Raw genomic sequence first — 141,615 nt, forward strand, 5'->3', positions numbered from 1 at the left:
TGTTTTCTCTGCGAATGGGATAGTCGTGCAAGAGATTCCCACTACATCAAGAAAGATTGGCCACTCCGACAGTCATTGGAGCCTGGGAGGAAAAGTGTTCAGCATCCACCACTTGTTGAATCAAGGAAGATTTTGTTACCACTATGACGTTATTGGTATAAACTGGGACCATATAGAACATGGTTTGCAACCAAGGTCCTGTAGTGGCACCAAATCTTAGGTAAAGGGGGTCATCTAAGGTGTCTAAGACCTTAGACACCTTGGGTTGCTGGTTATGATTATGCTGTCTGTATGTCTGTGTATCATTTTGTAGTTGAAGTTATAAGTATTGGCTCTGTACTGTCTGTACTTCAAACTTATGTTGTGCTTCTGGGTGATATCCTAGATAAGTTGGTGTTAGCTCTGCCCAGCTTGCTTGATGGCCCATTAAGGACCATCAGCTACACAATTGACCCATGGAGAGAAGGCAGACACGCCTTGTGACTCAGCAAAGTATGCAGGGACTGGCCCATGTGACTCCAGACTCCATTTTGCTGTAATTTTCCACAGTAAGGACAAAGAGGTTCTTACACCTGGAAAAGCCTATCTAAGGCTGATGCCTCATCTCCATCTGGTCTACAATCCTGCTTCTTACCTCTGGAGGGACTTTGCTACAAACTGAAGCTCTGCACAAAGGACTGATGACCCATCCCAGTTGTGGATGTACTCCAGAGACTTGATTTGAACCTGCAGTTTATGCCAGCACTGCTGCAAGCCTGAACTAAGAACTTTGCCATTACTGTATGTAATTGATTCCATTTAACCAATTCTAGCTCTCAGCTCTACCTTTTTCCCTTTATGAATAAACCTTTAGATTTTAGATTCTAAAGGATTGGCAACAGCGTGATTTGTGGGTAAGATCTGATGTGTATATTGACCTGGGTCTGGGGCTTGGTCCTTTGGGATCGAGAGAACCTTTTTCTTTTATTGGGGTGTTGGTTTTCATAGCCATTTATCCCCAGGACGAGTGGCACTGGTGGTGATACTGGGAGACTGGAGTGTCTAAGGGAATTGCTTGTGTGACTTGTGGTTAGCCAGTGGGGTGAAACCGAAGTCCTTTTTGTATGGCTGGTTTGATTTGCCTTAGAGGTGGAAAAACCCCAGCCTAGGGCTGTGACTGCCCTGTTTGAGTGATTTGTCCTGAATTGGCACTCTCAGTTGGGTCCCACCAGAACCGCATTGTCACAACCACCCTTACACATCAAGCTGGGTCTGATGAAGAACTTTGTCAAGGCCATTGACAAAACACAAACCACTTAACTCCTACTTTCTGTATTTAATAAAATCACCTTTTACTTATTAACCCAGAGTATGTGTTAATACCTGTGTGTGTCGGGGGAGGGCAAACAGTTGTGCATGTCTCTCTAGCAGTGTTATAGAGGGGGAACAATGTATGTGTTTACCCTGGATAAGCTTTATACAGGGTAAAATGGATTTATTTGGGGTTTGGACCCCATTGGGTGTTGGGCATCTGAGTGTTAAAGACAGGAACACTTCTTAAGTTGCTTTCAGTTAAGTCTGCAGCTTTGGGGCAGGTGGTTCAGACTCTGGGTCTGCGCTGGAGCAGACGGGGGCGTCTGGATCAGCAGGACAGGGTGCTGGGGCCCCAGGCTGGCAGGGAAAGCAGGGGCAGAAGTAGTCCTGGCACATCAGGTGGCAGCTCCCAAGGGGGGTTCTGTGATCTAACCCATCACATTCTCCTCTAGCCAGGGGGGTGTTCGACCCTGCCTCTGTGCCAGGCCCTGCCCCCACTCCACCCCTTCCCTCAAACCTCTGACCCCACCCTGCCTCGCCCCGCTCCCGCTCCACCCTTTCTCCCAAGCCCCCACCCCCTGACCTGCCTTTTCCCCACCTCTTCCCCCGAGTGCACCCCATCCCCAGTGCTCCCCTCCCTCCCGAAGTGTCTTGAATGCTCGGAAACAGCTGTTCACGGAGGGTGGGAGGTGCTGGGAGGGGAGGGGGGAGCTGGCTGCCAGTGGGTGCTTAGCACTCGCTAATTTTTCCCTGTGGGTGCTCCAGCCCTGGAGCACTCGTGCAGTCTGTGCCTGTGCTCTGTCCTGATCCCCATCATCATGCTGGGACCTGGTTCCAGACAGAGACAATAAGGATGTGGGCCGGCAGGGAGCCGTGTGGCCCTGGTGGAGCAGACACGTGAGGAAATCTCCCCCGGACAGGAGATGCTGGGACATTCCCTCTCGCTCACTGGACCTGTGGTGCTCACTCAGCTACTGGATTTGGCTTTTCTCTGGGAGTTGGATAATGCAGTGAATGGCCCTGGGAATCTACTGACCCCCCTCCCCCTGCTGCACAGAGACAGCCCCCTACCCTGGATGGGGCCCTATCGGGGCAGATAAAGGGCTCGGTCACTCCGGTCACTGTGTGTAACGGGGGTGAATTCAGTTCAATGGGCCTCGGGCACATGCTGATGGGCTGCAGGGAAGCGGAGGCTGAGATGCCTAGTCAGGGGCAGCGACTTCATTCCCTAACCCTCCTGGTGCCCTGTGTGCGGATCCATCCTCCCAGCGCAGCAGGGCTCTGGCCTGGGGCTGAAGCAGGTCAGTGCCCTCCCCAGAGCCGCGGGACTCCCCCCATGGCTCTCTCCTTTCAGGTAGGAGCATTTCTCTGACTGTCATTCTCACTCATTGCACAAATCATTGTCTCTGAAATGCCTGTGGCGTGCGACCCACCTTCTCACTTTTAAAAGCCCAGGAGCCTGCACCTCCCTCTGACCCTGCATCCCCACTTCCAAGCAGCCTGCACCCCCCTGTGCCCGGTAGCCCTGCTCCCTCCACCCCTTCTCTGCTCTGTCCGCTCCCTGCGGCTCACAGGCCTGGGGCTGGGAACTGAGGGAGGGGGGGGTCAGGCAGGTGATGGCCTGGCGCTGGACTGGGAGGGGCCAGTCTCTGCTGAGGGTGTCACTGTACAGGCCAGAAATTCCCTCTGGCTTGAGCTGGGACTGGGCAGATTATCAGGGGAGCGACGTTTGTACCCCTAGCATTGTAACCAGGATAGAAGCAAGGACGGAGCGTCCCGGAGAAGGTGTCAGTGAAAGTGAAGAGATGGGACCTGTCAGTCACATTGTAAAATGAGACCTCGCCCGCCTCATAGTCCAGGAAAACCCCCACCCGGCTGGGGCTGATGCTCACGGGGAGGCGGGTTGGAGGGGAGGTCAGAGCCTTGTATTCCCTATCCCTCAGACACAATATCCAGTATCCATGTTTAGGTGCTGCTGTGACCTGCCCCCTCCTGCTCACAGATTCCCTACAAACCCCCAGAGCCCATTCAGTCTTGTCTCCCACCTCCACCTCCCAGTAACGCCGCCCGCCCGCGAACCCCCCAGCGCCCAGGACACAGGCAGAAGTTTCAAATCTCTCAGGGTTGTTGGGCAGATCCTGGCGTGTGTCTCCATGTCTCACACGTTTCCGATCCTCGGACAGGACAAGCCAGTGATTTGCCGTGTCTGGAGCCAGAGTCACGTCCACTGGGGAGAGAGTCACAGAGTCAGTGCTGGGGCAGGGGCTGGTCACCGGGATCAAAGGGAAATTAACCCACATCCCTGTTAATCGCTGAGTCGGGGGGGTGTTGCTCTTTAAGGGGAGTCAGGGCCCATCTGACTCTGGTGAGAGAATTAGAGAAGGGTGGTGGAGCAGGGAGAACATGAGGGAGGTGGTCAGTGGGAGGGGGTAGCAGGGGTAGGCACCAGAGGGGCGGGGTGGGGAGAGGAGGGTCACTCTGGGAGAGCAAAGGGGAGGGGAGGAGCCAATGGTAGTGAGGGGAGGGGCTAGCACAAGTGGGGAGAAGTGGGGGCTGAGGGGGTTGAGGGGAGCCGTGACCCTGGGCACAATAAGGGGCAGGCACCAGAGGAGGGAACAGGGAGGGGTGAGCACAGGAGAGGGAGCGGGGAGGACAGGAGGGATGGGCAGGCACGAGGGGGCCGAGGTAAGGGGTAGGCGCCAGGGGGACTCAGAGGGGCCAAGGAAATGGGCAGGCAGAAGGGGCAAGGAGAGGGATGGGCCCCTGAGGGGCAGAGGGAATTGGGGGAGGGGCAGGTGCCAGGGCAGGGGGTGCCAGGAGAGTGTGGGAGGAGGCGCAGGAGGAGAGGGGGAAAGAGGGAAGCGAGGTGGCGGGTGCCAGGGTGGCAGAGGGAGTAAGGGGACGGAGGAGGGACCAGGGAATGGGCAGGTACCGTGGGCTCCGAGGGGGTAGTGAGAGGATGACTGTGCATGATGGGTTCAGCAAAAGGCGATGAGGCAGGTGGGCAGCAGCAGGAGATGATGGAAGAGGGGGTCACTGATGGGGGCAGAGAGGGGATGCCAGGAGGGGTGGGTGCCCGGGGACCAGATGGGGGAAAGGGGAGAGGCAGGTGCTCAGCAAAAGCGGGCTCTGAGGGGAGGGGCGGGGTGGGGCAGTGCTATTTACTCTTTTACATAACACAAACACTAGCGGTCACCTGATTCAGTTAACAGGCAGCAGGTTTCAAACAAAAAACCAAGAGGAAATACTTCTTCACCCAGCGCCCAGTCAGCCTGTCGAGCAGGTTGCATTCAGCGTGTGTATGATTAAAGGATCCAAGACTAACGACCTTCTCGGTCACAGCATGGCAACTGTGATGGGCCTAGTGAGAGGTGGAAGAACTCAATGGAGGGTTGGTGAGACTGGCCTTTTAAAAGTAGATCCAGTACAAATCCACTTAAGAGACAATACTGAACCATACAGTGTATAAACGCCCTTACCTGAGAGACCTTGAAAGAGCTGCAGATTTAACTGAATTCAGAGGGCATCATTACCTGCTTGCTGTGGACTATTTTTCCAGATATTTACAAATAATGCACTTGAAAAACATAATGTTCTTGAGACTCTGAAGTGCACTTTTGCTTATGTTGATATTCCAGAACAACCAGTGACAGAGAATGGATGACTACTCACTGCAGCAGAATTTAAGTTATTCTAAACAAAATATTATTTTGATCAGTCCACAGAACCCACAAGCAATTGGAAAAGCTTACAGAGCTGTACAGATAGCCAAGAAAATCCTACAACAGGAAGATTCATTCCTTGCTTTTATGAGTTACCAATAGCAGTTACTGGATATAGTCCAGCACAAGTCCTGATGGGAAGAAAACTCAGAACTACTGATCCAGTGTAGGGGGTGGGAATCCCTATCTGCAACATGGCCAGACATGAGGAGAATAGCCAAATTAGATAAAAAGGAAAAATGAACTTATGAACCTTTTTCCATCAGACAACACTCAGGGAACTATCAGGTCAAATCCTCGTTGAAGGTGTTTGTGTCAAAATGGATGGAGAGCAAGGATGGGAAACCTCAGCTATAGTAAAGAAAAAGAATTCAGTGCCTGGATTGTATATGATTGAGACAGACAGAACCAATCAACATTTTGTTCCTCAAAAAGAACAATCAACAGAACAAACTCTCCAGATGGTGGCTGAAGAGCTGGAGGAAGGCTGAAGGATTCTAGACCGATCAGCAAGTTGTTGCTAATGGACAGCCAAATGACCAAGTTGTCACACATTCAGGTTGTGTAATAAGAAAACCGGTGCGATTCAGAGACACTTAACAAACTGATCTGTACTGAACTTCAGAGACAGGGTGATATGTCAATATTACACATGTAGGAATGTAGAACTTAAAGGAGGAAATGTAATAGAATGATACTGTTCAGCCAGTAGGTGTCACTGTGTGTAAGATACTTTATTTAAAGGAACCTGGCCACACCCGGCAAAGCACTAAAGGATCCTGCACTGAACACACCTGGTGAGTATCTGGCTCAGAAGGAAGCTCTGTAACAGACCATATCTGCTACAGGAGCATGACACCAGTGGTGAAAGCAAAGGATTTGACTTACAAAGAATACAAGTTGCCCTGAACTATGACATGCTGGAAACTATCAGGGAGTTTGTCCACTGCAGGAGCTACCTAGAAGATTGGGGAACAGAACTTCTGGGCCCTTCATGCTTCCCTGACAAGAATAAAAATATGGCCAAGGCCCTTGTAGATTTCCTTGTGGCAACAGGGCAGGAAGTACGCCCTGGGTGCAGAACACAACCAAGCGTTAGCCATGGTCAAGCCAACGTTTGGGTACAGCTTGGCTTTAGGCCGATGAGGAAGGTATAGCATAGGGCCTGGCCCTTTACGGAGAGTCAGGGACCAGCCTACCTGTGGCAGTTGTCTGAAAAGGAGAACCAGCCAAACCAGCCCCACCTGGAAGTAATTAAACCTCAAGGTGGCTGGCTGGCAGCTAAAGAGCCTGTTATGGGTTACCCGGGCTCCACTGACAGCGAATCATAGAGACTGGAAGCTGCTGAGGGGAGGAGCTCCCAGGAAAACTCAAAAGAGCAAGAAGCCTGGAGCCCGGAAGTTGTGCCCTTAGAGCAGGGTTCTCACAACACAGTGTTTTGGTGGCCTGAAAGTGTGGCCACCAGCTCTTGCTGTTGGCCACACAGACACTTTTTCCTAAAATATTTAATTAGCTTTAGGAGAAACAAATAAATATGCACATGTACATGTCCAATCATAACTTATGTAGGGTTTTCTTGCCGTGCGAGGGCCGGGTCTCGGGGGGGAAAGGGGCAGTGTGAGGCCCGGGCTGTGGGGGGAAGGGGCGGTGCGCGGGCGGGGCCTTGGGGGGAAGGGGCGGTGCGAGGGCTGGGTCTCGAGGGGAAGGGGGAGGTGAGGGCCGAGCCGTGGGGGGAAGGGTCGGGGTGAGGGCTGGGTCTCAGGGGAAGGGTCGGGGTGAGAGCCGAGCCGTGGGAGAGGCGGGGTGAGGCCAGACGGGGAGAAGGGGCGGTGTGAGGGCCGGGTCTCGGGGGAAGGGGTGAGGTGAGGGCCGAGCTGTGGGGGGAAGGGTCGGTGTGAGGGCGGGGTCTCAGGGGAAAGGGGCGAGGTGAGGGCCAGACGGGGAGAAGGGGCGAGGTGAGGGCCGGTTCTCGGGGAAGGGGTGGTGTGAGGGCCGGGGTGAGGGGAGAAGGGGCGGTGTGAGGCCAGACGGGGAGAAGGGGCGGTGTGAGGGCCGGGTCTCGGGGGATGGGGGGCGGTGAGGGCCGAGCTGTGGGGGGAAGGGTCGGTGTGAGGGCTGGGTCTCAGGGGAATGGGGCGAGGTGAGGGCCAGACGGGGAGAAGGGGCGGTGTGAGGGCCGGGTCTCGGGGAAGGGGCGAGGTGAGGGCCAGTTCTCGGGGGGGAAGGGGCGAGGTGAGGGCCAGTTCTCGGGGGGGAAAGGTTGGTGTGAGGGCCGGGGTGAGGGGAGAAGGGGCGGTGTGAGGGCCGGGGTGAGGGGAGAAGGGGCGGTGTGAGGGCCAGACGGGGAGAAGGGGCGGTGTGAGGGCCGGGTCTCGGGGGGGAAGGGGCGGTGTGAGGGCCGGGCTGTGGGGAGAAGGGGTGGGGTGGAGGCCAAAGGAGAAGGGTGACACAGGGTGCAGGGCCAGTGTCTGGACACTGGTGGCTGCCCCATTTTTAGGGGCCTGCCACAACTCCTGCCCAGAACCCAGCCAGGCCCAGAGCCCAGTGGGCAGAGCCCGTGCTGGGATGGGGGACGGTGAGGGGAAAGGCAGCAGGGATGTGCCAGCTCCTGCCAGGCACAGAGGGGAAGCTGCTTCCCCTGCGGCAGGGGGTTTTGGCTCTCTGCAGCCCTGAGATCCTGGGCACCAACTACATCCCTTCAGTCAGGCAGGAGAGACAACCCCCTTCATCTGCTATGAGGAAGTGGTGCTCAGCGGGGAGACCCCCCTCCCTGACGGGAGCAGCTCCCCTCGGGGGAGCCCAGTAAAAGTGAGGGGTTCTTGGGGGAGAGTTGGTGTCCCTGCCGCCTCTTTGGGCAGCAGAGGATCAGGCTCTTGGGGTGAGATTTTCAGACGTGCTCCGTGTTCTCCTGCCTCTATCCTCAGGGCACATACGGGGGATTTCAGGTCTTTCCAGAGGCAGATTTTGTACCAGTGTCACCATGTCAGTTGGGGGATGAAGTCTGACTGATGGAGCTGAAAAGTAGAACCCCAGTGTGAACAGTTACACTGGTATACAGGTGCCTTACACCGGTTCAGCCTCGTCCCCTTATGCACAACTGTACCAGGAGAAAGTGGGGCAACACTAGCATACAGACAAGCCCTAGGGCATGGATATTCATGGGACACAGTCTGGCTAGTGCTGAGACCTCTTGGAAAGCCCAACCTGAATATCTAAAGACGCTGCACTCCGAGCACATAAGCAGCCACCAGGAGTCATCTCCTCATGCAGCCGAACAGCTGAGCAGCAGGAGAGAGTGGCACAGGCAGACCTTCTGTTCCTCCTCCTTCAGCCCAGAGATCTCAGAGGGGCGGTAGAGCCTTTCCAAAACAGGCCCCACCCCACCTCGTTCCACAGAGGCCCCAAGGGGAAGGGGTCTGCCCTGGTGAAAAGTGGACAAGCCACGCCCATCCACTTGCAAAAAGTGGGAGAGCCATGATGACCCCCTGGCCCTCGCTGTTCCGGCACCACTGACTCATCCGCCTTGTCTGTTGCCATGCCAGGCTCCCAGTCCAATGTGGTCCTCACCATTTGTCCCCATCCACAACACAAGTCAATTCTGTTCTCCACCCACATGCAAAGCAAACCCATCCCAGGAGCTTCACTCACCGGTGAATCTCTCCAGAATTCCCCTCATGTCAAGGCAGATTTTATACCCGCTCTTCAGGGCAGGAGAAACGGCTTCTGGTGGCTGGAGTTTCACATGCTCACTCCTGTGAAGAAAAGGTCCCCACATCACTCGGCTGCTCTGCACACACATGGCTCACGGGCTCAGAAGGAGAAAAGGAAATGGGAACAGACCTGATCAATGTGCTTTTCACACCCTGAAAGGAGACAGAGACAGGGAGCTGGGTTAACACCACATGCGAAAACACCGAGTGACTTTCCATTCTCTACCACATTGAATCCACAACATTTAGCACGTCAGGGCAGCGGCTTCTGTGCAGGAGAAGTTCCACAAGTTCCACAAGTTCCACAAGTTGACTGTGCGCTGCGTGTTCTTCTTCACGCAGTGCACAGTCAACTTGTGGAACTCCTTACCTGAGGAGGTTGTGAAGGCTAGGACTATAATAATGTTTAAAGGGGACTGGATAAATTCATGGTGGCTAAGTCCATAAATGGCTATTAGCCAGGATGGGTAAGAATGGTGTCCCTAGCCTCTGTTCGTCAGAGGATGGAGATGGATGGCAGGAGAGAGATCACTTGATCATTGCCTGTTAGGGTCACTCCCTCAGGGGCACCTGGCATTGGCCACTGTCGGTAGACAGATACTGGGCTAGATGGACCTTTGGTCTGACCCAGTACGGCCTTTCTTATGTTCTTATGGACACTCGGCAGCGATCACCGATTTCAGGTGCCCCGTCGTCCTGGCTCTGACTCTCAGAGGAGCTCAGTGTCATGTGACAATGACACAGACTTGGGGGGATGTGATGCTCTGCGAACACTGAACAAGGAGCTTTGTTGGGACCAGGAAAGCAGCAGAATCCCTAATGCACCTCTCTGTCCCTCCCCTTCCCTGCAGAGCTGCCACCCAGCTGTGCCCAGCCTCCCGCTCCTGGTTTCCTGTTGCAGATCTCAGGAGATGGTGCATGGATCCTCACTCTAGAGGGGCTGGAGCCAGGGGTGCTGGGGGTACTGCTGTACTCCCTGCCTTGAAGTGGTCTCCATTTTATACAGGGTTTACAGTTTGGTTAAATGGCTTTCAGTATCCCCACTATGCAAATTGTTCCAGCCCCCCTGCCTCACTCTGAGCAGCTGCAGCTCCCATTGCTTCAGCTGGAGTGTGGGTGCTCAGCCCGTCCCAATATCAACAGAGCCTTGTGTGCATACAAAATCTGTGTGCGCATCGGAGCCACAATCCACAAGCGTGGTTCATGTCGGCTCTGACAGGGCCTGGGCTTCTGTTCATGTCGGGAAACTGTCCAAACAGGCACTGGAAATAGGATTGGTCACTAATTCCTGGGATCCGGTCACTGACCGGAGAGTTTAGTGCTGCAGGATGGATGATGGGGAGCTTGTTAACAGTCTCACCTGCAGCAGCTCAGCGGCCGGTTGCTGACACTTCTCCTCTAGCTCTGTGATGCCATTGATCAGTGCAGCACTCTGCTCTGAGAGCTTTGTGATATTGTCCTGTAGTCTCTGCAGAGTCTCTCTCTCCTCCTCCGCCAGCCTCCGCAGGAGCAGCTGCTCTTCCTCACTCAGAAGCTGGTGCAGCGTCTTAAATTCACGTGTGATCGACCGTCTCCAATTCTCCACTTTGCCCTTTAGTAGAAAATGGAGCGGGAAGAAAGCCCCCCAGCCAGAGCTGCGCTGAGTCTGCCTCACAGATCAGAGCTGGTCATGGGGTGTACAGATCATGAACCCAGAGGAGACTTTAGAGTCATGGATCATGGTAAAGGATCTGAAAAATGTTCGTCTGGCAGAATGTAACGGGGTCACACTTCCCACCTCTGCCTCAGTGTGCCCACCCCAACCCCTCTCCTGCACTGTGCGCAGGGGGTCTGAGTGGCAGGAGGGAGGGCTGTGTCTCTGCTCCCGTAGATCGTGGTGCCCTTGCTGGATTGGGGACAGGCAGTGCCACCCTTGGTGACCCCTTGAACAGTGAAGCAGGGGTGGGAGCATCTGGCCTCTCCCTGACCCAGTGGAAAGGAGGATCTGGGACCCAGGGGCTAGGTGGAGGGAGGGATCGCGGGAGGACAGGGGTCAGCACATGCAGATGGTGGTACATGAGTGGGATACTGGCCAGCACAAAGAAGTGATGGCACATGGGAGGGGGAAGAGAGGCCAGCACATGGGGTAGGGTCCAAGGGTGAGGGGCAGCACATGGTGGCAGTGTGACAGGAGGGAATTGGGCAAGGACCGACAACGCTCTCTTTGCACAGCCAGGAAGCTGGAAATCTCCCTGCTACACAGGCTGAGGGACCAGATTGTCGAGCAAAAATCTACATAGCTCTGATTGGCTGCCCTTCACCGTCAGACAGGGAAAGACAGCTAATCAGAGGGGATTTCTCTGCAAACTTGGCATGTTCCCTGCCTGCCCTTCACAAGGGTCTGAAACCCCCACAGCTCTGGGGGCAGGTCTGGCTGCATGAGAGTGAGTGGGTCTGTGTGTACAGGATGGGGCGGGGGGGATGATCTGGGGTGGGTGCAGTGTGGGATGGATCAAGGTGGGACGTGTATAATATGTGTGGGTGGGTCCAGAGACAGTGGCTGTGAAGTGAGTGGAGACTAGGGGTATGGAGAGCCCTGGGGTGGGTTTGTGCTGCTGCACCCATGGGCCAAGAATTGCCCTCCCAGGGTTGCTGCACTGGGATCCCCACCAGAGACATTTCCTGCCTCTGGTACCATGGCACCATCCTGGGGAAAACAGCCAGAGCAGGATAACACCTCAGCCTGCATCTTTACGGCCCCTTATCCCTGGAAACGCTGCAGGGGAAGGGCTCAGGGAAAGATAAACCCAGACACCCACCTGCCACTCCACGGATTTCTTCTCCTCTTCGGATGTCAGCGCCAGGGCCTCCTCCAGCTCCATCAGCAGCGTGCCCAGGGCTTCCTGGAGTTTCACCTGCAGGAGCATCGTGTGCCACAAACAGCCATTAGTCTGCCTGTCTGATGGGTGGGTACGGGAGGAGGCAGGGCCAGACAGTACGGGAACTGTTGGCCCCTTACTAAAACTGAATGGGGATTTTTGGCTGGGCATCTTCCAGTAGCAAGAGAAATGGAAAGAGCTGGTGAGAAATCAGGACCCTGCGCCTGGCAGTCCCCAGGGGCAATAGAGAGGCCAACGCTCCAGGTCAGTCCTATTGACAGGGCAAGTAGTGACCCCCTGATCCTGGGAGAGGGGTGATGAACCCCACAGGACACCCTGAACCCAGGACGGGGGAGTGAACCCTGCAGCCCCCCTGAACCCAGGACGGGGGAGTGAACCCTGCAGCCCCCCTGAACCCAGGACGGGGGAGTGAACCCTGCAGCCCCCCTGGACTTGGGAGAGGGGAGTGAACCCTGCAGCCCCCCTGAACCCAGGATGGGGGAGTGAACCCTGCAGCCCCCCTGGACTTGGGAGAGGGGAGTGAACCCTGCAGCCCCCCTGAACCCAGGATGGGGGAGTGAACCCTGCAGCCCCCCTGGACTTGGGAGAGGGGAGTGAACCCTGCAGCCCCCCTGAACCCAGGATGGGGGAGTGAACACTGCAGCCCCCGCTGAACCTGGCAGTGGAGAATGAACCCATTAGCAACCTCCTGATCCTTGGCTGTGAGGACTGAATCCCGCAGTTTCCCTGACCCCAGGATGGGGGAGTGAACCCTGCAGCTGCCCAGATCCTGGGAAGGGGCATGAACCCCTCAGCATTTTAAGTCCCTCTTCAGGTAACTGTGCCCCTAGTTTGTTTGTCTGTTGCTGTCTGAGTCCCGTTGGACCGTGGCTGGTTGAGAGCTGTGTGACTAGCCTGCAAAGCAGGGGGATTCAACTCCCATCAGCCCCCTCCCCTCTTCACCCCCCCCCTTCTGGGTAAGGAGGGGCCCTGCACCAGGCGCTGGCTGGGCTCTGTGGGAAGCTGCGGCTGGATGTGAGCCAAAGCTACCGAGAAGCCAGATGCACAGAGGAACCCCCAGGCTCACGGAGCTGCATGTGGAATAGGGTGTGAGATCCGGGCCTAACAGCTGGGTGCACGTCTGTGTGAGGCTCATGGGGCAGCAGCAGGAGCTGGGCAGGAGCCAGGGCAGAAGGGCCCCAATGAGAGACACTAAGTGAGTCTGGCCTTGAATCCCACAAGTTCCTGTTTGCTTGAATAGTGAGTGGGCACCTCAGGCACTAGGGCTGAAGAGCCTAGACGGCCCCAGGGACCCAGACAGGAACTGCTATTGCTCACCTAGAACTGTAGCTCTGCAAGCCTCTGTACCCGGAGTAACTGCAATCTGCCCCCTTCGCCAAGCCTGGCAAACACCCTTCCCCTCGTGTCTGACGGGCTGCGGGACCCCCCAGGGCTAGCAGCTACGGGGCCTGGCTGCCGAAGCACCTGCAGTGCTTGCCCTGGAGTCAGGGTTCAGGTCACACTCCTGCACCCTGGGGGTTTGGTGCACTCCAGCACTGATCCCAGCGGATGGAGAACAGGTCTCCCACTGATCCCGGCGGACGGAGAACAGGACTCCCACTGATCCCGGCGGACGGAGAACAGGACTCCCACTGATCCCGGCGGACGGAGAACAGGACTCCCACTGATCCCGGCGGACGGAGAACAGGACTCCCACTGATCCCGGCGGACGGAGAACAGGACTCCCACTGACCCCGGCGGACGGAGAACAGGTCTCCCACTGACCCCGGCGGACGGAGAACAGGTCTCCTACTGACCCAGCGGACGGAGAACAGGTCTCCCACTGACCCGGCGGACGGAGAACAGGTCTCACACTGACCCCGGCGGACGGAGAACAGGTCTCCCACTGACCCCGGCGGACGGAGAACAGGTCTCCCACTGACCCCGGCGGACGGAGAACAGGTCTCCCACTGACCCCGGCGGACGGAGAACAGGTCTCCCACTGACCCCGGCGGACGGAGAACAGGACTCCCACTGATCCCGGCGGACGGAGAACAGGTCTCCTACTGATCCCAGCAGACATCTCTGGGCAGGAGCACAGCAGGTCCCTAAAGGAGCTGAATGAACCCAGAGCAGTAGTAATTCCCCACCTTGTAATCGTGGGCGGCCTCCTCAATGGGGAGCACAGTGTGAACTCGGTGATCCCGGGACTCCCTGCAAACCACACAAATGGCTTCTCCATCCTCCTCACAGAAGAGTTTGAGTTTTTCCTGGTGTCGCTTACACAGATTCTCCTGTCCTTTCCCTGGCTTTAACCTCAGTTGTTTGATGTTGTCTACAATATTGGCCAGCTTCCTGTTGGACCGGAATTTCCCTCTCTCAAATGGCATTCGGCACTCAGGACAGGGGAACTTAGTGCCGGATTCAGGCTTCCCGTGCTCACAGTACTGGGTGATGCAGGCTCGGCAGAAGTTGTGCCCACAGTCTATGGTCACCGGCTCTGCCAGATACTCCAGGCAGATGGAACAAGTGGCTTCTTCTTCCATTTTCCGTGATGGAGTTGTTGAGGCCATTGCAGTTGGACTCTGGGTTTTATTTCTCTGTCTTTTGCTCAGGTAGCCTGCAAGAGAATATAAATAAATTGAAGGAGCTACCCAGCAGGACAGGGAGTCATGGTAAAGGGATGTAGCAGGACGGGAGAGATTTTGAGGGGTATATTACTGATCTTACTGAGGCTGTGATCCCTAAGCCTCTTAGCACCCATCAACCCTTAACCAGGGGGTGGGGCTACTCAGGGAGACCAGGGCTTTAAAAAGCCCGCTCCTAAGCGACCAGAGGAGGTAGCGAACAGGAGCGGCTACCAGGGGAGTTTACAGGGGAAGTGTGAGTGGGGGCTAGAATTCAATATTCGTTAAACTTAAAAACCCCAAACACCCCCTTGATATAAACAAAACAACAACAGAGGAACCAGCTGCAGGAGTAAAAAGACAAATTAGGCAGGAGTCCAGCAGCAGAGTGGAGACTATCCAGTTTATTGCACCCAAGGCAGCATGTATGATTATCTGCCCTATCGGCGGGTGGTGTGTGTGTGTGTTCATTTGGTGCAAGGAGCTCCTGGCCCTCAGAGACCATGTACGGGCTTTGAAGACCAGGGTGGCTGAGCTGGCGGAGCTGAGGGAGACAGAGAGGTTCACAGATGAGACTTTCAAAGACACAGAACAGTCCCACCCCGGTCTGACAGCCTCTGTGCTGCTGGGGAGGATGAAAGTCTCAGGGAAGGAAAACATCAAACTGGAGCAGAGGGAAACAATCCCATAGTTGGGACCCTCCTTCCAGATGATGTTGTGGTGTTCTCTCGCACTGAGGTTACCCCTCCGGGCAAGGGAACGCCAGTTATTGGGAAGAGACAGGATTAGTAAGGGGCAATTCAATCATTAGAAACGTAGAGAGCTGGGTTTGCGATGACCGGGAGAACTGCATGGTGACATGCCTGTCTGGTGCGAAGGTTGCAGATCTCTCAAGACATCTAGGATGGTGATAGTGACTGTGAAATGCTCAGGGACAATAGAGAGGCTATTAAAATAAAAAAACTCAATAATAATGGGGGATTTCAATTATCCCCATATTGACTGGGTACGTCACCTCAGGATGGGATACAGAGATATAGTTTCTTGACACCTTAAATGACTGCTTCTTGGAGCAGCTGGTGCTGGAATCCACCAAAGGAGAGGCAATTCTTTATTTGGTCTTAAGTGGAGCACAGGATCAGGTCCAAGAGGTGAATATAGCTGGACCACTTGGTAATAGTGACCATAATATAATTAAATGTAACATCCCTGTGGTGGGGAAAACACCACAGCAGCCCAACACTGTAGTACTTCATTTCATAAAGGGGAACTACATGAAAATGAGGAGGTTAGTTCAACAGAAATAAAAGGGTACAACCCCAAAAGTGAAATCCCTGCAAGCTGCATGGAAACTTTTTAAAGACAGCATAATAGATGCTCAACTTGAATGTATACCCCAAATTAAAAAGCATAGTAAGAGAACCAGAAAAGAGCCATCGTGGCTAAACAACAAAGTAAAAGAAGCAGGGAGAGGCAAAAAGACATCCTTTAAAAAGTAAAAGTTAAATCCTAGTGATGAAAATAGAAAGGATCACAAACACTGACAAATGAAATGTAAAAATATAATTAGGAAGGCCAAAAAATAATGTGAAGAACAGTTAGCCAAAGACTCAAAAAGTAATAGCAAATATTTTTTTTAAGTACATCAGAAGCAGGAAGCCTGATAAACATCCAGTGGGGCCACTGGACGATTGATGTGCTAAAGGAGCACTCAAGGATGATAAGTCCATTGCAGAGAAACTAAATGAATTTTTTTCATCGGTCTTCACGGCTGTGGATGTGAGGTAGACTCCCAAACCTGAGCCATTCTTTTTAGGTGATCGATCTGAGGAACTGTCCCAGATTCAGGTGTCATTAAAGGAGGTTTTGGAACAAATTGATAAATTCAACAGCAGTAAGTCACCAGGACCAGATGGGATTCACCGCAGAGTTCTGAAGGAACCCAAATGTGAAATTGCAGAACTACTTACTGTAGTCTGTAACCTATCATTTAGGTGCCCATAGCGGTGCCACTGATCTGGAGATATATATTGTCATCAAGTTTGAAATAGTTTTGTGTGAGGATAAAGGCACAGAGCTCAGCAACCAGTTGTGCTTTGGCATCATCAGAGATACTGTTCCTGACAGCCAAGCACTGAGGTACAACCGCATCTTCTCCAACCCCTCAGACAGAGACCAACACCTACAAAATCTCCACCAAGCATTCTCAAGACTACAGTACCCGCACGAGGAAATAAGGAGACAGATCAACAGAGCCAGATGTGTACCCAGAAACCTCCTACTGCAAGACAAACCCAAGAAAGAAACCAACAGGACTCCACTGGCCATCACATACAGTCCCCAGCTCAAACCCCTCCAACGCATCATCAGGGATCTACAACCCATCCTGGACAATGATCCCACACTTTCACAGGCCTTGGGTGGCAGGCCAGTCCTCGCCCACAGACAACCTGCCAACCTGAAGCATATTCTCACCAGTAACTGCACACCGCACCATAGTAACTCTAGCTCAGGAACCAACCCATGCAACAAACCTCGATGCCAACTCTGCCCACATATCTACACCAGCAACACCATCACAGGATCTAACCAGATCAGCCACACCATCACCGGTTCATTCACCTGCACGTCCACCAATGTAATATATGCCATCATATGCCAGCAATGCCCCTCTGCTATGTACATCGGCCAAACTGGACAGTCCCTATGGAAAAGGATAAATGGACACAAATCAGATATTAGGAATGGCAATATACAAAAACCTGTAGGAGACACTTCAACCTCCCTGGCTACACAATAGCAGATTTAAAGGTAGCCATCCTGCAGCAAAAAAACTTCAGGACCAGACTTCAAAGAGAAACTGCCGAACTCCAGTTCATCTGCAAATTTGACACCATCCGCTCAGGATTAAACAAAGACTGTGAATGGCTTGCCAACTACAAAAGCAGTTTCTCCTCCCTTGGTGTTCACACCTCAACTGCTAGAAGAGGGCCTCATCCTCCCTGATCAAACTACCCTTGTTATCTCCAACCTGATTCTTGCTTCCATATATATACCTGCCCCTGGAAATTTCCACTACATGCATCCGACGAAGTAGGTATTCACCCACGAAAGCTCATGCTCCAGTACATCTGTTAGTCTATAAGGTGCAACAGGACTCTTTGCTGCTTTTACAGGTCCAGACTAACACGGCTACCCCTCTGATACTTTGTCAGGGAGTTTCCTTGGTTTTTTTAACAGAAAGAGAAATGCTGTTGGCAGTAGTTAGAGGTCATTTAGTCAGTTGTAATTTTCATGTTGTCATTTAGGCATGGCAGTGGCGAGGTAATGATGCTTATACCTAGCTATTTTCAGTGCTAGATCTGAGAGAGAAACATCACCCTCCCCATTGTGCAGATAGGCAAAGTGAGCCTTAGAGACATACAATGATTTTGGCCAAAGTCGCCCCCAGAAGGCCAGTGGCAGAGCCAGAAACAGAGCCCAGGAGTTCTCAGTCCCAGGCAACTATTCTCTCCAGTGGGCCATGTTAAATCCTTGGGGCAGCCGGTGTCGGAAGCAATCACTTGAGGCCAGAGAGCAGGCAGCTAACCAAAACCTCCATTTTATTTACAGATATACAGAGAGCTCACTCAGCCGGTTGAAACCGGTTGAGCTGACCCATAATAATCTAACTCAGTTGCCATAGGAACAAAAACCATGACAACCAAATACACAACAGGCCACACCAATGCCATGTGCTGCCTAACTGGGCTGCTTCCCCCATACACTTTGTTGTAGTGGAACGGGATAACGGCCAGGCTCTGAGATATTTGTGGTGTTCAGGTGAGAGAAATCTCAGACTTGGGTAGCCACCTGTCCGGATTTATCCGGACATTCTGGTTTTTTTGCTTCTGTGCCTGGGTGCCGTTTAGCGTTGCCAGATGCCCAGTTTTCAGGGACCTGGCAACTCTTAATGGCACCCCAACCAAAAGTCCGATTACTGCAGGGCAGGGTATGGCACCAGATCATTTACCCACCCAGCCTTTGCTCAGCTGGGGTCACCTCCTACCTGCAGGCAGGCTCCTTGAGACAATTCAATATGTGATGGGGGAGGAGGAGAGAGGAGTGATCAATGGGGGCAGGGCCTTCGGGGGAGAGGTGGAGCAGGGGTGGGGTCATGGGAGAGAGGTGGATAGGGGAGCAGGGCTTGGGGAAGAGGCAGGGGGGTGGGACCTTGGGAGTCCAGTTACCAGCAATTAAAAAGTTAGCAGTGTCAAAGTTAGACTCAGGACTCACAGTTTGTCAGACCACTCTGTTTTATTAGCACAGCGCTTCTGCTAATAACACCCAGATAATGTGAGCCCCATGCAAGACACAAACTATCTTATTTATACAGATAAAAGGATGAGAACTTAACAAGATAACAAAGGGAGCAGAATCAGATAAGTTTACCTGGGCTAGGCATGCATATTTTATTCCCTTACTAACTACTACCCATCTTCTGTTAATGTTTTGCCATTAGCACCATTGTTTATGCCTAATGTTTCTTTTCCTGGCACCTGTATTTCAACATTTCTTATTTCTGCTTAAAGGTACATACAACATTTCTTTAATCCATTCTTATTTTTACGATATAATTTATTCTACTTTCACAATCCCTCCTTTTGGTCAAGCTTACGCCATGACCAAAATTTTACTGGGTTTTACATATTAACCGTTTTTTTATCTCTTTGTTCATTAGCAATATTTAAAATTATTGTATTAGCACTCTGTTCTGGGGCAGTTACCTGAGTAGCATGCCTTACACAATTTTGGGTACAACAGGAGACTAACTGAAAACATACAAAAATTATTAGGATTCCAAACAGGATAGTCAGGGCTTCCTGAAACAACCAGTTTCCTATGCCAGAGAAATTGAACAGGTTACTTAGCCACTTCCATAAAGAACTCGGCTCTTCATGGGGAAGATATGCGATTTGTTCTAAGTGGCTAGCGTGATCTATTACCTCATTGGTATCGTCAGGTATAAACACACAACATTGTTTTCCAATGAGAGCACAGGTCCCTCCTTTGGCCGCCAGCACTATGTACAATGCCTGACGGTTTTTGGAGGGCCACCTGTCGGACCGCCCCTGTTTCTTTGGCCAGGGCTCTTAAAACTTTCTCCAGTTTTATTTGCCATTATTTTAACTACTTCTTTTAACCTCAGGAGCCTTTTTGCCCGGTGTATTACTCCCCCAAGTGGGTTAAAGGAACTGCCAATAGTCTCTTCCCAGGTGTCATTACTGTTCCATATTGTATTAAACGGACGAGGTCCTCCAGTGAGGTCTGGGGAATTGAGTGGGATAGCCAGGACAGGAACATCAGTTTGACAGTGGGCTGGGATGTGGCTGCAGACCCAGCATTTAGAAATATTAAGGGTCTGAGCTATCCACACTTGCTGCTGGATAAAAGAATTGTCATTGTGGACTCCCCACACCGTCAGACACCAGCAGCCGAGGAACAGGCACCACATGTTGGAGGCAGGGCCCTTCTGGTTCTGACAACCTCAACTGAGGGAACTGTAGTCACAGTTTTATGTCCACCAGGCAGCAGGCGCTAGGCTCACTACTGCTTTTTCTTGGGCCTTGCTTTAGGTAGTCGTCTGCTTCTGGCAACCCTTTCGAGAACGTAGATTGTAAGGTATTGCAGGCTGTTCCTCTACGTCATCTTCTGGAGTCAAAATTGACTCTGCGTGGTCCTGAGGTGATGATTGGTTCGCTGGGGGTGGTGCATTCTTACACGGCAAAGCATGTATTCATGCTGCGGATGCCAGACAGTTTAACAGCCGTCTGGGTAGTAAGGAGTGCCTGATGATTCTTTGATACTCTTTAAGTCTTTTTGCTTCTTTCCTTGACTCTGGCTATAACAATGGCCTTCACACCTTATCTTTTCCTGATGCATTCATTCCTCATTCACACAAACAGATTGAGAATACAAACAGTAGTATTTTATATCGAGCAAAAGGCATTGCAAATTAAACCTTGCTAAGTTTTACAATGAATAACCAAGACAATTTACATTGAGACACAGGCCTTCAATGTTTCTCTAATTTACTTAACATAGACACAATAGAGAATCCTGTAAATTTGTAAGTGTAGCCAAGCCCTTAGAGAGGGCCCAATTTGTAATGCATATGGGAAAACAGAATTTTATAGTCCCAGAGGGTCATTTCTTTCTGCTATTCAAAAAGGGTGGCTAGCAGGATGAAATCAAATTATACATTATAAAGTCCAGCTCCTAAATCAAATTATACATTATAAAGTCCAGCTCCTACATATCCCCCTTTTGACACTAAGATTATCAATCGCCAGTGTCACTTCTTATGTAGTAAAATACTGGGAGGTGATTTGGGCCTGTGGCTTTAGCTTTGCATACATTTGTTTTATTTACCAGCATATTTTAAACATTTTAATTAAACACATACAATTTAAAACCAAAAACAATTAGGGGTAGTAACATTAGTATGCCAGTAGTTGTGGGAGACCATCCAGATAATATGAATGGTTCTGTTTCCCACATTGTTTTGTTTGTTTGTTTTTAGGAACTATGTTACCTTTTTAAACAGATAATGGGTAACTGTTTGTCATTCAATGCCAAGACTGATAGAGAACTCAGCTAAATCAGTGCTTACAGTAAGCTGAGACTTTTTGGTTGTGGCAAATAGTAAATGTGATTATTGGTAAACACAGTACTTACATTACATGTACATTTGTCTACTGGTGGGTTGCTAACACTTTTATCCTTTTAAAACACTTCTTTCCAAGAATTAACACACACATTGCCCGTTATACAATACTTTGGTCTAATTATTAATTTTATCCCACATACAGGATCCTAGTGAGGTGTCTTTACTACAGGGCTTTGGAGCAACAGGCATGGATAAGCATACCCACTTTTGAGGAGTCCACTTGGTACAACCTCTAGTGTCCAATAGTTTCCCTTCCTCCCAGCCCACTGGCTTGAGGTCTGAGGTAGCCAGAAGGATCCCAGGTGCAATCTGTGGAGTGGGCTAACTTTCCATATCTTTGCTTCCAGAGCCTGTTGGTGTGCAATTTTAACAACAATTTCTTCACTTAACAAATTTTGTCTTACCGTACTGGAGACATACTGCATCCAGTTATATTGATAGGTATTAAACAATCATCTTTTCCTTTGATTTAACAGATGCATCAAAACCTTAATATTTTCTGATATTACCCAAAACATCTTATGTTCTAAATATCTGCATTTCAGGACATTCCATAGCTATCACAGGATGTTTTTTTTTAACTTTCATTTCTGATTTTCTAAAAGAAAAAAAACATTTTTCTACCCCTTTCAGGGTGGCATTGATTGTCGCTTAAAAGATTCCTTTCTTTTACAAATACCCTGGCTGATTGCAGGCAAAACAGAGGAATTACCCCCATATTTTCCTGTGGTTTTTTTGTTCTATAGGCAGGCCAGGTTTTAATGGGTTCTACTTTTTAAGAGTTATGGGAAAAGTATTCCACTGTTTAGTTATTAAATTCATGAGGTGGTGGACCTCAAGTTTTTCCTCTTATATAGCAGACCAAGTTTGTAATGTTTTTCCTGCTGTGTTAAGTTTTAAGTTTATTCACAGGTAATAGCTGAGAAGCATCATTACCATATTACCTTCAAGGATTTTTCCAAAAATCATACACACTATACGTTGTTACAGGGGTACTTACTAACATTAAATTTATTTCAATGTTTAATATTAACAGTAACATTTAGCATCAAATCTCTTAAAGGGATCTTGTTATACCATGTCTTTTATTTAGGCAATTTCTTTTGTGCTGGCAGTTTTCACCTTCCTTTATCAGTTAGGTAATTTGCATCAACATAGGCTTGGCTTTTGGATTCAAAGCCATCAGCAGAGCTCAGAGACTCTGTCTTAAAAGGGACACAATCAACTTCCACCAGAGTTTTGATTTCTTTCCACTTTCAACTCCTGCTTACAAAACACACAGAGATCTGAAAAAGAAAACAGTCTATTGCGGCTCCTTTTTGGAGCCCTAATAGGATTTTAATTCAGTAGCATATTTAATTTGTATTTCTTTTACCCCTTTTTACAATATACACTGCACATGTCCTAGGGAAAAAGCACATTCCTTCTATACTACAACTTTTTTTTTTTTAAACATTAGCCATATCAATTTTTACATACGATGTAACTGTTTTTTTTTTCTTACAGAGTTTTCATGTACCCTTATCAAAAGTGACAGTCTGATTACACAGAGCCATTTTAAGGCTCAGTGTTTTTAACATTGCTTCTTTTTTTGTTTTGTGCACCTCACCTCTGCTGTTGCTTCAGAGGGGCACTGTTAAAAATTTTTTTTTTTATTCTTTCACTACAGCTCTTATCTGCTATTGTTACAAAAAAACAACAACAACAACCAACCAAACAAAAAGACTCCAGAATCTCTCCCTATTCTCCTGATTTTGACTGCCCTATTGCAGCCATGACTTGGTTTTTATTTAAAAAAACATTTTAAATTTTATAAAGAATCAAGTTACCCCTTAAGGGTTAAATGCTAAATCCCAAAGCCAAACAACACTAATTACCTGTGTCTTGCAAAAAGGTCTGTCAGTTTTGCAACTTTGAATTAAGAGTCAAATGAATTTTTAGTGGCATTAAAAACAAAAACAAAACCAATTTATCTTACACCTACAAAACAGGAGTTTTACAAACCAGATGTGCTGGTTTAGCTTCTTAGAACTTTACATATTTTGACAGACAAATAGATACATACACATTTTCTATTCCTTTACACTGCTTTGTTTTTACATAGCTCTCTATATATTTGGATTATTTACAGGCATTCTTTTGGAAAAGGGCCCATTTTCCCTTCAGAATAGCTGCAAAGAAACCAAGAATTCTCTCTCTTTAACATGGTCCTTTTTAACATTTTCACAAAGTTTAACTGCTTAATTCTCTCCAGCCTCTGTAGAGTTAACTTTTCACTCTTTCCTTAAATCACTCGTTTATCTCCCAAAATAACACCTTTTGTCACCTCAGATTTCACCATTTTAAGTATTGTTCCAGGGGTTCATGCCTGCACTTACTGCTTTTCTTACTGCCAACACTATGCCCTTAGGGCTTCCAACCTGTTTTTCAGGGTTTTTTTTGTTTTTTTTTATCTGTTGCTTGCCTGCTTTTCTGGGCCCGATCCTGCTTTTTGTCCTTTTTACAATGAGATGGGAGTATTAAGGGGGTTGGATCGATCCGGGGTGGGTTTTTGAGAACGGGGTAAAGGGGAGCGCTCGGTCTGGTGGTGGGAGAGGAGGCTTTTAATAAACCTTTCAACTTATTATTTTAATATTTGAGAGAGGCGAGTTTTTTTTTTATTTTGTCCAGCTACGATTTGCCTCTTCCCACCACTGAATGAAACAATTAACCTCTTCTTTAGCCAATTTAGTTTTAGGTTGGCCGAGTTTGTCATTTAAGACGTCCACTCGGTCTTGTTCCAAGATTTTAACAGTGGCCACTGAGTTTTGGGATCCCCCTGAGTTAGCCTAGACCATTTTTCCAGAAATTTACAGGAGTCCGGACCCTTCTTACAGGAGTCTGGACCCATCCTAAATATATAAAATGAGCCGGCGTTCGTTTAGGGAACTGTCCTGACTTAGACGTCTGGTTACCCATACAGGAGGACTTCACACACCAATCGCACAAGAAGGAAATTCGGGTTCGTCAGAGCAACACACAAAAGGAGCCCACAGGCTACTGCCTCAATCGCCCTTGCTTTCACACCAAGGCTTTTACCCAAAGTGTGGTGCGGCTGCGATTGTGCAGATTCCACTCACTCAGACCGCGGGGACAGGAACCCCTTGGTCGGCCGATCCCCGGACGGAGATGGCACCCAGACTCAAACACTCCACAGTAGGACGGATAGACACAGAGACAGGACAGTCCTCAGTCCGGACAAAACACAGAAATAATTACCTGACCAGATTCCTGATGTCAGATCCCGGGATCCCTACCAGAACAGAGTGGGAACCAACAGGTTCAATGGCGTAGACTTCACTGTGGTCGTGCACCTTTCCGTTCTGGTGGAGGACCGCTCGGGCCAAATGCCCAGGTGCCGGCTTCCACAGTCGTCCTACAAAAACAGTCAGGAATCACACAGCCCCAGTGAAGACGGTTGCCATCTCTGTGGAACCTCCAAATTGTCAAAGTTAGACTCAGGACTCACACTTTGTCAGACCACTCTGTTTTATTAGCACAGCGCTTCTGCTAATAACACCCATATAATGTGAGCCCCATGCAAGACACAAACTATCTTATTTATACAGATAAAAGGATGAGAACTTAACAAGATAACAAAGGGAGCAGAATCAGATAAGTTTACCTGGGCTAGGCATGCATATTTTATTTCCTTACTAACTACTACCCATCTTCTGTTAATGTTTTGCCATTAGCACCATTGTTTATGCCTAATGTTTCTTTTCCTGGCACCTGTATTTCAACATTTCTTATTTCTGCTTAAAGGTACATACAACATTTCTTTAATCCATTCTTATTTTTACGATATAATTTATTCTACTTTCACAGCAGCCCTATCTCAGACATGGTCCACGTCCCAATAACCTGACAGCTTTAGTATGAGCTGGTTACAGGGACTTTAGCATGTGAGAGAAGGCCTATGTCTCTCTCTCTCTCCATCCCCCATAATCCGCCGCAACATCAAGCCGGGAAGACAGGATACTAGGCTGAACGGACCAGTGCTCTGACCCATTATGGCCGTTTTTATGTCCTCATTTAATTCTTTGAGTACTGGGTTTTAAAAAGCCTAAGCTGCCCTGGCTGGAATAATTATCTTTATTATTTTTAATGACAAATTGTGATTTATTTAAAACCGTACAATTAAATAATAGTATCCTTCTAGAACGTAAAGTTAGTTTTTTCTCACGTTAGCAATGCCAGTTTTGAAAAAAATTAGCTAAACAAACACATAATATTAGACATTGTGCAGCTGAAGGTTGCTTATTTTCAAATTGTATTTTAGCTATATCTGTAAAACAATAAATTTTGTATGAACATAAATGCAGTTCCAAGTATGATACTTAGAGTAAAGATGGAGTCAAATGTTAATGAATCACAAACATGATTGCAATTGGTAAACATGAATGCAAAATAATTAGAAAAATAAATTCCCTTTCTTAATAAAGGAGATAAATAACCTTAATTGCATATGTTAAAATTAAATAAATATGTTTTGAATGGCGTGAAAAATAATTGACTAAAATAGAGAAGATAATGGCGGTAACACCAAGTTTGTCTGTTAAGTCATCAGATTTTGAGCAGATTTTATTATCTCTACTAAAGATATCATTCAAAATATCAAACCTGTGTTTCTGATATCTGTGTTAAAGCTCCAGAACTGATACCTCAAGGCTTGGGATTGGGAATATCTTGCTGTATTTTCTCCTGATTGTTCTAAATTTATATAAACTCTAAGTTTGGCTTTCATTTGAGTTTGTATCCCTAGAGCTTTCAGGTGCCTAAGTAGCCCCTGGAATCACAGGGAAAGTTGCATCCCACCCTCAAAATCTGAAATGGCCCCTGGTGAGCCAGGATTGGCCGAGGGCTGTGGGAGGGCCACAGGCTCTGGCAAGAGGAAGCCCCCGTGAGACAACCTGCCTTGAGCCACTTGCTGAGCACCAGGCAGCACAAGCCACAGCAGCTCCTGCCTGACCTTCCTGGGCTGGAGACCCCGGTGGCCCTTGGTGCTACCCCAGACCTGAGGCCTTTATTTAGAGCGTTTGCTCCAGGGAGACACTGACCTTTTCCCTGTGGAGCCACGTGTAACATTACAAACATCACAATGTCCAACCAGTAGCAGTTACTGCCATCCAGGCGGGATGTTTCCTGTACATCACAATTTGCTACCCCCAATTTCCCCATCCCCTGGCCCTTGGGTCGAAGTCTTGATAGATGTGGGCACTCTCATCGCAACTTGCTACTCTTGCAAAACTGCTGTTTTACATTTGGGCATAAATAAAACAAGATTCTAATTCGATATCATTTTCTTATCTAGAAAAAAATTGTTTATTTGTGTCCAAATGTAAAACAGAGATTTCACATGAGTAGCAAATTGTGAGGGGAGAGGCCACCCTCCATTTCAGATTGTTACCCCGGGTCCAGGTCGGGGTAGCAAGTTGTGAGATGGAGAATCCTCTTCTGTCACAAGCTGCTACCCCTGGACCACAGGATGGGCAACCCAGGAAATCAGTGAATGCTGAAGTCATATGATCACAAAGAATAAACTTGTGCTATTAAACCCCTCCCCCCCCAAAAAACCCTCAGTATTAAAAATAGTAAATGACAAAGTCACACTAAATAGACAGCAAGTGTTATAAGAGTAAAAAAACTGTTTAAAAGTAACTAATAAGTTTGAGTGAAAGTGCAATTACAGGAGGAATCAGATTCAGGCAACGAGAACAGCAGATAATACAGAGTTATGAACAGCTGCAAGACCATTTGCAGACACATCCCTCAGCTGGAAACTGGCAAGGAATTCTTGCAAATACCAAAACCTCCCATGAAAATTTTGATTTCTTTTAGGATGGGGAGTGTTTGTGTGCATGCATGTGTGTGTGTGTGTGTGTGTTTGCATGCATAGGACTGTGAGTGCTGTGGCAAACCCAGGACAAATAGCTACCAAGGGAGGGGTAGTAATTAGTCCCAGAGGGGTTAAAAGGCCTCTCCCTATCCAGTGGGGAGAGATAGCCAAGGAGAAATTAGGTTCAGCTGGAACAGGGGTTACCAGGGAACTAATTAGGTTCAGCTGGCCCCAATTGTGGGAGACCTTTTTAAACCCTTCCTGGCAGGGGAGGGGGAGGGGGAGGGGGAGGGGAGTGAGAAGCTGCCAGTGAGTAGGTGTAGCAAAACTCTACTTTCTTCCAGCAAGGAAGACTGCACTCTGTCCCCAGAAGGGGAGAAAAAACAGCAGGGGACTGACTGAGAAAAGAATCAGTCAGACCCTGCGTGACCAGTCAGACCCTGTCTCCAAGGCAAAAAGGGACTGAGCCAGCCAAGGAGAAGCAGGTACTTTGCCACAGTGCACACAGATGGGTATGTGAACAGGTGTGTGCATGACTGTATGTGTGTTTGTGCACATGGGTGGGTGTATGCTTGTACATGCATGTGAGTGTGTGTGTAAAATATTTCAGTGACTGAAGTCTCCTTCAGAAGCTGATCACACCATTTTAGGAAGGGACAAGCAGCCTTGTCCAGACATTTGTCTGCCTGGTACCTGCCCAGCTCCAGGTAGGGACTGCTGAGATGTTCTCCTGCCAGGGAAAAAGGCCCTGCTCTGGTAACTTTTATCCCTGCTTTTCCCCCTTCCGTTCCTGAGGTATCTCCTCTTCCCTGTCTTCTGGTGACAAAATAAAACCACCTCCAATGAGGGGCAGTAACGTCACTGCTGACAGAGTGCCTGCTGCTGAGGAAGCAGTGTCCACACCGATGCTTTTCATCATTAAAACTTTTGTTGTTCAGGGAGATGTTTTTTCACAACTCTGAGAGACAAAAGTTTTAAGGACAAAGTGCAGTGTGGACATAGCTGGAGTGTCTACAGCCCAGCGGGGTGGGAGGGAGGTATTCCTGAACGTGAGGAGAAGAGTATAACTAGGGGACAGCGATGTCATCACTTCGCCTGCCTCTCCTCCCCCATCTCTACACAAGGAAGCAAAATTGTGAGGAAGACAAAGAAAGTCCATTGAGACTATGGGAGGAGCAGGTGCTAACTACACCTCATTCCAGTTACAAGAACTGCTAGATTAGGAATTAACTTGTCAGGGCCGGCTCTAGACCCCAGCGCGCCAAGCGTGCGTGTGGGGTGGCATTTTGCTGGCAGGGTGGCAGGCGGCTCGGGTGGACCTCCCGCAGGCATGCCTGCAGAAGCTCCACCGGAGCCGCAGACCAGCTGCAAGAGGTCCCATGGAGTTGCGGGACCGGCGCCCGGCAGCATGCCCCCTGCAGCGTGCTGCCCTGCTTGGGGCGGCCAAATTCTTAGAGCCGCCCCTGTAGCTTGTGATTTTATATTTTATTGCCTTTTCCTTTTGTAACCAACTCTGATCTCCTATGCCAATGCTACCTAATCACTTACAATCTATCTTTCTATAGTTAAGAAATCTGCTTTATATTTAACTTAAACCAGTGTGGCTGTGGCTGAAGTGTTTGGGGAATCTACTCAGGTTACAAAGGCAGCAGCCACCTTCACCACCAGCCCGGAGTCCCCCCGCCCCCGAGCTTTCACTGAAACTCAGACTTGGTCATTAAAAGTAACTCACTCCAAGGGGGGACTTTCTCCAGTGCCTGGAACCAGCCCCGAGGGCAGCCCCGGACTCTGCCCACACCTGCTCCTGAGCGCAGACTCCAGGTGAGGGGAGAGACCTGGGGGAAAGGGCTGGGGACAGGCAGGGAAGTGACTCTGCACCAGCAGCCTCTGCTCCCAGGGGGCTGCGAGTCCCAGAGCTGCTGCCCTCCTGCCCGCCCCGCCCAGACTCTGCTTCCCCCAGCGCCTGCAGGAGCCGAGCCAGCTCCAGGAGAGTGACCGCCCTGGGCCTGGGCCAGGGACCGAGTCTCCCAGCCCTAGGGGCAGGAGGGAGACAGGGGAGAGACTGGGAGGGGCAGCAGAAGCAGTAAGTGGGGAGGGAGGTTCCCAGATCTGCCCAGCTCCATGGGTGATGCAATGAGGGACGGGAGGTTTCCAGTCCCTCTGTGCAGATGCCCCAGGCATGAGAAGGTTTGGGGAGCTCCTTCCCTAGAGGGGACCTCAGCCCTGGTACCTCCTTCTCCACATACCCCTCGCCCTGGGGAGACAAACCCTGGTGGCCCCAAACAAGCCCTGAGCCACGCGCAGCCCCCAGTTACTGATGGGCCCTGCCAAGCTGCTGTCCTACCCTGGCCCTGGGGGCTGGTGAGCCCAGCTGTCCCCCTCCCTGCCCCAGAGCAGAGCTCTCCCCACTCCGGGGTGTGCAGGCAGCAGTGGGATCCCCCAGCAGCCCTGGCCAAGCTGCACGGAGACAAATCGCTCTGTATCCTGGGTAGAGTCAGAGACACACGGGGCCTGAATTGGTCTGCCTGGGGCTGGGGCTCTGTCCCGACTCAGGGCCTGATTGAAGAGCTGGTGGGGGTGGGGCCAGTCAGTCCTTACCCTCCGTCTCTGGGCTCGGTGTCTCCCCAGGCTCTGGCTGTCCCTGGGAGCTGGCAGACCCCTGGGCTTCCCCTGAGCTCGGTGCCTCTCTGCGCTCCCTGGAGTGAGCCCTGTGTTATATCTGCACCCAAAGGCACCACCCACTCTTGGGCCTGGGGAGAGACCCCCCCTTCCCTGGCCCTGTTAGGGTGTGTCCTCCCTCACCTCACTCTAAGTGAGGAGCTGCTGCAGACTTGTCAGGCAGCTGCATCCAGTTCACTTGCTCTGATTCTCCTACTCACACCCACGTGAACCAGGAGTAGCAGGTTTAGTTTCACTTCCTTATTCCCATAAAAGCACTGCCAGCTGCCTCCTGCTGCAGACTGAGCTGAGAATAGGCCCATCTAGGTCAAATTACAAAGGAGGAATATAAACAAATGACTCACGCATGTAGCGACAAAATTTGAAAGGCAAAACGAGATCAAACCTGCTAGAGACATAGAGGGTAACAAGAAAACACTCTACCCTAGGTGCTGAGTGCATGGGGCTGACTGAGGCAGGGGCTCCGCACCTACCAGAGGTCGAGCTCCCCCCTCCCCCCAGCGCGTCTCGCCCACCGGTGGCCCCAATGACCAACTCCTTCCCCTCCCTCTGTCCCAGCACTTTCCACCACTTCAAATCAGCTGATTTGCGGTGCTCAGGATGCTCCAGGCGGGAGGGGGAGGAGCGGGGATGCAGTGCACTCGGGGGCGGCAGCGGGAACAGGTGGGGAGGAACATGGGGAAGGGGTGGAATGGGGGTGGGATGGATGGGGCAGGGTAGGGATGGGAAGAGGCAGGACGGGGGTAGAGCTGGGCCAGAAGAGGCAGGGCGGGGCTTGGGGAAAGGGGTAGAGTGGGGGCAGGGCCTGGGCAGAGGGGGGGGTCGAGCACCCACCAGCCAGAGGGGAAGTCGGCACCTTTGCATTCTACAAATACGTTAGAAGCAAGCGGGAGACCAAGGACAGGGTAGGCCCATTACTCAATTAGGCAGGAAAAACAATAACAGAACATGTGGAAAAGGCAGAGGTGCTTAACGACGTCTTTGTTTCCGTTTTCACCAGGAAGGTTAGTGGCCATTGGACGGCTAAAGCTCTGTCTCCACGTGCAGATGTAACGCGTTGGGAGTTACAGCGCCCCACAGAGGGCGCTGCAGGGAAAGCTCTGTCGTGTGTTCACACTGTCGGCTGCCCACGCATGGCGTGGTCACACTTGCTGTGGCATTTGGAGTGGTGCACTCTGGGCAGCTATCCCCCAGAGCACCTCTTCCCCTTCTGCCGCTGAGGCTTGTGGGAAGGTGGAGTGCGGTTGCGGGGCATCCTGGGTCCTGAAATTCGGCATTGCCGCCTCTCGATGATGCTGCTTGTCAGCGCCAAGCGATGTCATCGAGAGGCATCGCCACCAAAATGCCGCAGAAATTCGGCGGCATATCAGCAGATGCTTGACCGCCAGCCAGGATGCGGGCGCATTTAGATGCCCCCCGCGGGCGCCATGGGCCTCTGCCCTAGATAGTGAACACGGTACCTTGTTGCTGCCGACTCTGACAGGCAGAAGGGTTACACAGCTATGGATGCCGAGTTATCCTCTGGCTCTAGGCCCCCCTCCTCCTCAGTACCCTCGTCCCCGATTTCCTCCTCCTGGCTTGGTGCATTGTGGGCTGGCACAGCCCCCAAAGTGTCCAGCGTGGTCTTTGCAGCGCCATTGGCCACGCTCCTCTCCCCCTGCCTCCTGCTTCAGGAGTATGCGGGGCCTGGGCAGCGCGGGGCTGGCAGCAATACCTCGGGTCTCGCTATGCCCCACCCTGCCTTGCTGGCTCTGGGCATCGTTCGGGAGAAGAGGGGGAGGGGACTTGGGTGAAGGGGTGGAATGGGGGCAGGGTGGGCTCAGAGCAGGGGCAGGAAGAGGCAGGGGGGAAGGGGTGGAGTGGGGTCGGGCCTGGGGCGGAGGGAGGGGGCCCCGCACTCCCCTAGGGATGGCCCTGCCAGTGTGACATTGTGCTCCATGTGCTTTATGAAAATATGGTTATGAATTTGAATATGATGTAACTGGAATATGCTGTATGCAAAAGGTCTCTTGTAACATATCATTGAAAAAGTTATAATGTGCTCAGTTTGATTTTCCTGTTTGTATGCGTGTATCATTCTTGTAGCTGAAGTTAGAAGTATGAGGTATGAATTTGTATTACTGATGTAGTCACACCAGGTGAGGGCCGTCAATGGGGCATTAGGGACTGGATGGCTCCCAGTGACAGGAGAGTTGGCTGTAAATGGCCTTGTTTACCTTAAAGGCTTCCTGTGTGCGGGCGGGCGGGCCACCCTAGGCAGAATGGAGACTGGGGTCTTACACAGACATGTGACCACGTCATCCGATCCTGAAATCCATCTCGGAGCTGGTACTTTTCCAGAGGGGGCGGGGTGGGATTTCAAACAAAGGTTTCCCCACCTGAGGGAAATTCTAGGTAAGGAGTGGGAAGTAAACAATGAGGGTCTTCAGCTGGCTTAAGAGACAGCCCCCCCAACCTCTCCCTAACCCCCCCCCCCAGGAGATACCTGAAAGCATCTGGAAACAAAAGAACTGTAACCACAGGGGTGAGAGAGAACAGGCTGGACCCAGGTCAGAAAAGGCAACTGACCTGGGAAGGATTTTACCTGAAATAACATCTAGGGTGAGAAGTTCTCATTTGTAACCGATTTCCTAGTGTATTAAGCTTTGCCTTGTGTGTTTTGGTTTATTTTACTTTGTGATTTACTTTGTTCTGTCTGTTATTACTTAAAACCACTTAAATCCTACTTTTTATACTTAATAAAATCGCTTGTGTTTATTAATAAACCCAGTGTAAGAAATTGTTACAAAGAAATGAGGGGGGACAGTTTTGCATCTCTCTCTATCAGGGTTATAGAGGGTGAACAATGTATGAGTTTACCCCGTATAAGCTTTATACAGAGTAAAACAGATTTATTTGGGGTTCAGCTCCCAGAGAGGCTGAACACTGGGTGAGTCCCTGTTAAGTGAGAAGCCCCAGGGCTGGGTGAATCTCAGTGTCTGAGGAACTGCAGAGGAACGTGGCCCATTCTCTGAGTCTGGGCTGGAGCTGAACTGGATGGTCTGGCTCAGCAAGACAGAGGTGAGGGGCGCCCGTTCTGGCAGGAGGGTTGTTCTCAGTGGTACCCCAGAGCACCAAGTGACAGTCTCAACGGGGTCTCTGTGACCGAACCCATCACAGGGGATAGGGCTGGGGGAAGGGGTGGAATGGGGGCAGGTGAGGGCAGAGCAGGTGTGGGAAGAGGCAGGGCAGGGGTTTGGGGGAAAGGGTTGAGTGGGGGTTTGTCCCGGTCCCTGCACTCCCCTAGGGATGGCCCTGCCACTGTGCTAGGTGCTGTACCCCCGGTTTCCATATGAGAGCACATGGGGGCAGTGACTTCTCCAAAGTCATGGAGCCTGTCAGAGCCAGGGCTGGGAACCAAGCCCAGATGCCTTATGTCAGTGCTGGGTCCTGTCCACTAATGCACACGGCCTCCCCTTTCCGTCAGGGGAGACGCTCTGAGGAGCTGGGCCAGGCCGTTGGCTCTGATAGTGGTTAGATCTGTGCACATTCTCCGAGGCCGTTGTGCGGGGTGGGGAGGAAGGGGGTTCCAGATCTGGGCACCTGTCACTGAGAAGGCCCTGTCCCCAGTTCAGTGGTCCCAGCTGTGGCAGCAGGTTGGGTGCATGGAGAAAGAAGCGAGTACTGAGAATTGGGGCCCACTTCGTTTGTGGATCTGGTCCCTGCAATGAGGTTCAGTGGGAGCCAGGGCAGGGTGTGGGCATGGCAGGGTGATAGAGTCTCATCCCCGGTGTTAGGTAGAAGATGGGCTGCCACATGCTGCATCCTCTGAAGTTTTCTTATTGTATTTACTGGCTAGGGCCACCAGCATCGGGGCCTCCTTCCCCACCTCTGATCTGCATTCCCTGCACACCGTGGGCATCTGCTGGAGCCCCCCGCGCCCACAGGAGAGCGAGCAGCCGAACTCCTGGGCCAACACTCGGGGGCGCTACGCCTCAGGGCACTGTGCACAGTGAGGATTTTAACCCTCCAGAGAGTTACTGGGTAACAATAAAACCCAGGGCAATACAATGAATAACATCCAGGGCTCAGTTTTTCCCATCACTTTTTTTTTTTTTTTTTTTTTTTTGCTTCTCCACTCGGTGACTTTTCCAAAGGTGAGGCAGTGGTGATGTACCAAGGGCTATGTGGGAAGTCCGGGCCATTACACTAAGAACAGGGGATGGGGGTCCCCTGGTCCTGCATGCAGGCTAGGGGCTCTCTTACTCTAGCAAAGTGTTGGAGTCAGTCAGCAGCCAGTGCGGCAGAGGGGAAGGTGGGGTGAGTTGTGTGCCTCTCTACCTTAGGGAGCAGCCCGAGTTAACAGACCACGTTAGTGCAGAATGCAGCACCCTGCTTGGGTATGCGTGCAGGGTTCCTGCCTGCCGGTCCCAATTCAGGGCCAGGCAGTAAAAGCTCTTTTCTAGCTGTTAGAAAACCCAAAGCAAAGAGGTGACTTCTCTGAGCATTTCAGGTCACTTGGAAGTGTTTACACTACAGGCCATGAATCAGAAAGCTGCAGATCTCTTCAGACATCTGCTTCAAGGATCCTGACTGTAACCAACAAGGCACTGTCGATGTCTGACTCACAGCCCAGAGAAGCTGTCTGAGTGGTTTGTGAAGAATTAGAAAGGGGTGAGGAAAAATTCATGAAAATAAATATTTCCTTTAAGATTTCACAGCTCCAAAATGCTTCACTCATAAGTATTTAGCATTATTACCATACCTGGAGCAGTCAATTAATTAACAACACAGAAATTTTGTTTTTAGAAACTTTTTCTATCCATGGACACCCCACTATAGCCTGCAAGTGCACAGACTAAACAGCCTCAAATACAAACAGAGAAAGTTACACACGGGTGTGTCCTCTTTCTGAGACTCAGGGAAGCCATTGCAAAGGTCAGTCCCCCCACCCGTGGGATCTCTGTGCCCTGCCTTTGGCACCACAGTTCTTTGGTATCCCATCACATAGTTTCATATTCTAAACTCGCAGGTTCTGGAGAACGGCCCCCTGGCAGTGCCACCCGCCTCCAGAATTTGAGCTCTTGGCCTGGCCCCCTGTGGCACTGTCCAGGGGCCGTTAAAATCTGTACCTGGCTGGGGAAGAATTTCCCCCATTCCTCCAAATCGAGCTGGCCCGGGCTGTGCGTGGTGGGACTCTTCCCACTCTGAACAGAGCCCGCGCGGGGTCGGACTCACCCCTGCCTGGGACTTTGCTTTATTCACAACGTAACTCAAAATGATGAAACATGAACTGCAGCCCCAGCTTTTCCTAGGGCTCCCGGTGTGGTGCCAGCAGAGAATGGCGGCAGGGACAGGAGGTCCCGGGGTAGCTGAGAACAGGACATGCTCACAGATAGAGCTCAGAGAGGGGCAGGTCCCTGGTTGCCCCTGCTGCCTGGAAGGAAGGGCCTGGGCCCTCACAGGTCTGAGCACAGGAAGCACAGAGGAGCCAGGTCTAACCGAGGCAGACGTCCCGACCAGTACGGCCCCTGGAATTTCACTAGGGGCCAGAGTGAGAGAGGTATGTCGGTGCCTGCCCAGGCCCACAGACACCTAGTGGGGTTCGCAGATGCACCTGAGCTAAGGGCTATTGAAACCAATGGGAGTTAGGTACCTAACTGTGTAAGGACTTTTGAAACTCCCATGAGGTACCTATTTGCATCTCTAGGGTCCTAAATGCCTCTGAGAATCTGGCCTTCCAGCCCACCCTGCTTATCTAGAGATGGGATTATAGACACCCGAGCGCAAACACCCCCAAAAATCCCACCCAGAAATCCTCCTGTGAGATTCCACTCAGAGACCCGTCACAGGCCGACATTCCCAACACAGGGATTCATGTCACTTCACTTGTGCATTGGAAGTGGGGTCTGGACCAGAGGAGGGAGCTCCTGAGCCTCAGCTCAAGGGCTGGGACTTTCTGATTCTGCCTCTAGAAGGTGTCTGGCAAGAGCTGATGGCTTTGGTAGCTTGGAATGCAGGAGCATCCCAATGAATATGTGATTGGCTCCAGTACGGCCTGGAAAATCCCCGCCACCCCTGGCTGTGCGAGCCCTGGGCACCACTGCTGCGCTGACCGACGTACACCTGCTTCTGGCCCGACAGTGCTGAGTCCCTGAGTCAGCAACAAGATCTGCCCGAGGCGCCAAATGAGCGACGGGGATTAACCCACTCTGTCCAGAGACACTCAGCATCAGCATCAATAAACAGCAAAGGAGGCTGGAGGCTGAACAGCAAGAAAACGCGCTGCCACCCCAGAGAAAGCTGCACACGCTGCGGCCCTCAGCGTGGTCCATCTGGAGGAGAATGGAGGTTCTGGTCCGCGGGTAATTCTAAATATTCGTTAAAACGTTTGTCAGGGTTGCACTGGAAATGAAACTGCTCAGAATTTCTGGTAAATTGAAGACGATTTATCTGAGATCGAACAAAATGTTTTGTTCCGTTTCTGGGCATTTTAACGGCCTGTATTAGAATGTGAAGGAAAAGGGCTCCGTTAAAAACATATGGCCAGAGGCAGAGGAGCCCAACCTCCTCCTTTATATCCCCTGGCCCAGTGGTGAGAGCACTCAGCTGGGACGTGGGAAGCACGGGTTCAAATCCCTCCCCTGTCTGATTTAGATCAGAGCGTGCACCTTGGGCGTCCCCCCCCCCCCCCCGGGGGAGTGCTGTGGTGTTTAACACTCACTCCCAGCTCGTCTACACAGCTGCGGCTGGGAGGGGTCAGTCCCTGCTCAGGTAGATCTAACAGCAGTGTGGCCGTGGCGGCTTGGGCTGACCGTCTGCTGGTGGGACGGGAACTGGACAGCTAACCCCTGAGCTGCTGTCTGTGCACCACAGCCCGTCTGCTGCCTTCAGTCAGCTAGCTCGAGCCAAGGTAGCTCCTGAGTGTCTGCCTGTGTTGGGAACCACACCGCCCAGCTGCTGGGTAGCTGCCCTGGGAACCAGGGAGTCTGGCAGAGCACTGACTGGTCAGCATGGCCTGGCTCGAGCCTCTGCGCCCTGTAACCACCAGCTCCACCTGGCTAATCCAGAGCCTCTCAGGGGTGCATTTCCCCCCTCTTCCTGCCCCAGACAAATGTACCCATGAAAACAGTCAACACTAACAGAACCCCGAATTCCAGCCAGAACCCTGGGACATTCTGGTTATTTTATGTTTTATTTCTCAGGACTTTTCTGTTATTTCATTTTATGCATGCAGGGGAATGGGGGGGCCTGGGATGGTGGCCGAGTGAGCCTGCCCCACGCTCACCCTGCAGGGGCAGCTCCTGTCTCGTGGGGCTGAGCCCTGCCCCCCACTCTGGCCGTTTTGAGAGAGCCCACTGGAGCTCCTGCGCACCGGGCTGCAATGCCACTCACCGACATGGAACCTGGATGCCCAGTGTAATGACCACGTCTCGGTCAGCTGGATGGAAAGAACGGAGGTGAGCCTAGGGGCAGTTCAAAAACATGTGGGGTTTTCAAGGGCCAACCAGGCTTCTGGTCTCTGAGCCCTGGGCGATGGAGTTTACATTGGTGGGCAGAGCAGGGCATTGTGGGTTAGTTGCTGAGGACAGTTAGGCCTCCCGCAGTGAAGCAGCGTCTACACTCACCCTGTGCAGACCGAAGAAGGTCATCACAGCTCTGTGCCATTCGGGGCGGTGGTTTTACGGCATCGCCAGGAGGGGTGCATGCATCGGCCCCAGACAGATTGCGGTTTAGCCGTCCAGGTTAAAGGGTGCACAGGGCTGCAGCGCCACTCTCAAATGTGGCCTGGCCACCCTCCTTCATCAGAGCGGAAGGACAGTTGGGCCCAGCCTGAGTGGCACTCAGACCCCATGTGCCAGGTCACAACCGCCAGAGTGGGGGGCAGGGCTCAGCCCCACGAGACAGGCGCTGCCACTGCAGGGTGAGCGTGGGGCCAGCTCGCTCTGCAGCCCTCAAGGCCTCTGTCCCCAAAAGGCAGGACCTGCAGCAGCACCGGCTAGCAGCCTACATCCAATCCCAGTGAGCCTCCTGGGGGCACACGGGGGTGGTCAGCCCAAGCTGCCGTGGCCACGCTGCTGCTTTTAGGGGCCAGCTCGACCAGAGCTAGTGTCTGTCCATCTACCTGAGCCAGGAATAACACCTGCCAGCTGCTGCTGTGTGATGGGCCGGGAGTGAGTGTTAAACACCACAGCAATGTCCAGGGGCAGGGGACGGCTAAGATCAACTCCCCCATCTAAATCGGGCAAAGGAGGGATTTCAGTCTGGGCCTCCCACATACCAGCTGAATGGAAATTCTCTCTGACTGGAGAGGAATGTTTTTCAATTTGCCAACAATTCGGAACCTTTTCATTTTCAGTCGGACCAATTTTTTTCCAAATATTTTGGAATTGCCAGAAGACCAAACCCTCCAGTCTCCATGTCTAGAGTCAGGGCCGGCTCCAGACCCCAGCGCACCAAGCGTGCGCTTGGGGCGGCATTTTGCTGGCAGGGCAGCAGGTGGCTCCGGTGGACCTCCCGCAGGCATGACTGCGGAGGGTTCGCTGGTCCCGCGGCTTGGGTGGACCTGCCGCAGGCATGCCAGCGGATGCTCCACCGGAGCCACGGGACCAGTGGAACCTCTGCAGGCACGTCTGCAAGAGGTCCCCCGAAGCCGCGGGACCGGCGACCGCCAGAGCGCGCCCAGCGGTGCGCCGCCTTGCTTGGGGCAGCGGGATTCCTAGAGCCGCCCCCGTCTAGAGTGTGCGCTTCAGAGAGCTGAGCTTGTGGTGGGCAGTTTGCTAGCTCCCCTCTCAGCTCACTCAGCAATCAGAGCTCTCGCAGTTGGTGATAATTGGTTAGAACTGAAGTGTCTAGGGTGGGTTTGGACTATTGCATGTTTGAAAGAAGGAGGGAAGATTCCTTCTCTGACTGAGGCTTTGGCTGTTTAGGTGAGGGGTGGCTCCCCCCACTCCTGTCTGCAGCAGGGCAGAGACGCCGAAGATAAAAGGTTGGGCAACCAGTCCCAGCAATCCTGTGAATTCGGTGGACGACGTGCTGAATTTCCCGGCATCCTGAGTCGACCGAGCTGTGAGGAATGGAGACGTTTCCATTTCTTAGCACTATTGTTTCAGGCTGTCTGCAGACTCAGGCAGGTGTCACTGCATCACTTACACTCAACTCATTTTCAGTGTTATCTCTGCAAGTACATGAGCTAGCAAGACAGGATGCATTGCTGAGCCTCTGGGACGTGCAGCACAGAACTAGCAGCACTGGGGTGGGATGGCAAATGTGCTTTACATAATTTGTGACACATGGTCAGAAAGGGTCACACAACTAGCAGGCTCATTGAGCCAGATTCAACCTTTAGAGACATATTAGTAGATAATGACTTTGGGTTTTGGGTGTTAATATCTAGATATTGTTAGAGGTTGACAATGTAACCAAATGGTTCCTGTCTCTCACTGTATTCTATTAATTCAGAGCTCAAAAGGAGACATTAACTTTTAGATGAACTGTTAAGGTAGTAATATCATTGTCTTCATTTCTCTTTGGAATATGTAATAAGCTATCTCTAAATGGCAGGATATGGGTAATTGCCTTATGCTAATCCATGTAACTAATTACTAGTAGTGCTTAGGACATTGGAGATCTGTTGCATCACAGGCGTATATGAACAAAGCTCTTCAGTCAGTTTGATTGGCAGCAAAGTCATTTATTTCTCTCCAGCATACATCTTTATAATCTTGAAGCAGGCAAGCAAGCAGTTGCTAATTGGTTAACAAAATTAACACAGGCGCAGCTGTCACCCCATAGGGTAATTATCATCCTAACACCTGTTTGACTTATCATCCTATTTACAATTAGCTGGCCGCTCAAGGCCAGCCCTTTACACACAGTTCCCAGCGTAATCGGCTCGTCCCAGAAGCCTAAACAATCTCAGCATTTCACATTCCATTCCCAACACCTCCCCCCTCTACCCAAAATCAAAAAGGAGGGAAAGAAAAAAGGGATAAAAACATTAGCAAAACATTTCCAACTTATAACAGCATAACACCACAATTTATCACAAGCCAAAATTAAAACTTTATAAACCCAACCTATATAACCATGCAATTCTTAACATAACCCCAACAACACCAAACAAAAACAAAGCACAACAAATAAATGGTGTAAATTCTACAGGATTCCCCCCTTCTCTATAGCACACCAACTTGTGGCAAACTTCTATTACCAAATCATCCCTCAGATGTCAGGCGATCAAACTGACACTGAGGGAGGGGGGGTCCTAGAAAAAACACAACATAAACCATATAAAATGCAAAAGACAATTCTGGCCAGAAACAAACAAACAAACAAACAAACAAACATAAGACACAGAACATAAATTTAACTCTATAAATAAATGCATGGTACATGAAATGCTATGCAGCTAACACCAATTTTCTTAATATCTAAAAAACAAAACAAAACTACCCCTACTGGGCAAGCAATCATTACATACAATATACAAATACCCTTAGTACCATCAGGCAAAAAAAAATTACATAATCAATTAAATCATTTACAGTAATACAATTGCATCCTAACTTACTTCTAAATTCAAAGCTATTCACAGCTTAAGGGTTCTTACTATTAACTTCTACCTTTAAACTCCCAAAAAAATCACCACTTATATACCCTTAGCCTAATACAATTACAATTACATAGCACAATATACAAGCTTCAACTAATGCAACAAAATTATTTATAACCAAACAATTGCAAACTAATTTCTTTGCCTAAATTTATTTACAAACATTTCAAAAACACCAAAAACTTTTCTCTTTAGCATCTTTACAAAATTCAACTGCTATTCCCTCCAGCAACCACAGAGTTAACTTTGTACTCTGCCTAACATTACTTGCTAGTAGTTAATTACCTTTTCTATCAACTACACCCTCAAGGTTATCAACCAGTTTTCCAAGCTTGTTGTCTGTTGCCCGCCGCCTGGGCCCGATCCTTTTTCCTCTTCAAGTTCTCTATCTATCGCGTGCCTGCCTGGGCCCGATCCATATTTCCTCTTGCTAAACCGTTTCTTTATGGACACCAACTTATCCCACTATCAATTTAGCTAGGAGGGTGTACTTCTTAACTAGCCCCTACTGTGAACAACTATCTGTACTTTCCCACCGTGGGGGCTACATCAAATATCAAACAATCATACAACTGCCAATAATCAGTACATAATACAGAATTTACAAAAATCTAAAAAGGCTAACAAAAGCACTTTACATAAAGGTATTTTGGGTCACATAAATTCAAAGCCATTCTCCCAAATTACCTAGATTTATGCCTACAACTCCCCTCTTTAAGAATACTCAACAAACCTTTAGGCCGAGTTTTCTCAAACTTTAGAAACAAAAAACAAATAGGCTCTAAAAAACAGGGGTTAGTAATGGGGGGGGGGGGTAATATCATTTACAATCCAATTAGGAAGGGCAATACATTCTAAAAAAAAATTCCACAACACAGGGCGCAGCCTGTAAAATAAACCCCAAAATCCAATCAATACCACATTTTTTAGCAGGAGTCCCAAATTTTTTCCTGCCAGTGTGCAATTCTTTGCTTCTTTACCAGGGTCAGTTCTCAATGCCCTTTTAGTGAGGAATTTCTAGACACTGGCAATATTAATGATGTGAGTGTTTTTTCTTCTGTTCCACCACCATCGTGGTTCAAGTTCTACGGGGGAAATTATCAGGACATCATCCTATACATTCAGGCAAAGCAAAAATTATCTCAATCAATTAAATCATTCAGGGAGGATCAAACAAAAAGGATCCTGGCACAGCTAACAAGCAGTTGTCCTCCAGGGGCTCAGGGTGTGTACATCTTATTGCTTTCTCAGTCATTCCATCCACCATTGCAGCAGTCATCTCTAATACTGACACTGTTGCAGTTTCTTCAGTCCTACTGTTTGCAGCCTCAAATCCCGAATGAGCAGTGGTAATATCTTGGACTAGTTCAGGAAATAGTTTTCCAGGCACTGCTTCTAAAGGCTTTAAAGTTTCAGCTGAGGTTTCCATAGATGTTACAGTTTCTGCAATGATTTGTTCTTCAATTGCCGCAGCTGTAACAGGCACAAATGTTTTTTGAGCCCCAGAGCTTTCAATACTAAAAATGGGTGAGCCAGTATCTGCCAGCTGCACAACTAAATTCTCTTGCTCCTCTTCGTCTCCCTTTCCACACACAGGCAGTTCTTGAGGACACATGTCGCTCTGTAGAGGGGCCCCATTTACAACTGCCCCTGGGCATTCTGATACTAGGTTAGATGGCGCATCTCCTACATCATTCTGCATGGGGGCCTCAGCTGCAACCGCTTCAGTGGGCGCTGATTCCAAGGTAAACACAGTATCTTCTACCTCTGTCGTCCCAGGTGCCTCAGTTACCCCACTCTGCATTGCATCCCCAATAAAAGCTTCCTGAGTGATCTGCCGCCCGTCGGATCCCTGAAGCCGAGCAGTTCGGGTGGGCTTGCGCAAAGTGATGTCCATAGCAAAGGCAGGTTGGGGAGGGCCAGTGGATCCAAACCCTCGAGACCCGCGGTCAATCGGGGTCGATCGGGGCACACATCCCTCGAAAGGTATTAACTGAGCAAGACGTGTACCAGCAGTTATAGTCACAGGGGGACAAAGGGCGCGTACCATCATCCCAATATTCCCCGTATGGTCGGCATCAATAAGGCCAGGCAAAACAAAAATACCTTGTTTCGATGTTGACGAACGGCCAATCAAAAGGGCACTCAATCCAAATCCTAATGGGCCATCGGTGTTGGAAGGAAGAACTTGAACCTCGTCAGTCTGTAAAACTACATCTGTCGCTGTGGCCAAATCCACTCCGGCACTGCCACGGGTTGCTCCGGTGAGGTGTTCCAGGCAGCCGGGTTGGCGGGTGGAGGCACTTGTGTCGTCGCGCTCCTCCGAGGGGCGCTCCGTGATCCGTTTCCCGGCAGCGGTGTTCCATCCTTCTTGTAACGCGCCCAACAGTCGGCGGCGCGATGTCCAAACTTATCACATCGTGTGCAAGCGCCAGTTGCAGCTTCAGGTAACACATCAGAGGCCCGCTGTCCATTTTGCACAGGGCAGTCCCGCCGGAAATGTCTGGGTTTTCCACAACCGAAACAGGGGCCGGCTGGCCGGGTCGGTCTTCTAGCCCCCCGCTATCGCCCAAGCAGGGGTTGTAACGCCACGGCCAGTGCAGAGGCCTGTGCCTTAGCATGAATTGCTGCCTTATCCGTCTCCTCAAGCATAGCGGCCCTACCACATGCCTCAATCATTTCCATCAGGGTCGCAGTCTTGGGCAAGGTGGCTAATATACGGCGGCAAGTGGGATTTGCATTCTGGGTTGCAAGATCAAGTCCAACTGCAGTTCTGGCCTCTGGCGTCAGATTAGGAGATCTATCAATAGCCTCTCGAAGGCGATCCAAAAAGGTGGAATACGGTTCTGATGGGCCTTGTGTAATTTTAGCATAGGGAGGGGTCGGCTTCCCCATCTGGGGCACCGCTTTAAAGGCAGCCAAGGCTAGTTCCTGTGATTGCTGCAGGATCCGGGGTTCAAGGCGAGCTTGCAAATGCGGGTCAACAAAGCGACCGGCTCCCAAAAACATATCAGCAGTGGCCACGCGCCGAGGATCATCATCCGGTAAATCCAAATTGCGGACAAGAGCCAAGTCAACTCTCTTAGCCCAATCATCTTTCCACAACAGTTTCTGTGTAGGTGTAAGAAGCATGTCAGCTAGCTTAATCGCATCGTACGGACACATTGCTTGGCCAGCAAATACCTGTTCTATGATAGACTGTACATACGGATTATCTAGTCCATAAGCCATAATCGATTTCTGCGCCTCACGGATCAACTTCCAATCCAAAGGGGCCCACCGTCTATGATTAGGGTGTTGAGGGTCTGGCGTAATCACCGGAAAGGCCTCAGGTGTTAGACCTTCAAGGATGGCTTCTCTTAAAACCCCATGCCAGCGCTGTACCGGATCCGGAGGGTCCCCAGTTGGAGGGTCCCCGGGGCCAGGCGGGGCGGGGGGGCGAGTCGAATGAAAGCACTTGTGAAGATGCGATCGCGATGATCCAGGTGGAAAACCTTCCAATTGGTCCAACTTGTCACATATATGCTGCAGCTGTCGACCCTGGCGCTCCATCTCCTTATAGAAGGCGTCAGACTGAGTAAACGTAGTCAAATCGGGATATGGGTTCGATGGCACATGTTCCACCCGAGCCTCCTCTGTCCCCCCGCAATCGTGGCACCCCCAGGCCCCGTGGACACGGCATGGCTTTGGAGGGGGTGCATACGGCAAGGCTGTCTCCATAGGCTCGGGCGTATCGGGGGGTAACGGGACCGTAGCAGGATCAATCATGTCGGGGCCGATAGCCACATTGGAGGGTAGTGGGGCTGTAGAAGGGGCAACATCATCCATGGGGAAGGGGTCGGAAGCCAAAGGTATCACCGTGTCCTCACCACCGAAAAACTCTCTGGCTCCAACCGGCAACACAGAAGGCATTCCGGGCGTTGGGCGGCAAAGCTCAGAAAGGGCCGCCTGCACTCCTGCCTCGGCCGCGAGAGTTTCTACTATCTCCTTCGCCTTATTCCATACTGGACTCAGGGAGAAGGCCTCCTTATCGCCCTGAGCCACCGACTTCCAAAGCTCGGAGCCTAGCCGCTCCCAAACAGTTTTATCAAAAATTGTACTTGGTTGAACAGAAAGTCCCCTTCTCCGTCCCCACTGCAGTAGACGGGATAACGTATCAGAGGGGAGCTTCTCTCCCTGCCGCTCCGCGATGCGCATCAAATATTCATGCACCGTCCTTTCTTCCGCTGATGCAGCGGTTCCCATGTTAGCTGCTCACCTCTGGGCTGGGGTGTGCCTCCCTTTTCAGACGCCCTGCGGCTTGCCACTCGACACTGAGCTCAGGTGCGCCCCTCTTTTCGGACGCCCTGCGGCTCCTAGCCGCTCGACACTGAACTCAGGTGCGCCCTTCTCTTCGGACGCCCTGCGGCCGCCGCTCGACACTGAACTCAGGTGCGCCCTTCTCTTCGGACGCCCTGCGGCCGCCGCTCGACACTGAGCTCAGGTGCGCCCCTCTTTTCGGACGCCCTGCGGCTCCTAGCTGCTCGACACTGAGCTCAGGTGCGCCTCCTTTTCTTCTTTTCAGTTCAGGCCACCAACACTATCCTCATTCGATACGAATCACGTCGGGGTCACCATTTGTTGCATCACAGGCGTATATGAACAAAGCTCTTCAGTCAGTTTGATTGGCAGCAAAGTCATTTATTTCTCTCCAGCATACATCTTTATACTCTTGAAGCAGGCAAGAAAGCAGTTGCTAATTGGTTAACAAAATTAACACAGCCGCAGCTGTAACCCCATAGGGTAATTATCATCCTAACACCTGTTTGACTTATCATCCTATTTACAATTAGCTGGCCGCTCAAGGCCAGCCCTTTACACACAGTTCCCAGCGTAATCGGCTCGTCCCAGAAGCCTAAACAATCTCAGCATTTCACATTCCATTCCCAACAGAGGTCTACTTCAAAGCCCTTCACCTACTGTTCAGAGGCTGCCAGAGAACGATAAAAGGAATTCTTGAGCCCTGATCCTGTTATCTCAGATCTGCTTAAGCTTCATCAGGGGAAGTTTGAGTCGCAAGACTGAGGTACCCAGCTCCAGTCTGATATTGGACATTGGACTAGAACCTATGGAACTTGTTCTGAAAGAACTTTTTGCAACTCTAAAGCTCATTGTCTCTACAATGAAGCTGACCTAAGAACTCTATTCATATCTCTATGTATAATGATCTTTTAATCTGTACTCTCACTTTTCTTTTTTTCATAAATTGTAGTTTAGTTAATAAGAATTGGCTGTAAGCATGTATTTGGGAAAGATCTGAAATATTCATTGACCCAGTGGGTAATGCGTGTGATCCTTTGGGTTGGTAGAACTTTTTGGGATTGTCTGCCTGATTTTTTGGAGTTTGCACTGATCAAGCAATCTCAGTGTGGCCCCTTTGGGACCCTGGTCACACCACTTGTGTACCCTTGAGATTACAGGCTGTTTTGTGGGAAGAAGGTGAGAAAAACCTCCCCCTCCCCCAGTGTAATTTAAGGTAGCCAGGGGAGCTACCCTAAGTCACAGGAGTACAGTGTGTGGGCCAGGCCATGAGCTCAGATTCTGGATGCCGGTGGCACTGCCAGGGTGAATTTGCTGCCTGTGAAATCATGAGATTCCCCAGGTCTTGGCCTTCCTGCTTCTGTGCAGAACGTCCCTGCGAGTTTGGAATGTGAAACTGCTTGGTGGGTTACAAAACAGTTGTGGTGACTGAGGTACATCCAGTGTGTGGGGTGTGACCTTTGGAATGGCTTCCTTGAGTGTTGGAAAGAGGGCACACCTGAGTGTAACGCTTTCTGTATTTGTGTGTGTTTGCTCCCTGTGAACGTGGCCTGCATATGTGGGGCAGGGCTCCATAAACAGTTTTAAAAAACAAAATTTCTGTGTAGTTAATTGACTGAACGCTCCAGATAAATATGCTAAATACTTATTACTAAATCATTTTGAAGCTGTGGAGTTTTAGGGAAACATTTATCTGTGTGAAAATCTCACTGTGACGGGTTCCCTCGTCCGGGGCCCCTTGGGACTGTCACTTGATGTGCTGAGATACCCCTGAGGGTGAGCTGGAGCCGGTTCGCACCGGTTCGCTCGAACTGGTTGTTAAATTTAGAAGCGGTTTTAGAACCGCTTGTTAAGTGGCTTCCCTGCGAGGGAAGCTTTGATGGGCTCTGGCCGGGAAGGGTGTAATTCCTCCTCCCGGCCGCCGGGGGGCGCCATGCTGCACTGCAGGAGGCATGTGAGCTGCCTCCTGGCCCTGTTGCCGCTGCTCCTCGGACCCCCGGCCCTGGGGCTCCGGCTGCTGCCTGGGGGGTCCCCGGGGGGGGGGGCTGCCACCAGCCGCTCCCCGCATGCGCGTGCCTGCACCCCTCCCCCGCTCCCCCTTCCCCCGCTCCCCCTGCCCCTGCCCCCTGCTAGCCCCTGTCTGTATCACCTGCCCACAGCCAGCCCTGCCCCACGCCCCTGTCTGCAGCCAGCCCCATGGCCACCGGTGCCCTGCAGCTCCCAGGGCACTAACCCTGCACACCTGCTTCAATGGGGGGGGGCAGGGAGCAGCTGGGACCCACCCATGTGCGCACCCGAGGGTGACCAGACAGCAAGTGTGAACAATCGGGACGGGGTGAGGGGTAATAGGAGCCTAGATAAGAAAAATACCCAAACATTGAGACTGTCCCTATAAATTTGGGACATCTGGTCACCCTAGCAGACCCCAAGGGAGTGGCGGGGACCCACACATGTGAAAAGGAGCTCATTTCTAGTTCAGGCCCATCTTTTTAAAAAGGAACTTTAGGTAGGGTTAACATACATCTGTATTTTCCCAGAGATGTCAGGCTTTTCGGTTCTTAAATCGCTGTCTGGGCGGAATTTTTAAAATTTAAAAATTCCTCCCGGGAAAATACGGACGTATGGTAACCCTATTGGTACAAAAAATACATACTGTGGCACATCCCTTAAATCAGAACTTTATAGAGAACCGGTTATTAAGATTTTAGCAGCTCATCACTGCCTGAGCCTAACCCTTCTGCCAGCCTGGGAACCCCTTAACTCTGTCTTGCTGAGCCAGACACTCCAGGCCTCCTCCAGCACAGAGACTAGGCCACACCCCTGTGCAGAATACAGATACTGAGCTTAGCTAAGCTCTGGAAAGGTTCAGTTAAAAGGGACTTTTCTCAGCACCCAGCTGCACAGCCCCAATGGGACCCAAACCCGAGATAAATCTGTCTTACCCTGTATACAGTTTGATACAGTAGCAGTTCATATTGTTCTTCCTCTTTCTCAGAGTAAAGAGAGATAGAAACAGGCAACCCCCTCCCCCCACCCAGAATTACTTACACTGGGTTTATTAATAAACAAAAGTGATGTTATTCAGTATAAAAGCTAGGATTTAAGTGGTCATAAGAGATAACAGGCAGAAAAAAATAAGTTACTCACCAAAATAGAACAAACACGCAAGGCTAAACTTAATACACTAAGAAGCTTGTTGCATATAATATCTCACCCTCAAAGCTGTTCCAATAAGCTTCTTTCACAGACTAGACACATTTCTAGTCTGGGCCCAATCCTGCCCCCTGTTCAGTCTCTGTTAGTTCCAGCAGACATCTTGGGTGGTAAGCAAGAGTATCTGCCCCTTGTTTACTCCCCCCGCCTTATACAGAATTTCCCTAAGGCAGGAACCTTTGTTTGATTCCCCCACCCCCTTGGGTAAAAATGCCACATTTAAGGTGGATTCCAGTAACAAGGTGACATGGTCACATGTCTCTGTAAGACCCCGGTCTCCATACTTCATGGGCTGACCCATAGGGCCTCAGGAAGGCTTACAGGGAAACAAAACCATTCACAGACCATTGTTTCTTGTTTAAGAGTCATCAAGTTCTTGAAGTACCATTAACAGCCCTCACTTAGCATCACTAAATTATTAATTCAGATTTACACCTCATATTTCTAACTTCAGCTATAGGACTGATATCTACCTAGAAATAGGAAACCCATATTCAGTAGATTACAACTTTTCCAATGATACCTTACATGGGGCCTTTCGCATAAAGCATAGTCCAGCTATGTCATATTCATAAGCATATGTCAGACTCCTGGTTCTGTCAATGGAACTTGGAGTGATATGGGAACAGAGAAAACTGTCATCGTGGACTCTAAGGGCAGCAGTGAGATTGTTGTCAGAAAACTCTTTCCTGTGTGGAACTGTGTAGGTGTCAAGGCAGGGAAGATGAGGGCAACCCAAGCAGTCTCCACAGAGCCCGTAATGATGAATAAGATGATGTTGATGATGAATAGAAATGTCACTGGCGCTATTACATTTCAGTGATACCCATACAAATTTATTATTCAGTTTTGTTTTACCCTTTAGTTGTTGGGGCTTTAAAGTCACAAAGAAATCCAATCTTATATCTTGAGCTAATACATAGAGTCATTACACTAACAGAAAAAAGGCAAATATTTCAAAGTGGTCATTTTAAAGTGTTGATGGGTGTCATTGTTTATCTCCATTTGTATGGTAACAGTGACATTTGACAGCTCCTTATCATAACTCATCTTAAAGTAGACCTAATAGACTTTCAAATGATGTATGATGTGCGTGTGTGTACAGAAATTACATTCAGTCGATCAGATCAGTCTTGTCTACCACTCACCTATATATTTCCACTGAGGTTAATGATTTTTGACTGCATGAATTGTAGCATTAGTGCCAAATTTAGACACCTGAGCACTCTGTGCTCGTGCTTAGAAATAAAAACTCAGGAAAGTTTCTCTTTATTGCCACCTAACACAGAGGTTGATGTTAACTCCTCATGAATCTCAACATCTGTTCTGACCTGCAGTGACACAATGTGTGAAGAAAAAATCAGTTAAGGAGAGGTTTTTTTTAACTTATTGCTGCCAAGTCTGACGTTTAGAACAATTCCTGCTTCCAGAGATGGGAGGGACAGAGACTTTCAACACAAACTTGTGGTTCTAGCATTTGAGGAACAATAATTTACAAAGAATTATTTGAAACCATGTTTCTGGAATGGGTTCCCTAGGGAGGTGGTGGGATCCTGTTAAGGTCTGGCTTGACAAAGCCCTGGCTGGGATGATTTAGTTGGGGTTGGTCCTGCCATGAGCAAGGGGTTGGGCTGGATGAACTCCTGAGGTCCCTTCCAACCCTAATCTATCGTTCTATGATTCTATGATTCAAAGCTGGGGTCTGAACTTAATTACCAACATTCTTATTTAGGTACCTAAATAAGTGGTCTGGCTTTCAATGGTACTGAGCACTTGTACCTACCATTTTAGTTAGTTGAATCAGTAGATGCTCAGTATCCTGAAAATCAGGGCACTTATTTAGGTAGGCAGGTCTCACATTTAACATATACGAGGTGGTTCTCAAACTTATTTAATCATGCCCCCCCCTTTTTTTGTGTCTTTAGTTGTTTGTGCCCCTCCCTTCAAACTGCTCCTGCCGCACAAGTACATATGCCACCATCCAATGCTGAAGGCAGGGAAAGGAGTGGCAGCTGCTGGCAGGGCACCTGGATCTGAAAGCAGAGCCACTGCCAGCAGCAGTGCAGCAGAAAGGTTGGTATGGCTCTCCTAAAGTTTCTTGTGCCCCATCTTGAATACATTCTGTGCCCCCCAGAGGGGTGCATCCTCCCAGTGAGAACCTCTGTATTCGCTCAATACCCTAGAAATCATGGCACTTATTTGGGTAGGCAGTTCTCACATTTACTATAAAATATACAACATCTGCTCTCCTGTGAGAGACGGGACTGAATGTGCACCATCCACGCAGAGAAACTGAGCATGGTCCAGCCCAAGCCTGAAGGTGCTGAGTAGGAGGTAACCTAGGATTGCACCTCCTGGATGCCGGATTCCTGTGGTGCCAGGCACTTGAACTGAGGGCAGGATCCCTGTCTCTCCTGGGCTCACAGGGCTCTGGTTGCTGGTGCTGATGAAAACATTTCGATTTTTCCCCCCATTTAATTTTTAAAACCTAGGAAATTACATGCAAAACAACACCATTAAAAGAATGTTCAGGTTGCAAAGTGAGGAAATGCCAATGCTATGGCTGACTGCAAAACCTTCATTCAGCCCTCTTGTGTGTATGTATTACAATAGAGTCTTTCATAACATGGCCACATGCTAGTTTTCCACTGTGCGTCAGATTAAACCTAGCTGTAAGATACAGCTAGACAGCCCCACCTATGAAAAGGGGTGTGTGAGCCAAATCTGTCAGCAGAGGGCTCCAGAAGGTGATGGAGAAGCAAGACAGACAGACAGAGGGTGTGTCTACACAGCTGCCATGGCAGTGCTTTAACGTGGCTGTGCAGTCATGGCTCCAGCACTCGGAGAGAGCTCTCCCAGCGCTGCAAAAAGCAACCCCCACCAGGGGAGTAGCTCCCAGCAATGGGAACACGGCTCCCAATGCTGTAGCACTATCTACACTGCCCCTTTACAGCGCTGAAGCCTGCGTCACTCAGGGGGTGTTTTTTCACACCATTGAGCGAGGAAAGTTGAAGTGCTGTAAGTGGCAGTGTAGACAAGGCCACAGCCTGCCCAAGCAGCTGGCAGCACAGCCATGGAAAAAGCCTGCAGAGAGGTTTTGGGTGCTCGCTGAAGAATGGTTTGGGTCTTGTGTGCAAGAAACCTGTTGTTGGTTCCTTCTGTCTTCAGGGAAACCCAATTTTGTCCATTCCTTGTAAGTAAACAAGATTGCACCAAAAATACCACATTCCACCTTCAATTTCTTCTCCCACCTGGAAAAACCCCAAAGGCCTCAAACTGAGTAGTTGCTCAGATCAGGAGCAGAAAGCTGAGGCAGAAGGTGTGGCATAAATAGAATTTATTGTTGTCATAGTGATCAGTAGCGAGGCAGAAAAGCAGGCTTCAGGGCTGACACACCCCAGGTTGGCTCATGTGGATCACTGAGATTGCTGGCACCGGACCTGCCAGCTCTGTGCTCAGCACAGGTGTATGCCTGTTTAAGAGAACTTTGATCTCTTTGCAACAATGGTCACCCTAGTAACCATCAGTGTGTGCCAGGGAGTCTATAACTGTAATTTTCCAACCACTTCCTTACTTCCATTTTTGCAGCAGGTGGAAGCAACAGGCAGTAGGACGCTCAGTTCAATTTAAAATAGCTTAAATGACTCACTAAAGCATGAAGAATCCAGTCTCAAGCCCCTGAGGTGCAGGACTCCCTGAATAGAATGGATGACACAGCCTCAGCAAGGGAAATGGACACTTGTGATACCAACTCTTCCTCTAATGGCTGTGGATGGGCGCGCCCTGCAGGGGCAGAAACGGCTGGAAAAGGTCTCTCCCGGATTCAGCAGGTAGGGGAGCTCCAGCTAAATGGCTCTGGCTGACATTTCCTTACAGTACTTAATCTAGACGAGCTGTTACTGCCAAAAGGCCATGGGGTAAACGGGCACCTCCTTACTCTGAATGTAAACAAGGCTGTGGAAGTGGCCCTGCAAATTCAGAGATCTCACTGCTCCTTTGAAAACAGATTGAGATGCAGACACAGGGCTGGTCTCCCTTCCACTCAGCTGCTTTCTTTAATGTTAGCTGTGATGGGCAGGTAATGACCCAATGTAATTTTCCTTAGGTGATGTTATGACGGCTTGTGTGTGTGTTTCTCTTCCCCTCCCTTAGTTACTAAGGTCCAGATGCACAAAAGGAATCAGGCAGCTAAGTCTGGGGTTTAGGCACCAGGCAAAGTCCCAGTTTTAAGCTCCCCAGTGGCACACAAAATTCCAGCTGAAAATGTAGGGGTCTAAACTCACTCAGCACCTATGTTTTTTACTATGTGTCTGTCTCTGGGCACATGCCCTGCTGCCATATTGTAGGCGCCTGGTGCCTATCTCCCACCTGAGCCCCAAAGCAAGTCACAAACCAGGGGAAGAAAAGGCCTTCAGCACAGGGGCAGCGGAGCCTTCCCAAAAATGGGGGGCCAGGAGCTGCTGCTCCATCCATGGCCCCACCCCTGCCCCTCCTCTTACCCTTGAGGCCCCACCCCCCAGCCGTGATGGGAGCCTGAGCAGGGCCAGGGAGCCACAGACCCTCCATGTGCCCAGGCTGGGCGGCCCTGAGAACAGCCCTCGGCCCATATTCTCATCCTCCATCCCCCTGCCCAGGGCAGGCAGAGGGGCTGGAGCTCCCCACAGCTCTTCCCACAACCTGGTTCCAGCCAGGGGGCCTCAGAGCCCCCGCAGGGCAAAGGGAAGAGCCCCCCGGGCAGCTGGTGACTCGGGGAGGTGCTCAAATCAGGGGCTATGCTGATGGGAGGGGTCCTGTCTCTCCAGTTAAAGCTCCTCTGGGGAGACAGGACTGGACACTGGTCAGTGCTGTAACCACCAGCAGACTGGGTCCTGCTCCTGTGTATGTTCCCTTTCTCAGGCTCCAGCCAAATCACTCTCTGAAGGAGAGAGAGAGAGAGAGAGAGCACAAGAAAACACACGCAGGAGACTGACTCTACAGGCTGGTGGTTAGCGCACCCACCCACAAGGTGGGGGACCAGGGTCCAGTCCCCCTGCTCCAATTAGCTTTAATTATTTATCCAGAGGGCAACAGCTTCAATAGGGCAGACTGATGGGGCCTCCCACCACAGTATCCACAGCTCAGTGCTCAGAGCACGCTCCTAACAAGAGCTGAGCTTCCCCCCCTCAGGCAGAGAGGGGGCTGTAACCCAGGGCTCTCACATCCCAGGTGAGTGCTCTAACCACCGGGCTAAAAAGGTGCAAGGGGAGTGTCCTGTTCCCTGGCTTCCTGCAAAGCAGCCTTGGCAGCTGTCTCCAGAGAGGGTTCCTGGCTGTGGCTGGCACCTCCAGCAGCCCAGCCCGTCAGCAGTAGGGCTCAGGACACACCCAATATGTCTTAGGCAGCTCCATGCGTAGCTCTTGTGAGCCCCATTCTAAGGTTACGTTTACACTTCACTTTTGTCAGTAAAACTTGTGTGTTGGTCAAGAGTTTGAAAAGAAAAACAAACAAACACCCTCAGCCCAGGGAAGTGTTACTGATGAAAAGCGCCTAAGTCTTTCTGAATCTAGCCCTAAGTGTCTATAGAGAGGAGCAAAGGGGACTAAGGAACTGTAGACTGGTCAGCCTAACGTTTGAATGTATTTTTGTCACCAACTGAATGTCAGATTGTGAGGGGGGGGCTGTTTGTCAAGGGGGGGGGCCACACCTCTTGGTCCAGTGTGGGGTTGGTGCACCTCGTCACACATAGGTGGTGGGTAATGGAGGTCAGGAAAGGCTGAGCCTCCCCAAACAGCCTTGCATGGCCCCGCTGACGCTCCATCCCCAGGCCTCTTCTTGGTGCTGTGCTGTGGGGGGGCTCTTCCCCCCACATGGCCAGGGCCCCAGGCTGGGGCTAGTGGGGGACAACCTGTGCTCTGGTGCTGGCAAGGGGGCATGCTGCCTGCTTTCATAGGTTTATTCCCCACTTGGAACTTTAGGGTTCACAAGATGAGGACCCGCATGGACTCCTCTAAACTAAAATCCTAGTTTAGATCTGGTTCTCGCTGCCACCAGTCAGTTTTTAAGTGTCTGACACACTCCCTGTTCCCCCAAAACTTTCCCTGGGGAACACAGATTCAAACTTGAATCTCAACACAAAGGGAAACAAACCATTTCCCTCCTCCCCTCTCCTAGTGCTTAGGAGAGATACCTGGATTTAAATTCCTAGAATCAAACCAAAGAGGGATTCACTTTCCCCCCTCCCCTTCCCCTGAAAATCCAAACAAGGGAAGAAATCAATCAAGTTCTAAAAGGAAAAGATTTTATTAAAAGAAAGAAAGAAAGTACACTATCTCTGTAATACCAGGATGGAAAAATATCACAGGGTCTGACTTATAAACCTGGAGAGACTTCCCCCTCCCTCCTCCTCAGAATAATCAGTAACAGCAACAGAAATAAAGAATTTTTCCAGCAAACACACAATTGCAAATACAGAAATTAAATTATAAGACTAGTCCGCCTTCCTAATACTCACTAGACTGGATAGTAGGAAATACTTCAGGAAACCTTGGAGAACTTGAAGAATATGTCTGGCCTCTCTTAAATCCAAAGAGAGCACGGCAATCCAAACAAAGGACACAGACAAAGACTTCCCTCCACAGGGATTTGAAATTATCCTGTCCCTTGATTGGTCCTCTGGTCAGGTGTTCCTCAGGTTACTGAGCTTGTTAACCCTTTCCAGGTAAAAGAGACCTTAACCCTTAACTATCTGTTTATGACACCTGCCCTTCCACCCGGATGCTCTGGGGCTAAGGGGAGGTGCCCACCTGGTGCTCCGGGGATGAAGGAGGGGGACCATGTTACCTGCCCAATTGCCTGGTGCTCTGAGGCTGGGATAGGGGGGCCATGCCACCCACCCCAACTGCCTGGTGCTCTGAGGCTGAGGGAGCAGGGCTGCGCCACCCACCTGGCACTCCGCGGCTGGGGGCACTCAGGCAGCCCGGGAGTGGGAGGAGGTGCTGGCGGCCATGCGGGGGGGGGGGCTCTGGTAGGCGGGGAGGAGCCTCAGGCAGAGGGGTGGGCCAGGCCAGGGGCTAGCCTCTCCAAGTGCAGGTTTTGCCCACCACCCATGCTGTCACACACTTGTCTGGACTCCCTGTGGGATCGAATAATTGCAACAGTGAGGTCTCAGGATTCCTGGCTGGGCTGAGCAAATATCAACCCACAGTCCCCAGGCAGGGTAGAACAAGCAGTCTGTAGCTTCTGAGCCTCCTGCATGTGGCTGACAATAACAGTTAGGGTTCCTGACCTTCTGGACAGGGCAGAACAAACAGTAGCCAAACTTAGTGGGGGTGGTAAGGTAACCTGGGCCCATCCTGCTCCACTGGTTCTGACCCAGGGCCCGATGGAGCCAGGGAATTCCACATTAAGGGATTAATGATCAGCTTCTACAGCATTCCCGGGGTCACTTCCTACCACAAGGTGCTTCCCATACATCTCTCGGCTAGCAGCAGCTCAGCATCCCTGTCAATCTCTGCAGTTGCCTGGTTGCTCACAATGTAGTCTGGGTCTATGGTTCCCACTGCTTGGGGAGTATCTGGCATCTCTGCAGGAGCTTGCAACAGTAAAACCTTTGGGGCAGCTTCTTTTTTACTAACAATAACAAACATAAATCCCAATACCCATGTTAATGCACAACCCCTAAAAATGTACACTATTTTCAATAACAGTTATTTCAAACACATATTTAAAAAACAGTTCATACCATCTTCTGGGGTGGGGGGAGAAACGTGGCTATATACTTTAGCTTCTTTAAACTTTAATGGTTAAAAAATTCTTATTTTCTATAATAAATGTGTTTAAACAGTTAATAAAAAGACACTGTAATTGGTAATATACCCATTAATATCTCTGTAACCAGAAGTCTTTAAAAGCTGCAACCTGTATTCTTTAATTTATTTTATAGCTTTTTAAAGCAAGTTTGCTCATTTAAAAATAATCTCTGTTAAATTTATTACTAAACCCCCCAAAAGTCTTATTTTACATTGTTAGAAAAGTTGCTGTGTTTTGTGTTTTACTGTGGGTTTTAAAAAAATTTCTTATTATGTTCTAACCCTTTTTTAAAAAGTCACAGTTGGCATGGGTTGTAACTGAACTGTGGCTTTTAAAGCTTTTTGCACAACTTACAGGCCATGAGGGTTGGGTTTTGTTATCTTTTTATTGTTTTACATTGTTAATAAGTTGAAGAGGGTTTTTTTAGGCATTACTTTAAAAAACACATTTTAAATGGTTTATATTATGCGTTGGTCAGCTTTTGTTACAGGGCGGAAAAAAATAAAGAAGGTCCTCATTGTTTAGACAAGATCAGAGCAGTTTTATTCTGGGGAAAATGTGGGAGGGCCTCTGGCTACTTACTTTAGCTTTTTAAAACTTTTATTGTAAAAAGTTCATTTTATATAGTAAGCTTATTTACATTAAAGTTACTATTCTTTCTAATACAAGTTTTTGGTATCATTTTGTTTTAAAAGCAGGCCTAGGGCTTTCTTGTTATGTTCTGGCCTTCTTATCTCTCATCACAGAGGCTGTTTTTGCTAACAATGGTCTTGCTGAAAAAGCAGGCTGCTTTTACTACAAAATAATCCACATTAGCCTAAAACATAGGGGAAAACATTTTTATCACTATACATTACTTTTATAACCCTGGTTTTTTTCTGCAGACTCACATTTTATTGAAACACCTTTGCCAAGGGGGTTAAATAAAGGAATGTGTCTTCAGATAGCCTTGTTTTGTCAAAGCGGTTTTTTTCTTTTCTAATTCAGTGCCTTCAAAAGGATGTTTTAAGTTGTTCTCACTAAAAACCTCAGGGAAAACTTTTCTTAGTTGGGGTTTAGGCCTGGGGTGCTTTTGCATGCTATTTTTATTACAACACATAGAAAAGGGCTGTGTCTTCAGATAGGTTTGTCTTTTCAAGTGTTTATTCCCTTAAAAGCCTTAATATAACTTCCACCTCTATTTGTTAAAAAGTGGGGGAAGAAGCATTCTTCTTTTTTCTAATCCAATGGTTTACATAAGGGGTTTATAAACTGTCTGTTACTAAAAACCTGGGGTTTTAAACCTAGGGTGCTTCTGCCTGCTCTTTTTTTTTATTGAAACACTCCTGTAAATAAAGGGATGTGTCTTCAGATAGGTTTGTCTTTTCAAGTCATTATACCTTGGCAAAACTTAATGTAACTTTAACATGTGTTTGTTAAAAAGCAGGTAAAGAAGCAAACTCCTTCTCTGTGATCCACTGACTCAGAGAGGTTGCTTTGCTAACAGGAGCTTTGCTGCAAAAGCCTGTTGGTTCATTACTAAAAAATAACCCATGATAGTTTAAAACCTAGGGGAAAACTTTTAAAATTGTGTGTTACTAAAAGCTTATGGTTTTAACTTTTATAAAAACCCCTATGTAAAAGGGCTACATGGCAGGAACAATACTGGGGGTCTTTTTCTTTAGATAAGAATAAGACAGTTAAAGGTCGGGGGAGAAGGGAGGGGAAAGAGGAGGGAGATGGCTCTTGCTTAAAATCTTGGGACTCTACGATTGGTTCAGGAAAATGAATTCTATGATGCTGTTGTAGAACAAACTCTAATTGGTCCAATCCAAAGGCAGTGATAACAAGTCTGAGAGGGTCTGAACCAGGAAAGTTGTCTCATTCTACTGAAAGACTGGAAAGGCAAGAATTCTCTCTCTCTCTTTCTGATTCAGCCATGTGCTCTCTATCTTTGCCCTTTGCAAAGGGGGCATTCTTTTCTTGCCCTGTTCTTTTGCCTCAGTCTACAGAAAGACTTGAAAGGTAAGAATTTTCTCTCTTTTTCTGATTCAACCATGTGCTGTCTATCTTTGCCCTTTGCAAACTTCAGTGCCAATGGAAACAGGGTGGGAAAGCAGGACATAAGCCCCAGATGGGGCATTGAAACCTTTCAGAAATGCATGGTGATGAATGATATTTAGCGGTATACTACTCACAGGTGCAGCCATGGTGTGATTGTGGTATGAACTGGCTGCTGGCAAAGGGACATTTCACCCTTCCCAGAGCCAGGGCAGACGAGGGCTGTGGGGGAAATCCCTTCCCTTCTGGTGTATGTTGGGCAGCAGAGAGGCTTGTTACCTCCTCCCACTGCCCCGTGGCGCTGTCACTGCATCCCACTCACTCACTCACCATCTGGTTTGTTATTTCTCCTGTTCCCCAGACCCAGCTACGATGACGGGGAAGGTTCCCTCGTTCTCCCCCGGTTCCACAGTGAGCTCTGCTCTGCCTGGCTACGTCACTCTCTGCCTCGCCCTACAGGTTCTCAGGCTGGTGTCAGGTAGGAGCTCCGGCCTCCTCGCGGGGTTTGCTGCTGTTCTATTGCTGGTCATCACCATCCATCTTACATCACTGCCGTATCTCGTAAACCACGTCTGTTCTTTGCAGGGCCAGCCCTAGACCAAATGGTGCCCTAGGCAAGGAGCGTTTCTTTGTTGCCCCGCCCCTTCTATTTGTCAAACTTTTGTCTTTTGCTCTTTACACAACGACCATAAACTGCAGAGCACAGCTGGATCCTAGTGACGATGTTTATCTATACGCAATCTAGTCAGGCCCAGCTACGTACACGCTGCTGCTCTGACTGGAGGCTTCTAAGCCATAGAACATGGTGAGCACCATTACAGGGCTCACATACTATTTAAAGGGAGACTACACAATTCCGCTACACTACACCGCTAGACCATGTAAGTCATAGATCAACTCTTCAGCCACAAATAAATCACGACTTCCCAACTCTCCAGTTATGAAATGAAAACCCACAAGTCCTTCACACTGCACTAGGCACATCTGACTAGGGCCGAGAGCGAGACCTCATCTCACAATGAGGATGTAAGGATATTTTCTGCTGACTTCTTCATTCTGTGCCCTCAGTGAAAGTCTTCTTGTATCCCATGGAACCCCCGGGGTTGCCCCCACAGCTACTCAGGCATTTTGGTTCCCTCCTGCTGTGGTTTCCATCCTGCTAATTTAACCAGTTCTCTCTGTCTCTCCGGATGCTGAGTCTCTGCCCTGAGACCCCCACCCTTTCTGTTCAGTTCCACAATGGCCTGTTCTCTGCCCCCTGCACTTTTCTGTCTGCCTTCTTCTCCCTGTTCATTATCTGACCTCTGACTTTACCTGCACAGTGGCAATGATCTCTTTTCACATCCTGCCAGCCCTTCCACCATCCTTCCACCAGTCAGGGAGGGCGCTGCACTGGAGCAGCATGAAAAGTCCTTGGTGTGTCAGAGAACTAGATCCCCCCCCCCACACACATTACCCATTATACCCAAGGTGCTTGTGAGAAGTGCTCAGCCCTATTCAGAGATAATAGGGACAGTGTCTGTGTAAGACCCCAGTCTCCATTCTGCCTAGGGTGGCCCGCCCGCATACAGGAAGGCTTTAAGGTAAACAAGGCCATTTACAGCCAGTTATGCTGTCAATGGGAGCCATCCAGTTCCTGATTCCCTATTGACGGCCCTCACCTGGTGTGACTACATCAGTAATACAAGTTCAAATCTTGATTCATTCTTACATCTGATGTTAGAAATATATGCATACAAATAGGAAAATCAAATTCAGCACATTAAACTTTTTCAATGATATGTTACAAGAGACCTTTTGCAAAAAGCACATTCCAGCTATGTCATTTTTAGATTCATAAGTCTATTTTCATAAAGCATATGGCGTGCAACATCACAGGATCTATCCGTTCTATATGTAACTTTGTGGGCTCCGGATTGTAATCTACTCCATGGGGGAGGGTTATCCCATCTCCTGCAGGATATTCAAATGATGGGGGGTAATTTCTGTTGGGACAGGTAACAGCTCCACAGAAGTACCACCCCAGGGGGTTAAACTAGTTCAGAGCAGGTCCCAGAAACCAAACAGAATGAAGATTGTTGGTATGAAAGCTGATGTAAACTAACCAGAGGCCTAGGATCTTGGGCTACAAACTGAGAGAAACCCTTAGAGAAAAGTTTGACAGAGAGTCTGTCCCCATGTGTCAGATGAGAATCCTTTGCGATAAGTGTAACATGTTCAGAAGTTTGATTTGTTTGTGGTAACATTTCTCTCTCAGGCTTTTGTCCATAATGTTCCCTGTTTGGAAGAGCTGTTTGGTTTCTGGTAGCTGCTGGCACACACTGTTCATAGCCCTGGGACAGAAAGCAAAGCACAGGTGCCGGACTTTGGTCAGACCTGGTGGGAAGACCACAGTGAATTGCAAGGAAACTGCAAGCCTTAAACCCCAGTGGAAGGAGAGGGACGTGGGTCCCTGCCCAGAGAAAGATGACAGCTGGAGACCTGAGGGACCATCCTTAAGTAGACCCCAGAGGGAGTCGAAGATGCAGCTACCCCGAGCATGTGAGACTCTGCACTCATAGACATGCCAAGGGCACTGCTTGGATACAGGGTGTTCACTTCTAATGCAAGATGCTCTTTTATTTTGTCTTGCTGCTAAATTAATGCCACCTCCAACTCCCTGTCAATTTAATTTCTATTTTCATTGCATATTTCTCAGCACAGTTTACCGTAACTGGACCTGACCATCCAATCGCAGCTTCCCTAGGTGGGGAGGCCGTCCTGCCCTGCCACCTCTCCCCCAGGATGAGCGCTCAGAGCATGGAGGTGAGATGGTTCAGATCCCAGTACTCTGCAGTGGTGCACCTGTACCGCGATGGGCAGGATCAGTACGGAGAGCAGATGCCAGAATATCAAGGAAGAACTGAGCTCTTAAAAGACCACATCACTGATGGGAGAGTTTCCCTGAGAATACACAATGTCCAACCTTCCGACGATGGGCAGTACAAATGTTTTTTTCAGTCCAATAGGTCTTATGAAGAAGCTTTATTGGAGCTGCAGGTGGCAGGTCAGTAACTTGTTGTGATACTTTGACGTCTTCAGCGGGGTAATAAGTGGATCAGAGGGTCATTGTGAGATGACACCTGATTTATCTCATAGTGCGGCAGCAGCTCTGCTCTGGTTAAGGTTTATTCTAGTTGACTGTTTTTGCTAAGGGCTCTAAAATCCACACAGATTGTCTTGAAGAGTGTTGTGACTCTTTGGAGTCTGGGGTAGCATTAATGGGTTAAATTTATGGGGTGAATAAAATACACAAACACCCCACAAAGTCAGGTGATATGAATATGTTGTGGTTATTACAACTCTTTGTGCACACCTGGGGCCAAACAATATCTGATCCTCCTCACACTAACCTCACCAGTTCTGATTGATTTTGGCCTCATGTCTGGCAGGCACAGGATAACGGTGATGGATACACTGGGTCCTGTAGCCCACTATCTGGTCTAAGAGTGGGAGAGTTGAGGAATCCCCCCACTAGGACATGTAAAAGCAGGAGGTCTGACCCCTGAAGTTGCTGCCAGAGAGAACGGCAAGGGGACAGGTGCAGCTAGTTCTGTAACATGAGGCTTAGGGCAGGTGTAGTGAATACCAGACTGCTGACTGTCCCCATGGCACACAAACACCTTGGTGCACTTCTACTGACACCCTACAGACCTCAGCGCTGAAATGAGGCATACATGATCCCTCAAGGTACATACACCTCTCCTCATATTGCAGTGACAGCTCAGCCAGCCTGCTCCAATTAATCCCTCTACCCACAGGAGCTGACTCCATGGGAGCTCCAAAGCTGAAGCACCCACAGAAAAATATTAGAGGGTGCTTAGCTTTTCTGGTCAAGAATCCCAAGAGGAAATGGCACCAGACACCCATCCCTTCTTTGTCTCTCCTGGGCAATTGTTTTCCCTCTCTAGGATGATCTATGTGAAATTTCCAAGCAGCCTAAGGGCCTCTCTGCCCACAGACTGACCCTGCAATAATGAAATCCATTTGAATTCACAAGACACGTGCTTCAAATTAAGATAATTTCATTCAGTTTAGCTCATCAGTAATAACAGCCCCCCCCAAGTGTGATCTGGTGTGGAATGTGTGACCTTATCTAGTGTTTGCGATAGCCCCCCACCTGCCCCCAGCTCTGTCCCTTCCACCTGAGGCCCCATCCCTTCTGTGCCCAACAGAGCCCAGCCCACATTGTGGCCACTGGCCTGTGCCCCCAGGCTCCTTCCATTGTAGCCACTGGTCTCTGCCCCAGGTTAGCAGTCCCCGCCTCCCGAGTACCAGGAGGCCAAGCAGAGCACAGCTTCAGCCTTTCCAAGCTGGAGTGCCAATATAATGGCAAAAACAGCAGCCAGCAAATTCTCCTCCCCCTGGTGCTCTGGGGCCCAGAGGGCTGGAGCGCAGGGGTAGGAAAATTTTCAGGCTGTGTTTTTGCCATTACGCCGGGCAGCGTGACCGCAGCCCTCCTGGCCCCAAAGCACCAGGCTGTCAAGCAGTATAGCCCCAGCCCTCCCAGCCATGGAGCACCACGTGGCCCTGGAGCAGAGGGAGGCCAGACAGCGTGGCTGCAGCCCTCCTGTCTCCAAATCACTGGGCTGCCTGGCAGCACGGCCCCAGCCCTCCCGGCCCCAGAGTGCCAGGACCTGGAAGCCAGGCAGAGCAGCCCCAGTTCCCCTGGTCCCAGAGGCTGACAGCTATGGAAGAGCCGGACACCTGCAGAGTGAGAAGCAGGAAGGGGCGGAGTGTGGACAGGCCACATCCTGGCTGTTTGGGGAGGCTCAGCTTTCCCCTGCCTCTGATTGCTGCTGCCCCGGTTTGTGTTTCTGTTCTGGTGAGTGTATTTCCTGGCTCTAAGGGGTATCAGTTTTCTGGTACCCATTTTGGCATTCTGGAAGGATACAAGGCCCTGCCAAGGCAACCTGAATCCCCCTATAAAGACTTTTTTTATTAGTGAATTATTTAAATCTTGTTTTCACATAATGTGCACTGATTTCAATTGACTAGTGAAGCGTTTTTCAAACGGGGGTCTGTGGACCTCCAGATATTCCTGGGGGTGCACTGACGCCACTGATCAACTCCTGCCCCTTCCTCCCTCAACACCACTTCCTCCCTCCCAGTGCTTCCTGCATGCCAGGGAACACCTGTTCAGTGCTGTGCACAAGGCGCTGGGCGCGAGGGGGCAGAGCAGAGACGGGGCGCCCTGGGAGAGGGGGCAGAATCATGTCTGGGGCCTCTCACTCCACTGATCAACTCCTCCCCCACCCTCCCAGTGCTTCCTGCATGCCAGGGAACAGCTGTTCAGTGCTGTGCACAAGGCGCTGGGCGCGAGGGGGCAGAGCAGAGACGGGGTGTGCTCAGGGGAGGGGCTAGAAAGAGGTGGGGAAAAGGAAGGGCAGAGCAGGGGCAGGAAGAGGTTGGGCAAGGATGGGGTCTTGGGGGAAGGGGTGGAGTGAAAGCAGGGCCTGGTGCTGGGTTTGCTAAAAATTTGAAATAAAAATGCGAGTCCTTGGGTTCCTAAAATTTGAGAACTGCTGAACTAGTGCAAACATTGAGGTAGAACCTTTTAAATGAGTTTGGAAATGGCTTATATTGATTTAGTTTAAGTCTTGATTTAAGAGTGTCCACACAGGGATTTGCACTTAATTAACTAAAGCAGTTTAACTAAACTGGAGAAAGTGTGCATAGAACAGCCCTGACATTAACATGAATTCTACTCTATATCAAATAGGAATCTGGCCAAATTAGATGACCAGCTGCACTCGTGGACTCACATTCAATTATTAAAAAGCGACAAAGAGTCCTGTGGCACCTTATAGACTAACAGACATATTGGAGCATGAGCTTTCGTGGGTGAATACCCACTTCGTCAGATGCATGTGTCACCCACGAAAGCTTAAACTCCAAAATGTCTGTTAGTCTGTAAGGTGCCACAGGACTCTTTGCTGCTTTTACAGATCCAGACTAACACAGCTACCCCTCTGATATTCAATTATTAGTTTGATAGGAAATGGCTTTTGATAACAGTGTAGTAAAGCTTTTGGAACATTGCTGGGCACTGTAGGATTATCACAAATTTATTTGTTTCTTCTGTAGGTTTGGGCTCTGATCCTGACATCTCTGTGGAGGGACATCAGGATGGAGGGATCAGGGTGGTGTGTCGATCATCCGGATGGTACCCAGAGCCTGAGGCTCAGTGGAGATATCTCCAGGGGCAGCTCTTACCATCAGCCTCTAAAAACATATCCCAAGAGGCCGGTGGCCTGTTTCAGACAGAGATTGCCATTGTTCTAACAGAAGAGTCCAACCAGAAAGTGTCCTGCTGTGTCAGGAACCCCCGACTCAACCAGGAGAGAGAGTCCGTGATTTCCATAGCAGGTCAGTGCCTGTCTGTGCCACACATGGATGGACTGAGACGCTGCCGATGTGGGCAGACAGTATTTATCGTTGTGTTTCCTGTGTATTGGCCTGGGCCTTCAACATGTTGAGCACTTCTTAGTAACTTCCGAATAAGCTTAGTTCTGTTTCGATCTGTCTACACTGCAATTCACACCCCACGGCTGGCCCACACCAGCTGATTCAGGCTTGTGGAGCTTGGGCTAAGGGGCTGCTAAATCGCAGTGTAGACATTTGGGCTTGGACTAGAGACCAAGCTCTAGGACACTTTAAGGTGGGAGTTATTATTATTATTATTATTATTGTGCCTGTTGCCTTAGGGAGCTGCCCCCCCCCCCCTGTTTTGGGTTCTTGTGTGTTAAAATTCTGGATTCTAAGAAACAAAATTGTGTTACGCTGCAATTTTCAAGCAAGAGTATTTATATCTGACGTCTCTCTCTATGTGCTGGAACATCACAGTTCTCCATGGGGATATGAGGAGAATTCTTATTTAAAGACAAAAAGGCTCCAGAAGCAGGCTTGGCAGTTACAGCCTAATTTCAGTACCAGACAAATTGGTTGATACTATAGTAAAGAACAGAATTACCAGACACATAGGTGAACATGATTTGTTGGGGGGAAAGTCAAGGTGGCATTTGTAGAGGGAAATCATGCTTCATTAATCTATTAGAATTTTTGAAGGGGGTCAACAAACATGTGGAGAAGGGTGATCCAGTGCATGTACGGTACCTGACTTTCAGAAAGCCTTTGACAAGGAATGACAGTGCTGCCCGTGGGAGCCAGCTGAGGTCACTCAATTAGGGTGAACTGCAAACCAAACAGGGCAGACAAACCCCAAACGCTGGTGGTTATTCTAATACTTAGATCTACCAAGCCAGCACAAAACGGCTTCTACAGCACCTCACTAGTTACTTAGAAGTTCAAATACCGCAGTTCCCTTAAAGTGCCCAGTCTCAGGCCTCCATCCAGACATGGGTATCAGATATGATGATGATTACTGAAAATCTTATCTCATCATATAAAGAAAAGATTCTTCCAATCCCAAAGGATCAGCCACATACCCAGGTCCAATTATAACTTAGATCTTACCCAAAATAAACGCTATTAGCCAATTCTTATTAACTAAACTAAAATGTATTTAAAAAGAAAAGAGAGAGAGAGTTGGTTAAAAGATCAATATACAGACAGACTGGAATTCAATTCTTGAGGTTCAGATACATAGTAGAGATGAGCTTGTAGTTGCCAAAAGTCCTTTTAGAAATAGTCCAGAGGTTATAGTCCAATGTCCATATTCAGGGCGGCTCCAGTCAGTAACTGGGGATCTCAATCCTTATGGCTTAAGGTTTCCCCCTCTTGAAACCCAAAGCAGATCTGAGATGAAGAAGGATTGTGTCCCAGGGTTCTTATACATTTCCTGCAGCCTTTTGGCCTGAGAAAACAATAGGCTTAACTCCCCTTCTCCCAACCATCCTGGCAATTAGCACACGGTAATTTATCCATTAAACCCTTCAGATACAGGTTACCACAACCTTCAAAGAGACACACAGACAATAATAGTATTTCACTCAAGTACCTTCCTAAATGTTAATATTCTTTTTTTGATCTTTGAATCAAAGCTATAGCAATAGACAAGACTTGTTTGCTGACATCACAAGACCTGAGCAAACATCTCCCCTTCTACCTCTACCAATGCGGCTGCATTTCAAAGCTCTGTTCATTTCCAGATCTTCCTAATCAGTCTCTAAAGTTTGGCCCTAGGTCAGGTCAGTCTGTGAGTTAATTAACTCTTTCTGGCCCTGTCATCTTTCAATGTGATATTATATCACAGTCATAACGTCACACAAGGCCCCTCACCAAAGACTCTTAAGTAAAGTAAGCTGTTATGAGAAAAGAGGGAAGGTGTTTTCATGGATCAGTACTGTTAGAGAGCTTATTCCTTCACTCTTACCCTTCCCTGGTCCTTCTCTCATGAACAGAGAGCAACAATACCCGAAGTCCGAAGGTGCAAAGAATTCGATGTTTATCGGGGTGAACTTCCAGCAAGCTTAAATTCAAGTTCCTTTTCCTTATTTTCGAATCCTAACTTACTTCCTGTTTGCCCTTAATTTATATAGTAATATTCACAGCTATACCTTAACCACTCATTCTACTACAATTTACCTAACCAATCCTAACGTACTGTAACATGATTAGCTAACCAATTATATCCCACCACCTTAATTAGTTTACACCTAGCAAAATTAATTATACAGCAGTCAGAAACAATGACAGAACCAGACAGAGACCATGCAAATAAACATACAAAACAATACAGAAGTGAGGATTTCACAACTACATCTATACAGACAGAAGGGTTCTGCAGCTGTGTCTATTGATAAGTGAGTTCTTACCAGAGAGAAAACTATCAAACTAAATTTCTAGGCTCTTTCCTTTCTCTGGAGGTGATAGATCGAATCACCTTCCTAACAGCCCCAGATTGCCTTATTTTAATATGACTAGTTTGGAATGTGAGGATGTGACCATACATTTCCCAGTTTACGGCTGCTAAAGAACCAGGCCTCAGACTGTCACAGTAAGAGAAGGCCACTACACAGACAGTGATTTTTGATTCTTTCTTTTATACCTCTATAACAAGCTAAGTGATAAGAATACACCTAAATTCTTAAAGGATAGGGCTTTGCCGACAGGCCTGAATATCCATATCCTAACAAGTACCTGCTTAAAAGACAGGACACAAAGTGTAGGAATAAATGGTCAGTTTTCAGAAAGAAGAGAGGTAAATTGTGATGTCCTTCAGGAATCTGTACTGGGACCAGTGTTGTTCAACATATTTATAAAAGGTCTGAAAAAGGGGTAAACAATGAGATGGCAAAACTTGCAGATGATACAAAATTACTCGAGAAAATTAAGTCCAAAACAGACTGTGAAGAATTATGAAGGGATCTCAAAAAACTGGGTGACTGGGCAACAAAATGGCAGATGAAATTCAATGTTGATAAATGCAAAGTAATGCACATTTGAAAACATAATCCCCACTATACATATAAAATGATCAGGTCTTACTTACCTGTTACTACTCAAGAAAGAGATCTCGGAGTCATTGTGGATAGTTCTCTGAAAACATCTGTTCCATGTGCAGTGGTATTAATAAAAGCTAATAGAATGTTAGGAGCGATTAGAAAGGGGTGGACAATAAGACAGTAAATATCATAATAAATATATATAAACCCATGGCACACTCACATCTTGACTACTGTAGGCAGTTCTGGTTGCCCCATCTCAAAAAAAGATATATTAGAAATGGAAAGGTACAGAGAATGGCAACAAAAATGTGTAAGGGTATGAAACAGCTTAACTCTGAGGAGGGATTAAAATGAATGGGACTGTTCAGCTTGGAAAAGAGACAACTAGGTGGGGATATGATAGAGGTCCATAACATTGTGACTGGTACGGAGAAAGTGAACCATTAAATGTTATTTACACCTTCACATAATACAAGAACCAAGGAATGAAATTAATAGACAGCAGGTTTAAAGCAAACAAAAGAAAGTATTTCTTCACACAATGCACAGTCAACCTGTGGAACTCATTGCCAGGGGATCTAGTGGAGGCCAAAAGTATAACTGGGTTCAAAAAAGAATCAGGTGTGTTCATGGAGGATAGATCTATCAATGGCTACTAGCCAAGATGGGCAGGGATGTGGTCCCATGCTCTGGGTGTCCTTAAACCTCTAACTGCCAGAAGCTCGGAATAGGCGACTGGGGATGGATCACTTGATGATTGCCCTGTTCTGTTCATTCCTTCTGCAGCATCTGGCTTTGGCCACTGTCAGAAGACAGGATACTAGGCTACATGGAACATTTGTTTGACCCAGTATGGACGTTCTTGTGTTCTTCAGTACATATTTGTTCCCAAGTCAATGACACTTTCTCTTGCAGAGCTGTTTTTCCCAAAAGTCAGTTCCTCGACAGTGGTTCTGGGGGTGATCCTGGCTCTCCTGGTGGTTCTCATTGTTCCGGCCAGTTACTGCTTCTGGAGGCAACACAGAGAGAAAGGTAAAGTGACAAGAGGGGAGGAAATGAATAAATAAATTTATTTATAGTATATCAGAACCCCCCAGAAGGGGAAATTTATTGTATGTGCTTTGGACTATAAAAAAAAAACCATAGGGAGCCCCAGGATAGAAATGAGGGTGGTGTGCCTGCAAGTCCCCCTATGCTAGAAGACGGTACTCTGGAGATGACTTCACTGCAACACCCATGTGGACTAGCCCTGACTTACTTCAGGGGCTGCTTTGGCACCAGAGCAGCCCAGGATCAGGCGGATGCCAGGAATGCTAAATTTGTCCATAACTTAGCTCTTACGTGCACCGATGCTGCAGGTTCCGAGCACAGAATCTCACGGTGAAAATTTAGATCATGGAGCAAAATCATGTGGCTTTTTTTTAAACTAGAGGGTTGCATACTTCATTGCTTATGTAGGCTTAGCCCCTCACCCCACACACTGGTCAGAACCCTGTAGATTTTGTCCAAAATCAGATTCCTGAAATGTTTGCAAACTTAGGCATCACTGTCCAATTTATGAAGTCATAATTGGACAACAATGCCTGCTGGCATACAATCCCCATTTGCAGGGAAGAACAAGTGTAAATCTTCCTGCCCATTTAATCCATCCTTTTGGAGAACTTGTTCTTTGGAGTGGACTTAAACCTGCCCTGCTGGGCTCTGTCATTCACAGCAGTCATAGAATCATAGAATATCAGGGTTGGAAGGGACCTCAGGAGGTATCTAGTCCCACCCCCTGCTCATGGCAGGACCAACACCAACTAAATCATCCCAGCCAGGGCTTTGTCACGCCTGACCTTAGAAACCTCCAAGGAAGGAGATTCCATCACCTCCCTAGGGAACCCATTCCAGTGCTTCACCACCCTACTAGTGAAAAAGTTTTTCCTAATATCCAACCTAGACCTTCTCCACTGCAACTGGAGACCATTACTCCTTGTTCTGTCATCTTCTACCACTGAGAACAGTCTAGATCCATCCTCTTTGGAACCCCCTTTCAGGTAGTTGAAAGCAGCTATCAAATCCCCCCTCATTCTTCTCTTCTGCAGACTAAACAATCCCAGTTCCCTCAGCCTCTCTTCATAAGTCATGTGCTCCAGCCCCCTAATCATTTTTGTTGCCCTCTGCTGGACTCTTTCCAATTTTTCCACATCCTTCTTGTAGTGTGGGGCCCAAAACTGGACACAGTACTCCAGATGAGGCCTCACCAATGTCGAATAGAGGGGAATGATCACGTCCCTCGATCTGCTGGCAATGCCCCTACTTATACAGCCCAAAATGCTGTTAGCCTTCTTGGCAACAAGGGCACACTGCTGACTCATATCCAGCTTCTCGTCCACTGTAACCCCTAGGTCCTTTTCTGCAGAACTGCTTCCTAGCCATTCGGTCCCTAGTCTGTAACAGTGAATGGGATTCTTCCGTCCTAATTGCAGGACTCCGCACTTGTCCTTGTTGAACCTCATCAGGTTTCTTTTGGCCCAGTGCTCTAATTTGTCTAGGTCCTTCTGTATCCTATCCCTACCCTCCAGCGTATCTACCACTCCTCCCAGTTTAGTGTCATCTGCAAACTTGCTGAGAGTGCAGTCCACGCCATCCTCCAGATCGTTAATGAAGATATTGAACGGAACTGGCCCCAGGACCGACCCTTGGGGCACTCCACTTGAAACCAGCTGCCAACTAGACATGGAGCCATTGATAACTACCCGTTGAGCCCGACGATCTAGCCAGTTTTCTATCCACCTTACCGTCCATTCATCCAGACCATACTTCTTTAACTTGCTGGCAAGAATACTGTGGGAGACTGTATCAAAAGCTTTGCTAAAGTCAAGGAATAACACACCCACTGGTTTCCCCTCATCCACAGACCCAGTTATCTTCTCATAGAAGGCAATTAGGTTGGTCAGGCATGACTTGCCCTTGGTGAATCCATGCTGACTGTTCCTGATCACTTTCCTCTCCTGTAAGTGCTTCCAAATTGATTCCTTGAGGACCTGCTTCATGATTTTTCCAGGGACTGAAGTGAGGCTGACTGGCCTGTAGTTCCCTGGATCCTCCTTCTTCCCTTTTTTAAAGATGGGCACTACAGTAGCCTTTTTCCAGTCAGCCGGAACCTCCCCTGATCACTATGAGTTTACAGAGATAATGGCCAATGGCTCTGCAATCTCATCTGCCAACTCCTTTAGCACCCTCGGAAGCAGTGCATCCGGCCCCATGGACTTGTGCTCGTCCAGCTTTTCTAAATAGTCCCGAACCACTTCTTTCTCCACAGAGAGCTGGTCACCTCGTCCCCATACCGTGCTGCAGAGTGCAGCTGTCTGGGAGCTGACCTTGTCTGTGAAGACAGAGGCAAAAAAAGCATTGAGTACACTAGCTTTTTCCACATCCTCTGTCACTAGGTTGCCTGCCCCATTCAGCAAGGGGCCCACACTTTCCTTGACTTTCTTCCTGTTGCTAACATACCTGAAGAAACCCTTCTTGTTACTCTTAACATCTCTTGCTAGCTGCAACTCCAAGCGTGAGTTGCCCTTCCTGATTTCACTCCTGCAGCCTGAGCAATATTTTTATCCTCCTCCCTGGTCATTTGTCCAATCTTCCACTTCTTGTACTGGACTGGCTGACAGTGACGAAGTGAAGGATGGTGAAAGCTGTTGAGGTCTCCCACACCAGTCCCGATAATGGCCCTGATTCAACAGCCTGTGGAAGGGAACATGGGGGTGCAGTGCAGAGAGATCCAAGGATTGAACAGCCTGTTTAGCGAATGGGGCTATAGATGGCATAGCCCTGGCAAAGTCCTGGACCAAAGGAGAAGTTAGGGTGAAAGGCAAAGGAGGTCTGTAGCTGCCTGGTATGCTGCTGACATGGAGACAGTCAGTGCCACCATCATCCTCTTTGGTAGCAGACTCAATAGATGCCCTGGGTCCAGAACCAGAGCCCATAATACCAGGTCTCTAATCTCTCTACATGGTACCAGGGAAAGGTTAGAGGCACCCATGCCATATCGCACACGAGCACCAACACTGTGCAAGGTGAAAGAGTCTCCTTGAGACCTGGTGTGGTCTCTGTTGGTCTTATGAGACCTTTTCCTCGGTGCATGCAATGGCGAACGGCTCCTCCGTTTCTTGAGAGGGTCACCTGCTCTGGACTGCAAAGCAGCAGTGCTCTCAGAGCCCAAGGGCCACTTCCAATCAGACAAGGGCCTCAAAACCAAAGCAGGTCACATAGCCTGTTCAAGCAGGTGCTGCTTTAGGCAAAGGTCTCGAGCCGCTTGAGTCCATTTCATGATTGAGCAACATTTCTTTAATGTGGGCCTCGCACGGGCACAACAAGCACCATGTGAGAGGATCACTGCTGGGGACTGCTCTCCGACATGAATGACAATGTTTGTCCCTGATGAGGGCATCACCGAGGAAAACTTAACTAATACCACCATAGGCGCCGACTGCCCTGCTTTCCCCTGTGTGCTTGCCCCCCCGCCCCCGCCCCTGGACCTGCCCCCACTCTGCCCCTTCCATGCGGCCCCACCCCTGCCCCGCCCCCATTCCAATCCCTTCCCCAAATCCCCGCCCCAGCCCTGCCTCTTCCCTGCCTCCTCCCCTGAGCGCGCCACATTCCCGCTCCTCTCCCTCCCTCCCAGCACACTGTCAAACAGCTGTTTGGAGGTGGCCATGGGGAAGCGCTGGGAGGTAGGCGGAAGGACGGGGAGGCAGCGCACTGAGGGGTGGAGGGAGGAGGAAGAGGAGATAGGGCAAGGAGGGAGGGGAGCTTGGTTGCCAGTGGGTGCAAAGCACCCACTAATTTTTTCCCGTGGGTGCTTCAGCCCCAGAACACCCACAGAATTGGCACCTATGAATAATCTAACTAACACTAAAGTTACTACTAACTATATACAAGAAGAGAAGAGGTTGAGAGGTTGCCAGCTCAAGACAACACAGAGCTCTGACTCCAGCCATGGGCAGTAAGGAGGAACTGTGGAAGGTTGGGGCAGTGCCACCTCATACAGCCAAGGGAGGGGCTAAGGCCACATGGCGTGAGCACCACCCCTCTATGGGAAGTGTGGAGCCAAATGTCCAGGCACCGGTATTCTGGGCACACGCACAGTCATGGATGCATCTAATTGAAGAAGAAACTTGATTTCCACTAAAATCAGGCATTTCTCGTTTTCTGATTTTTACCACCATGAGACCTCGTTTTCCTTTGCAGAAACTGGTTAGACCTTAGTATATCATGCTCATACAACTGTTTTAGAATTCTATTCTAGTTATTGTTTCAACCAGTTTACCAGGTACTGAAGTAAGGCTCACTGGGCTGTAATTCTCAGGACAAGTCCTACCAAAATTTGAAAAGCTGGGTACAACATTTCGATTCTCCAGAAGAGTAGCTGATTTTAATGAGATGCATATTATTGTTAACAACTCAGTGTGACGTTATTGATATAAACAGGGACCATATAGAACATGGGTTGCAACCAAGGTCCTGTAGTGGTCCCAAATCTTAAGTAAAGGGGGTCAAATAAGGTGTCTAAGACCAGGTTATGGGTTGCTGGTTATAATTATGCTGTCTGTAGGTCTGTGTATCATTTTGTAGTTTAAGTATAAGTATTGGCTCTGTACTGTCTGTATTTTGTATTATGCTCTGCCTCTGGGAAATGTCCCAGACAGGCTGATGTTAGCCCTGCATAGCTGGCTTGATGGCCCATTAAGGACCCTCAGCTACACAATTGACCCATGGAGAGAAGGCAGACACGCCTTGTGACTCAGCGAAGTATGCAGAAACTTGTCCATGTGACTGCAAACTCCATTTTTGCTGTAATTTTCCACAGTGAGGACAAAGGGATTCTTACACCTGGAAAAGTCTATATAAGGCTAATGCCTCATCTCCATCTTGTCTTCAATCCTGCTTCTGACCTCTGGAGGGACTTTGCTACAAACTGAAGCTCTACACCAGGGACTGAGGACCCATCCCAGCGGGGGATGTACTCCAGAGACTTAAATTGAACCTGCAGTTTACTCCATCACTGCTGCAAGCCTGAACTAAGAACTTTGCCATTACTGTATGTAATTGATTCCATTTAACCAATTCTACCTCTCATCTCTACCTTTTTCCCTTTGGAAATAAACCTTTAGATTTTAGATTCTAAAGGATTGGCAACGGCGTGATTTGTGGGTAAGATCTGATGTGTATATTGACCTGGGTCTGGGGCTTGGTCCTTCGGGGTCGAGAGAACCTTTTCCTTTTATTGGGGTGGTGGTTTTCATAGCCATTCATCCCCAGGACGAGTGCACTGGTGGTGATACTGGGAGACTGGAGTGTCTAAGGAAATTGCTTGTGTGACTTGTGGTTAGCCAGTGGGGTGAGACCAAAGTCCTTTTTGTCTGGCTGGTTTGGTTTGCCTTAGAGGTGGAAAAACCCCAGCCTAGGGCTGTAACTGCCCTGTTTGAGCAATTGGTCCTGATTTGGCACTCTCAGTTGGGTCCCGCCAGAATCGCTCCGTCACAGTGGCGTAGTCGTGCTTGGATCCACAGAACCAGGTCAATTAAGCTTTGGGTCAGAACCCCACGCTATCCAAATTCGAATTTTGGGGTTTGAGAGTTTGATTGGTTAGAGAGCTGCTGCAATGGCTGAGCAGAGAGATTATGCGGGACTGGGCAAAAGAGCCCTGGAAAATTTGTGCTCAGAAAAGGGGATAAGCTTTAGAAAGAAAGCTACAAAGGAGGAACTCAGAAATCTGTTAATGGCCAATGATCAGGGAGCTTGGCCCTTGCCTGACGCTGCAGAAACAGTTGGAGGGCAAGAAGCGACAGATAAACTGCAACTTGAGTGTGAACGGAATCTAACAGATCTTCGGTTGCTGGAAAGGCAAAAAATAGCTGAATTAGAGAAGGAGGCTGATGGGAGAAAGAAGGAGGCTGATGAGAGACAGAAGGAGGCTGATGAGAGAAAGAAGGAGGCTGATGAGAGAGAAGAGAGAGCTCGTAATGGGCATCTGGAGCTGCTGGCTGCTGAACGGGAGACTCACAGGATGCAACAGGAGACTCACAAGATGCAACAGGAGACGACCAAACTTCAGCTCCAAGTGGAAGAGCGGAGAAAGTCATCACCCCCTGGTACTCCACTTCCCCACCGCCATGAGAAAAACTGGGAAAGGATGTGTCCCATTTACAGTGATACTGAGGACATAGAGGCGTTTCTATCTACCTTTGAACGACTCTGCAATCTGTACCAAATCCCAGAAGGTCAGCGAATGCCTGTCCTGCTGACCAGACTGACTGGAAAAGCCAGGGAGGTATTTAATGAATTGGGGGAACGGGAAGCCTTGGATTATGAGCGGTTTAAAGATTCTGTGTTAAGGCGGTTCAAGGTCACTCCTGAATCCTACAGAGTTAAATTTAGAGAGTTTAAAATGTCTAAGGATTGTACTTTTGTAGAATGTGCTCAGAAGCTGATGGGTTTTGTTAAAAAATGGGTTATGGGAGCAAAGGCACAAGGGAGTTTTGACAAGCTGCTGGATTTGATAACTTTAGAACAGTTCCTAGACATTGTGCCTGACCATGTGAGAGCAGCTGTGTGTGATAGGGACCCTGAGTCAGTCCTACGGGCGGCAGAGATTGCGGATGCCCATACCCAAAACAGGGCTCGGGAAGGGTGTAAACCCCTGGGAAAAACTAGTCACCATTCTCCCCAGCTCAAGCGGAGGGAAGGATTTAAAGGTAAACCTGGCCCTGACTCCTCTAAAGGGGGGATGGAGGGTAGGAACTCGCACCCCAGGACGGAACAGGTGACCTGCTATCACTGTGGTATGCTGGGCCACATCAGACCCGATTGCCCGACCCTGAAGGGCAGCCCAAAGCCAGCAGTGCAGGCCAACTCCATTACCCTGAGCACTCAGGCTGAACCAAGCCACAACAGCGCCACCTTGAGTCCAGGTGCAAGCACAGCGATGGCTAATGCCAACCCCATCGTCTCCAGTGGCCTGGGGGGAGGGGATGAGCTCACCAGTTATGTCAGAACTGAGGCTTGGCAAGGGAGTGAGAGGTTTATTAAGGAGGCAAAGGTCAATGGTGTCGAATGCACAGGATGGCGAGACACGGGCTCTGATGTAACTATAGTCAAGGGACATCTGGTGAAGCCAGAGGACATGTTGCCAGGGGAGTATGTGACGATAGTGGCACTATCTGAGTACTCTGTGGACCTGCCAATGGCTAGAATCCACCTGGAGTGGGATGGCTTTCAAGGGGAGGTGAAGGCTGCTGTCCGGGATTTAATCCCGGCGGATGTTTTGGTAGGAAATAACATACTGAGGGTGAATGGCCACGTGAATGTGGTGACCAGGTCGCAGAAAGAGTTGGTGCCTGGGGCAGATACCTTGACTGAGGCCGGTGAGGGGGACGGCGAACAGACAGAGTGTGTCTCTCATGATGAAGCAGGTGAGGATTTGTCTGAAGTTTCAGAGATGGCTCTGAATTCAAACAAAACCCAAAAAGAATTCATTGCGGCTCAGCAAAGGGATGTATCTCTGGAGAGAGCCAGGAATGATGCCCAAAGTCAGGTCCCAGCCAGTGAAGAGAGAGGCAGGTTTTTCATGCAGGATGGGCTGTTGTATAGGGAGCCGCCCAGGGGAAGGAAGAATTCCCAAGCAGCAGCTCACAAACAGCTTGTGGTACCGGAGGGTTACCGCAGTGATTTGTTGAAGTTGGCTCATGATGGTCCATTTGCAGGACATCTGGGTGTAGGCAAAACATGTGACAGGCTAGAGCAAAATTTCTACTGGCCTCACCTCTTTGGGTCGGTGAGAGATTACTGCAGGAGCTGTGAACTGTGCCAGAAGCGTAAGGGGTTAAGGGGGCCTAGCAAGGTGCCCCTCCAGCCTCTGCCTGTTATTGGGGAGGCTTTTGCCAGAGTGGCTGTGGATATTGTGGGGCCATTCCCAAGACCCTCCAGAAATGGGAAGAAATACATTCTGGTGTTGGTAGATTTTGCTACCAGATATCCTGAGGCTGTAGCCTTGGCTAATATCGAGGCAGAGACAGTGGCAGTGGCCTTGTTCTCTATTTTCAGCAGGGTGGGTTTTCCTAAAGAAATATTGTCTGACCGTGGGTCTAACTTCATGTCCGTGGTTTTCAAGCAGTTGTGGGAGTTATGTGGGGTAAAGCACCTGAAGGCTGCTCCCTACCACCCCCAGACTAATGGCCTAGTGGAAAGGTTCAATGGAACCCTAAAGTCTATGCTGAAAATGTACGTTGATAGACTGGGATGTTCTGCTGCCGTATCTATTGTATGCGTACAGGAGTGTGCCCCAAGAGTCTACAGGGTTTGCTCCCTTTGAGCTGCTCTATGGGAGGCAGGTCCGGGGGCCCCTAGATTTGGTCTGTGACTCGTGGGAAGGTAATGTGAAGGAGACAGAGCAGCCAGTGGCTGAGTATGTGGCTCAGTTCAAGGAGAGTTTGCAGGAGATGATGAAGTTGGTTGAGCAGAATCTGAAAGAGAGCCAGGATTCTCAGAAAGCCTGGTATGACAGAGATGCTAAGGAGAGAGCGTTTGAAATAGGGGACATGGTGTTGGTGCTAGATCCTGTCCGGAGGAACAAAATGAAAGATGTTTGGATTGGGCCCATGGAGGTAGTGGAGAAAATTAATGAGGTGACCTATGACGTGGGAAAGCCAGAGCTCCAGGGAAGTGTGCAGACAGTGCATGTGAACAGAATGAAGGCCTACCATGCAAGGGAGGTAAATGTAAACATGATCTGTTGTGCTGAGGAAGAGGCAGTGTCTGTCCCTTTGATTGACATGGTTGCTGAAAGCCAGGAAGAGACGCCTCTTGAGAGCATTGAGATGGGGGAGGGTTTATCCCCCCCTCGAAGAAAGGAGCTGCTAATGTTGTTAAAACGCCACAAGCGAACCTTCTCCAACAGGCCAGGGCTCACTGATAGGATGACACACTCCATTCAGACGGTGGGTCCCCGCCCAGCTCCCAGCAGAGCCTACAGGGCCAAGGGAGAGATGCAAAGGCAGATCCAGGAAGAGGTGCAAAGCATGCTGACAATGGGGGTAATTACCCACTCCATGAGCCCCTGGGCCTCTCCCATTGTGATGGTGCCAAAGAAGGATAAAACCATGAGGTTTTGTGTGGATTACAGGAAGCTAAATGCGATCACTCAGCCTGACCCTTACCCCACACCCAGAATAGAGGATCTATTGGATACACTGGGGGGGGGGCAAAGTTTATAAGCACCCTGGATTTGACTAGGGGATATTGGCAAATTCCCCTAGATGCTGATGCACAAGAAAAATCCGCTTTCATAGTGGAATCTGGCCTGTATGAGTTCAAAGTATTGCCCTTTGGGATGCGTAATTCAGGGGCTACTTTCATGAGACTTTTAAATGAGGTCCTACGGGGATTAGAGTCTTTTGCCAGGGCCTATATAGACGACCTGGCCATATTCAGCAGTTCTTGGCAAGATCACCTTAACCACACAGGGGTTGTGCTGCACCGGCTCAGAGAGGCCAATCTAACTGTTAAGGTGTCTAAATGCAGAATGGGAGCTGCTGAGGTGACCTACCTGGGGCACAGGGTGGGCAATGGGCAACTGCGCCCTGAGCCTTTGAAGGTGGAGGCCATTAAAAACTGGCCTGTCCCTAGAACTAAGAAACAGGTCCAGTCGTTCATTGGTCTGGCCAACTATTACAGGAGGTTTGTTCAGGGATTCAGTGACGTTGTTGCTCCCATCACAGACCTGACGAAAAAGGAAAAACCAGACCAGGTGCGATGGACCGAGGCCTGTGAGCAGGGATTCCAAAGCATCAAGATTGCTTTGGCTAAAGAGCCGGTTTTGGCCAGCCCAGATTTCAGCAAACCTTTTCTGCTGTGTACAGATGCTTCCAATATCGGGCTTGGGGCAGTACTGATGCAAGAAGGGGAAGGGGATAAAAGACATCCCGTGGCGTATCTAAGCAAGAAATTGTCCCCCACTGAGCAAAATTACGCTCCCATTGAGAAGGAATGTTATGCCATTGTCTGGGCTGTCAAGCAGCTTAGGCCGTATTTGTACAACAAAAGTTTCACTGTGTTGAGTGATCAGGCCCCTCTGGTCTGGCTGCACAAGGCCAAAGGTACCAACTCCAGGTTGCTGCGCTGGAGTTTGGCCCTTCAAGAGTATGAAATGGATATAATCCACATAAAGGGGAAGGAAAATATCGTAGCTGATGCATTGTCCAGAGTGGGGAGCTCTTAGGATGCAGTCAGTGATGTTTTGTCATCCCTTCCTGCATCACTTTTGCGTTGGGGGTGTGACGTTATTGATATAAACGGGGACCATATAGAACATGGGTTGCAACCAAGGTCCTGTAGTGGCCCCAAATCTTAAGTAAAGGGGGTCAAATAAGGTGTCTAAGACCAGGTTCTGGGTTGCTGGTTATGATTATGCTGTCTGTAGGTCTGTGTATCATTTTGTAGTTTAAGTATAAGTATTGGCTCTGTACTGTCTGTATTTTGTATTATGCTCTGCCTCTGGGAAATGTCCCAGACAGGCTGATGTTAGCCCTGCATAGCTGGCTTGATGGCCCATTAAGGACCCTCAGCTACACAATTGACCCATGGAGAGGAGGCAGACACGCCTTGTGACTCAGCAAAGTATGCAGAGACTTGTCCTTGTGACTGCAGACTCCATTTTTGCTGTAATTTTCCACAGTGAGGACAAAGGGATTCTTACACCTGGAAAAGTCTATATAAGGCTGATGCATCATCTCCATCTTGTCTTCAATCCTGCTTCTGACCTCTGGAGGGACTTTGCTACAAACTGAAGCTCTACTCAAGGGACTGACTGACCCATCCCAGCGGGGGATGTATTCCAGAGACTTAAATTGAACCTGCAGTTTACTCCATCACTGCTGCAAGCCTGAACTAAGAACTTTGCCATTACTGTATGTAATTGATTCCATTTAACCAATTCTACCTCTCATCTCTACCTTTTTCCCTTTGGAAATAAACCTTTAGATTTTAGATTCTAAAGGATTGGCAACGGCGTGATTTGTGGGTAAGATCTGATGTGTATATTGACCTGGGTCTGGGGCTTGGTCCTTCGGGGTCGAGAGAACCTTTTCCTTTTATTGGGGTGGTGGTTTTCATAGCCATTCATCCCCAGGACGAGTGCACTGGTGGTGATACTGGGAGACTGGAGTGTCTAAGGAAATTGCTTGTGTGACTTGTGGTTAGCCAGTGGGGTGAGACCAAAGTCCTTTTTGTCTGGCTGGTTTGGTTTGCCTTAGAGGTGGAAAAACCCCAGCCTAGGGCTGTAACTGCCCTGTTTGAGCAATTGGTCCTGATTTGGCACTCTCAGTTGGGTCCCGCCAGAATCGCTCCGTCACACTCAGCCATATCGCTTTTAGGTCATTTCACAACTATTGGGCATTTGCAGCCTGGCAAGGATCTCCTCTGGTCTGGGTGACTTCTGGCTTTTTCATTCATCAGTCTGTTCTACTATCTCTGCCTCACACCTCAATCCCTGATGTTTTTTTCTTGAAAAGAGCAGCTGCAGGGCTGGTCTCTTCCCAACACACTCAGTATGTTAAAAACTGTTGCAAAGAAATCACTCTCAGCATTGTCGTTACCTCCCTTTATTTGTTTTATATCTTTGGCTATTCTCTCTTCTAATTCTATTTTAACCCCCCTAATTCCTATTATTTGCTTCACCCAATGTACTTAACGCGGCTTTCTACTGGCCTCACAGCATTAATATTTTCCATTTGCTGAAGAACATAAGAACATAAGAACGGCCATACCGGGTCAGACCAAAGGTCCATCTAGCCCAGTATCTGTCTACCGACAGTGGCCAATGCCAGGTGCCCCAGAGGGAGTGAACCTAACAGGCAATGATCAAGTGATCTCTCTCCTGCCATACATCTCCATCCTCTGACAAACAGAGGCTAGGGACACCATTCTTACCCATCCTGGCTAATAGCCATTTATGGACTTAGCCACCATGAATTTATCTAGTTCTCTTTTAAATGCTGTTATAGGCCTAGCCTTCACAACCTCGTCAGGTAAGGAGTTCCACAAGTTGACTATGCGCTGCGTGAAGAAGAACTTCCTTTTATTTGTTTTAAACCTGCTGCCTATTAATTTCATTTGGTGACCCCTAGTTCTTGTATTATGGGAATAAGGAAATAACTTTTCCTTATCCACTTTCTCCACATCACTCATGATTTTATATACCTCTATCATATCCCCCCTTAGTCTCCTCTTTTCCAAGCTGAAGAGTCCTAGCCTCTTTAATCTTTCCTCGTATGGGACCCTCTCCAAACCCCTAATCATTTTAGTTGCCCTTTTCTGAACCTTTTCCAGTGCTAGAATATCTTTTTTGAGGTGAGGAGACCACATCTGTACACAGTATTCGAGATGTGGGCATACCATGGATTTATATAAGGGCAATAATATATTCTCAGTCTTATTCTCTATCCCCTTTTTAATGATTCCTAACATCCTGTTTGCTTTTTTGATCGCCTCTGCACACTGCGTGGACATCTTCAGAGAACTATCCACGACGACTCCAGGATCTCTTTCCTGACTCGTTGTAGCTAAATTAGCCCCCATCATATTGTATGTATAGTTGGGGTTATTTTTTCCAATGTGCATTACTTTACATTTATCCACATTAAATTTCATTTGCCATTTTGTTGCCCAGTCACTTAGTATTGTGAGATCTTTTTGAAGTTCTTCACAATCTGCTTTGGTCTTAACTATCTTGAGTAGTTTAGTATAATCTGCTAACTTTGCCACCTCACTGTTTACCCCTTTCTCCAGATAATTTATGAATAAATTGAATAGGATTGGTCCTAGGACTGACCCTTGGGGAACACCACTAGTTACCCCTCTCCATTCTGAGAATTGACCATTTATTCCTACCCTTTGTTCCCCGTCTCTCAACCAGTCCTCAATCCATGAAAGGATCTTCCCCCCCATCCCATGACAGCCCAATTTACGTAAGAGCCTTTGGTGAGGGACCTTGGCTTTCTGGAAATCCAAGTACACTATGTCCACCGGATCCCCCCCTGTCCACATGCTTGTCGACCCCCTCAAAGAACTCCAATAGACTAGTAAGACACGATTTTCCCCTACAGAAACCATGTTGACTATTGCTCAACAGTTTATGTTTTTCTATGTGTCTGACAATTTTATTCTTAACTATTGTTTCGACTAATTTGGCTAGTACTGACGTTAGACTTACCGGTCTGTAATTGCCGGGATCATCTCTAGAGCGTTACATTAGCTAACTTCCAGTCATTGGGTACTGAAGCTGATTTAAAGGACAGGATACAAACCTTAGTTAATAGTTCCGCATCTTCACATTTGAGTTCTTTCAGAACTCTTGGGTGAATGCCATCTGGTCCCGGTGACTTGTTAATGTTGAGTTTATCAATTAATTCCAAAACCTCCTCTAGTGACACTTCAATCTGTGACAGTTCCTCAGATTTGTCACCTACAAAAGCCAGCTCAGGTTTGGGAATCTCCCTAACATCCTCAGCTGTGAAGACTGAAGCAAAGATCCATTTAGTTTCTCCACAATGACTTTATCGTCTTTAAGCGCTCCTTTTGTATCTCGATCATCAAGGGGCCCCACTGGTTGTTTAGCAGGCTTCCTGGTTCTGATGTACTTAAAAAACATTTTGTTATTACCTTTGGAGTTTTTGGCTAGCCGTTCTTCAAACTCCTCTTTGGCTTTTCTTATTACACTCTTGCACTTAAGTTGGCAGTGTTTATGCTCTTTTCTATTTGCCTCACTAGGATTTGACTTCCACTTTTTAAAGGAAGTCGGGGTATACATTGAAGTTGGGCCTCTATTATGGTGTCTTTAAAAAGTGCCCATGCAGCTTGCAGGGATTTCACTTTAGTCACTGTACCTTTTAACTTTTGTTTAACTAACCCCCTCATTTTTGCATAGTTCCCCCTTTTGAAATTAAATGCCACAGTGTTGGGCTGTTGAGGTGTTCTTCCCACCACAGGGATGTTGAATGCTATTGTATTATGGTCACTATTTCCAAGCGGTCCTGCTATAGTTACCTCTTGGACCAGCTCCTGCGCTCCACTCAGGATTAAATCTAGAGTTGCCTCTCCCCTTGTGGGTTCCCGTACCAGCTGCTCCATGAAGCAGTCATTTAAAGTATCGAGAAATTTTATCTCTGCATTTCGTCCTGAAGTGAAATGTTCCCAGTCAATATGGGATAATTGAAATCCCCCACTATTATTGGGTTCTTAATTTTGATAGCCTCTCTAATTTCCCTTAGCATTTCATCGTCACTATTACTGTCCTGGTCAGGTGGTCGATAATAGATCCCTAATGTTATATTTTTATTAGAGCATGAAATTTCTATCCATAGAGATTCTATGGAACATGTGGATTCGCTTAAGATTTTTACTTCATTTGAATCTACATTTTCTTTCACATATAGTGCCACTCCCCGCCCCCCCCCCCCCCCCTCCGCGCGACCTAGTCTGTCCTTCCGATATATTTTATACCCTGGAATGATTGTGTCCCATTGATTGCTCTCAGTCCACCAGGTTTCTGTGATGCCTCTTATATCAATATCCTCCTTTATTACAAGGCACTCTAGTTCACCCATCTTATTATTTAGACTTCTAGCATTTGTGTACAAGCACTTTAAAAACTTGTCCCTGTTTATTAGCCTGCCATTTTCTGATGTGCCAGATTGTTTTTTATGTGACTGTTTATCATCTGCTCCGGCCCTTACATTATCCTCTTCCGTCCTCTGCTCCTGGTTATAACCTGGAGATTCTCTATCATCAGACTCTCCCCTAAGAGAAGTCTGTGTCCGATCCACATGCTCCTCTGCAGCAGTCGGCTTTCCCCCATCTCCTAGTTTAAAAACTGCTCTACAACCTTTTTAATGTTTAGTGCCAGCAGTCTGGTTCCACTTTGGTTTAGGTGGAGCCCATCTCTCCTGTATAGGCTCCCCCCATCCCAAAAGTTTCCCCAGTTCCTAATGAATGTAACCCCCTCCTCTCTACACCATCGTCTCATCCACGCGTTGAGACTCTGAAGCTCTGCCTGCCTACCTGGCCCTGTGCGTGGATCTGGGAGCATTTCTGAGAATGCCACCATAGAGGTCCTGGATTTCAGTCTCTTACCTAGCAGCCTAAATTTGGCTTCCAGGACATCTCTCCTACCCTTCCCTATGTCATTGGTACCTACATGTACCACGACCACCGGCTCCTCCCCAGCACTACACATAAGTCTGTCTAGATGCCTCGAGAGATCCGCAACCTCCGCACCAGGCAGGCAAGTCAACATACGGTTCTCCCGGTCATCACAGACCCAGCTATCTACGTTTCTAATGATCGAATCTCCCATTACTAACACCTGCCTTTTCCTAGAAACAGGATTTCCCTCCCCCGGAGAGGTAACCTCAGTGCGAGAGGCAACCCCAGCACCATCTGGAAGGAGGGTCCCTACTACAGGAAGGTTTCCCTCTGCTCCCATTGACTGCTCTGCTTCCCTGGGCCTTTCATCCTCCTCAACAGCACAGGGGCTGTCTGAGCGGAGGTGGGACAATTCTACAGTGTCCCGGAAAGCCTCATCAACATACCTCTCTGCCTCTCTCAGCTCCTCCAGTTCCGCCACCCTGGCCTCCAAAGTCCGTACATGGTCTCTGAGGGCCAGGAGCTCCTTGCACCGACTGCACACATACGCCACCCGCCCACAGGGCAGGTAATCATACATGCAACACTCAGTGCAATACACTGGATAGCCCCCACTCTGCTGCTGGGCTTCTGCCTGTATTGTCTCCTAGTTAATGGAAGGGTGGTTTACAGAAAGGGGGTTTGAAATGTGGTTTGGTTTATAGGTTTTAAGGGGACTACAGGGGAAGGGTTAGGACCAACTAGGGACTCCCACTCTCTTCCCACTCCCCTTCAAAACTCCCTTGCGAAACTCCCTGTTAGCAGCCCCTGGTCGCAAAGTTCCCTGGTCGCTTGTGCGCGGCTTTATAAAGCCCTGGGTGAATGCCCCGCCCACTGATTAAGACTCAACCAATTACCAGAGGCTTCAAGCTTTCAAACCTCCCTTTGAAGCTCACGGACTCCAACTGCCAACCACAGCACATGATCCTTCAAATAACCAAACAAACAAACAGACTGACAAACACAAGCTCAGCACACAGCAAGTAACCCCCAAAGAAGGTTCCCTTTTTGGCTCTAACAACCTCTTGCACCTGACCAGATGAGCTCCCTGTACTGTATTTCTTTCTTTCCAGTTTCCTTTGTTACCCAGGGGGCTTCCGTGCTTTAAGGCCATTTTGACTCACTTCCCTTCTGCACGATAATGCGACATTGACTCATTTCTCTGTGTTTTATTTTCAGACAAACTCCAGGCTGAGCTCAGTAAGTTCCATTCCCCCCAGTACGACCTTTGTGTGACATTGTCTCCTGCTCAGTGTGTCTGTGTCCAGGGGCGTTCTCACCCCTCTGTCTGTGTTTGGTTGCAGGGTGGAGAAGCGCCCAGATCTACGCAGGTACTGTACATACCGCTGGTATTTTATCTATGGTGAGACCCACCTTCCCTGGGAGCTCTCTGCTCCTTTCCCTGCACAGAGCATTTTCCTATGAAATTCAATAGGCTAAAAACAGCAATATCACGGGAGGGGGGGCAGACGAAATGCAGATCTATTGCCTAGCACAGGGACACACACTCTTTGGGAAAGGGCTGATCGGTGAGGGAATGCTGCCCCCAGTGTCACCTTTCCAGGGCCGTACCTGGGTTATGCACAATGGACATTCTTATCGGCCCATAATTGGCACTGAACTGCAAAACTCGCTCTTCCCAATGGCAGGATTTCCATGCTCAGACTGAGATCTAGCCACAATGTCCTTTTAGTGTAACAGGACCAGACAAGAGCTGTTCACTGTTTCCCTGGCTCTGGGGTGAGGCAGGCCCTGTCCCCACTACAAGGACAGGCAGGTTTTTATAACCAGTTTGTGACAGTCTCCTGACCCAGTTGCAACAAATTGTGCCCACACAGCAGCTTTTCTGCCTCGCAGCAGTGGCTGAGCTGTGGGTGTTTGCACCCAGCCTGACCATGGGTATGTGTTGGTGCAGGCCGGGAGAGGCTGGCAGCTCCAGCAGGGATCAGAGAGCCCAGTGGATGTGCACACACATTGCAGCACCATAGCCAGGGCTCCTCGCATGCCAGGTATCTGAATGCACTGAGCTGGGAGGGAGGGGTGGATTACCTGAACTGATGGGAAAAGCACCTTCCTGTCAGTGTAGAGCATCTTCATGAAAGTGCTACAGTGGCACATCTGCATTGGTGCAGGATTTTATGGGAAGACCTGCCCTTAGACTGTGATTCACAAAAGCCAAGACATGAGGTGAGGAGATGCCTAGGCTAGACAATAGGAGATGCTGATGACAGTGGTGTGTGCTAGGCCCTGCCTCTCTCGTGGAGATAGGCACCTATCTCTGCTTAGTGATCTACAGAGGGACCCCCTTTCTTGGAGTCGGGCAGCTTAGCACCTACGGCATATCTTGTGGGAATGAATTGGACACCTGCCTCACTCCACACAAACCAGCCAGGGGTGGAGGAGCTGGCAATGACTTTTAGCCCCGTAGTTAAAGCCATCACATGGGAGACCCTGTTTCAATTCCCCCTTCTGCCCAAGGGGTTTTCTGTCTCTCAGGGGAGGGCCCTTACCCCTGGGGTATAAGATACTCTGTTCTGAGACTTCCGCTCTCTGGAATCTGTTCCACTATGGACTGAATAATTAAAGGTCATTGGGCACAGATGCCGACTTTCTTTTTTCTGGGTGGGTGCTCCATCCCCACCCCGAGGCCCCACTCTGCCCCTTCCCCCAAGGCCCCACCCTTGATCCACTCCTTCCTGCCCCCACTCTGCCCCCTCCCCCAGCTCCTCCCACCCACTGCCAAACAGCTGATCAGCAGGGCCCACTGAACAGCTGATTGGAGGGTGGCTGGTGAGCACCCACTTTTTTTTTTAAATTTCTGAGGGTGCTCTAGCCCCGGAGCACCCAGGGAGTCAGCACCTGTGATTGGGCCAGAGACAGTGAGTATGTGACTGGCTCTACAGCTGGGTGGTTAGAGCACCCCCCTGCGAGGTGGGAGAGCCAAGGTCTAGCCCCCTGCTCCAATGGCCCTTTAATTATTTATCCACCATGGACAGTCCTCAACAGGGGAGAGTGCAGGAGCCCCCCACGTCAGCATAGCCTAGCGGTTAGAGCTCTCTCCTGAGAGCGGCAGAGCCCTATTCCAATCCCTCCTCCCCCTTGGGCAGAGGGGGAGTTTAAACCGAGAGCCCCCACATCCGAGGGGAATGCTGTAGCCACTGCGCTAAAGTTTCCGAGGGAAGCCCTTCCCCACCAGCTGTTGTGTGTGGCCTTGTCTGAGGGTCCCAATCCGAGCGAGCCCCTGAGCTCACCTACCAAACTGGGCCTGGGATGGCTGGACAACTCTCTGCCCCCAGTCTGGGGATCTCGCTGGGCCCAGGCAGGGGAACAGGCGTCCAGGCGCCTGGAGGGAGGCAGCCATGGTCACGGCCAGAGGGAGAAACAAGCACTGAAGGAAAATTTACTGCACAAACTTAGACGGTGACTGAGTTTTGGCAGCACCCTATGGGGTCAGCAGGAGGTTTATTCATCACAGTGAAGCTGAAGCCAGGGATTTAGGCCAGGAGTAACTTTTGTGCAGCACTATGGGACTCTGGAGCCCACGTCCTATTGACAGTCACTAGGATCTGTGCCCCTCAGTCACTCAGATCCAGGTGAAGATCCCGCTCTGCCTGTGTCGCAACCAGCACAATGGGGAACCAGCTTGAGTGGCCTCTAAGCCCCACTGCAGCTCCAACAGTACCTGTCCCTCCCATTCCTTTGCTGCCCCCAATGTCTGCCTCCTGCCCCACCTCTGAGCACCTTCCCTCTGCCCCTTGGCACCTGCCCTCAGGAGCAGTGGGTGAAGCTTACCTTGGGGAGGCTAGCTCCCTGTCTCACCTCAGCCCAGGCCTCTCTCCCCCTTCCTCCCCCACTTGGCCATCGTTCAATGGACGCTAACTCACCCTCTGCCCCTGTGAGACCCCCCCCATCGCCGCCCGCCGCTCACCGCATCTCGTCTTCGGGATGGTGACTGGTGGGCAGGGGGGTGTGGGGATGAGCGACACGGTGAGTGGCAGGCAGAGGGGTCTCATGGGGGAGGAGGGGGGAGGAGAAGAGAGCAACAGGGCGGCAGGGACCTCAGGAGCGGAGGAGAGGGGAAGAGAGGACGGGCTCACTCACCCGGTAGCAGCAGGCAGTGGGGGCCTCGGGGAGGGGCAGAGCGCAGGCGGGACCACCATGGCCTAGGTGTCTGGTGACAGGCTGGCAGTGGCTGCACCAGGGGCGCTATCCGCTGCCCATGCCTGCCCGTCTCCTCTCCCCTCCCCTCCCACCCTTGTGCATACAGCCTGCCCTTCCCCCTTTGCCTCCCTGATACCTTCCTCTGCCTGTGCCAGTCCCTTCCCCTCTCTACTCTTCTGTCCCCACTACTCCCCTCCTCCGAGACCCATGGCATTGCCCCTCCTCTCTGCTCCCCTAGTGCAACCCACCCTCAGCCCCCTCAAGACACCCTCCCCGTCTCCCCTCCACCCCTTGCCCACCCCCATGTCCTTCCCCTTGACCTGACCCCCTGGCACCTGCCCGTCCCCTCCCCTCCACCCCTTTGGTGCCCACACCACCTTTTCATCCCCCTCTGATGCCTTGGTGCCGGCCTCGTGCACCCCTACTGCTCCCTGGAGCTCTCCCCCTTCCTTCCCTTCCACTCCTGCTCCCCACCACCCTCCCCCTGCCCCGTCCCCCTGGCATTAGCTGAGCTCCTGACTCCATTTAAAGGTGAAGAACCCCATGTCACAGCGATTAATGGGTATGCAGGTTAATTTCCCTTTGATCCCAGTGATCCGCCCCTGCCCCCAGCACTGACTCTGTGACTCTCTCCCCAGTGGACATGACTCTGGATCCCGACACAGCTCATCCCAACCTTGTTCTCTCTGAGGATCAGAAAACTGTGACATACGATGAAAGACGACAGGATCGACCTGACAACCCTGAGAGATTTAATACTTATCCTATTGTCCTAGCTGCAAACAGATTCACAGGCGGGAGGTTTTACTGGGAGGTGGAGGTGGGAGACAAAACGAATTGGACTGTGGGGGTTTGTAGGGAATCTGTGATCAGGACAGGGAAGGTCAGACTCACTCCTGGGAATGGATACTGGACAGTGTGGCTGAGGCATGGGGAATATGAGGCCTGCACCTCCTCCCCCAGGATCCCCCTTTCCATAAATGTCAGGCCCAGCCGGGTGGGGATTTTCCTGGACTATGAGGGGGGCGAGGTCTCATTTTACAATGTGACTGACAGGTCCCATCTCTTCACTTTCACTGACACCTTCTCTGGGACGCTCCGCCCCTATTTTTATGTTGGTTACAAAGAGGAGGGTAAAAACACTGCTCCCCTAATAATCTTCCCTGTCCCAGCTCAGGCCAAAGGGAATCTCTGTCCCTGAGAGTGACACCCGTGGCAGAGACTGTCCCCTCCCAGCGCTGACCAGCCCCCAGGTCTGTTCTATGGGGATGGCACAAAGGGCATCACCTGCCCCCCCCCCCCCAGTTCCCAGTCTCGGGCCTGTGTACTGGGTGGGGGAGGGGGAAGAGACGGGTGTGTGGGGAGCAGGCTGCTGGGTTGTGAGGGTGCAGGGACAGAGGGGGACGTGTGGGTGTAATGCCAGGGGTGGATGCTGTGGCCAAGGGTGGGGTGGAGAGGGGGCTGCAGCAGCAGGAAGGGAAGAGCCCAGATCACAGGAGAAAGTCACCGGCAGGGCCCTGTATAACTCAGGCACGGAGCGGAGCAGGCAAGTAGGAAGCCGCTTTAGCCCCACTGCACTGCCAATGGTGGCAGTGAAAAATCACACCAGGGGAGGCGCAGGGGTGGCAGGAGGCGGGTCTGGGGGAGAGACCCAGCCCTGAACTTTGGTGGAGTTGGGTCCCGTGCTCTAAATATTGGTGGAGCATGGCCACCATCGGCCCATACAACTCGCCGCCCATGCTTATGTGCTAAGATGTGGATGCTGAGCATGGCGTTAACCCCTGTGATTTCATAGACCCAATAAAGGTGTTGTTGACAACCCCATTATTTTGTGCTTCCTGTTTTTCTGGCTGTAATTTCTGGCCCACATGCCGACCAAAGAGCTGAATTGGGATGAAAAAGGGACAGATTCAGTTGTGTGTGCGTCAGGCCTTCCCCTGTCATCTTCCATAGCCCCAGTGTGAGGTCAGCGGTAGAGAAGTCACCATAGCCCAGAAACAAGTATGGGGAGTGTCATAAACAAATAGTTAAGGGTTAAGGTCTCTTTTACCTGTAAAGGGCTAACAAGCTCAGTAACCTTGTTGCCGGCACAGAGGGCCCGAGGCAGCAACAGTGGTTCGTTGCCCGGTGTGCTTCGCTCCAATAAACACACCAAGCTGGAGAAGCAGATAAAGTTTATTTGAGATCTCAAAGCGGTGCCAGGAGACAGAGGTGTCTCAAATCCTGCACACACATACAAGCCGTTTTTCTCTCTTTATACATAACTTCAGCTAAGCATTCCCCATTACCCCCACACTCCTCCCCCCTTACTCTCCCCCTCCCCCTTACATTCCCATGTAGCAGGCACACTATGCAGCTAGCAATTACATTAAGCAGGTTAAATCATTCTTGGCAGCAAACAATTCATCTCGTTAGTGACTTTTTCTTGACCGGTTATCTTGTCTTACTTTTTGATTTGTTATTCTGCCCCACTTAGCCAGGTGCAAGCAGGCCTCATTATTGCCTCCTGGTACCAGTGTTGCACTGATAACTAGCTGCTACACATTCCATTCCCAGTTACTGGCCTGCTAGGTCAATTAGAGTTTAAAAATGGAGGCACTCTGGGCAAGCATAAAATAACTTTGGTCCATTCAGGCCTAATACAGATGCCTGATGACACCAACAACCTGATGAACACCTGACCAGAGGACCAATCAAGGGACAAGATAATTTCAAATCTCTGTGGAGGGAGGGCTTTGTCTGTGTCCTTTGTTTGATTTGCCGTTCTCTCTTGGATTTAAGGGAGGCCAGACATATTCTTCAAGTTCTCCAAAGTTTCCTGAAGTATTTTCTTCTATTCAGTATAGTGAGTATTAGAAAGGCGAATTAGTTTTATAATTTAATTTCTGCATTTGCAATTGTGTGTTTGCTGAAGAAATATCTTTATTTCTGTTTGCTGTTACTTTGATTATTCTGAGAAAGGAGGTGGGGGGGGGGAACCTCTCCAGGTTTATAAGTTAGACCCTGTATTTTTGCATCCTGGTATTACAGAGATAGTGTACTTTCTTTCTTTAATAAAATCTTTTCTTTTTAGAACTTGATTGATTTCTTCCCTTGTTTGGATTTTCAGGGGAAGGGGAGGGGGAAAAGGGAATCCCTCTTTGTTTGATTCAAGGAATTTGAATCCAGGTATCTCTCCTAAGGACTTGGAGAGGGGAGGGGGGAATGGATTATTTCCCTTTGTGTTAAGATTCAAGGAGCTTGGATCTGTGTTCCCAGGGAAGGTTTGGGAGGAATGGAAAGTGTACCAAAACACTATATTTTTGGTTGGTGGCAGCTTTACCAGATCTAAACTGGGATTTAGTTTAGAGGAGTCCATGCAGGTCCCCATCTTGTGAACGCTAAAGTTCAAAGTGGGGAATAAACCTATGACAGGGAGTTTTTTAAATAAATATTGAATACATAACTAGTCCCCCTAGCCTTGCCATTGCCATGGGCAGCAGAGAGCCCTGGGTGACTTTGCATTAACAGAGACAGAGAGGCAGCTGGAGGGAGCAGCTCTGGGGAAAAGTGGTGATTAGCAGCTAAGGGTGGAGAGCTGAGTTGGGACTAGGCAAACCAGGGCTGGGCACTCTCAGTGGGGGACACATATAGCTCTTCCCATCCTGTCCTGTGACCCAGCTATGCCCTGTTGCTGGCACAGAATAGCCACATGTTCCAAAACAGACTATGGCTGTCCCCAGAGCCCAATTTCTTGTGCTCATGTTGACAGAGTACCCATGTCCCATGCCTAGTGAGTGTTAAGGGTGAGTCCCTCAATTGGAAAATGCCAAGTACAGTTCTGTTATCCTTCAGTCATAGAATATCAGGGTTGGAAGGGACCTCAGGAGGTATCTAGTCCAACCCCCTGCTCATGGCAGGACCAATTCCCAACTAAATCATCCCAGCCAGGGCTTTGTCAAGCCTGACCTTAGAAACCTCTAAGGAAGGAGATTCCACCACCTCCCTAGGGAACCCATTCCAGTGCTTCACTTCCCTCCTAGTGAAATAGTGTTTCCTAATATCCAGCCTAAACCTTCTCCACTGCAACTGGAGACCATTGCTCCTTGTTCTGTCATCTGGTACCACTGAGAACAGTCTAGATCCATCCTCTTTGGAACCCCCTTTCAGGTAGTTGAAAGCAGCTATCAAATCCCCCCTCATTCTTCTCTTCTGCAGACTAAACAATCCCAGTTACCTCAGCCTCTCCTCATAAGTCATGTGCTCCAGCCCCCTAATCATTTTTGTTGCCCTCTGCTGGACTCTTCCCAATTTTTCCACATTCTTCTTGTAGTGTGGGGCCCAAAACTGGACACAGTACTCCAGATGAGGCCTCACCAATGTCGAATAGAGGGGAATGATCACGTCCCTCGATCTGCTGGCAATGCCCCTACTTATACAGCCCAAAATGCCATTAGCCTTCTTGGCAACAAGGACACACTGTTGACTCATATCCAGCTTCTCGTCCACTGTAACCCCTAGGTCCTTTTCTGCAGAACTGCTGGCTAGCCACTCGGTCTCTAGTGTCAAACTTAAAGCCAAACCCTGCTGCCTTCAACTTAATACTCACAGGGGCTGAGTTTCAGGCTGTGAAATGATGCATCCAGGATTTACGAGGGTGACTTACAGATGACTTTTTTGTGACCATTCTTGCCTTTTTCTGACCAATAAAAGAGGCCTAGGAGATATTGTGCTCTTTATTAAAAATTAAAAATTGTCTTAAAATCCCAAATTTTTCTAAAAGACTCTGTGGACAATAGGAGAACTGGTAGGTTTATAACATCCAAGAAATGTGGCAAATGAAACTTTATTGTATCTCAGACGTTGTTGTTGTTGTGCTAATTGCAACCAATGTATTATCTAAAAAGATAGATTTGGCACCTAAAGATGCCAATCAATAGGAGTTAGACACCTAGACACTTCCGAAAATCTAGGCATCTTTCCATGTCATTAGGCAGCTAAATACCTTTAGAAATCTGGCTCTTAATCAGTTGAGAGGGGAAATTATTTTCCTCCTGTCACTTTAAGTGTTATGCAGACAAAACTACACAGGATCATTTCTGGGGACAAGGCAAAGATGCCACGTTGATTATGATAATTTGATCTATAACCAATAGCTAATGCCTATACCCATTCACATCAAATGTTCAGCAGCTGCTGGATAGTTACCAGTCCTGAACGTAGCTTTTCTTTCTCCTCCCCAAAGTGCTTTAATGCCCGTTCTCTCTCCCAGCCTCACTCCTGCCAGGCATTACAGACGTGTCTCTCGTCCCATTGCACAGATGGGGATGCTGAGGTACAGAGAGAGGAAATGACCTACCCCAGGTCACACAGCAAAGCCATGGCAGAGCTAGAGAGAAAAGCCAACAGCTCTCACTCTCGCTGTCATCAGCAGACAACAAGCCCCCTGGGGGAGGGACAGAGCCCAGCAATTGGAGGTGGGGAGGGCGGATTTTCATCGACAGTTTTCTGTTAGAAAATCCCATGAACATTAAACAAGTTTGGTTTGTGGAATCATGAATCAATTTGGATGAAAATTCTTTGCAAAAATGTTTTGTTTTCCAAACCAAAAGCATCTCCCGTTTGTGGCGTCCCCTTAAACTGTCTCTTCACACACAAAGAGGAGACACTTTGATTTAGAAACGAGATAAGATGCTTCAGTCAGGGTAAGCAGTTGCTCCCCTTCATGATTGAAAGATCATAAAATGCCAGTAAAATTGACTTTCAGCCCTTACACAGCAGACCCCACTGACGGCATCTCCCCGGGGCCGGGTGGGGCCAGCTCACCTTATCAAACCTTCCCATACCCGGGGGAACGGGAAAATGCGAGGCTGCAGCGCCACCTAGCGGCCACAGGACAAATCGCCGGCTGCTGCACCTGTGGGCACTGGGAGTTCGCTTAACATGGAAAGCTGCCTAATGCAAGGTTGGCAAAACGGGGGTCTGCTGCACTACATCATCATCTGCAATGACTCAACCCGATAGGACACCTCCTGTGCTACGCTGCTACTAGTGACCCTCTCAAACAGGTCCCCACAGCTCCCCAGCCTTCCCCCACCAGGAGGCAGGTGTGAGAGGCTTGTTATCCCTAACCGACAGAGGAAGAAACGAAGGCTGAGAAAGGCGAAGGGCCTTGTCTTACATCCCAGAGCCTGTCGGCACAGAGTTGGGAACAGGACCCGGGAGTCCTGACTGTCAAACTAACCATCAGTCTGGAGTTTCACGCACTGAATGATCAGAACAAAGTGACCTCGAATGAGCTACAGACCAACCACCATTCACACAGATTATTCAGCACGTGTTGTAGAAGCACTAGACCATCCGAGAGAACCAGGAACGGCTCAGAGACAGCCAATGGCGAGAAGGAAGGAGAACAATTCACCAAGCAGATGATTGGTTCTGGCTTATTTGCTGGGCCTTAAACGAGAACAACAAAGTCCTGAGTCTCCTCCCTGTCACTAGATCCCCTGCTCAGCCAATCAGCATTGAGACTCTGGCGGAGGCTGAGGGTTCCCCAGATGGCCCACGGATGGCTCAGGTCACCAGTGAGGATCGCTCTCAGAGCAGTCTTCCTGTCCCATCTCTTTGGGACGGCCTCCCTCCACGAGGGCTAAGAGCAGCCCTCCTCGCCAGTCGAGGAGGGAAGTAGGAAAAGGAAACCAAAATGATGAACCCCAATGTCCCCTGACTCTAATGGACAAAGGCCTAGGTGGTAAAAATTCTCCCACCTTAACCTAGTGTTTTCCACGCCTTGAATTTGGCCAGCACCAGGTGGGTCAGGCTGCCCAGGTACCAAACGTCTCTGGGGCTCTTACCTGCTCCACAGGGACGTCTGTCTTCTCGCTCAATTAGCCGTGGGAAAGGGGAAAACCCCAAGGAGGCTCCTCCTCGTGATCACAGGCCTGACCCAGAATCCTCTCTCAGTCCTCAAGGAGAGACCTACAGAAGGAGACTCTCTGCAGCAAAGCCCCGGGGGTCTCGGAGATCGCCCCAGCCCTGCAGCCTGTCCTACCTGGCCGTTGTCATGGACGCTCTGTGAGGTCACCGCCTCCCAACCTCCTTTGACCAATCAGCTGAGGTGCTGCAAAAGGCCCTTGTGATGTCACCGCCACACCCACCCCTGCCCTGCAGGGCTAATGTCCTGCCCCTGGCCAGCCCCTTTGCATGTTTGAGCTGCTCTCCCTGTGACACCCCCACGCACTCAGGGTTAGTGCTGGGGATCAAGCAGGCAGCACATGGAAACCTCAGAGGCTCTCAATGTGCCACACTCAGTTTTGCAGAGATTTGGAGACTAAGGCCAGAAGAGACGGTTAGAGCATCTCATCTGACCCCTCTGCACATCACAGGCCTCCTGTATGGTGCAGTAGTGAGTTTTGGACCAAAGCAGACTCCAGAAAGGCACCTCCTCAAGGGATGGAGAAAGCACCACTTCCCTTGGTAGTCTGGAGGAAATTGATGCTGTGGGGGGCAGGGAATTCACCCCAAGGCCACACTTGTGAGTCTGTATCATAACAGGCATGCACAACAGCACTGCACAAAGTTTGTACACGTCACCTTATCTCTGATGGTTCCTAATGTGTAAAGGCCTGGTCTCCATGGTGTTTTTTGTGCTTCTAGAACTGGTTTGGGGAGAGATGCACTAATTTATTTGTTATAGTGAGGGGACCCCTGGGGTGCAACTTGGAGCTGGGGTACCACTGAGCCGTCGGTCTCCCCAGCCTGGGTTCCCTCTCACACAGCTGCTGGGAGAAGATGCGGATCGCTCCCGGCCCTGCACTCACACAAACCTTTGCACAGGCAGGGACACACCCAGCTGCAGGGACTATGAAGCTTCTCCCCAGCTCCCCAGCCTAGGTCCCCGGCGCTGCAGCCTTGCCCTGGCCAAAAGCCTGACGGGATCAGTTTATTCCCAGTCTGCCCCTCCTCCAAGTGGAGAGGATCATGCACCAGTCTCTGGTCCTGAGCAGGTGCCCCAAGCACATCTAGCAAAACACAGGGTTTTAGGGGGAAATAGAACACACAGTTAGTAACTACGCAAAGAGGCTTGAAGTGATTGTAAGCAATGAGCGCACAGCTTAATGCAGGTTACCCAAGAACTGACTCAAAAGAACCCTCTGCTTTGGCCTCAGCAGCAGATCTGGCCCAGAGCTGAGGGCAGGTGTCTCCCTGGGGCTGTGAGAGCTGAAGCTCCAGACTCACTTTCCTGCTCCGCCCCAGGCCTTTCCCCCGGGTCTCTCCCCTCACAGGAAGGCTCCATCTCACGGGCTGGCTCCAGCCACTGCAAAAAGTCCGAACCCTCCCCGACCCCCACCATCCAGCTGCAAGAACATACAAATTCCCCAGTGCAAAATGCATTAAATCGCTGCCACATTGCACCTAGCTGTAGAGCAGCCCCGTGTAACCAGCCACATCCCTGGCAAGTGCTCCACTCTCACCACAGCTGGAGCTCCAGGCCTGGTGTCGCGGCACTTAGGATGCTCTGCGAGGGGGGATGCAACACACTTGGGGGAGGAGGCAGGGAAGAGGCGGGGCAGGGATTTGGGAAGGGGGTGGAATACGGATGAGGGCAGAGCAGGGGCAGAAAAAGGCAGGGTGGGAGAAGGGACTTGGGGAAGGGAGTGGAATGGGGCAGGACCTTGGGGGGAGGGTTGGGGATCAAGCACCCCTGGGCCAGAACAGGCATCAGCCCCTATAACAGATGCAACCAGTAAGGGAGCCAAGCCCTGCTATAAAAGGAGAGAGCACAGAGGCAGTGGGTGGGCAGAGGCAGAAAGGGCTGGGGTAATGGACACACACACACACACACACACACACACACACACACACAGAGCAATTATTCTATGTATTTGATTCCTTTAACCAATTTTAGTTCTCACCTTATTTTTTTATTGTGAACAAACCTTTAGCTTTTCAACACTAAAGGACTGGCCTCAGCATGATTCTGGGATAAGATCTAAGTTCTACATTGACCTGGGTGTGCGGTTTGAGCTTTGGGATCAGAAGAAATGTTTTTCAGATGAGACTGGTTGTAAAGAATCACTCGTCTCTGAACCCAGTGGTTTTGGTGGTGATATAGAAACTGGACTGCCTGGGGAAACTGCTTTGATGACTTCTTGTTAGCCAGTGGGGTGAAGCAGAAGTTGCTTTTGTTGCTGGTTTGGTAAATCCTAGGGAGGATTAGCCACCAGCCTCGGGGCGTCTGCCCTACTTCTCAGCAGTTCGGCCTGAATTTGGCACCCTCAGTTGTGTCCCACAAAGCCACCACGGTTACACCGTGAAGGACATATCAAGGACTGGTGACATCACCATTATCACCTGACTCTGCACAGATGGACCTGGTGACTGGGGGAAGGGTCAGAAACATTCTGTGCACGTTTGTCCGTCTGTCCCCTTCTCCTCCTGTCCCAGGTTCCGGCTGCAGATTTCCCCAGACACTTGACTCCAAAGCACACGGGTTCAGATTAAAACATGAACCAAGATTACTAACTACAGAAACCAGAAGTGAAGTGATACCAAACAGCTCAAAGCAGATTACCTAGTAAATACACAAAACTGCAAACAAAGCCTAAAAGACTAGGAAGATTGGGTCTGATTTAGCAAGTGCTCACCCTGACTGATGGCACAAGCAGGCTTGCAGATGCTGAAGGCACAAGCTGCACTTGCTTTCCAGCTTGGGCTCCCCACCCCCGCGCCAAGTCATTTTCTTTCGGAGCTTCTCTCAGGTGTTCAGCAATGGGAGAGTATCCAACAACCGATGATGTCACTCCCTGCCTTAGAGAGCTGTTCCATGTGGCCGATACTCGTTCTTCCAAACTTGGTTCCCAGCCCAGTTTGTGGAGAAACACGGGTACCCAAAATGGAGCTCAGTGTCATGTGGTCCGGTCACATGCCCTTGCCCACCTTGCTGAGCCCATGGCTCAGAGGCTGCCTGGAGCATTCTCCAGCAGGCTCACCAGCTCGGGGATAAGATTCTCCTAAGGCCTATTGTTTCCCCTGCTGGCCCTTCCCAACCAGCTGTCTACACTGGAAGCATCTTTCCTAGTGGCTGTCACCAGGTGTAAATACATTTGGAATAAAGATACAGAGTCAATATTCATAACTTCAGCTACCAAACTGATACATGCATACAGACAGGAGTCTTATATTCAGCAAATCAGAACTTTTCCAATAACATCTGACACGACCCATCTTGTACTAAATGCATCATCATGAGGGATCCGGGGTGTAGTGTCAAAAGCAGGTTCTCTCTCCCTTCCCCCAGCAGGTTGGCAGGAAGGCCCAGCAGTTCAGCAGCCAGGGCTGTGGCAGGGAGGAGGGGCTGACCAGGACTTCTCCTCTGCCTGGCCTTTGCTGAACCAAGCAAAACCAGAGGGTCACTGATCAGCTCCGGGTGAGCTGCTGCTGGAACCTGCTCCCAGACATGGACAACTGGATACTTGGGAACCAAATGCCCCTGCTGGGCGTGGGAATTAGGAAATGGACGTTTTACTATGGCCAGCCCTAGTCAGGGCACTGAGAGAATTTCCCTGCTGTGTGGAGGAGTCTCTGATGTCCAGTGTGGTGTTAGCTCCAACGGAAGCATTTTCCACGCTAAGGACATCTGAGAGGCTCTTCCCTGTGTGGATCTGCTGAGGCTTGATGCCATGTGAGCACCAAATGAAGCTTCCTCCACATTCAAGCTCCTCCTCCTCTGAATTACATGATGGGGAATAATGTGTGAGCTCAGACTGAATCTTTTCCTGCATTTATTGAAGGTTCTCTCTTGTGCAGACTGTCTGGTGTCAAGCAATGTTTGATCTTGAAATGAAACTTTGATGTTTACGAAGTTATGAGCTGGGACTGAAGCTTTTCCTTTCATCCAAGTGTAACCCTTCTGCCCCTCTGAGTTGGCAGCAACAAGGGCCGGGTTCAGTATCCAGGGGTACCGTTTCAATAACACAATGCAAAACCAGCTCGAGCCCCCACCCAGTGCCTGGGACAATTACATACCACCCCCGGGTGCCTCTAGGATGCAACACTTCCCCTCTCGCAAGCACAGAGTCTGAGTGTAGCAAAACCCTTTTAATAAAGGAGGGAAACAATGGAAACACCACAAACAGGATTCATAACACAAACCATGAGCAAAAGACCCACCTCCAGGTAAGTTTTGGCAGTGTCCTTTTCCCCTTTTCCCCTCAGGGTCTTAAGTCCAATCACGCCAAAGTCCAACAACCCAAAAGCCTGTCCCTGGTCAGTGCTGCCCCAGAGTTCAAAAGTTCATCTGCAGAGTTTTACCCCCCCCCCCAGCCTGGGTGGAGATGGGGGGGCACACAGGGTGTTAAGAGGCGCCTTACGTGGTCCAAGGCTGACTGCCCTGCCTCTCCATGGAGTTCTGCTGCAGCCTTCACCACGAATGGCTCCACTCCACCAGCCGCTCCAGACGTCCCCACAAACTGCTCCACTCTGCTCGCTCGCTGTTCCATGGGCCACTCCAACTATCCTACAAACTGCTCAGCTCTGCCAGCCACTTAATGATATATCTTCAGGCTCCCCCACTAGGTGACACAGCACTCACTGAACTCAGCACAGTATGTTTAGCTCTTTTAGTGATTTCAGCTTGTAGTAGGGGAGCCCCAGTGCTGGTGCACCATTGGCACAAAATGAATTCAGCTCAGTAATCTCTAGATGGATTCCTAATAGAATCAAAACTAGCTCTGCTATTCAACAGTGAAAAGAGAAAAGGTGCAATTGGTGTTCCAGGCTCTCAAGAAGGAGCACCCATACCATTAAATGCACATGCCTACCCCCAACTTCTCTCAATTCACTAGGTTTTGGAACCCATGTCCCTTGTCTAGCGAGTGCTACTTAGGTGATGGTGAGACCCTCTGTCATAAAAGAGTTTCATAGTCTCTCATTCACATAATCAGGGTTACAACACTTCATTTCTCCTGCCCCAATAACAGAGAAATTGGGGATCCCACAGCCGTCAAAGTGACCATTTTGGGCTGCCATGGACTCATGCTAGGTGGGCTGATGTGCCTATGCAAACAAGATCAGCCCCAGAAATTCTTTTCCACACTCGCTATAATTCACCACCAGATGTCAGGGTAGAGCTCATCCTGACTCTGCTTACACAAGCATTTATGGGGTCTCTCTCTTGTGTGGATTCTCCCCTGCTTAATGAGGCTTGAGCGCTGACTGAAACTGTTCCCACAGTCCAAGTATTTATAGGGTTTCCTTCCCGTGTGGATTCTCCTGTGGCAAATAAGGCCTGAGTGCTGACCGAAGCTTTTCCCACACTCAAGGCATTGATAGGGTGGCTCTCCTGTGTGGATTCCCCCATGCTTAGTGAGGCTTGCTCTCACTGAAACTTTTCCTACAGTCCAAACATTTCAAGAGTTTCTCTCCCATGTGGATTCTCTTATGCTTAAGAAGGCTTGAGCGCTGACTGAAACTTTTCCTACAGTCCAAGCATTTATATGGTCGTTCTCCAGTGTGGATTTTCCCATGGCTAAGAAGGCCAGAGCTCTGACTAAACTTTTCCCACAGTCTGAGCATTTAGAGGTTTCTCTCCTGTGTGGATTCTCTGATGTACAATAAGGGCTGATGCTGCACTGAAACTTTTCCCCACAATAAAAGCACTTATATTTCGCCTGTGTGGATTCTCCTGTGGCAAATAAGGCCTGAGAGCTGACTGAAGGTTTTCCTACCATTTACGCATTCATAAGGTCTCTCTCCTGTGTGGATTCTCCCATGCTTTAAAAAAGCCAGACTGCCGACTGAAACTTTTCCCACACTCCGAGCATTTCTAGGGTTTCTTTTCTTTGTGATTTGTCTGCTGGGCTGTGGTTTCCTGGGCACCATTGCCTCCTCTCCCACATTCAATGGAGTCATCCACTTTCTTCCATGGGCTGTTTCCCAGCTTCCTCTCTGACCTGTGCCGATGACTCCAGGCTTTTCTCTGTTCCCAGCACTGGGAAAAGTTCCCTTCAGCTCCTCTCAGAAACCTCCCCCGCAGTTCCACTTCCTCAGGGCCTTCCTGCTGTGGATTCCCCTCCTCGTTCTCACTGGTTGTCTCCTCACCTGCTGGGGGAGAGAGAGGGAACCCAGGCAGGAGTCAGTGCCTGGGCGGGTAGAAAGGACACAAAGGGGAGGAGCAAAGAGGGAAAACACAACGCAATCACTGAAGGGGGCTTATAGCACATCTGGGGGATTTTCAGGTTTCCCCTTCATTTGCCAGATAGTTTCGGTGTCAGTGTCACTGACTCCTCACCTGCGCAGGTGCCTCTTTGGGATGTTGCTTTCCTCAGAGGCCTGGAGATCCAGGACGCAGGGCCAGCTCCAGGCACCACCGCAGCAAGCAGGTGCTTGGGGCGGCCAACAGAAAGGGCTGGCACGTCTGAGGCTTCGGTGGCAATTCAGCAGCGGGTCCCTCAGTCCCTCTCGGAAGGAAGGACCTGCCGCCAAATTGCCGCAGAAGAATGAAGCAGTGGTGGTAGAGCTGTCGCCGAAGTGCCGCCGATCACGGCTTCCCCCCACCCACTGCTTGGGGTGGCAAAAACGCTGGAGCCAGGACCCACGGCTCTTCCCCTGCTTCCAGCTGGGTGATCAGGGCAGTTTTGGGAATGGGGAGTCCTGCTCAGGGGGTGAAATCAGGTAAGAGCACAGTGCCCTGAGGACTGGGGCAGTATTTGTCACAAAGGGGGCGTCTTGAGTTTAACCTGAGCCCAGGGTTTGCTGGGGAGTTGTGGGATGTGAACAGATGGGAACGTGGTCACTGAGCCCCCGTGGGACAGGCCGATGTCTGGAGGGAACGGGAAGTTCTCACAGCATTACCAGGAGTGTTCAGGGTCTGTGGGCTCTGGGGGACTTGCTGAGGCACACACAGCTCTGGTGTTAAACCCCTGCCTGTGTCTGAACCCCCAGAGCCCTCCCCACACCTGGAGCCAGTCCCAGGAAGGGAGGTGCACAGAGATGCTGTGTGTGAGTGAGAATTAATGCAGAGAGGCTAAGACACTGCTCCTGCCCCTGTGACAGCAGGAGGGACGGGGATGAATTAGCATGTCCATTAGGTCAGTGCCCCCCACTCAGTGCCTGCTGCCCCCACCACAGCCCCACTATTCATGGGGAAAGAAGCACAATAGGGCGGGTCTGGGAGGGCCCGAGACACGTGCTTCCTGCTTTCAGAAAGGGTGGCTGGCAGAATATGGTCAAATCATATCAGACTTCAATACATTTAATACATTATTATCCTGTGACATTATGAATGTGATATAATATCTCACTGAAAGGAGCAAATAACCAGCACCCGGGCGGGGTGTGAAACAACCTATCACCAGCCATTGTCCAGCAAGGAAGCCACCATTCAATGAGTCACCTGCATGAGGCCACAGCAAGGGAACTGCTCAGCCTCGCTGGGAGATTCAGCAATGGCCCCCTCCCCCCCGACACGCCTGGAATGGTGCTTCCCAAGCACATGGATGGAGGGTATCAAAACCAAAACCCAACCCAGGGCCCAGGCTTGGCCTTTCTCCTTCACCCACCTCCACTGCCAGCAACAAGGACACTGAAGACTTGAGCCTGCAGCTGAGGGGACTGGCCCAGATTTCAAGGGAGAAATCTGGATGCTACAGACTGAAAAATCCAGGAGGGGGAGACAAACTGCTTAGTCTGGTTGTCGCCCGGTCTATCAGGGATGAGAGTTCAGACCGCGGGCTCATGTTTTAGTTCTGTGGTAACTAACTCGGACTTTTTGCCTCTCACTTAATACCAGTTAAAATACACGTTTTGTAGCCAATAAACTTGTTGTCCTGCTTAACTTTACCAAGTGACTGGTAAATTGCCCAGTTATCAAAGGCTGGTGTAGCTCCACTTTCCAGTGGTGAAGTGGTGAACCAATTACTAATCCCCACAGCATATTCCTGCGGCGCAGTGCTGGGAGCTGGGGGGATCTGGCTGGCGCCTCACTGTGGGATTCACAAGTGGCTCCGGGAGCATCCATGCAATCAAGCCGCTCCACATGCCGTTGTGCCGAGGGATAACAGCGCCTGGAGGGGTTGCTGCTGGTCACTAGCAGGGCATTGTGGGAGACAGCCCAGGCTGGAGAGGGTTCGGGGGCACAGCGGATCCCATCACAGCGTGTCCCCCCAGCACCCACAGGGAATATCGTGCCCCTAGGAGGAGCGTTTGGGCTTTGCTGTGATGTGTCACTTTCCAGCCTGTGCTCTGTCTCGTCTCCTGTGCACACCCATGTCAATCAGGCATTGCTCAGCTGGGCTTTGCAGAGACCGGACTGGCTACACCCCGTGACGGGACTGAGGGGGGGCAGTGCTGAGCGTCACAGGACCTGGTTTCAGCAGCGAGAAAATCCCAGGAACACCATCCCTGCCCACCCTGGCCAATAGCCATTGATGGACCTGTCCTCCATAGAAACACAGAATCCTAGACAATGAGGGTTGGAAGAGACCTCAGGAGGTCATCCAGCCTAACCCCCTGCTGAAAGCAGGACCACGAATCTCTCTAGTTCCCTTTTGATCACAGGACCCTGCTCAGGAACAGTGAAGTTGCAAGTTCTAACAGGAAACAGCTTGTGAAAGAAGGGCAGCTCCTCTTCCTCCTCCCCTCCCGTGGGGATGAGCAGCCCCGCAACTGCCTCCCTGCCCCGGCCTCCTTCAACCCATTGCCCCCTTAAGCCTCCCCCAACTGCCCCCATCGCCCCCTTCAGCCTCCCCCAACTGCCCCCATCGCCCCCTTCAGCCTCCCACAACTGCCCCCATCGCCCCCTTCTGCCTCCCACAACTGCCCCCATCACCCCCTTCAGCCTCCCACAACTGCCCCCATCGCCCCCTTCAGCCTCCCACAACTGCCCCGGTCCCCTTCCCATCATTGTCCCCCTCAGCTTTCCCCTGCCCCCCAGGCTCCTCCCCAGCTGCTCTTTCAGTCTCCCCCCTACATCCAACTGCCTCCTTCCGCCTCCCCCCAAACCGCTCACCCAGCTGCCTGACCTGACCCCCTTTAGCCTCCCTTCACCCCGACTGCCCCTTCCCCCCTCACACACTCCCCTCCCTCTGCCTCGCCCCAAGTTCCCGACTCCGCCACTCGCAGATCCCCTTCCCCACAACCATCTGCTTCTCCATCCTGGGGACCAGGGGCAGAAACTGCTTTTTAAAAATCCTTTTGCAAAGTAATAAGTAAAACAAGCCAAGCAACCCCCTCCCTTGCTTTGTGCTGGGTTCCCAGCTGTGGGCTTGTGGCAGGTGTGTGGTGGGGGTGTTCTGAAACACCTCGGTCAGGAAGGGGTGGAGTTGGCCAAAGGGCAGGTTGAATCTTTAGCAGAGAATTCCTTTCTCCATTGTGTTAGCTAAGCGTTGCTGTTAAATGTCAGCCGACGGATGCAGCATTTGAAACAATCTGATTCTAACCCCGCTGCCATCTCCGTTGCTGCAGTTCTCACACCCTCTGCTCTTGTGATGTCACCACATGACATGGTGTCTTATTCCCAGAGCGTCTTGCAGATTAGACAGGACTTAAGTTTATGAGGTAAACACTGATGCATAACTTCTTCCCTTCCCGCTTTTGACTTAGAAAAAATAAATCCTGTTCCCTCCCCCTGCCCCAACCCCAACCCAGCCCAGCCCCACCGGAGCTGCTGTGGCCAGGAGACAGGTGCCCTCTCACCTGGCCCTGATCTGCTGTGGGGAGAGAGAGCTGGGGGGGAGTCCTCTCTCCCTGGGGCAACCTGCACTGCAAACCTCTCATTCCCAGCCCCACCCCAGAGCCCGCATCCCTAGCCGGAGCCCTCACACCCCTGCACCCCAACCCTTTGCTCCAGCCCTGAGCCCCTCTGAGGGGCGGGAGGCTGAGGGGTCTCACCAGATGTCCCAAAGGACGGCCCAGGCCACCACCAGAGGGGATCACTCGCAGATCCAGCCCCACCTCTTGGTGAGGCCCTCCCACAATGAGAGCAACCCCCTCCCCTGCCCACACTCCACACACCCCTCCTTGGTAGGGAGGAGGAAGCGGGGAAGGGGGAAAGAAGCAAGAGAAGAGGAGAAAGGAGGGAGGAAAGAGGAAAAGGGAAACCAAAAAGGACAAACCCCAATGTCCCCAGGGACTCCAACCATCAAACCCTAGGTAGGAAATCAAATTCTGCCACCTGAAGCCAGTGCTGTCTGTGCCTAGAATGCTGCCTGCGCCAGGTGGATCAGACGGAACAGGTTCCAAACCTCTCTGAGCCTCTTACCTTCTCAAAGGGAAGTTTCTTTTCAACACAGTCAGTGGCAGGAAAGGAGAAAACTCCACAGAGGTTCCTCCTCATGCTCACAGCCGTGAATCCTAATTCTCTCTCAGCCCTCGAGGAGAGACCTCGCGAAGGAGACTTGCGGCAGCAAAGCCGGGAGGTCTCAGAGACTGGCCTGGCCCTGCACCTCTGTCCTGCCCGGCTGATGTCGGGGTCTCTCTGTGAGGTCACCCCCTCCCCACCACCTTTGCCCAATAGGCCGAGTTCCTGCAAAAGGCCTTTGTGATGTCACTGCCACACCCACCCCTCCCCTCAAAGCTGAGGTCCTGCCCCTGGCCAGCCTCGTTGGGTGTTTGAGTTGTTTCCCCTGGATCTGGGGTTGCCAACTTTCTGACCCCACAAAACAGAACACCCTCATCCCGCCCCTTCACCGAGGTCCCGGCCCGCTCAATCCATCTCCCTCCGTCGCTCGCTCTCCCCCACGCTCACTCACTCGCTCGTTTTCACCGGGCTGAGGAGGGCTGGGGAGGGTCCCTTTTCAACTGGGCGTTGTCGGGACAGACCTGGGAAGGAGGCTGCCTGCCAAACACCTTTAAGAGGAGCCGTCCCTCCCTGTCAGAAAATCATCGCCCTCCTTCAGTTCAGTCACGGCCTGAATTGTTCCTTATCCCAGCAGAGCCGGAGGATTGAAAGCATCAACATCAAACCCCTGTGCAGCTAGCAGGAATGGAAACAGACACTCCCTTGTATGTGAACAGATATTTCGTTTTACTCTTGGTAAACTACAAGGCTAAAGGGACTGGCGGTGGCACCAGATCTAAGGAATGAAACACAACACAATCATCATTGTTATGCCCATCACTGCCCCTTTATTCTTCCACTGTCTCTCTCCGATGACCTTCGCCCTCTGTCGGTTCGGTGCGAGTGCCACACTCATTGCTTCCGACACACACCTTGCACGCAAAACCTCACCAAGGAGTCAGATGCACCTGCTGGTTCCCTGCACCCCTGCTGTACAGAATCCAATCCCAGGGAAAGCTTGTCAGGCCCAGAGCTGGCGGGGAGCCTGGGGCTGGAGTATTTAACCTACAGTGACGGCACTCACAGGAAAGATGCTGAACGAGTGCAAGTTAAACATTGGTAGCTCTGGTTCCAGCCCCTCACAGGTCAGTCCATCCCTCCAGGAAAGGGGCACAGCTGAATTCCCAGCTGGCTCAGTCTTGCTGCGTAGTTCTTCTTTACACCCAGTCAGGTCTGAGGCCTGTTCTGCACCCTGTGTTTGAGGAGACCGTCATAACCGACTCTCTGCGATAGCAAAAGCAGGAGGCCGTGTTATTGCTCCTGCCCCAGCACAGACAGACAACGAGGGAAATGGTCCTTGTTGGAGGGTGGGGCTCCCTGCCCTTGGCCAAAGACCAGCACCTCCCTTTGCCCTTTGTCACTCGTGAAGCTTTTCTTTCAGCAGCGAGCCCTAGAGCTCAGTTGCTGGAGCGCTGCGTTTGTCACTGACGGTCGGGGAGCTGCAACATCACTGGGCTCTTCTACCAGCAAGTCCAACGAAAGGGCTGATTTCCTCATGTGACAATCCTGGGCTTGTCTGAGGGGGTGTCCACACTGCACACTGTGCCTGTCTTTGCGTGGCCTGGGCTTGGTGACTTGTATTGCCAAGCTGGTGTTTGAGCATCCAGACGGCAGTGGAAACTCAGGCCTCAGGCTGTGTCCATCCCACTAGACCCCCACTAAATCGACCCTGGTGCATCGATCGCAGCAGACAGCCTCACAGCTGTGCTGCGCATCCACCCTGCACTACTCAGCCCCGAGTCAGAAATTCAGCCCCTGTGGGATGTGTCACCCTCCACAGCTGAAGATGCTCCCCGAGTCCCCAGTGATTTCTGTGCCAACTTGTCTCCAGCCTGTTTGGGTCCATACGCTCCCCGCGGGGAGGCTGTGCGTGGTCTAGTGACAAGCTCTGGTTGCTCAGGCCTGTCAGGGAAGGCGAGCTCCGGGGAACATTGAGACTCCAGAGATCCCTCAGTGGAAGCACAGACGGTGGGTATAATAGGCGGGGAGGCTAAGCCTCCCCTGGCACAGCCACTGCCAACCAGGCCCCGGATGCCTGGGCCCCAGTGCCCAGCCTGTGCTCTATCTCTTCCTGTATCTGCTTCACCCCTTCTCCCAACCCCATCTGCCCACCGCTGCCTGGCTGAGTCCCCCCTCTCCTCCACTGCACCCCCCTCTCTGGGGTCCCTGCTGCTCACCGTCTGCCTCCTCTCCTCCACCCCCTCCCCCGCTGACCCATGGGTCAGTCCTGGGGCCGATTTATTCAACATCTTCATAAATGATCTGGATGATGGGATGGATTGCACCCTCAGCAAGTTCGCAGATGACACTAAGCTTGGGGGAGGGGTAGATATGCTGGAGGGTTGGGATAGGGTCCAGAGTGACCTACACAAATTACAGGATTGGGCCAAAAAAAATCTGATGATGTTCAAGAAGGACAAGTGCAGAGTCTTGCACTTAGGACAGAAGAATCCCATGCACTGCTACAGGCTGGGGACCGACTGGCTAAGCGGCAGTTCTGCAGAAAGTGACGTGAGGATTACAGTGGATGCTAACTCATATCAAGCTTCTCAGTGTGCCCTTGTTGCCAAGAAGGCTAACGGCATATTGGGCTGCATTAGTAGGAGCATTGCCCGCAGCTCGAGGGAGGTGATTTTTTCCCCTCTATTCAACACTGATGAGGCCAAATCTGGAGTATTGTGTCTGTTTTGGGCCCCCCACTACAGAAAGGATGTGGAAAAATTGGAGACAGTCCAGCAGAGGGCAAGGAAAATGATTAGGGGGTTGGGGCAGATGATGTATGAGGAGAGGCTGAGGGAACTGGGCTTATTTAGTTTACAGAAGAGAAGAGTGAGGTGGGATTTGATAGCAGCCTTCAACTACCTGAAGGGAGGTTCCAAAGAGAATGGATCTCTGGTCTTCTCAGTGGTGGCAGATGACAGAACAAGGAGCAATGGTCTCAAGTTGCAGTAGGGGAGGTCTAGGTTGGATATTAGGAAACACTATTTCACTAGGAGGGTGGTGAAGCACTGGAATGGGTTCCCTAGGGAGGTGGTGGAATCTCCATCCTTAGAGGTTTTTAAGGCCCAGCTCGACAAAGCCCTGGCTGGGATGATTTTTGGTCCTGCCATGAGCAGGGGGTTGGACTAGATGACCTCCTGAGGTCCCTTCCAACCCTCATCCTCTATGAGTCTATCAGTCCTTTGTCCATCCCCTCAGTAGGCACCAACTTCCCATCTGGCCAGTGGTGCTCAACTCCGCTCTGCCCCAGGCCCCTCCCCCACTCCACCTCTTCCCCAAAGCACCGCCCCACCTTTTCCCTGGTCTGCCCCGCTGCAACCCCAAATCAACCCTTTCCTCTGCCCCCTCTCTTCCTAACCCTGTTCCACCCTCGCCCCACTTCTATCCCACCCCACCTCGCCTCTCCTCCATCTCCTCCCCCAAGTATACCATCTCCCCCTCCACCCCGACCCTCCTGGAGCATCCTGAATTCCATGAAAGAGCTGTTTTGTGGTGGGCAGGAATTGCTGGGAGGGAGCAGGAGGAGTTGCTCACTGGGGCCACTTGCATGCGAGACGCACTGCAGGCAGGGCAGAGCTTGGCTGCCAGTGGGTGCTAAGCACCCACTAATTTTTCCTTGTGGGTGCTTCACGCCCAGAGCACCCGTGCAATTGGAGTCTATAATCCCCCTCCTCCAAATCAAAATCCCTAGAGATTTTGGGTGAGTCTCTCGCTGTTGTTAAGGTTATGAACTCTTCTGTGTCCGTGTCTCTCTGGGTGCATGTCCAGGGGTGTTTATGGTTAAGTTTATTGTGATGTCACGTATCCCAACTGCAAAGAATGTTCTGCTTCAGCATTCTTGCCCGGCCTTCAGTCTGCCAACTGGCTTGGTTGACAACGGCTGGTGACCCAAGGAGCTGCTGATAGACGCGGACTAGCCATCTCTGAACAACTTCTTGAATCAGCTATTTCCACAGGTGTTCGAAAGAAGATGAGTTTTTACAGAAGGTAATTCCCAGATTCTGTTCCTGCTCCTTAGATCGCACATGACAGGTTGGTGCCTCCTTCTCCTAGCCCAGGGGTGGCCAACCTGGGGCTCCGGAGCCGCATGCGGCTCTTCAGAGGTTACTATGCAGGTCCTTGCATAGGCGCTGACTCCCAGGCTGGAGCTACAGATGCTGACGTTCCAATACGCTGTGGGGTGCTCACTGCTCAACCCCCGGCTCTGCCCCAGCTCCTGCCACCACCCCACCCCTTCCCCCAAGGCCCCTGCCCCTAGCCCCGAGCCTGCCATGCCCTCGCTCCTCCCCCCTCCCCACCACAGCCTCCTGCGCACTGCCAAACAGCTGATTGCAGCGGGCGGGAGGAGTGGGGAGGGAGGGGGAGGCGCTGATTGGGGGGGCTGCCGGTGGGAGGGAGATGCCGGGGGCTGGGGCGGTAGTGGATGAGGGCTGCTGACATATGACTGTGGCTCTTTGGCAATGTTCACTGGTAAATTCTGGCTCCTTCTCAGGCTCAGGTCGGCCACCCGCGTCCTAGGGACTGGTGGGGGCCAGGGTTGCAACAGTCAGGTCTCAACGTTCCGTTTTGATTTGAACGTCGGCATCTTTCAGCTCCCTCCTGCGCCAGCCTCTCACCTTCTCTGGAGGCAGATTTCCACTGTTTTATCTTTCAGCAGACGAGTGGGGGTGAATTTCCAGGGTATCACCTAAAGGGAAGATAACAAAACTGGTGTAGAATTTAGACTGATATCTCCATAAATAGTATTTCCTCTGGAGTTGCCCCAATGCACTCCTTGCCTTCCCGTTGGGAATAGAAACCTTTTGTCTCATGTAATGATTGTCTAATGTAGGTGTATTGTTCATTCCCTCTGGGGGCACTGGCTACTGTCTGAACACAGGATAATGGGCTAGATGGACCTTTGGTTGGACCCAGGATGGGTGGTCTTGGGTTGGTTATGTTCTCGGTTGTATGAACCAGTCCTGGCTATTAGAGGAGCAGATGGCTTCAAAAGACCGGTCTCCTGGACCTGTGAATCCTGGGCAAACTAATTCCCTTCCTTTAGAGAATGACAGAAAAACCCATTTCCTCCTTCTTTCTATTCCAGGCTTCATTCCTTTTTCCAAAGACTCATCTCTAGGGAGCACAGAGAGATCCATGTGCACAAAGTGCTTGTCCAACCTGTAGCAATGGAGGCATGCTCTGACTTTAGCCAGCAAGAACAGGCCTTGCCAGAGAAGCCCCAGAGAAGGAAATGTTCATGGTCCATCCTGTCAGGCATGAAAAGACTCTGTGTCTGTAGCCAATCTGACACCTCGATGGCAGACAGGGATGAGGAGAGAACAATTTCCTCACAAAGAAGGTGGAGGCACTTGTCCCGGAAGAAGATAGCAGCTGAGAACCAGGTGGAGTCAGAGGAGGTGAAGCTGCAGGAGGATACAGGGAAAGTTGAACTGGATCCTACAGGTGAGGATTCAATCCACATGGTTAGCGAGGAGCATGTGAGGAATACTCACACCAGTCACCCTACAAGCCTTACACATCAGGGCCTTCTCACGGGACAGCGATGGGGACCAGGGCCGGCTCTGGCTTTTTTGCCACCCCAAGCAAAAAAAAATTGTGCAGAGGCCGAAGTGGCGATGGGGTTGGGGGGAACAAACCTGCCAGCCAGCGGAAACAGCAAAGGGGGGAAACCAACCTGCCAGCCAGCCGGCCGGAGCATCAAAGGGGTCGGAAACCTGCCGGCCGGTCGGAGCAACAAGGGGGGGGGCTCAAAACAAACCGGCCGGCCGGAGCAGCGACGGGGGGGGGGGGGAAACCAACCACCTGGCCGGAGCAGCCCAGGGGGGGGGGGGGAAACCTGCTGGCCGGTCGGAGTGACGAAGGGGGCGGGGGGAGGGATGAATCAAACCTGCTGGCTGGAGCAGTGAAGGGGGGGGCGTGAAACAAACCACCCAGCCGGCCGGAGCAGTGAAGGGGAGTGAACAAACCTGCCGGCCATAGCAGCAAAGGAGGGAGCAGCAGGAAACCTGCCGGCCGGTCGGAGCAGCGGGGCGGGGTGTGTGAAACAAACCGCCCAGCCGGCCGGAGCAGTGAAGGGGAGTGAACAAACCTGCCGGCCGTAGCAGCAAAGGAGGGAGCAGCAGGAAACCTGCCGGCCGGTCGGAGCAGCGGGGGGCGGGGGTGTGTGCGAAACAAACCGCCCAGCCGGCCGGAGCAGTGAAGGGGGGTGAACAAACCTGCCGGCCATAGCAGCAAAGGAGGGAGCAGCAGGAAACCTGCCGGCCGGTCGGAGCAGCGGGGGGCGGGGGTGTGTGCGAAACAAACCGCCCAGCCGGCCGGAGCAGTGAAGGGAAGAAAAAATAAAAAACCAAAAAGAAAAAAAATACCTGCGGGGCGACGGGAACACGGGTGCAGGGGGACTCCGAGCCCTGCAGACCCCGGGCAGCGGAGTGCACACTCCAGCTAGCGCGGGGTGGAGACAAGGGGCGGCCAGGGCTTCCTTAAGTGGGGTGCTCGCGCTGCCTGCTGGGAGGGCTCCACGCTGCTCCGGTGGGCGGGCTGCTGGGCTTGCTGCAGACCTGGCACCGCTCCCAGCAGCTCCCCTCCTCTGCGCTGCCACAAACCAAAAAGAAAAAAACCTGCCGAGGCAGCGGAAGCAGCAAAGCCCCCCCCCCAAAATGGGATTGGACGGACTGCCGCCCCTTGGAATCTGCCGCCCCAAGCACCAGCTTGCTCGGCTGCTGCCTGGAGCCGGCCCTGATGGGTACCTCAGACTCTGGAATCCATTTAGTGCCAGATCCTTTTGGCAAGGGTGGCCGAGGTCCATCTCTGAGGTGGGGAGAGCTGAGTGTGTCAGGTCACCCCCCCTCTGGGGGTCTGGCGCTGTGGGGTGGGGAGTACTAACATTGCTCCGGGCTGTAAGGAGAACAGAGAGGCTGGACGTTGTAGGAAATCATTTCTTGTCTCCTGGATCGGGTCCATTTCATCAGTAAAATGCTCCAGAGGTCCCAGCTGGGAACCGTACCAGAGCTGAGCCATTACTTCTTGGGGGGTTAAATGCAAATGAGGCCCGTTGCCCATCACTGACAGGGAAGGTGTGCAAGGAGGGACAAGTAGAAAACACCATGGAAAAGAAACTTGCCCCAGGTCCGAGGAAGCCTCGTGTGGTAAAAGCCCCAGCGAAGAGCCATGAGATCGGAGTTCTCTGCTTAGCTGCCAACAACCTTCAGTCTGACCTGGGCAATTCACTTCAGGGCTCTGGGCCCGACCTCCATCCTCTGTAAAGCAGGGATACTACATGGAAAAGGGAAATGTTACGAATGTTTCTTTCTGCTCCAGGGACGAAGAAGGAGGCGGAGTCGCAGGGGAAGTGGGAAAAGGGAGCCCAGAAGAGCAGGAAGAAGAGCGCACTCCCACCCCTCATTACCAAGCAGCTCCCATGTGACCATGGTAATGACGCTTTGTGACTGTGCTATTGGAAAGCCTCCTGCTGGGTGTATTAATATCTCCCGGAGCTGGGATCTCTGACAGGAGACCTACCTGCCCCTTGCTCAGGGAGCTGAAAGGAAACACTCTTCAAGTGTGATCGACTCCAGCCAGTCTTTACGAGTTTCTCTGGGTTGCTTGAACGAGGCCCAGGTTGACAAAGGGGTTCAGGCACCTCAGGAAGTTCAGAGGTGCTTAGTGGGATTCGCAGAAGTGCCTGACTCAGGTGCCTGATTCTGATGCACTCTCCATGGGACACAGGCACTGCTGAAAATCCTACCAGGCCCCTCCCTGCACTTGTAGGGGTAACCCACACACCTGCTGGGTGGGGTGTTCTGGCCCGTCTAGTGGCACCAGGACCACTTAGAGACAGAGAGAAAAGGAGTCTGCTCTAGAGCCTTAGCTAACAGCCGGTTGGGTTTTAGCTGCTGCGGGAGAGGCTCCTGCACTAAACTCCAGAAATCCCAGGTTGGATCCCCTCTGCCAGGAGTATCTATGCGAGTGTGTCGCTCTGGTGTGCTCTACTGCATCCTCAGCTGCTGGCGTCCAGGACAGACGGGGCTAATCCAGCCACGCAGGCCAGCTGCAGTAACACTCAGGAGGTGCCTGAGACACCAGGGCAAAGGCCTTCAGCACCCCAGGCCCTGGGTTTAGGTGACCCTGGAACCAGTCCCCCTGCAGTAACATTGTGCCCAGTGAGTTCTGACCCACGGGGGGCTGGCCCCAGAGGCCCACAGTTTGGGATTCTCCTCAGCCAGGCAGACTTGCTCCTTCAGTCGAAGCTACTTTCTGTCCTGCCGGCGATTCCTGCCTGTTTTGTGGCAGCACCACACGCTGCAGGGTGGGGAGGAAGAGGCATTTCCGCTTGGGCCCTGTTCTCAGTCCTTTCCTCGCAGACACTGTGGGCTGCTAGAGTTGCTGAGCCAATCTGCTCAGGTGCTCGGGGTGGGATGGGACATGGGGCAGGTTCTGCACTGACCCCTCGGCTGCACTCAACAAGCAACTTGACTGGGCTTTGCAGGCCATTGAGGCTTTCTCAGCAAAAGCTGGGCTTCCTGGGGGGAGGGGCTAGAGAGGGAGGAAATGGGGGTGCCCTTGGGGTCCCAGCACCGGCTGAGAGGCTCCCATCTCTTCTCAGGCAGGGGGGAGGGGGAAGCGTATGAAAGACTGAGGAAACCTCGGCACCTGTTGAGGTTTGTTAAGAAAAGGGCTCAGCCGGAGTCTCCACGCTCACGGGGCGCTGCCAGCCTCCCGCCGGGACAGACTGTTCCAGGGCAGCTGAGCGATGGAAATACTCAGTCCCGACAGGCTCTGTCCCTCTCATTGCAGACCCCCGGGGAGCAGCTTCCCTCAGCCCAGCTCCAAGCCCTGCTGATGAGAGCCGTGAAGGGTCTGACGACACCCACCCTGGAGCGATTTCAAGCCGCCGAGGAAGAGCTGAGGACCATCGTGTCTCTACACGGAGACAAGATGGAGAGAGTAAGAGACTCCCGCCGTGGGGCAGGGGGATGCTGCGCAGAGAGGGGGAGGGGAGAATTTCCTCTCCTAGGAAACCGTTCCTGGGACACACGGGCATGGTGCTGTGAAGGGTGGCTGAGCCCCTTTCCCTTCATCGCTTGGCCGCGGGGATCCGCGGCGTGAGGTGTGTGACCTGTTCTCTGCCCGCTGGAGCTCTGACACGTCCCTGAGGACAGCCCAGCCCCACTGAAGGGGAGCGATAGCCCCAGCCCTGGCAGCGCAGCACTTACCTAGTCTGCCCAGGGGCCTCCACACTGGTTTCCTCAGACATACTGCGGGGCCTTGTTTTTCCAGCTGAAGGATCAGGAGGAATTTGGCTTTGCACTTTTCTCTCTGTCTCTCCCTAGCTCTGATCCTGCTGCCCATCCCCACAGGATCTGAGTGCCTCCCCCGTGAATTAGACTGGCCTAGGGAGGTTTCTGGCAGACTTCATTTCTACATCCCCTGGGTAGGAGGCTCTCAGAGTCATTATTCCCCCTGATTAATGAAGCTCCACCGCCCTCCTGGGAGGTAGGAATTCAACCCATTTGACACCTGGGGAAACTGAAGCCCAGAGAGCTCCTTGAGTTGCCCAAGCCTGCGCAGGTGGGGTTATCGAGAAAGGAATCAGGGTTCACGTTCCCTACAGTCCTTTAACTGTTGCCTTCAATCACTCGGCCTGGAAATAGGTGACATTCCTGCCCTTCCCCAGATACCGCCTGCCCATGGCGCCTAAGTGCAGACTTATTCCCTTCCTGGGCTTTGGCTTTCCTGGAAACTCGGAGACTCATAAACAAACAGAATCTTGAGCCTGAGCTTCCTCTCCAAACCTGCCTGTTCCTGGGGTTTCCTGCAGGTCGTCCCTGTCTCTGTCCGAGTTCCCTGTTTCCAGCAGGTCCCAGCGGGAAGATAACAAATGGCCCCTCAATCAGCAGATTGATTTGTGCAGGGCTCTAACTCCTGCTAGCAGAACAGGGCACCAGAATCCAGCCACCCGGGTTGTAGCTCCTGCTCCTTGTTCGAGAGAGGAAAGAGCAATGACCAGTTCCTCATGGAAGAGCCCGAGGGGGCGGCCTGTCCCTTTCGGGTCTGTCCACCCTGTGCTGCAAACTCTGCAGCAGGAGCCGGAAAACCTGGCCCTATGGACGTGGGCTCCCAGGGCTGGCACTGTGGGGCCAAACGGCAACGCAGTCTCTTCTGGGCTTGGGCTGGAACTGGAGCTCTGAAGCCTGGGGAGGAGGGGGCTTCAGAGCCTGGGCTCCAGCCCAAGTCTCCAGGTCTGCACTGCTGTTCCCAGTGCCATAGCCTGAGCCCGAGGTTAGAGACCCGGCTTTGAGATTGGTTACGGCAGGTTTTAAAATCCCACAGTGTAGAGGTTCTCCTTAGGGCTGGGGCCTGGAGCTGGCTAGCCCCGTCCAACTAGCCCTGCCTGCCATCTCTGGGATGGGCTCTGGGGTACATCAGTGGAACCAGCTGGGTCTGGAGCAGCGCTTCTCTACCTGGGACATCCTCAGGGCCAAACAGGTGGTATTGGACGTGCCCCACACAGCACATATGGGGCCCACAATGGAAACTGGGTTGAGAAGCACGGGCCTGGAGGAACTGATTGTGCTAGAAAGATCAGCAGGAAGCTGCAGAGATGGAGGAAAGGCTCCTGCAGGGAAGCCCTTGAGAGCAGGCTGAGAGCAGTTTGCTAAGGCAGGGAAGGCCCTGGGATAGCAGGGGAGTTTGGGCTGTGCCCACGGTAAGGTTTGGGGGAAGTCTTTTGTGTGTGTTTCTGAGCTTTAAGGTACTAAACCAGACCTCAGGAAGGCTGGGGTTCCTGGACTTGTCAAAGCCTCTTTCTTCAGATTATGGAGGAGCCAAGATGGGCAACCGAGGTGAGAGGCGGCTTGCAGGGCTGCCAGGAGGGGTTACCTGGGAGGTTGCCACTCATGGATAAATCCATCCCTCAACTTTCTGGCATTCTTCCAGGTTGGAGACGTTGTGGGACGTATCTTAATCTGGCTGGACAACGTCTGTCATCCCAGAGCCAGAAAAGCAGCACTGAGGGCCACGGCCTTGCTGGCTCGTTCCCACCCCCAGGACGTGGTTCTGAGCTGTGTGGCGCACACGCTGTCCTCGGACAGGTAGGGAGCTGCTCTGTTATCACCTCAGGCCATTATTTCTCTTCCTGCTCCTACCGACAGGCCACAGTCCGGGAAGGGTCCGTCGGGCTCACGCAGTTGGAGGGAGTTTCCTGCTGTGCAGAGAGCTGTCCAGGCTCACCAAGAGGAGATGCCCAGGCCCAGCCACTGAGGAGCCAACCCTCCTCCTGCACTCCCCAGGATGGAGACGTGCCAGTTTTCTGGGGAAGTCCAGCACTGTCCTGATTGCTATGGGTCACCCCACCTCCTCTCCCATCCAGTACAGGGCCAATAAATGACTTTGGGGCTCACTCCACATCCCTGGGTCATGAGGTCTGGCTGCTCCCTATTGTGTGAGAGAAGGCAGAGATGGAAAAGGTCCATGAGGTCCATCTGTCCGTCCGCTGGGGACCAGTGCAGGATTGTTACCTGCAGTCAGATCCCTAGTTATTCCATGGCTGAGGAAGTGGTGAAAAAATGCACTCATCCTTATGGCGCTGCGCAGCAGAGGTAAATCTCTTCAGACAGAAAGTTCCAGACCTAATTGTTGCAAACTAAATAAATAAATAAATGATCCACACATGACCAGAGCGTAAATGCAGTGCAGCCTGCCTGAGTCTGCAGACAGCCGGCAAGAACAGCTCTGAGAGGGGTGAGTGCCTCTTTTCATCTCAATACGTTGTGAACCCTGAGTCCTGCTGGTTATTGCCGATCACTTTGCAGAGTCATCCAGCTGAGGTGTTTATAATACAGTCTCCATGTGCCTAGGGGCCGTGAAACCCAACTGGACCTCGCCAGAGGTCAAAACTCCGTCTTTCCTCAGCATCCTCTGCAATGCAGTTCTGCACTGACCATAGACAAATCTGTGTCACATGGGAGAGAGAATTGAAGAGCAGCATGAAAGAAACTGAATTTCTTACCCAGTTCCGTTACCAGAGGAATACAGTGTTGGTTTTCATATTGATTTGAGTGTTTGATTTGTAAACCTTTCAGGTTTGAATTCCTTGAAGCTGCCCCAGTGCTTTCCAGGGTCTGTGCTCAGAAGCTATAGAAACTCGGCAGCGTTGGCACAGAATTTCAGTCAAGCTTCCTGAAGACCTTAAATCCAGGCCATTTGCTCTTGGTTTGTCCAACCTAGTTCTCAGTGTCCCCAGGGCTTGACCACTATGTCCGACCTTCCTCACCAAACTTGGAAGTTAAATGACTGGAAGCCTTTTGGATCTGTCTGCAGTCTTCCTGTGCGGATGCCTGGGGGGACCAGGAGCGGTTAGATCAGCAAGAATGGAGAGAAGAGAGGAGGGGGATTTCAGTACTAGTTTCCTTCCAGCTCCGTCACACTGGGCAGTACAATCTCCCCTGAACCCTCTCCTATCAGGGCATGTTCTGAGTCAGTGTCTGACCCATCCACCACACTGCAGTAGGATTCAGCTGCTAAGAGACACTTGGCCAAATGCTGGGTCTCAGTTACACCCCCAAATAGCCAGAGGAACTGCACTGGGGTCAGGCAAGTTCCTCGGGACTGAGCCTAGCGTAACAGAGCAGAATGTTGCACAGTCTGGTGGTCACACTGTGCTGGTCACTCGGTGGTCAGATCATGGTCACTGTCCTGGAAACAGCGGTGCTAGCTTCAGGAACAACAACCCATTAGGGGAAAGGAATAAATACAACCTTCTCTGACGGGACTTGCCCTGCCTCAGCCTCCCTGCACCAATCGGTGTCTCCTCTCTCAGGCGCCTTTCCTGCCCGCTTTCCAAGCCTCTCCTGGGGAGGGCAAGAGGTGGCCAAGCAGGAAGGTCTGACTTCTCTTTCTGAATCTGCAGATGTGCCATTGAGCTGTGGAAGGCCCTGGGGAAGAACCACAGCTCCCAGGAGGTGCTGCAGCAGCTGCTGGACAAGCTCCAGCAGAGACACCGGGAGGAGAAGAGCGGCAATGTGTCTCTGGCTGTAAGTGAGGTTTGAGATGTCACTTTGAGAACCCGCAAGCGCGGGGAGGATAGTGCATCTGTGTGTGTCTGTGAGCTTCACCCCTTCTTAGCTTCAGGCCACGGCTCCACTACACAATGAAGCCGACCTGCGTAACCTCGGCATACAGCCGCCACAGCAATTCTATCCCTTGTGTGTGTCTGCACTTTGCTGCTTGTGTCGGCAGTGCACGCCTCACCAGAAGCGCTGTCTCGATTGTACGGTCAGGGTGGGGCATTGTGGGAAGGCTCCTGAAAGCCAGTTGACGTACGCGACGTTGTGTCTACACTGACACTGCATCGACCTGGACTCTCTGCCACTTGTGGAGGTGGAGTTATGAATTTGGCACCAAGGGGCAGTTCTGCCAATGGGAAGGAAATTCCATAGTTAGGGTGATGCTGGGTGAGGGGCCTTGCATTGACATAACTCTGTAATGCAGACCAGGCCTTAGTGTGTCCTGGCCACCTCCTAGCAAACCAAAGAGGTGTAAATAAAGCTTCACCCAGGAAAAGTTACTGATCTGAAGCGGTTTATCTGCTGGTGCCCTGGCTCTGTTTGCCGCTCTAGGTGGCTCTTTAGTGAGCAGGTGAAGTTCGGGTGTCTCTTGGAAGTATCCAGGTTTCTGGCTCTCTAAATTGTGACTAGAAATCTTCCCAGCATGGGATCATGAGATGTCCAGTACTTTTGACTGGGCCAGAAACACTGGGTCTACAAGAACAGATCTCCTCAGGATGGTTTCAGCCCGTGCAGTCATGGCTGGAAACCCAAAGCACAGAGTCTGCACCATTAAGCGAAATAATGGGGAATAACATCATCCAGACTCCTCTGACCTTTCCGTAGGGCTCCATCCTGCTTCCGTTCCAGGAATGGGTGAAGGTTCAGGACCCTCCAAATGTCTCCTCCCCTCTCAGGAGCCAATCCTCTTTTGTAATAGGCTGGGGAGGAAATGAGACCCGAGAAAAGGACAATAGCGAATGGCAATGGGGGCAGGTGGCAGATTGGGCTAGTGGAGTGAAATTCTTTCCCCCCTCCAGGCAATGAGGACCATTTACGAGGTCCTTTTCCTATGGGGATACCGAGAAGCCATCCTGGAAATGTATCCCCAGATGCTCATCCTCTGCGTCAGGCAAGTGCAGTATGTGATGGATCTGCACTTGCCAGGGACCTACATGGCCAGCACGACATCCAGCCCCGAGGAGGGATCCAGCTGCCTCAACCCCCTAAGGTAATGACTGAAAGGAAAAGGAAGAACAGATGTGCTCTGCTAAACACATGTAGGCTGTTCATGGCCATCATTTGTTCGGGTGCTATAGTTAGCCCAGGCTCGCTTACACCAACTAAGGATCTGGCCCCACATGCCCGCTTGAGTCCTGTTACCTGTCACAGTAAAGAATCAAGTATTCAACCGCATTGAGTGATGACATCAACCATCTTAAGAAGCTACAGTGTCACTAACTGGTTACAAACTCAATGAAACTGCAGTGTCGACAGGGCCCATTGGGCAGGGGAGCACCATGATATCACACTGGATCTATCCTCGGGGAGGCTAGCTCCTGCTGTCCATACTGTGTGTGCCAGGGCGTGTGCAGATTTGCCATGATTGGGGCTGATCTCGTTGCCTGACACTGGTATTTTTTGTCTTTAGCACGTCGGTGGAGGCTGTGAAGACTCTTTTTTCCATGCCCGGATACTGGAAGGAATTTGCCAGCATCCAATTTCAGCAGGGTTGGGACATGATAGCCTCACGATATTACTACTCGCAGGGTGTTGGCGTGATTGCAAGGTAGGAGCCCAAAGTTTCCTCTTCAGTGGGTCTCTCTTGGGAATGGGATTTCCGTGTGAAATGTTCCTCTGTTCCAGGCTGCCATCTCAGCCCAGCAACTAGAGAGGAACTCTCTCTCCCCCTTGATAACCACAAGGGACTTTCTGCTCCATGTTCCAGAGCCATGATCGAGTTTGAGAACCCTCAGCTCCCTGCCGTCTTCAGAGAGGCCGTCACCACTGTTCAAAGGGAGAAGGAGGAGGAGCAGAGAAATATCGCCATAACTTTCTGCACTGAGGTGAGATTCATTAGTTGACAGGAGAGCAGCTCAGGCCAGTAAGCTCTGGGCACATTGTCAGCAGCTCAGCAGCCTTCCAGCCAGCTAGCTCCTCTCCGCACATGGATGGTGGTGGGGCATGGCACAGAGAGGGAGGGAGAGACAGGGTGAGATCGCTCCTGGCTGGATGTACCTAGGTGGGATCATGTGACAAGAGGAGATGTTTCTCCGGTGCCCCAAGGCCATGCTTCTCTCCTCACCTTTTCCTGGGGTTCTGCTTTTCTTCTGCCCCAGGGGTCTCTCCATGGCACTCAGTGGAGCCTGGAGATTCCCCTTTCCCTGGGGGTTTATTTGTGACTTGTGCATTAGTCTAAGTTCTGGGAATGAGCCAACTGAAAGAGACGTTGTATGGGAGTAAGTGGCCATTTGGTAAAGATGAGTGTCCAGGGGACAGACCCCACAGGAAGACCTCTGCTCCTCAACCCGATGTTGATTTGGCTCTTTCCAGTTTCTCCAGAGTCCTTCCATTGAGACAATACTGACAAAATCAGAGCTCCAGGCACAGCTCATGGAATGGACCCAAGATAAAAACCCCATTGTACGTCGGCTCAGTCTGCGAGGCCTTGGCAGTATTGTGCTCCAGCCAGAAAAGGTGAGGGGCGTGGATTGCCCGGGGGACCGAGGAAGCCGATGTCTATCGAATCGCTCAGCAATGAGAGCGAGATCCCCACACAAGCCTTGTTGTTTAACGCACAGCACTCGAATGTTGGAGGTGCTTTACTGAGCAAATCAAGGCACGACGTTGTCCCTGTTCCCGTGAGCTGACCCCTGATTGCAGATGTGATGCAGTGGGGGAGGCGGGTGAGCAAAGACAAAGGTTACAGTGAGCAGCTGGCAGAGAGTGACAGGAGAATGACTTTGTGCCCCATTGGGCGGCTGTGCCAGCTGTGGTGTCTCATAGGTGGGAGTGGGATGGGCCAGCATATGCCCCAGGCTGTCATCCAGGGTAGTAATGAGCTGCCATCTCCATTGCTGCAGGTGCACTCGTTACGGGCCCAGCTGCCAGCGATCATGGACATGTTCTGTGACACGGATAGAGGGCGTGTCATGGGAGCCATGCATCAAGCTGCAGACATCATCTACCTCCTGGATGGGGAGGGGCTTGGCTCCATCTCCCAGGACATTGCAGTCAGCCTTCGCCCCTTCATTGATGACGTAAGGCTGGGAAACACAGGAGAACCCCATTCCTCCCACCGCCTGTCTCTGGTGCCCTTGTCTCTCTCTTCCCATCCCCTTCCTCCCACCCCTCAGCCCTGCCATGAAGCCTCCAAGGTGCCCCTGCCATGGGTGGGGAATCTCCTGCTCAGCCACCTCCCTGTCAGAGCTCTTCTCCGCAAACCTCAGCATCAGCGCCATGCTCCCAGCCCCTGCTGCCGCCTGGCCTCGGGAGAGGGGTCCTGGCACTGGGCAGATGACCAGCTGTCTGGAGAACACCGGCCCCCAAAGAGGTGGAGATTCCCAGCAGGAAAGAGTTGGGTCGGGAATCTCCCGGCTCTCAGGGGCACCAAGGAGCAATAGAACTGCTGTGTTTTGTGGCAGCACCTCCCTGTAAGGCTCCAGCAGCTGCTCCTCCCTTCCCAGACCAGTCTCCAGCAGCCTTCCTCCCTCTCCTCTAAGCTTCTAGGGGTCTAGGATTCTGTGCTCTCCAGACAGAAATTGTGTCTAGGACACCATGGGGCTGCACTGCCCTGCACAGTGTCTCAGGCCTTGTTCTACACAAGATGTCTATGGCGCTGGCCTGGTGGCCTCACTGCTCCCGCGACCCAAGTCAGTTAACACGGGGGAACCGGAGCAGCGTGCGGATTATGACTCTGTCACGTTATGCTCTGATCCTGCCTGGCTTTAACCGGGCTTCCCACTCCCTGTGTGTCATTGCCAGGAGAGGGACAGCGTGCGCCCGCTGCCATTTTACTGCTTGGCAACGTGGTGAGCAGCGTGAAGGACCCGGACAAACCCATCGTGCAGCAGAAGATGATCCACTGCTTGCTCCCGCTCCTGCTGCACCTTGAAGACCGGGATGAGAGTGTGACACTGGTAAGTGCCACGGTCATTATTTCCTTAAGAGTAAAGAGCCAGAATCTCCTGGGGCCCCCACTCCATTAATGGCCAGAGCCCCTTGCCCAAGCAGAGTCTTCTCCTCCCTGCTTCACTCCATGCTGGAGCCCAGTGCCTCATCCATTCTCACAGCACACAGCACAATTGGGAAGAAAAGCCTTCTTCTGGGAAAGAGCCCTGACCCTCTCCTGCAAAGACGGGCCTCAGGCCTTTGGGCTGCTGCATCCAAAGGTTCATAACAAGAGGCAGCAAAAGAAAAGGGAGCACAGATCTGTAAGAGCCCCTTCAGTTCAGGGAGCTGATATCTGCCCACAGCCTTCTGGAAAGTGGGTGCAGCTGCCCTGACTTCTTCCCTGGAGCTCCTGAGAGAACTTCTCCAGGTCCCAGCTTCCCAGAATTCACCAGATGTTGCCCTCTGTTGTTGGGCCAACTGGGATGTGGAGGGAAGCCTGATCTGGGGGCCCTTTGGTCCGACTCTTTGGGATCCCAAAGCTGACTCACGCTCTCATGCAGTCTCTTTGCACCTAAGGACTGAGCTGTGGAGATCTCTTATGAATCTTTCCAGGGCCGTCCATAGAGGGGCACAGGGCCTGGGACAACACCCCCTACTCTGCCCTAAGCCCCAGCCCCACTCCATCCCTTCCCCCAAGTGCCACCCCACCTCTTCCCACCCCTGCTCCGCCCCCTGCCCCATCCCTATTCCTCCCCTCCCCCCAAAGCCCCACCCCCTCATTTCCCAAACGACGCTGGGCGCTGGCGAGGTGGGGCATAGCATAGTGGGACCGGGAGTACTGCGCCTGGCCCCAGCATGGCCCACGTCCTGCGTCCCCCTGAAGTGCGGGGCCCCCCAAAGCGCAGGGCCCTGGTCAACCGCTCCAAACCATCCAAAGACAGGACGGCTCTGGCTCGCTCCAGCCAATTCCTCTCCTGAGCACACTCCTGTGTACAACAAATGACAGGAATCTCTCCACTAGCAGGAAAAGCAGGAGAACAAGTGACGGGAAGGCTCCATGTCCCCAGACTGTCCTCTCTCAGTGAGAACCCTCTTGGTCTCACCTTCTCTTGCAGAGATGCAAACTGACGCTCTTCCGCTGCGCAGTGTTTCTCAGGTGGGCTCATTTGAAGACGCTGTTCCGCAGCATGGCCTGGGATGGCTCCACACAGCTCCGAAGTGTGCCTGGAAGTGCTTGGTAGGTGAATTCCTTGTGCCTTCAGAGTGGTGAATGGGGACTTGAGGGAGACCTTTAACCCCACACCCTGAGTACCCATCCGCTTCCATCGGGTGGCAGGACTCTATTCCAGGCTCTCTGCTGGTTCATTTCTGCAGGAGTTACAATCCCTTCACATTTTTGAAATTTTTCTCCTGAACTGTTAGACCTGCAAACTTTCTGAAAACAGAAGCTGAGGTTCTGGAGAACACAACAGTAACTCCAGAGAGGTGCTGCTATGGCGTATGGGCTCATACTGGCTGTTGCCATGCCCTGGCTCTATGCTTTGGCTTCCCTGGACTAGTCCCTGTGGGAAGAACATGTCATTTGTATATTGTGCGTTTCTTCCTTCTTTCTTCCTAGATGCAGAACAACAAGAGCCACATCCCCAAATTCCTGTTCCACGCCTTAGAATACCTGGAAAGCTCACAGACAACAATCAGACATTCTGCAGCCCTGTTCATTGGTAAGCAGAGCGACTTCACTTGAGCTTTTTTGACCTGCTTCCTTCAAAGCCCTTTTCTAGACTGCTGCTCTGTTCCTCTCACAGCACCAGAATCTTAAAACTGTGTGTGTGTGTTTGTTTGTGTGTTTGTGACAGAGAGAGAGAGAGAGAGAGAGAGATTAACATGAATTACAAGATTATAGGATCAAATTAGCTGTATAGATCACACCAACTTCCCTGCCCACAACTCCTCTTTGGCTGCGCCTTGGGGAAACCAGCATGATGTGAATTCAATCTCCTTTGGAAATCAGTCTCTCAGTGACTTCTAGGCTTCTGATGCTTTATCTAATGTGCTTTGTGAACAGATGTAAGGAATGTATTTAATTTCCCAAGGGCTGTCTTGGGAGAATGGCTGCATCTTTCGCAGTTTTAAGCAAAGGATTTGAAAAGTCATGAGATTCATTGTCTGTCTAGGAAATACTATCCACCATTACTGTGACTTGTTGTCTGAAACAGTGACTGAAGATGGCATCTCCCGCCTGTATGAAGGTAAGGAAATACCTCTGTGTGTTTGTGCCTCTGTGGGAAGTACAGGGGTGCAGCACAGGGCCTGAAAACAGTTTGAATGTGTCCCTCTCTGTCTAAGGACAGTGTTTAAGGAAGAAGGATGATCACGTGAGCTTTGATCGAGGTGCCACAATATGTGTACGGAGCAGGGAAATTCCATCCCTAGCTCCTAGAATAGACGTAGCCTTAGAACTGTGTGGGGAGACTGTCTTCATAGAGGTCAGAACATCTCTGAAGGAAGGCCTGACAGAATTGAAAAGGGCTGTTGTTATTATTAAGGGTGGTGGTGGTGATGATGACAATTACCCTCTGTAGGGAAAGATTCATCACTTGCCCTCCCTGTAATGGAGAGATTTCAGGCCAGGGAACCACTCATATCTTGGTTATCAGCTCATAGGAAATTCCCTGAGTGTACATTGGGAACATCTTTCCCTGTGACCTCTTAAGGAACGAAGGCCCAGGGCCACACAGGATTTCAGTAGATGTTGTTAGGAGTCTAAATTCCTATGCGGATCTGTGCGTAAATGTTGGATGATTTAACACCTCTGCTTTTCTGTTCCATCCCAAGCAGAGTTGCTCCCACCTGCCTGTGTCTTAGCGTGTGGACGCGTATGCTGGGGGAGGGGGAAGTTACGCACGGAATGGGGTCTCCTCTCTGTCCAGGGCTATTTTGGGAGTAGCTGAGTTGCTGTTTCTTGCCTGCAGACTCTTGGGTAGCTAATAGCATGTGGCAATGGCCATCTGAAGGGGAGGTTTCCTAGGCACCAGTCACATCAGCACCATGGGGCTTCCAACCTGCTTCCTCTTTGTTTCAGCTTTTCAGGAAGTGCCTTTGACATGTGACAGGACCACAGGGCACATCCTCAATAGACATTACAAATGGCTGCAGAAGCTTGGAAATCTCGTGTCGGGTTCCGCATTCGACTAGGGAACCGGGACCGACACAGAAGACCTCTTTGTCCTGCTATGGTACGTACAACAGCGTCTTTGGAACAGGGACTGAACAACGAGGTGGATATTGGCAGATGACAGACAATTGTGTAGGTCAGTGAGGCGTAGAGAAGACTTTGAAGAAGTTGAAAGGGATCTAATAAAGCCATGTGACGGGGCAGCACAATGGCAGATGAAAACCAGAGCTGACAAAGTCAGGGCCATACGCATGGAAAGCCCGGAGGTGAACGACTCCTACATATCGCTGGTGTCGGACATCAGAGCATGGACGGTTGGGCCCAGTGGCTGGAGCCGGGGTGGTGGGGCCTAGTGGAGGTCGAGCCGAGGGTTGGAGCTGGAGTGAGGAGCAGCTAGGGGCAGGGCCAGGGTGGGATTAATGATTCGCAGCCAACAGGAGCTGTAGGGGGCGGAGCCTACAGGCAAGAGCAGCTCATAGAGTATCACTAGCAGGGTTGGAAGGGACCTCAGGAGGTCATCTAGTCCAACCCCCTCCTCAACGCAGGACCGATCCCCAACTAAATCCCCAAATGGCCGGGGGGGGGAGAGGAACGGCAGCGCGCGGAGCCGCCACCCCCCACCCCACCCAGGCAGAGCCGGCCCGGCTGGAACGCAGCACACAGGGGCTTTAGCGGCTGTACCACGGGGCCCCCCTTAGCCCTACTCCTTTCATGAGTGCATCACTGCCCCACTTCTGCCCCAGCCCCACACACGGTTACAGGGCAGAACCCTGTAGCTGAACTCTGAAATCTCTCTCACTGTAATGAAGTTACTGCAGAGTCAGGACAACCCCACCTTTGGGCTCCATGTCTGACATCTCTCCCCACTGCACAGAGCCCTACATTCACAGAGCTTCTCGCATGTGATTCCCTCAGTCATCAGAGCCAGGCGGAGAGAGGAGAAAGTCTCCCAGACTCCTCTATCCATTGCCAGCCCACAGGGTAGCGGAGGTTGTGGGGGTTGGGTGCTCTCTTACGCAATGCCAGCTCTCAGGAAGTTACAAAGGAGCATTAGCAAAGTGTGGTGGTTTTGTGCTGTGGAAAACTACCCTGCTGGAAGGTTTTGTTCTTCTGATTTGTGTTCCTGCCCTTTCTCCCTCTTACAGACATCTAGAGGCTAACAGGAGCCAACCGAGCCCACCACTGATCACATCTCTTGGGAGACGGCAAAGCAGCTGCTGCATGGGAAGGAGGAGAGAGAAGAGGCAGAGCAGGATGTGCCGGGGTGCACCAGTCACACATAACCTCACAGTCTAGGCGGCGGAAGCCAAGCCCCTCCCCAGCCCTGCCGGACATGCTACAACTGGAGCACCAGTGTGAAAGGGAGCAGCTCAGCTCGGTCTAGGCAGATGCCGAAAATGGAGGATGCACATTGTAGGCTCCAGTCCAGAAGCAGCTGACGCCCCTGACTGCAGAGCCCCGAGGTGCCGAGACCCAACCCCATCCCCGGGTGCCTGCAGACGTGCAAGGGAGCTCGGAGTCTCTGGGAGATTCCCACGCCGGGAGCCCAGAGACCCCCAGCCCATGGCCTAGAGACATCTCGTAGGAAGTAACCTGGGAGAACTAGCCATCGCCATGGTGACTGACGTCAGATGTTCTGGCTGGATCCCCACTGACTCAGTGCCGAACACATTGGCCATGGACAAGGCCCTGGGGTAGGACCCGGGGGGGAGTAACAAGGGCCTGGGTCCCCCTACCCCGGCCACCATCCATACTTGCGTGTCATCCCAACTCCCATCTGTGCCACTAGACTGCACAGCCCCAAGAGGAGGGGCGGCCATCTTGTCTCTGAACTCTCAGCCAGACAGCCCTGTGCTGAAGGGCAGCGATATTGACTCTGCCCGTTGGGCCACACAGCACTGAGGGAGAGAGCAGCCATATTGTCTGGAGCCATCGGGCCACACAGGCATGAGAGACAGGATAGCGGCACGGACACTGGTCTCTGGGCCACACAGCCCTGCCGGAGAGGGAGGGCGGCCGCACGGACTCTGGTCGTTGGGCCACACAGCCCCGACGGAGAGGGCGGCCGCACGGACTCTGGTCTCTGGCCCCACAGCCCCGACGGAGCGGGCGGCCGCACGGACTCTGGTCGTTGGGCCCCACAGCCCCGACGGAGCGGGCGGCCGCACGGACTCTGGTCGTTGGGCCACACAGCCCCGACGGAGAGGGCGGCCGCACGGACTCTGGTCGTTGGGCCACACCGCCCCGACGGAGAGGGCGGCCGCACGGACTCTGGTCGCTGGGCCACACAGCCCCTAGAGTGAGGGCGGCCGCACGGACTCTGGTCGTTGGGCCACAGCCCCGACGGAGAGGGCGCCACACGGACTCTGGTCGCTGGGCCACAGCCCGACGGAGAGGGCGGCCGACGGACTCTGGTCGTTGGGCCACGCCCCGACGGAGAGGGCGGCCGCACGGACTCTGGTCGTTGGGCCACACAGCCCGACGGAGAGGGCGGCCGCGACGGACTCTGGTCGTTGGGCCACACAGCCCCGACGGAGCGGGCGGCCACACGGACTCTGGTCGTTGGGTCACACGGCCCCGACGGAGAGGGCGGCCACACGGACTCTGGTCTCTGGGTCACACAGCCCGACGGAGAGGGCGGCCGACGGACTCTGGTCGTTGGGCCACGCAGCCCCGACGGAGAGGGCGGCCACACGGACTCTGGTCGTTGGGCCACACAGCCCCGACGGAGAGGGCGGCCACACGGACTCTGGTCATTGGGCCCCACAGCCCCGACGGAGAGGGCGGCCACACGGACTCTGGTCGTTGGGCCACGCAGCCCCGACGGAGCGGGCGGCCACACGGACTCTGGTCATTGGGCCCCACAGCCCCGACGGAGCGGGCGGCCACACGGACTCTGGTCTCTGGGCCACACAGCCCTGAGGGGGAGGGCGGCCGCACGGACTCTGGTCGTTGGGCCACACAGCCCTGAGGGGGAGGGCAGCCATTTTGACTGTGGCCATTAGGTCAAACCACACTGAGGCTAAGGGCAGTTATTTGGTTCCAGCCAAGGGACCTCGCCCCTTCACCCCTAAGGCATCACTCGTCTGTCACCAGGAGAATGACCCCATGACATAAGACTTTCGGGGTCAAGATGCAAACGTGAGCAGAAGCAAGGAGTGGCATGTGACCCCTCTAAGAGCTCCTCCCACTCCTCCCCCAATCTGGGGGTATTTTATCGCCATCGATCTACCTCAGGAATGGATCTGAGCAACGGGGGAAAGTTCTGGGGCAGAGTGACCCATCCGGAAGTGGGTCATGTAACCCCTCCAAGAACTCACCCCAGTTGGGGTGGGCCTCATCCCCTTAGGACCAACCAGAGAGGGATTTCACCAGATAGGTGAAAGTGCCATGGTGGGGTGACCTGCCCATAAGAGGGGCCCATCACCCCTCCATGAAATCCCCCCACCGTCCTCTGCTAATCGATCAGGGTTTCACACTCATCCTTAGGCCCTCCCAGAAGGGAAACGTACCGATCAGAATAGGTAGTGCCCGAAGGCCTAGGCCAGAAGCCGCCGATCTCCGGAGCTCCATGTTTGCGTGACTGGCAGCATCGTCCTGGAAGTCGCAACCCAACACTGCGGGAAGAGGCCGTCTCGTTCCAAGGATGTGTTTTGCAGAAATCATGGCCTCGACCTTCGGGCTATATCTGTTCTGATTGGTACATGTTTCCCTTCTGTGATGGCCCAAGGTGGGTTGAAACCGTCGCCAATTGGTAGAGGGTGGTGTGAGGGCTTTTTAGATGTCCCATGTGATCCTGTTGCGGCAGGTCACTCCGCCACATTACTTCCGTGTTTGGTCAAATCCTCTCGGGTGGTCCTACAGGGCTGACACCCACTTCAATTGGTAGAGGACAGGGGGAGGAGTTCTCAGAGGGGATACACAACCCCCTTCTGGATGGGTCACCCTGTCCCAGAACATCCCCTGATCGGTCAAATCCAGTCTCCAGGTTGTAAAATGCTAGTTGCCCTGCCAAATTTTAGTAAAAGAAGGGAAGAAAGGCATGTACCTTTATGCGTTATCTATAAGGTGGCCATCTTGGACTTGGGAAAAGAATGTGGTGACCTTTTCCCATGTGCTCTATTATTTTGGGTGGGGAAGCACACTCCCACGCACGGATTGAATCCAGAGATAGGGTCTAACATCCAGGCAGAGACGACGCAAAGAGGGATAGGGAGGGTTTTAGTTAGGTCTACTCACCCGTTCCTATGTCCTCATCGAAGTCCGTCCCTGATGTCCAATGTCAAGAGAGCAGCAGCCATCCACCACTGTCCTTGCAAGAGAAGAGAGAGAACATCAACATTACCTCAGGGGTGTAACTGTTTGGGAGAGTGGAGCATTTCCAGAGTTAAAGTTTTGTTAATCTGCCCCTTCTCTGTCCTATCCTAGCCCTTTTCCCCATAGGAAATAAAGTCTTGTTTGTGTGGTTACCACTGCGTGTCCTTTTTCTTGTGCTAAGGGAAGCTCCGATAGATGGGCTTTACAAAGGGGACTATGTGGGAAGAATTTACTGTAAGATTCCCCATGTCTTCTGAATGGGGTTTGGGTCCTGCCTCTTTAAAGGAAGGAAAATCCTTACAGGTGATCCCATGGGGTGAAACCCACTGTGATTACTTAGTCATCTGTCCTATTCACCACGATGTTTGTGACCCTGTGTATCACAGGAAGTAGCCCATGGGGCATTATAAATCCTCTGATTTCAAATGGACACTCGTGGATGAAGAAGGACAACTTTCAAATCCAGTGTGCACCGAGATTGTATGGACACTGAACGTATTGAGTACAATGCTCTTATCTTTCATCTGTTCATTAAACAAGGCCAAAGGAGCAGGGTTGGGAGGCTGGGCATTGACTTCCCAGGATCATTCCTCTCCTAGTGATTCCCATTACAAATCTCCAGTCAAGGATGGGTAAGAATGGTGTCCCTAGCCTCTGTCGTCAGAGGATGGAGATGGATGGCAGGAGAGAGATCACTTGATCATTGCCTGTTAGGTTCACTCCTCAGGGGCACCTGGCATTGGCCACTGTCGGTAGACAGATACTGGGCTAGATGGACCTTTGGTCTGACCTGCACGGCCTTTCTTATGTTCTTATGTATGGACAAACCCTAATGTCCTCAGTGATTCTAAGGACAAGATCCCAGGTTTGGAATAAAATTCTGCCTCCTTAAGATCATGTTTTCCATGAATTCAACTGTCACCAGATGGATCAGACTGAACAGTTTCAAACCTCGAGGAGGCTCTTACCTTCTAAACAGGGTCGGCTGTTTTCAAGTAAAATCACAAAAAGGGAAGGAGAAAACTCGAAAGAGGTTCCTCCTGGCGCTCAGGTACGTGAACCCCAATATTCCCCCAGTCCTCAAAGAGAGACCTGGAGAAGGAGACTTGCTGAAGCAAAGCCACAGGGGTCTCTGAGGTTTCCCTGGCCCCTCGCCCCTGTCCTGCCTGGCTGATGTCAGCATCTCTCTGTGAGGTCACCACCTCCCCACCACCTTTGGCCAATAGTCTGAGGTCCTGCAAAAGGCCTTTGTGATGTCACTGCCACACCCCTCCCTTGCTGGGCTAATGTCCTGCCCCTGGCCAGGCACTTTGGAGGTTTGAGCTACTCCCTGTGGATCACCCCACTCAAGGAGCGTTCGTTCTAGGAAGCAAGCCGGCTAGACAGGAAAACATCAGACCCTGCTCCCTATGCTACACTCAGTTCTAAAGAAACTAGTCGACTTTATTGCCACAAGAGACCATTAGAGCATCTAATCTGACCCCTGCATATCACAGGCCTCCTGTATGACACACTAGCTACTTTTGGGGTAAACACATTCCAGAAAGGCATCCAGTCATCATGAAATGACGTCACGAGATGGAGAATGCACCACTTTCCTTGGTAGCTTGTTCCTGTGGTGAATCATCCTCGCTGTTGAATATTTGTGCCTTAATTGTAATATGAATTTGTCTCTTTTCACCTTCCAGCCATTGGCTTTTTTTATGCCTTTCTCTGCTACATTAAAGAGCCCTTTAATAGCCAATCTTTCCTCTCCAGTAAGGCACTTCAACATTTCAATGAAGTCACCTTTCAATCTTCTTTTGAGAAGCTAAACAGGTTGAGCTCTTTCAATACCTCACTAGAAGGCATTTTTCTCCAGCCCTCAGAACATTTGGTGGCTGTTTGCTGTCTCAGCTCCAATTTCACACCATCTTTTTCAAATGAGGACACCAAAATTGGAGGCAGTATTCCAGTATCAGTCTCACTGATACCATGTCACCTCCTGTGACGTTCTTGACATAATCTGTAACTGTATAGATCACCGTTGCGACCACTGTTCTATATTTGCAGCCAATATTGTATAAAGGTGGTCACATAAAGGGTCTATGGAGAGGTTATGATTGGCTGATTATAATTATGCTATCTCTAGATATGTATCATTTTTGTAGTTGACATTATGAATATTGGCTCTATGCTGCCTGTATTTCCAACTTGTGCTATGCTTCTGGGGAACACCCCAGCCAGACAAATTGGTGTCAGCTCTGCCTAGCCTGCTTGATGGCCCATTAAGGACCATCAGCTACACAATTGACCCATTGAGAGAAGGCAGATATGCCTTGTGGCTCAGCAAGGTGTGCAGGGACCTGCCTATGGACAGAAATCTAAGGTTTTTCGATGTCACGTGCTGGATAGAGTGTCCTTGGGACAAAGAAAGCAAAGACCACATGGCAAGAGACTATAAAAGACTGACGCCTCATCTCCATCTTGTCTTCAGTCCTGCTTCCTATCTCTGGAGGGACTTTGCTACAAACTGAAGCTCTGTACAAAGGACTGAATGGCCCATCCCAGTTGTGGATGTACTCCAGAGACTTGATTTGAACCTGCAGTTTATTCCATCACTGCTACAAGCCTGAACCAAGAACTTTGCCAAAGTATAAGTTTTGCCCAGGACACCATTTCCCCTGACGCTGGTCCTTGGTAACATTTCTTGATGGGGGAGGCAGGGGGAGGGGCGAGAGACGAGGCGTTTTCTCTCTGTTTCTTTCCTCTCCGTTTTCTGCTCCTTCCTTCAATTCCAGAAACCTCCCTTGTGTTTCAGACTGTGCAGTGACACCCTCCCCACCCCAGGACTATGGAGCCTTTGGAGCAGAAAGATCTTAGGAGCTAAGCATGAATCCAGGGGTGAGTAGCTGGCAGGAAGGAGTCCTAGCAACTCTTCTGGGAGTGCAGGGGAGGAATGACTCCCCCTTCTCTACATTCTCCCCATGGGGCTCTGGGGAGCAGGGAGGGTTGTGTGATAAATTCCATCCAACATTCCCCTTTGATCCAAAACGAGAGACATCTCAGCTATGCACGATCCCCTTGGCAGCACCAAACAAGGGATGTTTTCCACTGCCCAGGAGACCCAGCCAGGGACTGATGTGCTGGAGATATGTTGGGAAAAGGGACTGTCTGAATTACCAAGGCAGGAAGCAAACAATGTACAGCAACATCATTAACCACAAACCATGCTCCAGCCAGAAGGGAAATGGGCAGGAATTCTTGCTGTTCAGCCATGGCCACACATACAGAGCTGCACAGCAGTGAGGGTGCTGGGTAAGCTGGTCTGAGCGAACAATTGGAAATGATCCTTCAGTGAGAACAGAACCAGAGTGTAGAAAGGCCCCTATGTTAAGTGGTTGAGGCTGAGGCCTTAGGAAGCTGGCCTACGATACCATAGGGATCTTTCTGTGGAGGTGTGATACTTGCCAGCTAGGGGAAGCTGGTGTGTGGTGTCTTTGTGGCTGCAGTTTCAGTGATGCAGGTTTCTCTATCCCATTGTTCCAGGGTCATCCTACTACATTGCCAGCTGCTTTTCAGCTGCAGTGTGGAGACTGTTTGTGTGTGGGGAGAGACAGTGTGTGTGTGTGTGTGTTGGGGAAGAGTGAGTGTGTTGATGTAGGTAGGAGCTGATCATTATTACCCCTACTTGAAAGAGGGAGACGCTCAGGCTGAGAAAGGAGAACTGACTTGTCTTAGGTCACACAGCCAGTCAATGGCAGAATTGGGAATAGGACCCAGAGCCCTGATTGTCAAATTAAACATCGGATTTTGAATTACATACATTGAATGACCTCAAGAAAGTGCTCTCAGATGAGCTCCAGACCAACAAGTATGCACAGTAATTATTCAGCCAGTATTTTAGGAGAACTGCAAAGTTAGAGAGAATCATGAACTGCTCAGAGACAATTAATGCAGAGAAGCAGCAAAATCCATCAAACATATAAGTGGTTATGACTTATTTACTTGGTCTTAAAAGAGAACAAAAAGGCCTTGAGTCTCCTCCCTGTCATTAACCCCCTGCTCAGACAATCAGAGTAGAGACTGAGGATGGGAGGCTGAGAGGTCTCACCAGAGAGCTCAAAGGATGGCCCAGGTCACTGGCGGGGATCACTGCCCCAGCACTACTGCAGCTCCACAGTTTTGGGTGGACCTCCCTCAGTGAGAGCTGCCGAGCACTCCCCCGCAACACACACACACACACACACACACACACACACACCCCTCCTGGTGTTAGGAGGGGAACGGGAGAAAGGAGAAAAGAAGCAAGAGAGGAAGAGAAAGGAGGGATGGATGGAGGAAAAGGTGAAACAAAAAGGACAAACCCTAATGTCCTCAGTGATTCTAAGGGACAAGATGCCAGGTTTGGAATAAAATTCTGCCTCCTTAAGATCATGTTTTCCATGAATTCAACTGTCACCAGATGGATCAGACTGAACAGTTTCAAACCTCGAGGAGACTCTTACCTTCTAAACAGGGTCGGCTGTTTTCAAGTAAAATCACTAAAAGGGAAGGAGAAAACTCGAAAGAGGTTCCTCCTGGCGCTCAGGTACGGGAACCCCAATACTCCCCCAGTCCTCAAAGAGAGACCTGGAGAAGGAGACTTGCTGAAGCAAAGCCACAGGGTCTCTGAGGTTTCCCTGGCCCCTCGCCCCTGTCCTGCCTGGCTGATGTCAGCATCTCTCTGTGAGGTCACCACCTCCCCACCACCTTTGGCCAATAGTCTGAGGTCCTGCAAAAGGCCTTTGTGATGTCACTGCCACACCCCTCCCTTGCTGGGCTAATGTCCTGCCCCTGGCCAGGCACTTTGGAGGTTTGAGCTACTCCCTGTGCATCACCCCACTCAAGGAGCATTCGTTCTAGGAAGCAAGCCGGCTAGACAGGAAAACGTCAGACGCTGCTGCTCCCAATGCTACACTCAGTTTTTTAGAAATTAGTCGACTTTATGGCTAGAAGAGACCATTAGAGCATCTAATCTGACCCCCTGCATATTACAGGCTTCCTGTATGACACAATAGCGGGTGGGAGGGGGCTGAGGAGGTGGGCAGTGGCAGGGGGACAGGTGAGCCAGCGGCTGACCCCAGCTCACCTCCACTCCACCTACTCCCCTGAATGTCCCACCCCGCTTCTGTGAATCAGCTGTTCGCGCAGGAAGCCTCGGAGGGAAGAGAAGCGGTGTGGCAGCTTCGCGCTCAGGCCCAGTAAGGTGGAGACAGAGACAAAGTGAGCTGGGTCAGGGCGGCCGCCCGCACCACAGCAGGTAACCCGGGGGGTGCACAGGGGAACCGCTCCCCACCCCAGCTCTCCTACCTCCTCTCTGCCACCCTGGGCCTTAGTGTGAAGGTGCCATTTGCTTCTCAGTCCTCCCAGGCGTCCCGCGCGAACCATCAGGGGCAGGGGTTCCAGAGGTGGTCAGGGGACAGGGAGAAGGGGTGGTTGAATGGGGCAAGGGTCCCAGGGGGGCCATCAGGGATGAGGAGGGGTTGGATGGGGTGACAGGGGGCAGTCAGAGGACAGGGAAGGGCAGTGGATGGGGTGGGGTCCAGAGGGGGGGCATAAAAGGAACGCAGGGGGTTGGATAGGCGCAGGAGTCCCGGGGGGACACAACCCCCTGGGGTGAGGAGGGAACTGGTTGTTAAGATTTTGGTAGCTCATCCCTGGCCAGGGGGGTGGGAGGCTGAGGAGGAGAGCAGGCGGGCAGTGGCAGGGGATGAGTATGCGAGCCGGGGAGGGGAGAGCTGAGGTGAGCTGGGGGACTGAGGAGGTGAGCGGGCCGGAATGGGTGGGGGGGCCGGGGCGCGGGCGGTGGGGACGGGGGTTGAGACGGGGAGCGGGGGGTGGGAGGCTGAGGAGGCGAGTAGTGAGTCAGTGGCTGACCTGTTCTACTGATCTGGTCTGGCTCCCATCCCCTCTCCGAGGGTTGCAGCTGTCTGGGGGTGTTGCCTTCCACATTCACACCTCATTCATTCAATAGCATAATTGACTACAAAGTGGGGAAGATCTTATTCTACTTCTAGCAAAAGAGAATTTTCTTTACCTTCATTATACTACCTGCGGGGCCTGCTATAACTTTTTACCAACATACAATAGTGCTGTTTTGGCGGGGTGGTGCTGGGGAAGGAGGGTTTGTTTCCACAGGGCGGACAGTCGTTGAGGGGGAGGTGTTTGGTGGGGCTGGGTGGCACTGGGGGGTTTCACTGGAGCCAGGGGGTTTTTGGCCCTCAGCTGTTTTCTTTGGAGTACTATTGCCCTTGCCGCTTTACGAGTTGTGCAGTCCTGGACTAAACCACAGACTCTGGACTCAGCATTCAAGTATCCTGCAGTCTGAACTTCGAACTGATACATTCCTCATTGGCTACCATTGTTTTCCCAGCATGGAAGTGCTTTTTGTCCAACATGGCAGCCAGATTGGGATCCATAGGCATGGAATGGCTCTGAAGGAATCAGCTGTTTCTCTCTGCGCTTCATGAAACTTTGGATTGAAATGGTAAAGGACAGTTGTTCCCAATTTAATCATGGTGTCCTTTAGGAGTGTGACCAAGGCCACTTAACTAGGAGCGGGGTCTAAAAAGAGTTTACCTGGGCCACAGGTCACCATAGCTTCCATCTCGGGGGTGAAAATCAACCACCAGTACCTGCAATTTCTACCAGAGTTCTTGTCAAATCTGTGACCTTACTTGGAGTAATTTTATACTTCTCTGGCGTAGAATTCTTCACCAACTGCACAACTGATCAGTAGTGATAGTGAGGTACAACTCCCCCAACTATGCCCTTTTATTTCTTTAATCTGGAGGCACAGATTTAAATTAGGGACTAAATTCAGGTGCAGCTTAGAATCCCTGTAAGACACCAAATGTCAGGTCTCTATTAAAAACAGGCATCTTTCTGCAGCTATATCACATTCAACACACATTCCATTTTCTGCACATTTGCAGCACCTCCAGGGGTGAGCTGAAGACAAATGTCATTTCCATTTTTCCCATCCCTACCTCAATATGGATTGTATTTCCCAAATAATAGGCAATAAGCAGCTGATTAGGAAGGAGATATCTTCAGGAGCGACTCTTGCAGGGCCTGGGCCACAACGACCTTGGTAGTGAAATCCATGGGTATTTTGCTTCATTCCAGGTCATTTACTAGGGAATCCTCTTCTCAGCTCTTTAGAAAAAATAGTGACCTAACCAATTGAACAAATGGGGGATTGGAATGGTGATCGGGAATAAGGGAATCCCTCTGACTTACACTAACTTCTTCTGTTGTTACAAAGGGTGAAATGACATTTTCCCCTATCCCTGCCCTGTTCCTGCTCTTTGTTATAGTTCAATATATTTTAAGTGAGGAAAATGATAATAAAAATATCTGCTCTCCAGCACAACCTGAAGCAACATCAGAGCAACTGGGAATGAAACAATTGGTTTCCAAAGGGGGAACTCGATGACTAACACTTGGTTTGAAATGGGGGAACAGTATAACCGTGATGCTCAGGGTTTGTTTAGACTAGGAAAAGTGATGGAGTTTAGGTCAGGACAAGGGGAAAGCTAATGCCAACCACTGCACCTGGGCTGCATCTGCACTACAACTATAATTGTCTTTTTACACCAAGATCACTAACTTGAGCAGCCAATGCCATGTACAGCCCTAGTGGATGGAAGGCACAGGTAGTTTTTGCCTCAGTGTAGCTTGTTGGGATCAAACCTCTCTCTCACCTGGAGCTGATGAACATTCCTGGCTGGAGGGACACACACTCCTACGACTCAAAAGGAAAGGAGTTGATAGAAAAGATCACAGGACTGACCCCAAAGAAAGGTAAGCTGCAAAATGCAGAAGCAGGTAACTCATGTGTGGGAGCTGAGAGACCACAGTGAAGATGGAGCAAAGACCACAATGCAGGAATGAGCAAATGCGATAAAAACAACAAAAAAACTCCCCCTCAACCTTTGGCCAGCCCTAATCAAGGCATTTATTACAGTTCTCTCCCATGTGGATTTTCTGATGTTTAATAAGGTTTGTGCTCTGACTGAAGCTTTTCCTACACTCAGATCATGTGTAGGGTCTCTCTCCACAGTGGATTCTCTGAGGTGTGATCAGGGTAGAGTTCTGTGTGAAGCTTTTCCCGCACGCAGAGCACGTGTAGGGCGTCTCTCCTGTGTGGATTCTCTGATATCTGATAAGGTGTGAGCTCTGATTGAAGCTTTTTCCACACTCAGAGCATGTGTAGGGCTTCTCCCCTGTGTGGATTCTCTGATGTGAAATGAGGGTTGAACTATGAGAGAAGCATTTCCCACACTCAGAGCAGCCATAAGGTTTCTCTCCTGTGTGGATTCTACGATGTGTGATAAGGTGTGAGCTCCAATTGAAGTGTTTCCCACACTCATGGCATGTGTAATGTGTGTCTTCCAAGTTGATTCTCTCACTTGTAATAAGGTCTGTGTTGCTACTGAAGTTTTCCTCTGGCCTCTGCTGAGTCTCACAGGCTTTTGCTTTTGCTTTTTCTGAGAGTGCACAACTCCAGGAAACATTCCCTTTCGATCTTCCTGATAATGTCCCATGTGGTTCTATTGGCTCAGCATCTTCCTGCTGGGGTTTCTCCTCCTTGTTATCACTCACCATCCCGTCACCTGATGGGAGACAGAGAGAATGAGACATAGGTCACTCTCTGTGCCTGAGAGAAAGGAAATCTCAGAGATAGGAATGGAAAAAAGGATGAACCAACCAAAATATATGTTGGAGATTTTCCCAAACCTCTCCCCAGAGGAGAATGGAAGGGATCAGTTTTGGTCTGCATCTCACCAGAACTCTCAGGGAAAGCGAGATTGGGGAGGGACCTGCTGCCAGTTGTCAGTCAGGATAGGTGGGATGCTGTAAGTGACATCTATCTAATGATGCCACATCTGCAGGGAACAATCCTGAACTTGGAGAGCTCACAAGGTCTTTGTAGGGCATCCCAAATGTTTCCTGGACAGTTTTTGAGTTGGTTTAACCACCCCACCTGTGCAGGCAGCTCTCAGGGCACTTCTTTCTCAGAGCCCTGGAGACCTGGGACCCTGTAGCCCTGAGGATTAATCTGTTGGTCTGTATAAAATGTCTTTTTGATAAAAGTGTGTAGGCTGCATAGATTAATAGAATTTTCAATAAGCTGTAATGCAAGATACCTAGAAGCTTCTAGGCCAGACATCCTGGCCTATTTCCTCTGTGATGCTGAAAGCAACCTTTAAGACCCTTACTCAGAAAAGTAATAATAGGAGACAAACCTACGCAAATTGTCTAGGGACTTTTTGAATATCTGCTAACCTTTCACCTAGTTAGGTGCAAAAGGAGAGTATTTCTGCCCACAAAATCTAACAAGTACACCACAAGATACATAGATAGTTGTCATTTAATACGTACACAAAGGTCAGCCTATGAAAACGGGTACCCTCTCCTTTCCATGGGGGAAAGACAAATTTGGGCATAGGAGGAAGGATTTCTCCCTATAAAAAGGGTGGTAATCCTCCATTAGGGCAGACGATACATCCAGCTATTTCCCATCATCTCACCCCGTCTCCCTTTGAAGGCTGTCAACTACTGATGGTATTTCTTTTCACAGCTGTAAGTATAAAGTTCTAAGTTCTGCTTTGCCTTTTAAAGCATCTAATTTTATAGATTTATACTCAGTCTTTTTATTATTTCCTTTTTAAAATAACACCTACGTTCAGAGTGAATTAGAACTGTGTAATATCATATCATATCTCTTAAAGAACTGTGATATTTTGTAACTTTGTAATCTCATACTGCTTTTAACATTTTACATTTACTTCTTGTTTCATTGACTTTAAATAAAAGGTCTTGTTTGACTGATTCTGTCTCAGTATAGTTTTTCTGCCACATACCCCAATCTCCTTGTATAAATTCTGTGAAGCCTGATTCAAGACGAACTTTATCTTCTGATCACACATATTGGCGAGCCATATCCATATTATTAATCTTTATCAATTATTATTAACATTCTTAATTAATTAGAAAATTAATTATTAAATACAACTAAATTAAGTGGATAAATTCCACTGTCCCTACTAACCCTCCCCAAATCAGGCTACAGGCTGGCGAGCCAGCAGGAGGAGATTTAAGGAGTGTGTGACAGGAATTTCAGATATCCAGGTATTCCTGGACCCTTTGAAACGCAAGTAAATAGTTAACTTCAGTAAACTCTGAAACTCTTAAACCAGAGTCAACTTCCTATGATTATTGTTGCTGGCAATACGCCCAGTATTTCCGTTTTGTATTGTGGTTAAGCATCTTAAGGTCTTTACTTTCACTTTTGCCTAAAGGTTTTAACTGTATTGATAACTGAATATAGTAATATTGTTTTAAAGTGATAAGCGCGCACAGAAAGGGGTTTTTATATGTTGAAGAAGTTAATGAATGGTACCGAATAAAATATTTGCAGTAGCACGGAATTCAGTGACCCACACTAGTGGTGGCGGGGAGTTAATAAAGCAAGGTATTCATAGCCGCCAGAAAGGCCGCAATCAGTCAGAACTTGAATAGTTCAAAGATACCTTATCTTAGTCCCATTAACTCTTCCGGACTGCACCTCTGATCCGTCTGCCTCAGTATTCCCCCAATATTTGGCAGGTCCCGACAGAGGGGAAAGACCTCTCGATCTGCTATAAGCCATTGAGAGAAGAGAGGGAACGTATCCCCACTCCCTCTATTTACTTGGGACTTTTATGATATAGTGTTTAAACCGGTTAAGGGGTATTATTCCTGTTGTTTTCTGTAAAAGGGACGCCTTTTTGGATCAGAATTAAATCAACAGAGGATTGATTCTAGTGAATATACTAGACTATACTAGATTCTAGTGAATATACTAGAAGAAGAAAGAGATGAATTCTCTATTTCGTATTAAGAGAGTTAAAAGTGAAGATAGAACAGGAGTGGAGTGTGTTGGAGTTTCTAGCAGTTTAGCTTTGGAAAACTTTGCTAGGAGATATATTCAGGAACATGGTGAAGGTTTGGAGCAGCTGAGAAATAGTGGAATGATTTCTGAGCAGAGAAACCCGTGGGGTTTTGTGAGTAATGTATTTGAGGAAGAAACAGAGCAGAAAAAGAAAAGAGCAAAAGTGGTGAAGGGAATAGCTGTTGAATGCTTGCTTGTAGCTTGTAGTTCATTGGGAAAAAAATTGGATAAAAAGATGGAGTTACTCAGGGAAGTTCAGCAGATGCTGGTAACCTACAAAGTAGACCGTGGTCGGTTGTTGGAAAAGATTAAAGAACTAGAAAAGGGAGAAAATATAGCAGAAGAGGTTGAAGAATTGATTCCCATCCCTATTGGTATGGTGGAACCGACAGAGGTAGAAAATCCTATTGGACCAGTGACTAGAAGTAAAACAAGTGAATTAGCTCAAGCAAACACAGTACCTTCAGAAGCAAAGTTGCAGATTGAATCTGTGGAGTCAGAGGAGGAAATTGGCAGTGCAGAAGTAACTGACAGTCTGCCGATAAGAGACGGAAGTTCTGAAATGACAGTTCAGGAGGCAGAGACAAGTGTCACAGTCAGTGAAGCAGTTAGTGACACAAACAGAGAAGCAGGGAAAGAGGAAAAGATCTCTACTTCTGTAGAGACAGCTTCTGTAAGTGAAGAAGCAGTGCCTTTAAAATCGGTCATTGTTCAAGGATTAGAAGAGGCCGTATCACAGGTAACACTTGTAGCTAATGCATGTGATGTAGTGATCTCTAAGTTACAAAGAGAGCTACAACAACAAGCAGGGAGTAGAATTCCTGCTCCTCCACCCAATTTTACATTAGCACCATATAGAGTAGAAGATCCAGTCCCTTTGGGTGGACATTTATTGGCATTCGGGCAATCAACATTGCCTAGACCCCAGGAATTTCGTGGGTCCTCTACACCCCCGTGGTATATGCTGGTATCACCTAGTGTATCGGTAGAACGCCCTACCACACCAGATTTCAGTGGACTAAGGGATGTCCTGCGTCAGTGTGGAGACACTTTGAATGTAAGCCATAGACATTTCATGGAAAATTATCCTAGATACCCAGGATTATCTCCAGTGGAAAGTTTTGATGGTTCAGATGAGGAAAATGTGAATCCAGGTAGAAGGAGGCATAGAATAGAAATTGTGGATTTAAGCTCAAATGAAAGCTCAGATTCAGATCCAGAAGAAGGAATTGCAGGTTCCAATTCTGATTGTCCTGTAGCAGTTGTTACAGATATTAAAACCTTAGACCTAGTAGCTAAGCAAGTAGGAATGATGGAGGATTCTTCAGTTGCTATGCATGCACAACATGTGCAGGAGACAGCAAAAGTGTTTGGCTTACCAAGGGAAGATTGGGTTAAAATCTTACAACTCACAGTGAATCGAGCATTGTGGAGTACTTT

General features: G+C 50.6%; 3 protein-coding genes and 1 long non-coding RNA gene across 9 annotated transcripts; 3 read left to right on the top strand and 1 right to left on the bottom strand.

Moving 5' to 3' along the window:
* Positions 1-2,012: 2,012 nt before the first annotated feature.
* LOC120384911 (E3 ubiquitin-protein ligase TRIM39-like) lies at positions 2,013-29,470 on the bottom strand. 2 transcript variants are annotated; one of them, XM_039504009.1, is made up of 7 exons: positions 29,396-29,470; positions 13,734-14,203; positions 11,524-11,619; positions 10,086-10,316; positions 8,856-8,878; positions 8,664-8,767; positions 2,013-3,520 (listed from the first exon to the last, which is right to left on the bottom strand). In XM_039504009.1, exons 2-7 carry the CDS (start codon positions 14,154-14,156, stop codon positions 2,955-2,957), a joined length of 1,443 nt encoding a protein of 480 aa, XP_039359943.1. In that variant the 5' UTR covers positions 14,157-14,203; positions 29,396-29,470; the 3' UTR covers positions 2,013-2,954. The 2 variants fall into 2 exon arrangements, with proteins under 2 accessions (XP_039359943.1, XP_039359944.1); XM_039504010.1 differs by lacking the exon at positions 29,396-29,470 and adding an exon at positions 16,833-16,854.
* Positions 29,471-51,166: 21,696 nt separating this feature from the next.
* LOC120384940 (butyrophilin subfamily 1 member A1-like) lies at positions 51,167-89,112 on the top strand. 3 transcript variants are annotated; one of them, XM_039504042.1, is made up of 8 exons: positions 51,167-51,412; positions 57,772-57,888; positions 60,109-60,456; positions 63,537-63,818; positions 67,775-67,891; positions 84,266-84,286; positions 84,391-84,417; positions 87,886-89,112. In XM_039504042.1, exons 1-8 carry the CDS (start codon positions 51,355-51,357, stop codon positions 88,446-88,448), a joined length of 1,533 nt encoding a protein of 510 aa, XP_039359976.1. In that variant the 5' UTR covers positions 51,167-51,354; the 3' UTR covers positions 88,449-89,112. The 3 variants fall into 3 exon arrangements, with proteins under 3 accessions (XP_039359976.1, XP_039359977.1, XP_039359978.1); XM_039504043.1 differs by lacking the exon at positions 51,167-51,412 and adding an exon at positions 57,406-57,457; XM_039504044.1 differs by lacking the exon at positions 51,167-51,412 and having other exon boundaries at positions 57,877-57,888; positions 60,114-60,456.
* A 19,283-nt stretch (positions 89,113-108,395) lies between these two features.
* On the top strand, positions 108,396-117,505 carry LOC120385220. Of its 3 annotated transcripts, XM_039504334.1 has the most exons (5): positions 108,397-108,551; positions 109,651-110,009; positions 113,361-113,510; positions 115,503-115,657; positions 117,475-117,505. In XM_039504334.1, exons 1-5 carry the CDS (start codon positions 108,535-108,537, stop codon positions 117,484-117,486), a joined length of 693 nt encoding a protein of 230 aa, XP_039360268.1. In that variant the 5' UTR covers positions 108,397-108,534; the 3' UTR covers positions 117,487-117,505. The 3 variants fall into 3 exon arrangements, with proteins under 3 accessions (XP_039360267.1, XP_039360270.1, XP_039360268.1); XM_039504333.1 differs by lacking the exon at positions 117,475-117,505 and having other exon boundaries at positions 108,396-108,551; positions 115,503-116,398; XM_039504336.1 differs by lacking the exons at positions 115,503-115,657; positions 117,475-117,505 and adding an exon at positions 113,897-115,477 and having other exon boundaries at positions 108,396-108,551.
* A 6,405-nt stretch (positions 117,506-123,910) lies between these two features.
* LOC120385151 lies at positions 123,911-126,644 on the top strand. The gene is made up of 3 exons (XR_005589299.1): positions 123,911-123,972; positions 124,806-124,959; positions 126,044-126,644. It is a non-coding gene; the product is annotated as an uncharacterized LOC120385151 (long non-coding RNA).
* Positions 126,645-141,615: the final 14,971 nt, after the last annotated feature.

Source organism: Mauremys reevesii, linkage group 17 (assembly GCF_016161935.1).
Source record: "Mauremys reevesii isolate NIE-2019 linkage group 17, ASM1616193v1, whole genome shotgun sequence".
Classification (NCBI taxonomy): domain Eukaryota; kingdom Metazoa; phylum Chordata; order Testudines; family Geoemydidae; genus Mauremys; species Mauremys reevesii.

Bases quoted from the DNA above. Each gene is read 5' to 3' on its own strand.
- LOC120385220 (XM_039504333.1), top strand. The intron at 110,010-113,360 runs GTGAGGATTCAA...CTCTCATTGCAG, and splicing joins AGTTGAACTGGATCCTACAG to ACCCCCGGGGAGCAGCTTCC. The intron at 113,511-115,502 runs GTAAGAGACTCC...GCATTCTTCCAG, and splicing joins ACGGAGACAAGATGGAGAGA to GTTGGAGACGTTGTGGGACG.
- LOC120384940 (XM_039504042.1), top strand. From the start codon at position 51,355: ATGGGCGCGCCCTGCAGGGGCAGAAACGGCTGGAAAAGGTCTCTCCCG. The intron at 57,889-60,108 runs GTAGGAGCTCCG...CATATTTCTCAG, and splicing joins GGTTCTCAGGCTGGTGTCAG to CACAGTTTACCGTAACTGGA. The intron at 84,287-84,390 runs GTAAGTTCCATT...GTTTGGTTGCAG, and splicing joins CAAACTCCAGGCTGAGCTCA to GGTGGAGAAGCGCCCAGATC.
- LOC120384911 (XM_039504009.1), bottom strand. From the start codon at position 14,156: ATGGCCTCAACAACTCCATCACGGAAAATGGAAGAAGAAGCCACTTGT. The intron at 10,317-11,523 runs GTGGGTGTCTGG...TTTCTACTAAAG, and splicing joins AGAAATCCGTGGAGTGGCAG to GGCAAAGTGGAGAATTGGAG. The intron at 8,879-10,085 runs GTGAGACTGTTA...GTCTCCTTTCAG, and splicing joins CGGCCGCTGAGCTGCTGCAG to GGTGTGAAAAGCACATTGAT.